Source organism: Genypterus blacodes, unplaced genomic scaffold (assembly GCF_046128005.1).
Source record: "Genypterus blacodes isolate CSIRO-AG114 ecotype Tasmania unplaced genomic scaffold, CSIRO-AGI_Gbla_v1 ptg000098l_1, whole genome shotgun sequence".
NCBI classification, from domain to species: domain Eukaryota; kingdom Metazoa; phylum Chordata; class Actinopteri; order Ophidiiformes; family Ophidiidae; genus Genypterus; species Genypterus blacodes.
In genome coordinates this window covers 263,746-385,641 of record NW_027466902.1, presented here as the reverse complement: position 1 = coordinate 385,641, position 121,896 = coordinate 263,746, and the positions used below count along the sequence as shown (strand labels likewise).

Genomic DNA, 121,896 nt, shown 5'->3' with positions numbered 1-121,896 from the left:
TACTCTTGCTTGCTTCATGAAATCCTTGTGTGGACTCAGTTGAATGTGAATTAAAAAATGTAAGACACTGTCAAGTTCTTTTACTTGTTTGGTGTCTTGTGTATGTGGTGTGTCCTCATAATTCAGATTGTTTTTGTTGTCTGATTATGCCATCTGGTCAATATTGGATGTGTGTGTTGTGTACATCTGAATGATGCCGCAAACTGTTTAATAAAACACCACAAATGAAAACATAAACAGTAACTATAACTTAAATTAGTCAAATTAAATATAAAGAGCCTTTTGTACAGAGGTTAATTCCCTATAATGTGATTCACAACGTTGGAAAATGCAGACAAAGTGAACACAGCCAAACGCACTGCAGCAACGATGCTTGTAATAACTCATTACGCCACAAGAGGACGCCGCTGGGCTTTATTAAGTGACGAGCTCACCACAGTCAGTTAGGATCCGGTACGAGTGTGTGAGCAGAATTTCAATACATTTGCATGCGCGCTGAGAGACAGAGAGAGAGAACCTGTATATCTGGAATATTAGAAAGGTTGTTTAAAGGTTCCAATTATAAGTTTTTTAAAATGGGAAACTCAATCTACGTACCTACAACCTATTTCTGGGCAGATTGACATGAGTCCGGGTTCTAGTTCAGTGCAAATGTATCGGGTTAAAGTGGAATCACTGCTCTGACTACAGCGACAACGAGACGCTTTGTGACTTTTGGTTTCTGATTTGTGCCCTTGGCTGTGGAGCCAGTTTCTGCCACCGTAAAATCTCTCCACGTGTCCTTTATTGCTTCAGTGTGTCTCACTTTGCTTCGGTCAGCACTAGCGTTTCCGGTTTGCACTCCCAAAGCTTCTCATTTCATTGGTTTAATGGGTTTGTCATATCCAGAGGGGTCAAATAAGTGACTGAGCCTGCTGCGGATGTACACTGGCGATTCGTTTTCACGCCTACAGGGGGCGGTAGAGTGTATATTTTGTGTCAAAGTAAAAGCCTTGGTGAGTTGTACACACAGTATGATTTTATATCCTGTCAAAGATCGACAAATGAATGAACATGAATGAATGAATGAATGAATATTTAATTTAAAAAGAAATTCACATAATCCACAATTCAGATTGTAGATAATTCCTTTTTATTTATCTGGCAAAATAATAAAAAGGGAAGCATTTGGAAAGAGTCTTAAGGATAAGTCAAGAAATACAAAAATATAGATAAAACAATTCTAACAGCTATTTTGATTTCTCTCCTCTCTCTCCAAATGGAAAAGGCTATTTGTCTTTGGATCAACATATAATAATATGGACTGTATATTTATAAGACATCTTTTACACAGGATGCACAAATCCATGTCCAACCCCTCAAACAAACTCCAACTTGCAAGTAGATCGGGTAAAGATCCAACATTGTCCTTCCATCAGTTGGCAAATCAACTTCCCCCCATCCCCTTCATATATTTCTAATAGATACTGCACACTTATCTCCTAATGCACAACTCCTCCCCCCCTCCCCTCCCTCCCCCCCAGAAACACTCCAGTCTCTCTCTAGTGAAAAAGATCACATTCCTCCACATGACGCTTCAGAGCGCCTGGAGACCCACAGCTGGTTGAGGATGATGCCCGCGATGTTCACACTGGCCGATGGCGTTTGACAGGGAAATCCATGAAGCAAAGCTTTGACGGTGGGCTGGTCTCCAGGCTGCTCACGTTCTTTTCTCCTCAATCACTGGTTCTCAACCGATGATCCGCGCTTAGATGGGGGCACCAGGTGCTGGGGGAGAGCGAGGGGAAGCTCGTGGCCTTCCAGCTTTACCTTGATCAGGTGGTTGGCCAGAGCGAACTCCTCGTCATCTAGGAGGCCGTCTTTATCCACATCGGCCAGCTTCCAGATTTTTCCCAGGACTGTGTTCGGCAGCTTCGACTTCAACATCTCCTTCTTGGCGGCGGCGCCTGACACTTTGCCGTTGATGGGTGAGAGGGTGTAGAACATCTCATCGTAGGCAGGCTTGTCGCGGCCGACCACCCACTCCAGCTCGTCGATGCCTTCGCCGGCCCCCTCGCCGTAGCCGTGACCGAAGGGCCCGCTCATGGTTCCCTCAAAGGCTCCGCCCTTGACCGACTGGCTGGGCATGGTGGCCTCCTCCTGCCGCACCAGCGCCATGAGACGGGCGATGTCATTAGCGAGCATGTCCTCCACCGTCTCCAGCAGCTTGGGCTTCAGTGACGCGAACTTGGCGAAGTCCTGGCCATTCAGGAGGTCCTACAAGGAATGAAGGAGGGGGGCGGTGGGTGAGAGAAAACAGGAATTGGTGATAGAAATAGACCTTCAGTCTTCAATGGCTACCAATGGGAGCAGCATAAAAGAAGCAGGATTTCCTGACACACCAGGAAAAATAAATCTCATCCCTGTCCTGGCCCATCCTGGAGGGCAAGAGCAGGAAAGGAGGGCAAAGATGTGAAAGAGCAAAGGTTAGAAGGTACTTTTAAATTTTTTCCCTTGATGCATCACTTGACATGCAGCCCATTGGGCCTACAGTACAGTTCCTCTGTCCAAACTCTTATTCCATCACGTCCTGACAGTAAATCTGTGTGGTAATACTCCTGGTCTCACCTGCATCTTGTTGATGTTGGGGAAGTCTCCAGGTGAGATCTGGTGCTCCTTCTCTATCTTATGGTAGATCTCTCCCAAGTTAGTTATCAGCTCCTTCTTCTTGGATTCCTTCCCAAACATACTGGGCATTTCCTTCTTCAGAGAGCTGATGATGTAAGCTTGCACCTGGATGCCAAAACAAAACACACACAACACTCTCAATACATCTGAGCTTCATGTGTGACCATGTAGAATGTATCTGGATCGATTCGCTCCATTCAAAATACTTTCTGACAAATAATGGAGCTGAGGCGTGTTAAGTTATTTAGTGTGTATTTATCTGAACATTATTCATATTTGTTTGTATGGACTGTATCTAGAATATCTGGGTTGCATGGAAAATAATTGAGACTAAAGATGAAAGGCCAGTTCTCCTTCCGTTCTCGTACAATTGTCTTGACTTCTGCCTCAGGACTATTTAGAAAGAAAACAAAGTTGCATAAATCAGGACTTTTCTGAGCATTCTTTGCCTTTTTAGTAAGCAGGAAGTGAAGGTGAGCGACTGAGAGAGGAGCGATTACATAACTGGACTAGAGTACAGACAGAAAACAAGTTCAAAGTGAATCAAATGACCTCATACAAGTTTCTAACAATCGCTTTGTTGCACTTTTTCAATAATGTCATAATAATACAAACCTTGGCGAGGCGAGCTCGTTTTATGAGGTCGTTAAGTTTGCGTAGAGCGGCGTTACGTGGCAGTGACTGGATGTCCAAGAACAGATCCTGCTCCTCTGCCTCAAACAACTTCCTGTTGTCTGGGACCAACAGGGGATTCGCCCAGAACGACCCGATGTACACGCGCACCACCTGGAAGAGGAGCCGCAACAAATGAGCACCGGCTCTCCGCCCGTCAGTGAGGTTACAGTTCTCACACACACACACACACACACACACACACACACACACACACACACACACACACACACACACACACACACACACACACACACACACACACACACACACACACACACACACACACACACACACACACACACACACACACACACACACACACACACACACACACACACACAAGAGGAAACCGTTTCAACAGGTCGCACACGTGACGACACTCCAGAGTGGCTGGAGTGTATAAACACACACACACAGAAATACATTTGTATACACAGAAAAACCTACAGGATGTGTATCATAGAGCACTGTGCCTTCACATTGTGTGGAGGCTTTGGAGCTTTTTCCCCCAAAGTCAATGAATAATTATCAAGGGGATCCAAAGGTTTCCCTGCTGCAGGTTTATGAATATGACCACGGATCAAACATTAACTACACAATGAGGAAATAAAAGTCGTAAAAACAGGGAGGGTCAGCTGACATCAGGTGCTGCACATGGAGGGAAACACGCGGGGTGAGAGTGTGTGCGCTGACGTTCACTTTCATCACAGTCATGCAGGGGTTTGTGTTCTTACCGACACACACCGGAATGTTGAAAACTTAACATCTGACTGCATTTGCTGTTGCTGCAGGTTCTAAAGCCACTTGGTCAGATTCCAACCCAGTGTGAAGATAAGATAGATCCAGTTCTTACCTCTGGTGTGTTGATGATTTTGCCCAGGGACCACATCAGGGCTCCATAGACCCTCATCAGCTGCTGCGTGCTGATCTGGTCCGCCTTATTCAGAACCACGCGCATCTTGTCCTCGTGGTTCTTCAGAGCGCGGATCACCTCGGAGAACTCGTCCGAGATGTCCAGCTTGTGGGCGTCGAACAGCAGGATGATGCGGTCCACGCGCTCGGCGAACCACTCCAGCACCGCGGCAAAGTCGTACCCTGGACAGAGAGGAAGAGGAGGAGGAGGGGGAGAACGGGTTTAAACACGGAATCCAAACAAACAGTGTTGTGGTTTCTGGCTTTCTTTATGATTCTCTGTATTTTCCCTGTTCTCAAGTGACGGAATGAGACCAGGATCTCTATTTGATTATAGTCTTTACATGTGAAATTACTGACTGATTACCCACACTGGAGAGAATACGGGAGTTAGACAAAAGAGTCGGAGGAGCTGGAGTTATTGTAAAACAATGTGCCGAAGGAGACTGGAGTGCAGGTCAAAGTTCACAGCCAGAGTGGAGTCGGCCCAAGAGCGTTTGAAGGAAGGCCCGGTGGTGATAAAGCCTAGATTACTTATTAACCAGTTGTACTGAGACGACATGACAGGTGCAGGGAGGTAAAGGTTTGGTTCAAACCAGGGCGCTCGCCGCTCCCCATTAACCATGAGTGCAGCTCACAGGACGGGTTAATCACATCACACACACTGGGCAGATTACACACACCGTCCATTAGGAACCAATGCTGCCTTTGCAATGCCTCTCATGAAGTAAGTAAGTCAACAAAGGTTGGGGGGGGTGGGGAGGAAGTAGAGTGAAAGGGCAAATAAAAGCATGAGTGTAAAATACTACAGGGTGGTAGTGATGATGATGATGATGATGATGATGAGGCTGAGCCACGTTGCACTGCAGACACACAGGAGTTCAATCGCTTCTGGAGCACAGAAGTGAACTTTACGATTCACTTCCTTTGGCTATTTTAAAAAGAAGGGAGTGAACTCAGACTACATCAAACTCTTTCCCTTTGCCTTGAGGAACTGGAAAGGGAGGGGGGGAGAGAAGAGAGAGAGAGAGAGAGGGAGGGAGCGAGTTATGGTTTTGATTAACGTCATCTGATCAGACAAGAATGCAGATGGTGAAGTTCATTTAGGCTGCCACAGAGCCAGGACCAGCTGCAGCGGCATTCCAACACGGGCCGGGTTTGTCCGTGTGCGAGCATGCATGCAAAAGAGAGACAGAATGAAACGGGCCGACGAAAGAAGGAGGGAGAGAGGGAGAGAGAGAGAGGGAGAAAGAGAGGAGGGTGAGGGGGCAGGGGGGGAGAGAGGGAGGGAGAGAGAGGTGATGAGAAGTGAAAGTAAAACTCTATGTGTTTAGGGGAACAGGAGTGTAGTGAGGGAAAGATCTAAGCAGGAAAACCCCAAACTAAAAACAAGAGTGTGTCTGCACAGCCGGTGATGATGACGAGTAGGCCGAGGGGAGGGAACAGGGAAATATTTTAAGTCCCAAGATTCCTGTGGGAGCCAGCTGAGGACATTCTCCCCTTCTTTCCAGTGGCTGCGTTTATCATGTGTGCGTGTGGGTGTGTGTGTGTGTGCAGGCAGACAGAGCTGGATGGGCCCACGCTTTCTATAGCCTGCAGCATACGCACAGACACGCTGGGGATGCATGCGCTCCACGCTCACACAGTCGAATCACCTCTCCCCCCTGACTAACTTACACACACACACACACTCACACATACACACGACTGTCATACCTTAGCTTTACAATCCAATCGCTTCTGTTGATGTTTTGCTGTCAGTGTGGTATGTCCGTACAGCACCGTGCAGTATGAGTGTTTACACAGAGACAGAGGTGCTGCAGATGTACAGATAACACGCCAGCTCCAGCCGGTGTACGTGTGCTCACGTGTGTGTGTGTGTCTGTGTGTGTGTATCTTAGAGAGGAAGAGCACACGAGCATGCGTGTACGTATGGGACCGCTGCTGAGGTATGTGGTGTCAGATTTCACTGTGGTCCCAACATGGGTCACCTCCACCACGCACGCACGCTTGACGCACGCACGCACGCACGCACGCACGCACGCACGCACGCACGCACGCACGCACGCACGCACGCACGCACGCACGCACGCACGCACGCACGCACGCACACCTTTTATTATCAGATGCAATGTGTGTTTACAGTTGGGGCTTTGGGCTTTTCGACCTCTTTGCCGTCTGTCCTTTGCTGCCGTCTCTTTCTCTAACGCCGCTGTGTTTTCTCTCTCTATGCGTCTTGCGAGAAAGTGGAATATCAGCCCTCTGCGCAACAGCGGGGGGGGGGGGGGGGGGGGGTCTTGGGAAATACTGTCCTATGCTCACATGTTACCCGACTTCCTTTCCCCGAGCGCAAAGAAAAAACAACCCAGTAAAATCTCTTCTTGCAGTATGTATGCTTCCTCTATACGAGATTTAGAACAGGTGGGAAAAGCAGAAGTGGAGCTGAGCGGCGGTGTAAAACAGATTTCTTCTTTTGTCATCAGAAATTCTATAAAATGAGAAAGATATTCGTATGAAGATACAGAAAGAAGAGAAAGAAAAGATGTAGAATAGAAGAGACAGAGCGAAAGAAAAGAGAAGGACAGAAAAGTTGAAAGAGAGAAAATGTTTACTTGAAACAGTGAAACTACAAAACAGCTGGTTGTGTTTGAAGGCGTTTCAGGATGAAATTACATTACATTACGATCATTTGGCAGACGCTTTTATCCAAAGCCACTTACATTACATTATATTACCACCCTTCGCAGAGGGGGGAGCAATTGAGGGTTCGGTGCCTTGCTCAGGGGCACCTCGGCAGGGACTCAAACCGGCAACCCTCCGGTTCTTAAACGGAAGCTCTACCCACTCGACTACTGCCTCCCTACACTGCCTCCCGACTACTGCCTCCCTGAAATCAGCACTCCTGGCTGTTTGACCTTGGCGATGACCTTAAACCCTGGTTGACTTTGGCGCCGCGTGACGCTTCTCGCCCGTGCTGCCAGATTTATTTGTCGACAATCGAGAAAAGCAGAGAGCTGGAAAACGGCAGGTACAGAAACAGGAAGTCAGAAAGCTTCAAAGTGCTTCGCTGTCATGCTGCTCAGAACTCATTTACATTCTCTGTTTGTTTTGACTCTGGGAGGCTGAGGATCCAAATACAGGTTTGACAGCTTTGTGAGTCAGACGGCTGAACTTGACTGAGACGCGGTGGCGGCTGAATTGTTGTGCAGATGATTTCCTGTGGGGGTTTGTTTTGCACGCAGCTCTGTCTGTTCGTTTCTGGAGTCTTGAGGGGAGGGAGTGGCTGTGTGCAAAACGCTCAAAGAGTAGGTGAGTAATTTTGTGGCGGAACATCTGTGTGTGTGTCTGTGTGTGAGAGTGTGTCAGACCTCTGCTGATCCTCTGTTTCTCCCCCGACAGGATTCCAGGAGTATCAATGATACTGATGCTCTCCAGGACCGGGTTAGGCATCTGGGCACACATGAACCTGGCATGAGAGAGGACAGGACAGGAGGGGGAGGGGAGAGAGAGAGAGCGAGAGAGAGAAAGTGAAAAGCAGAAGAGCAGGGAGTGGAGGGGGTGAGAGAAAGAGAGAGAGAGAGACAGAGAGAGAGAGAATAAGAAGGTGATGCATACGGGCAGAGAGGGAAGGGGAGGGAGACAGAAAACACAGTTGGGTGAGTGTTTACACATAAGCTTGGTATTAAACAGACATTAGAGTGCTGTTCAGTGACGACAATCTCTCCCTCCTCCTCCTCCTCCTCCTCCTCCCTCATACGTTACGGGGATTATCAGTGTTTGGAGAAACGTTTCACCTTCAGCCACTGTCTTGTGTCTACCTTAGCGGCTATGGTTCAGTTAATAAAGTTCACATTAACAGGGTTGTCTCAAATTCCTTGAGGCCCAAACTCTCTCGCCGTACGAGGTCGCCGGTGATGTAACAATGTCAGGCGACACTGGGGTGAGACGTTATCGTCTGTGAAACGTGGGCCTGAGTCATTCCCTCACTCCTCATACTGTATTTCCCCACACAATGGACTCCTTAAGCTGTGGAGCCGGGTTTAAATGTTAGTGTCATTATCAAACAGAAAGCAGGCTGAACACACACACAGAGAGAGAGAGAGAGACAAATGTCCACGTTATGTTATCAAGCATGAGAGGATGAGTGGTTCGTTCCTCGGCCCACTGCGTCCCGCTCGGGGACAAAGGAGGCGATTGTTAAAGACGCCCAGCGGCTGGACTCGCTCCTTCTTACTCTGTTGCTGATTCACTCGGTGTGAACTAATATTCCTAACACGAGCTGAGGGGCTCTGTGGGGTCACAAGATGAGGAGAACCCCTGCCTTTACATTCCAGCCACAACCACAGTCTCACACACACACACACACACACAAACCCTAACAGAGGTCTCATACCACATGCAGGGGGAGGAATGGAAAAAAAAAAAGAATCCAAGGACAATGAATAAGTCCAAGAAATGTGAGAGGGAGCCTCGTGCAGAGATCATATTCATGGCATTACATTACAATAATCCTGACTGCCAAAGATAACAAACATGGAGCTCTTTCTCCTCCTCCTGAGGGGGGGGGGGGGGGCGTATGATATCCAGCTGGACTTCTGGCTCAGGATTTCCATTTCACTATCTAGCCCCGACATTTCCCGCACAGGGGCTTGGAGAGGAAAAGCTCAGATGAAGACAGGAGCTGAGGACCGTACCAGGCACGGGGGTCCCGGCTCGGGGATCCTGACGTGCTGACTGAGGATATCGCTCTACGTCAGACACCGCCCTGTGATTGGAAGTCAGGTCGCGGGTAGGTGAAGATAAAGGTCCTTCCACTCTTGCCCTTCCACCTCCTGACCTTCGACCTTTGTCCTCTCGCAACGCCGCTCGACTTTCCGCAGAGAAGAGGAAATAAGTTGGCTCGCACTTCTGCTGAGGATGTGGAGAGAGAGGTCACCGCAACGGCACTTTTCCATGTTTGTTACTGCTGAAATCTAGCTGTGTATGCGTGTGTGTGTTTGCTCATTTCTGTATATTTGTTAGATGTATGTGTATCTTGAAGACGCACACGTGTCAGACTCTATCTTAGTAAAGTGCTAAGTCAGTGTCCTGGAATAAACAGCCGGCGAGTAGGACAGGACGGAACAGGACAGCGTAGGCCGGGGTGGGCCTTAGCGGAACTCGCACTTTGCTGACTCGGACTTAACCGCCTGATGGCTCAGGCCGAGCGCACAAACACGCTGGGGGCCCACCGGCTGCACTGGCACTTTGACGAAAAAGGAAGAGTGCAGGACAACGTGCAGCACAAGACTCTGCATGTAGATATGGATTCATAACAAAACGGAGAACGATCATAAGAAGGATAAACTGGGACAAACTGCCAGAGTGCTGTTGTGTTGAAGACGCAACAGCATTTGGGTTTGCCGAGGCCCAAATTGTAGCTGTGAAGATCCCCTGACTGAGCTCTGCTTGCCCCCTTCAGAAATAACCAGTTACATAGATCTAAGTATGGTAGTTAAAGGCTAATCAGCAGAGAGGAAAACTATAGTTAAAGAGCTACAGAGTGGGACTGTCATCACAGCTCGCCGGGCTCTGTGTGGGATTCTCTTGCCCAACCCAAATGGGTTAATCATCACATCGACCCTTGAGATCCTCTTTTAGGAATAAAAACACTCCACAACTGCTCGCCAAAAACTGCTGGCCTACTATGTGGAAAATGGGAAAGTGGCCTAATGTGAGCCAAAAAAGGCTTGTGTGGATGCTTGATGTCGTCCCACTTAAAGCGACACGCCATCACAACAGCATGACAACAGCACACACTTATTTAGCTGTAAAAGCCTCTAATAAAGCCGGCGTTCTCGTCTGAGTCAAAGATGCCGACTGCATTCAAAACACAGTCACCAAAGTCACAAGTCCAGCCGTGCCATGTGACCACATCCAACAGTTTGACAAATGATGCTACAATGGACAATAGCCTGCATTTACGAACAACGTTATCTGCTTCCTCCTTAAGGCTCTCGGTCCTCGCATTGTCCCTTTAATTTCTGCCATTTGAAATCTATTCTATTTGATTTGACGGATGTCTTTTGGAAGAACAGTTGCTCGACACTCAGGCAGGATAAACACGCGACATAACTCTGGGGGGAAAGTTTTGAGTCAAATGTGTCGACCTGAGTGAATTGACCGCGTCCTGTTTGTTCTAAATCATGTGATAACCAGAGATAAAAAAGCTAATAAAAGAGATTAACAGGACATTGTGTGTATGCTTGTGTGTGTGTCCACTCTGTTTTGCCATCTGCTTGACTGTCTATTCCTGTGCAGACTGACACCACACTGGGAGGGAGGGGGGGGTTATGCCTACATCCTCCACACATTTTGAACAGGAATTGGCACGGTAAACAATCAGTTGTGGTTTTGTTGTGTGATGTCATAACAAAGGAACACAAAATAAACTGGATTTCACTCCAGCCAAGCATTTCCACGCTGGCTCTGTGGGTGTCAGAACGCTGTGCTTGTTTCAAGTTCCAGTTTGCCTCTGGACTGGGAGGTGCCCGCTTCATATGCACTGCCTGTCCTTAGCTTGTACTTACACACTTCTGTTTACTTTGCTCATCTTTTAAAAGCTCAAACACGCCAAATAATGTCTTTCCTTGATCATTCTCTCTCCCGCTGGTAATCTTGTTCTCTTTTCCAAATTTCTGCTTCTTTTATCTCAATCTGACATGTAAAGGGTGAAGGTGAAACACACTTTGGGTGCTCTTCCCTAGATTCCTCAGATCCTCTAGGTCATTGGGAAGAAAAGTCTGACCTCTAATCAGCCAAATATCTTCTCCAAACCATGGTTGGAACACCTGCTGACTCAACAGCAACCACAGTATTGCCGTAATTAAGAAATGTCACAATGCCTTGAAGGAGATAGACAACAAAAAAAACTTTAACCCTTTGAGATAAGATTTCACAAGTCCCAGTAAGCGGTCAGTCAGCAGATATGAGACTTGGCTCATCTGCTGCTACTGATGTGGCAACACGTATGGAGCCTTCAGGGAATGAAACCTATGGCACCGACATTGCAGGACAGGACAAAGTCAATGCTGTTGCCCAGCAACATCACTGACACTTACTCCAATGTTCAAGGGGCCTGTAATGTGACGTCGGGACAAAGCACAGTGTCACCACTGACTCTTTTATTTGCTTGGGAGGAATCAGCTGCTAGTGCAAGAATGTGGACTGGCAGGATTGCAGCCATGGTAGACGTAAAGGACTTCTTTGGAACTTACCTAAGCAAGGGACGTAAATCTTAGGCGACTGGTCTTGCCAGTAGAGGCTTGAAGACGTTTCTCTGAGGCTTCAGATGAGGTGAAATGTCTCCGAAAGACTTCAGACGATAGGTGAAACATCTTCAAGCCTTGACTTGCTTGGATACCATGAACCGGATGATGGAGATCCTTCACAGACACCCTGCCTAACCTACTGGAAAGCCCATACCTGTCACTTGCTTTGCCATACACAGACTGGCTCACCCACATGTATTCTCTTGGCATGATGAAAGGAAAGAAGCATACAAACCCGCGCACACACACTTGGCTCTGAAGCAACTTTAACCATTGTGCAAGAGCATACTTTGTTCTCCTCTCTAATGTTCTACCTGTACCATCTTGTATGGAGGTGAAGTCATAGGAGATGTGTTGTGTGTTGTGATGTCCTTTACTCACACAAGAACGTAGTAGACTATGACATTTCAACACAAGCATGACAGTGGCGTAGCTATTCATTCGATTCACACACGTCTCAATCATCCAGTTCCGGTAGTCATCCCCTTCTACGTGTGACACACTGAAGTGATCTCAATAATTAATATCATCTCTTCATCACTTTGAACTTGGTAAAGACTTTTACCTGTTTAGGAACGCGTTGCCAAATGCGTTGAGTTTACGGAAGGGCTTCTTGGGGTCGACAACCAGCGCGTTACCCGGAATCACCCCTTCCTGGTCACCGTGCATCACCGCGATGAAAGAGTCCGTGGTCGGCTCGGGGCCAATCCGCATACCGGGGAAGTCCTGTTCCATCAGGTGCCGGATGAAGGTAGTTTTCCCGGTAGAGTACTGACCCACCAGGAGCACCATGGGCTTGTTGTCGAAGTCGGCATCTTCGAGAGCAGGGGAGTGGAAGTCGTGGAATCGATACGTGTCCTCCAGCGGGAACAGTTTGGTCCGGTAGAGCCGCCGCAGCCCCTCCGACACGTTCTGGAACAGCTCGGGGTCTTTCTTTCCGTTTTTCCGGAACATTGTTAGTTCACGTTTGTGTCAAGTCTCTGTGTCCCTGGGATAATAACTGGTTTCGGCTGGTGTGGTGGTTCTCTCTCACACCGTTAAGAGAGTAAAGCTGCCTGCCGGAGTGAAGCAACGTTGGGCGAGGTCTTGGAAGTTTCTGTCCCCACCCCCTCTCCGCTAGCTAGTCCCACACAGCGCGTCAATCATCCGGGGAGGACACCCTCTTTATTTTACGCCGGCTAGTTAGCTGCAACGCCACACAGTTTCGATATTATTGTAATTATTGTCTTTGTTGCTGTGAACACCGAGACGCAGTTCAATGTCACCTAAACAAAATAAATGGTTGAAACAACTCTTAGCCCCAAGCTAACAGCTAGCCTACGAACGGCCATCCATAGACGAACTCCAAACAGGACTGACACGCAGATACCGGAAAATATGAATATTTCACAATAAAAGCTCGAATTAGACGAGGTAAAGCAGTAGGTTTGACTTAAAAAAATAAAAACTTTAGAAAAATTAAAGCAAAAGGCAACTAAAAGAAATGTAATTGAACATTCACTCTTTGTAGCGATTCGTGGGTTAAAACAACGAGCCTTTTTTAAATGTCCAAAATGTCTCCCACCAGGTCACTTTACCCGTTAATCCAGCCACACGCACTCTATTTCATTTTATGGAAAGCGTATGATGTCAGATAGATATCCTACCTGACGCCATAGTAAAGAGAGACGAAGAGAGAGAGAGAGAGAGAGAATGATTTGTGGTTCCATTTTATTTTCAGTTTTGCTTTTACTTTACATAGTAGTTGAATGCGATTTGTGATGTATTTCTCAGACTCGACTGAACATTATTGCCACAAAAACTGTGTTCTGGTCTGTGTGTTTATCAAGAGGAGAAACCCTTTAATTCTTTATTTGACCTTTAATTTATAGCGCTATCGTTATTTAAAAAAAGCACGTGTGTGTGTGTGTGTGTGTGTGTGTGTGTGTGTGAATATGCTCTGTCATTGTGTCGTCTCTGTACAATCAGCACAACAAAGAATACATTTACAGGAATCACTTTATTTCACAGAGGAAGTAGTACAGAAAATTGCACTGAGTTAAAAATAGAAATTGAACATGTTACTTCTCTACTACACATGTAACTGCTTAGGTGTGTCAGTCAAAATATGTGACATGTAAAAGTACCGAGTCCCATCAGTGTGTGGATGAATGAATTGAGTGGTGTCCCTCCACACGTAACAGCAGCTCCACTGGAAGCACGAGCTTTTCCATATGGAGATGCTGTTACAGCTGGTGAGACCCATAGAAACACCAGGGCTGAAAGCACCTTGTGGACCACTTGCAGACATTTACCATCCTGTGAAGCAAAGAGAAAGCTTGTTTAAAACAGATTTAAAGGAATACCTGTGATCCCACCTATAGCCCAGTGTGATTGTGTTCATTTGATCTGCAAACTGAATAAAATGCACATTACTTGTACTTCTCTGACCATGGTTTTGTGGATTATTTGTTATCCAGTATTTTCCTGAGCAGGTGTCAGTGGGACAATGGTACTCTAATACTCTAATACTATAATACTGCCTGAAGCACCTGTTGCCATTTCTAAAGTCACTTGACCTTAGGTCATGGTAGGTGTAGAATATGAAGTAACACTGCCCTCCTTTGGTCAAAGTAAAATCTTGCTGACTAAATTAAATCAAACAATCTTACTGGAGATGTTATAAGTGAGCCATAATGTGATAATGACACCCACGCCTAATAAATAGCCACTACAGTACACACACGACCTTTTGTCTACTGATCTTGGTTTTTACTGCACTTGAGATTGCATGTCACCCTTATGGCTCCAATAAAATCAGAATAATTCACTAAATGAATGAAAGAATGCAGAGTCAAGGAGTGAAAGAGCTCAAGAGGGTGTGCTCTCTCTGGAAATGAGTTTTAGCCATGTTGTTTATTTCAACATGCAGGCACTGATATGGCTCTGAAGAGAAGTAGTAAACATGGGTGTTCATCATTTCCTCTCACACGCCTGAGCGCCTTAGTTTCACAGAATATCACACGACTGATCCTCACTGAGCTTTGACCCTTAACCCTCCGCCACAGTAAGAGAAAACAGAACAATAAAACAATTTAAGGGTAGATTAAGTGACCTTGGCACCTATTGTCTGCTTCGACTTTGTTCACCCTGCTGTATTGTTCGATCAGATAATCTTTTTTTCAGAGTCATGAATCTGAACACTGTGTTATATTGGGGTTAGAAAGATTTTCATTCTCATTTATTTCTGAACAAAGGACCTGAAAAAAACAATGTGTAACAGCTCTGATTCCTGATTTCAAAATTCGTAATTAAATCTTACTCTGACAGATACAGTATGTCAGTCAATGTTGTTTTGAGCAATGCACCAAATTGTCATAGTTTATGCAGAAATATAACAGTAATTCAGCTTTGCGGAGGGAGATCATCCTCTCATTACTACACTTGGCCTAGTCTTCGTCACCAACTCTGCTCTTCTATTTAAAGTCATATATACCAAACATCAGATTTGATATTATTATATGTAGATATTTGATTTGTGGGGATCTTTTACAGTAGGTGTAGACATGTTCTTAATGGAACTCCATTTCCTTGCTAAACATTTCCTTTATTATCTCACTCATTAACTACCTGTTTATTTAATTATAACATGATGTCTGCCTTGCCTTCTCTACGCAAGTAAATGAATAATGACGATCAAACATATAATTTAGTGACCCATTGTGAATAGAAAAGTAATGCACTTCCGGTGACAAGCTGCTCAAACTATCTTATATGACTGCATTTCTAGTTAATCAATACTAAGCTACAAAACAAGATGCATTCCTTGTGAAAAAGCCTCATATTCTGTATATATTTATCATCTCTTTCTTTGGTCCCCATGTCAACCAACAACAGTACAACCATTTATTTGATTAAGCATTTCCAATTCTTTAGCTGTGTACATAAGAAAATGTATACTCACCAAGCAAATACTGCATGAAGTGAGAAGAGAGACAAGAGAGCGGAGAGGCAGAGAAGTTAATAAGAGAGAAAAGAGGCAGAGTGAGTGAAATGATGCTTGAGCATTTAAAAGGAGAAGGAATAAGACAGAGGTGAGCAGTATGAGGAATCTGTGGCTGAGTACTGGCACACTTGTGGATGAGGGCTGCTTAAGACTGTGTGGGGGGAGAGAGAAATTAATCATTACACTTACTGTAAATATGTAACAGAGCCAACCAGCCCATAAAACTTAGCAAACTGCATTGTTTGAACACTCGTAGGACTCATGAGGATTGGATAATGTGATATAAGATGAAACAGCCAATAAGAGAACTAATCTAGCCTAAAACCATTTACTACCAAGTCATGCTTACTAGGTCACTTTATTCTGTTTCCCTGCCAAACACCTGGAGAGAATGTGGGACTGCAGTAAACATAAATAACCTCAAGAGGGAGACAAAAAATGGAATAAAAGTAATGAAAATAATAGAGAAATACTCCAAGAAAATCCAGAAATAAACGTTTAAATTACTTTTTTATTGTGAACGAGTCTGATAAGAAGTTGATTTACATTTTAACAGCCGTGAGCCATCAGCCAATGGGGTTCAGGGTGGCCAGTATAAGTGATAAGTGTGAAATAATACCTAAGGGTTTAAGTATAGTGGCACATGCATGTCTGTATCTTGCTTCCTCCATAGTCAACAATGGAAAGAAAGTGTATTTTCTACAGTTACAATTCTGATTTGAATTAAAAATTGTAATGAAATTATAAATGTATTATCAGTCCAAACGCTGAGGTATCTGTATCGATCTGTATAGAGACACTTCCAATGGGGGACACAGTAATGATGCTCTGTGGGGTTGAGAGACAGGGAGAGAGAGAGAGAGAGAGAGAGAGAGAGAGAGAGAGAGAGAGAGAGAGAGAGAGAGAGAGAGAGACTCTAGCCATGCGGGACCCCTGCAGTAACACTCCGCACACAGCCACACACACACCACAGCGTGTATCACCAGTTACCACACACAAACATTGATTTCTCCCACTGAGGACGTTGTGGGTAAACGCTATTATCGATTGATTTGATTGGGAAAAACAATCAAATACCACATCTGAGAGGATTTATTACGGCGGGTGAGTATTTTACGGTTTTTGGACGATTTTTGAGTATCGAAATGTCGCAAAGGACGAGAATCAATGTGCGATTTGATGTGCGGTTCGGTTTGATCCTTTGCTCTTGCCGTAGTGTGGAAGCGGCGACTGCTGTGAGTAGCTAATGTTGTCCTGACTGTATTGTCTTCTCAATATTATCACTTCAAATATAAAAATAACAGCCATGTTATTTGTTTAACTAATGTGTAACCTTATTATAAATAACGCGTTAATATCTTAGAGCGTTAGAGAGAATATGAGTGCTGCTGTGCGTTAACTGAGCTAGCTAACGAGCCTTGTTAGCTTGGGCTCTCTGGTTCTAAACGTTAGCCACATTAAATTCTAAATTTTACCTTCCGGGTTCTGTATTAGTTCAGTGTCAAAACCGGGCAGCACCGTTAACGCAAAATTACAGAAATACCCGACACACACGTGAATCCAGCGACTGTTAACTTTTAGCCAAGTCATGGTGTGAAGTGATTGGTTCGTTATTCTGCTCGTTACACAACCGAAAATTAAAATATGATGAATGTTTGAATTTCTAATGTGTGTTTCAGCAGAAGATGGCAGAACTAACGACATTAGAGAGCCTGCTGGAGATGGGATTCGACAGAAACAGAGCGTGAGTGACACAGACGCGAGATGCGAACCACTGCCACCTTCATGCAACACATCATCATGTCTTTGTCATCAGATCCGTGTTGATTCATCAGTTAACAGTGTAATACTCAGTCAATATTACACTGTTAACTCGGATTTGGAGAAGTATCCCAGATGTCTCTCTTCCTGGGGGGATCCATAGACCTTTGATCTCCCATATAATGACCTCAGATTTGACCTTTAACCTGAAGCTGTACTGCCTTGTCAACAAAAAGTGAACAACAGCAGCTTCACAAAGATGTCGACTGTTGCAGGGGGGAAGACGAGAAGTGTTTTGCTGTATTTGAACGAAATGAAGCTGTCTAAAGTGAGATTCTTGTTCTGTATGTTTTCAGAGAGAGGGCAGTGGCAAACACAGGGAACCAGGGAATAGAACAAGCAATGGACTGGTGAGTCTGATCTGCTCTGTTTTTCCCAGATTGACAAGCTCCTCTATGTTCACTGAACGTCCATGCTGCTCCTTCTCGTCTCTACAGGCTAATGGAGCACGAGAATGACCCAGACATCGACGAGCCCTATGTGCCTCCTGTGGAGAACGTCCAGGGAGGAGCAGCAGATCAGAGTCAGTCCAGCACATCGGTGCCTACAATAGAAGAATTAGCTCATGGTACAAAGCTCTTTGTGCTCCTGGGAAGTTCCTCACAATTCCTCCTGAAAACAAGATAAAGACAGAATGTTTGCTGTTAAAATTATACACACACACACACACACGACTGGGTTACGACTGGAATGCAGTCACTGCAAAACCTGTGTGTTGATCAGTAACACACATTTGTTTTGATTTCAGAGACGGCAAGCGAAGAGGACATTCAGAACGCCATCGATGAGACTAACAAGCGGCCAATGACCGAGGTGGAGAAACATGAACAAGTCAAAAGGTCAGAGCTGACAGCTGCTTCCCCCTGGCCTGTATTCTACCAAGAATATGAGTCTTTATTCTTTAGTCATTCATTGTCACTTCTATGGCCTTTAGGGTTTAACAACCGAAAAGAGAAACGTCTCCTTTCTTTCATTGTTATTGCACGCCGTCGTAATTAATCTGGTGCTTGTGTGTGTTGGTCAGGCTGGAGGAGCTGATGCGGATGAAGCAAGCGGAGCGGAGAGAGCGAGAGCGAGCAGAGGAGGTGGAGAGGGAGAAGATGAGGAGGAGGCAGGGCCAGGAGCTGCAGCAGATCCGCCAAAAGCTGCAGGATGACGATATGAAGAAGCTGGCTGATCAGCGCAGGAAAGAGAAGATGGAGGACAAAATGGCTAGGTAAGCCGCCGCACAAGCACACGTGGAGCCATCTCAACAGTTTGTTATGTGATGATATGTAGAGCTACAAATTGTCCAAACTCTGAAATCCTTTGAACCACATTCCTAACGCTTCCCATTGTGCTGCTTGTGTTTCTTCCTGTCAGACAAAGAGTTAAAGATAAGATCGCACGTGACAGAGAGGAGAGAGCTCAGAAGGTACTACTACTACTTCTTCTGTATCTGGGTTCACCTCCCATTCCCTCACAGTGTCGCTTCTGTTGGAACTAATAACCACTCGCTTTGTTGCTTTCCCCTCTCCGGGTCAGTTTGGAGGTGTGGGACCCTCCAGCACCGCCGTGCCAGTCCAGCCCACACAGCCCAGCCCCTCATCACCCACCAGTCAGGGCCCGCCACCCACCAAGAAGGAGTATGATGAGTCCAGGATACAGGCACGGGCTTCACTTGATCATGAAGGAATATGGATCCACACGTCTAACTGCCACGTCCCTTTGAAAGCAGGATTAGAGAAACATAAATGGCATTTATTTGGGAATTAATCATTTTATATGGATAGGTTGATTAACAAAACAGGGATTTCTGAACCAGTAATCAATAAATTAATGTGGCTATGCTCCCCCTCTCGACAGGTTCGGCTGTTTGACGGCTCTGCCATCACGGCGGTCTTCAAGGCCCAGGAGCCGCTGGCGGCGGTGCGCGTCTACGTGCAGATGAACAGCAACATGGCCGAGGGTCAAGACTTCACAATGCTGTCGCCATATCCCCGCCACGTCTACACTGAACTGGACATGGAGAAACCCCTGAAAGAGCTGGGTGAGCACAGGCAGCTACGTCCATCTGTGTAGAGAGATGCTGGAATGAGCATCAGAGGTCTCAACTGTGGACTAGAAAGGTGTTAATGGCTGATTCGTGTTCCTTTCTGTTCGTCAGGTTTGGTGCCTTCAGCTGTCCTGGTCGTCACCAAAAAGTGAAAACGGGAGGATCCGCTCTATGAGCCTACCTCAACACTTCCACATCCATCAAAACAAGACGCCGGACACGGACTGACCCAGTGACAGATCCTCCACAAGACAGTATCGATCTGTAAGCCAGCTAACTGAACCGATGCAATGAAACGGAGCCTGAGTTTATCTTCAGGTTTACAGATTTCAGTCAATTTTTACGGATAAGTCCGGGGTTAACTAGAGTCATCCCTCGTGCCCCATGATTGGCTTGAGTGCAGCGACTATCCTTGGTTATTTAAAGCAGAGTGCAGATAGCTGGCTACTGATCGATTCAGCTTTGAGGAGTGCAGCATCAGAATTTAAACCATACAGAATCCAAACTGAAATTTTAACTTCAACCCACATCAAACTTGTTCAACCGGTTCTTTAAGGGCCTTAAATTCACTCCCCCCCCATGATCTTCCTGATTTTGTGACGTTCTATTTTGCCAGTTTTTTTTTTTTTTATAAGTTAAACTATAGACAATTACGTCAGCATATTCACTACCACTCTACCTAAAATAAAACTGACTTTAATTGAACTGTGACTAGGATTGTGTTCTCTTACATGGTGTGTGTGTGTGCAGTACTTTCCAGATGCTGTAATAGAGAAATAGTCTTGGAAGACATTCAGTTGATCAATGTGGGGGAAATGGCGGCAGCATGTAATCCCAATGGGCAGCGTTGTAAACAGACCAATTGTGTCTTAGTCATCCTCAAATTTGATGACAATGTCCTCTCCAGTTTGAGGGCCTCTATCGCACATCTCTCAAACCATCTGACCCAGATATGAACATTCTGATCCTTTTGTTGTATTTCTACTGACCTGAAGCTAAAGTTACCGTGATAATGAAGAGAGATTGTCCCAAAAACCACCGGAGCAGGAGACAAACCTGTTTTCCTCCACAGGCAAAGTGTTATAGCTCGACATTTAATGTTTGAAAATTTCTCTTTCCACCCAAACATTGGAGAGATTTGAGAAGCATAACACGACATACATGACGAAAAAAGTCCTGTTGTGACACTATAAAACACCTTTATATACATTAGAAAAAAAACAAGCCTATTTTGTGGAATGATACAAAATGACAATCGTACAATTTGAGCTGTCTTGTTTGAATAAAGTGGAGTTAAAACACGAGCGGGGGGGGGGGGGGGGGTGGGGGAGGAGAGGAGCGGCTTGTAAACAAATACAAAAATAGTTCTGATTAAAACTGGGAGGTGACGGTACAGGATAATGTCTGGATTTACAAAAACAAAACACTGATGAGCCGAGATCGTCTTTGTTCAAATGCCAATGAACATCAGTGTATCCAAACACCTTTTCCCAGGATGCTCGATCTGGCCGGTGGAGGGATGAAACGCTTACACGGAGACGCCACTTGTTTCCTTTCAATATCTTGAATTGGAACCAACGCAGAAATGACTGAATGACAGGTTGTTGGAACTGAACTCCCGCTGCACAATTTGAACAAATCCAGGAGAGCGAAATTACTCGGATGGAGGACAGAGAGGAAAGAATGCAAAGATGGGCTGTTGTTTGTTTTTGTGTTTTTTTTCGCAGAGTTTGTGGGCTGACTGGGCAGAACTGAGTGGTTCAGCCGAGAAGCTCGTCCTGGGTCAGCATGCTATCTGTGGCCTTTCAGTGTCACAGTCCCTGACCCCCACGTTAGCTGGGGGGGTAGTAGCCCTGGTTGTAGTTCCAGGTGTTCTGGTAGCCATAGCTGCCGTATTGAGGTTGCTGGGAGAGAGAGAGAGAGAGATGATGAGTAACATTGTAAACCTCTGAAATTACTTTTTAACTGAATTCAAACCTATCTGTTATCGTACCTGGTACCAGCTGCCGTATCCCCCGTAACCCGACTGTGCGCTCATGTCCGTGCCCATCATGGAGGGAGGGGGTGTGGTTATGGGGACGTGCGGCATGGTTGGCGGGGCCACAGCCGAGCCGTCGTCGCTTTTGCACAGCTTCTCCGGGTCCTCCTCCCTGCCAATCAAACATTTTTCATTATATTGACATTTATCACAGCTGCTTAAAAGTAAACACTGATCTCTGATACAAAAAAATATCCACCTTATATTCAACCTCTAAAGTTTGATTTCATAATGACCAAAACTTGGCCTATTTTAAGGTTAACACCATCACAGACAACATTAGTTTATGTACATAAATGTGTCACTCATTTAAGACAAAGAAGTGCCCAGTACAGCGTTTTAAGTTGGAGTCAGTGAAGCCCTCATTCAGTCTCTCACCCGTTCTCTGCCTCTCTTTTTGCTCCGCCAAACTCCCTTAAGAGTTTCTGGTGTTCTTCGTAGACAGACAGCACACTATAAAGGACAAGACACACCGATTAACCTCATGGGTCAAAAAGTTATCCAATGAGATGACTTGCTTCGTAAGTTATCACTCGGGATATATGTGACCGACTGCATTTTAAATTATCGCTGAGACCATTTAAAAATGTGCCAGACAGAACGCTACTGTGACCTCACCTCTGGATTGAGTTGCCATAGTCCTCCACAAATTGCAGGCCCCTCTGGGAGAAGACGATCTTGGAGTGAGGAGCGAGAGGAGCGGCCAGTGCTCGTGTCACACACTCCTGCACTGCCTCGGCTGAAGCCCAGGGGTCCCCCGACACCTCCAGTTCCAACAGGTTCATATGGAGTTTATCATTGTCCTGAGGGGTTGACACATAGACAGTGTGACTGTGAGTCAGTAAGTGTCTCATTCCATTCATGAAATCCTTCTGGATGGATTTGGCGTCACCATGTGGTCGCGCTGTGACCTCAGCAGAATTTGTTACAGCTGTTTAATGTTGATTTTCACTTGACAACACAAATCTGTGATGAAATAATTAGCAGAGCATCTCACCGGACTAATTTCCAGCGCCTCTTGTAAAACTCTGCGGGCCCTGCTGGGGTTCCTGCTCAGCTTCAGCAGCAGCCGAGCCAGTTTGATGGAGTAGAAAGCGTGTAGCGTTGGCTTCTCTTTGGATTCGGTGACGGCGTCCCACAGCAAGGCCTCCGATTGGTCCAGTCGGCCCGCCCGTCTTTCCAAACCGGCTCGGCGGAGACGGACCATGGCCAAGCCCGGCAGGTTTGTTTCCAGGGCCTCCAGCACGCGGCGTGCTTCAGTCAGGTCACCTGAGTTTGATGGGTAAACATTGTCCAGTTGCCTTTAACTACTACAGCAATACCTACACATACTGAATGAGAACCTCCATGGGCAATCCAGAGTTAACAGTAAGCCCCGCCCTCTTTATCTTAACCTGCAAATACACTGTGTGAGTCTAGGTGTTCTCTTACCGTGCCTCTCCTCAAAGGCCGACCACTGCAGGTGCATGTTTGGTTTGTACATCAAGTGGATCTCGCAGGCTCGCTTGTACACCGCCCGGGCTTCCTCCACACTCTGCTGCTCCAGGTACTGAGCGTACTGAGTGACACACACACACGCACAGGGTTACACAGAGATGGTGCACATACAGGAGCATTTTCATCAAGACTAAATCCGTCATAATTACAGGCACACGTTTTAATCCTTACCCTGGTCCAGAACTCCTCATAGAGAGCACAGGCTATCAAACAGCGCTCGAAGAGGATGCGAACCCTGCGGTCGTCGTGGGCGACTACACCACCTTCTGATTCTTCCTGAGCCAACGCTATGGGCGCTATGGGCTCTATGGTCTCTGTGGTCTCTGTGGTCTCTGTGGGCTCTGTGGGCTCTGTGGGCTCTGTGGGCTCTGTGGGCTCAGACGCCTCTTGGGCTTCCTCATTTGGATCTAAGTAGAGATAAAAGTGTTACAGACTTTAACACATGTACAGAGCCACGGAACGCAGATGATGGGTTCTTCCTCGTGTAGTGACCTGGGCTTGGGTCTTTGGTGTCGCTGGTAAGCTGAGCAATCTCCCAGTCCAGGTAGGAATGCCATGACCGCAGCTGGATGCGGTCCAACGGCTTTACATGGAAGTACGGTCGCTTGATCTATTAGGACAGAGCGAGACATTGTCACATTTTTGGCATTTGTCTCCTTTAAGACAAGAGCAAGTAAATGAATGGAGAGCAAAACTAAAAAATGGGTCAGTGCGAGAGGAAACACAAAGGAATGACTCACCGCATCTTCAAAGTTCCATCTCTTGCGAACTTCCCCCTCGTTCTGCTGGTACACTTTGTCCCTTTGAAGCAGCACTTGCTCCCTAATCTTCTGCATCAGTTCCTCCTAAACAAGGGGCAAAAATTCAAATGTGTTTTCTCTCTCTTGTCTGATTTGTGCTTTGAAGGTTTTGCCTCTCTGGCGACAGTTTTTTATTTGACTTCTCACTGTGTCTGTTCCCTCGGGTGTGGCTGGCTCTTCCTCCCCTGGTGGCCTCTCTTCCTCCTCGTCCTGGGGCTGCTCGGCACGCTCGGCCTTCTGGCTCTGACGGCACAGCGCCCTCAGCTCCTCGTACTCCTCTTGGCAGAGTACATCTTTGGGCTCGTTGCCGTTGAGATGTTCTTTGTACCTGGCAGACGGCAAGAGGGAGGAAAAGAAAGGAGAAGGTTGATCTCTTTGCTCCTTCCACTCCACTGTGGCTTTAAAGATCAGGCTCAGCTAAAGAGTCTGACACAGCGTCTGCACAAGAATTCACTTGAAGTTGCAGAATCTAGAATCTTACTTGTCATAGTGGGTGTTGTAGAGCTGAGTGGGGACCTTAAGGGCTCGGTCCAGGATGGCCGTCGCGTTCCTCATGTTCCCCTGCTCCTTCTCCCACTCCACATACAGATCCCAAAGCCGGTCTGAGTGGAAGTCCATACCGGCCGCTGCAACCGAGTCCTCAAACACTCTGTGGGTTTGTGGATGGAGAAACAAAGGAACAGTAAATGATTCTCCTGTTTGCATCAGAGACAGATCCTGTTGCCAACGTGTTTGTGTTACGGATCAATGTTCACCTGCGGATCCGGCAGGGAGACTCGGGCATGTTCATGTCCAGTGTTCCCAGCAGCAGGTTAATGTAGTGGATCCATAGATCTACACTCAAAGGGATCGCCTGGAGTCCCTGCACACACACCTATAACAACAACACACGCTCTCCATCAACACAATACAGTGGCATTCCTTCTTTTCAATGTTGTAATGATTACGTAGTATGTTGTTAATTACCTCCTCTGCTTTGTTAATGTGCCCACCCCTCCGCTCCAAATCAACAAATTTCTTCCAGTAGCCATAACAGAGAGGATAGCGAAGGAGGAAGTCCTGCAGCGCTCTGCGTGATGCTGTGAGGTGACTCTGGACAGAGGAGAGAACACAGAGCGTCACAACACATGGACCATCATTCTTTGTGTCCTATGTATGCGTGTGTGTATAGGTCAATATTTCAAAGATTCAGAGGGACACACACACACACACCTCTTGCTCACAGTACTGCAGCAGGTCAGTCCAGCTGGTGAAGTCCTGAGGATTGTCCTGGGCGGCCTTCCAGAGACGCTCAAAGTCTACGGGCAGCTCCCCCTCCTCGTCCTCTGCAGGCGGCGGGAGAGAGAATGGAGCAGGGTCGGGGCCCACGGGAGCCTCAGGAGCCACGATGGAACCACCGTTCTCCTCTGGCATGCTGGCTGTCTCGCTTGCGGGTGGCACATGGGTCTCAACGCCCTCCATGGCTACGATAGGAAGGAAGACAGAGCCATTAGCGTCACTGCAGGTCATTATACGCTTGTTTTCAGCCACAACAACGTTTACCTGAACCCTTTTCGCCCACTTTTAGGTTAAATGTCAAGCGTCAACTACAACAACAACTGTAACTAACATTTTTTCACACCCATTTCTCCTAATTTGCTTCATCTTCATTTATCGACTTAGTAAGGAATAGGGATCCTATTTCTTAGACGCTAGTAGTCCATCTTTTGAGATAGAGAACACTAATGGGTATTTCTAACGGTAGACTTCAGCAATCAATCTCCCTTCTGCAAAACAAGACATAACTATTCAAGGAATTCAGCTTCACATGTAATTGTTCCATCACTGCTCTGACGTGAGAGTTGAAGACGCTTTGTAGATCCAGTGGCCGAGATACTCAGTCCAACTGGTTCTAAAGCAGAATGTGAGAAGAAGCATCGCCTCCAGCCAAGTCAAGTTTCCTTCCCAATATCACACACATTAAAACCCAGGCTTTCCTTTCCTTTCCTAAACTCATTACACCTCAAGCCTGTAAGGACATGAAGGAGTTCTAAGCAGATCTACGCTCCTCTGTCATAATGCAACACGGCTCATAGGTGGGGAGACTTAAGCAAATTAAGTAAACAAACTATAATATTACAAAAAGACACAATGATGGGGTCATGCTCCAGCTAAACCACTGTTCTATAGTACATCTAATACTCTAAAAGTGAAGAGTTTAGCTCCAAAGACAGTCCAAACATAGAGTGAGTTTATAATACAACCCGTTGTTCCTTTCCCAAGTTTCTTCTAATATTTTTCAGTTTTCTGGAAAAACTACACATATACATGTACACATACAAATACTTTTAACGCCAGATTAAGCGCCATTTACCCAAAACACAAGTCTCTGTAAGCTGAAGTATGAAAACTCAGGAATTCATAAGCGTGGCCATAAATAATAAGTATCTGTGTCAAACGGACGAATCAGGCAAGTTGAATGGGGAGCTAACAACTTACTGTATTCTAAATAGCCTAGCCTAGCTTATCATGCTAACCTCCACTCAATCATTTCCTATCAAAGCGCGTTTATTATTAAAGGTTTTCAGGGTGCAGCCGGCTCGCCTCACGCTACTCTGCACCGCCGCCGATTAACGGACGCAAATATTTCGTAACAAAGTACCCGAAGACTCCTCGAGTTCCCCGTTGCCGCTCATCTCCTCGCAGCCTTCCACCGCCGCCATGACACAAAATCTGCCGGTGACGTCACTGACAGACGCTGACGGGGGGGACACATTTCTATTAGGATTTATTTTTCTGTCGTTTTTAATTGATTTATTTTTTTTCCGTCTATTTTTGTTTTGGTGTGTCGTTTGCATGTTGTTTTTTGTTTTTCTTTATTGTTTAATTTTCTTTATTTTTTTTATTTTTTTTATTTCTTTCAAATACATGAACTAAAATGTACAACTACAAGTATTTTTGTTCTTTGGCAGTTTTTATTCTTTATGTCTTGTTTTTTATTTTTGTTGATGGCGTTTTCGTTAATTTCGTTTTTTCGATTTTCTTTTTCCGCCCAGGAGGTTACAGTCCGTTTTCGTCAGAGCTTGTTTGTTCGGTCGTTGGCAAGGTTACTTGAAACGTTTTCAACCGATTTTCATGAAACTTTGTGGGCAGGTAGAGCAAGATCAAGGGGAGAACCCGTTACATTGTGGTGCTGATCTGTATCTGTTTATTTTTACGAACATTGACATCTGTTTTCGGACAGGTGGTCACACATATAGAATCACTGCGAAGTGGCAGATAGGTGACCGCAATCATTTTGTAGCCAAGATGACGTTGATTCAAACAACAAAATAATTTTGACTCGAATCATCAATCGTGGTATCAAGTCTTTCCACAAGCCATCGGTGTACTATTCTTTGCATGAATTTCCTGTAAGGTATTTAGAAATAATCTGGATTTAAATTTACCTATTGTCTAATAATGGTATTTATGTGCCTCACTAATTGATATATAGAATGGAATGCCTTTATTGTGATAGTACAACTGATGGTACATTCCCACGTGATCAAGTGTACGCATGTGGTTTGGAAGGAAAACATCAAGAAGCAATGAAAGCAACAATTCCTTAACATTTGGTCAACTTTATTTCACTTGGTCTCATCTTGTAGGATACATCTGACAACTCTGATTAACAGTAGAATTTTTTTTTTTTAAACTTACAATTCCACCATCTTGGGCCATTTAAATTGTAGCAACATGTACATCATTATCATAAAACAACTAAGGACACAAACTTAGAACAAAACCCTTAAAAAAGGTCAGATGGCTGGACTATAAAGGACAGTTTCCAGAGTCTCTGATGTCTCAATTGACAAGGGAGGACAGTTTCTAAGGAAGTAAATCATCAAAAATCCTGAGATTATGGATGGATAATTGCCAGAGGAATTCTTGTGAATTTAGACCTAAATACTATAAATGATACACTGGAAACTCTGGACTGTCTCAATATCTAGTAACACACAAAAATCTAAACTGATTTTAGGTTCTCACTCTTCAAGTGCATTAAAAAAAATCTAGTAAACAATGTTGGACATCAGAAAGAGAATAAAACAAAGAAAGCATGCCAACAGGATGATTCTTCCACATCAGTGGTGCAGCACCCTGGACAAGCAATGTAGCATCTTGTTGAAACAAAACAAACAGCTGAGAAGCCCTTCTGTGCAGCAGGTTTAGAACATCTTGATCACTTCCAAGTGTGGTACTGATAATCCACAACTCCATGCACACAAATCTATAATTGATGAATGCTTTAGCAAAAAAAATAACGAATGACCAGTAACAAAGATTATTTTCTTTGGAATTTGTGGCATCTGGAAAATTTAAAAATGCAAAGGATGAAAGATTAGCGTGGAACCGTCAGAGGATTACTGGCACACCCTCCAACAAATCTACAATGTTTGAAATGTAGTATCATATCTTAAGTGATTGGCTTAAAAAGCGATTTTAAACTGTCTCATGTCAGGACAGATGGAAGGAATCACCAGTTGGAGGAGAACATGTATGTGTGCGAATGTGAGTCTTCATTTCATCCATTAGAAAAATGTGCTAAACAAAATGTTCTACAGTATCTAATAGAAACCCTGTTATGTGAGCAGTTTAAGTTCTGAACACAAGAGGCGACAGAGACGCAACATGGCTCAGTTTGATTAACAGGTTTATTAACTGTATGAGTGCGTGATGGGGTAAACTAGGAAAGTGAAAGTGTGCATGGATGACACCTCTGCCATGGCAGTTGAGGAGCGTGGGCTAGAATGGCATGTTAACCTCATGTTCCATACTGAATGAGCCGGGGATACAGCTGTCTTGCTTTAGTTTGTCTCATTATCAGTGCCTTGTGTCCATTCAGTATGCCTCCTCCCGTTCAGTCTAGTTCTGTCATTTCTTCGTCTTCTTTTCTCGTCTCCTTGGTTACTGAAGCGTGATGGTCCAGTTGGCCCCCGCGTTCATGCCAGGCTTGCGGAGCGTCAACACGGACATGGAAGCATCAAACTCGAACTCCAGCTGATTCTCCTCACCATCTGCAGGGAGTAAGAAGATGGGCATTTTCAATCATGCATTTTTCTTCAGAGCGAGAGAGAAAATCCTATAAAAGAAATAGGAAAACAGCAGCTTGCACAAAATGTAACACATCATATCCTTTGAAGTGCGACAGCCCACCATGTCATTGGCATTTTATAACCAACCATTGCAACCAAACCTTTCCAGATCTCTGTTAGTTTGAGGAGATGCAGGTCTGGCATTTAAAAATGACCTTTAAGAGCATTTTGGCCACCATGAGTGGGCAACATGCATCAAGTATTCTCCTCTGACAGTGTGCTTTGTGAATAGTTGGGCTGTTCGCACAAAAACACAGACTCCAATGTTACATTTTTGGATGAGCAGAATCCAATCACATTGTCATCCATGTCATTTGTCTTTCATCTGACATGGAGCTTGTTTACACCCATTTCTTTTCTACATTAAATCAGTTAACACCTTTTTGTGGGCATGCAGCCTTTCTCTATCAATTCATGTGTGAAAATAAGCACTCACCAGGACCCCTGAGAGTAACCTTGCTGGGTTTACTGGCTCCCAGTATGATGATGCGTTCAACCCAGGAGCCGGTAGCAAACTGGGCATCTGGAACCAGGTTACTATGGACACAGAAAGAGATTTGGCTTAAACATTTGTACATAGAACAGCAATATGGATGTGATTTTTGTGAGAAAGGTTTGCTTGATAGCAGCACACTGTGTGATCTTGAGTCTATTTGAGGGTAGATTTTCCCTTTAAGTAAGCAGCTTTTCAACAAAACTGCAATGCGCAAAGTACTGATCGCTCACGTGGAAGAAAGGACGTTGTTGGCAAAGGACAGCCTCCTGTGGATGAACTCCTTCCTTTCAAAATTGAAGGTGTGGCCGTCGTCTATGTAGAGCTCCCCCTCAGCATTTCTCTGTGGGATAAATGATCAGTCAGACCTTTCATAATACAGCACGCAGCACCGTGTCATGAGAATGCTGGAAAGACAAAGAAATGCTTTGCAGCCGTACCTGGAGATTAAGAGCCACATACAAAGTGTAGGGGTCATGTGCCATACAGGAGGAGGACCTACGAACTCTATGCTTCCTGGGAATAATGGAGCCACCTCGCTGGAAAACCGGGATCTGCCGATGATAGAGAAAGCTTCATAATCAGAGGGAAGCGGAATAAACTGTACAATAGTAAAAGGGCTAAGGAGGGCTCGGAGACACAAATTCATGTTTGTTACTGCAATCTATAGCTGTTAGTGTGTGTCTTACAGAGCTCATGGTGACAGGGATGTAAAGGTTCTGGGCTCCGTTGTGCTTCTGGAACGTGTGGACATCAAACCAGACCTGTAGGACACACACATAAACACACACAGATGAGGACATGGTTTCACTAATATCAAGCTGCTGTCAGGTTGATGATATCAGATGAATGAATCTTTCACTTGACATTATTTGTACCTCATCTTTCCCAGGCAGGTAGGCAGTGACACCCCTGGCCCCCTCCTCAGTGACTGGATGCACCAACAAGTCTTTCCCTGAAGACGGAAATAGTGTGAATGGAAGTCGTAACTGTTTTTAAATCACCTTTGGCATTTTGTTATTAAATATTAAAAACCATGGAATTCCAGGCAGAGCATTCATTCAGTGAGAAATCTGCCCAAAATCCATTATGTTCAGAGGAAGGTTGAGCTTGTGTCTCACCGATTAAGAACTCATCATCTATGGCAAACGTAGCAGGATCCTGAGGATACTCCACCCACAAAGGCCTGTAACAGAGATATAGAAGTGAGAACAGGCAATGTCAAAGGATTTCACAACACTATTTTGAGACTATGAGACCCCCAGTATCCATATTAAATGTGTAATGAAATATTAAGTGAATTCAATGAATTAAACTGGGTTTTTGTGTCTTTTCATCATGATTTTTTTTATTTCAAACATTTCTTTTATAAATATCTCTGTCTGCCCAAGATTTGCACCCATGTCCTCACCTCATGATGGGCTCTCCAGTGCGGTATGCGTGGTAGAACAGCTGGTACCAGTAGGGCAGGAGGGTGTAGCGCTCACGGACAGCTGTGCGGATCAAGGCGGTGTTTTCTGGGCCGAACAGCCAGGGCTCGCGACGGGGAGTGTCCAGGTGGGCGTGGGCCCTGAAGAATGGCTGGTACGCGCCTGTCTGGTACCAACGCACCAGCAGCTCACTACTGGGAGCCTTGAAGAAGCCTCCGACGTCGGCTATGAGACAGACAAGGAAGATGTTAGTCAAGCTTGGACTGTTCAGAACCCTGTGGGTGAAAGAATGTCTTGGGAGGAGCTGAACATCTGTCATAAAGGAGGAAAAGTCAGTAGCAGTAAGACAGGAAAGGTGGGATTCTAAGACACCAGAATTCACTGTTGAGCCCTCTGGAGACATTGTGAGATAGTTAAGGAAACCTAGAAGAATAAGGAAAGTGTCTACATGATGAGCCCAACGTGCCATGCATCTCCCACTACTAACATCAAGTGAGTCTTCAAGTATGTGCACATTTGTTCTCAGTTTGGTAAGGATCAGTGCTATCTGAGCGCACACATACACAACGGATGAGATGATCGTTGCCTCTTGTAGGGCAAAAGGTGACACCAAGAACACTATTCTAAGCAGAAAGGTCGGATATTATTTATATCGAGCTGGGACAGGTTGAATACAGTGTTCCAGTGTTGGATTGTAGTGGGTCCTAAACAAAGCTGGGTTACGTAAAGGTGTATTGAATTCAGTTTATTTCCCGTTTCACACTTATGTTCCTTTCCAAGTAGATCATACATGTATTTAGAGCCTTTGTATGTTAATGTAATGTTTATATGTTTATTTAGTTTGTTTAAATTAATCCTTGGTTAAATCCCGGTGCTAGTTAGTGATACACCTTCATTTATTTTTAAATCCTGTTGTGTGGGCTTCCTAGCAAAGACAACTACTAAGCTACTTAAACTTCAAATTAACAAAGATATAATATAAACCGGCTTATTTATTGGCACCCAGAACAACAGCTCCCTGTAGGTTTTGACCTTATAAATCGGTAAAGACAGACGGGACCTCTGGGATAATGAGCCAGGAAAATAACAATGCTAATCCTCATTCACAGACACATGAATTGTTTGTTTAACAAAATTTTAAAAGTCTCATGCAAATACAATTATATGCTTCCTCAGGGGAGTAAGTCTCAGAGACGCTTACCACCACAGAAAGAGATTCCCACCAGGCCCAAGCTCAGACACATGGGGATGGAGATCTTCAGATGCTCCCATTCAGCAGCATTGTCCCCGGTCCACACAGCACCTGAACACAAACACAACATTTCATCAAGCTCAGCACTTACTTCAATGCAGCACTTTGACAAAGAAAGTTGGAAGCAAGGGGTGAGTTGATAATCCCATCAACCACTTTTCACCAAGGCCATCTATGCATCTATAGGGGCTCACCATAACGCTGTGATCCTGCAAAGAAGGCCCTGGTCAGGACAAAGGGTCGCTCAACACCTCCGGACCTCTGGATCTGACCCTCTGCTGTAGCCATTTGCTGCAGATGGAGACACAGGATAAGTGAGCAGAAGAGCCAGCCAACATACAAACTGCAGCAGAGCTATACAGGAGGACTTACAGCAGGTATTTTAATGCAGTCCATTATAAAGCAGGAGGAAAATCGTTTTATTGATTGTTTGCACTCACCACATAGAGGCCATAAAGGTTGTGCACGTCGCGGTGCTCCCACTCTCCGTGCTTTGCATCCTTATGCATGGTGACCTCTGGCCCATTGAAGACTGAGGGCTCGTTCATGTCGTTCCAAGTGTACAGGTTCTCCATGGAGCCCTGGAGAGTGGACAAAGGCGGCAGAGACAGTGAATAATAGTCTCAACGGGAGTCAGACTTTCAGACTGTAAAACGGGCACCGTTACAAATCTCTGACTCTCTGGGTGCAGGACTCACCTCATACTGATCGTAGGCAAACATGCTGGCCCACCAAGCCCTCATGTCTGGACGGGTAAAGTCTGGATAGCCAGCACTACCTGCAGGACAACCACACAGAGACGGGACACTTGAAACAGGACAAAACTTCATGTTCTCAAGACCCTGTAACTATAAAAGTAAACTCAGATGCATTGTCAGTCTCTCACCAGGCCAGCACCAGCCCTCGTAATCTCCACCGTCCTTATTCTGGATGTAGAAACCCTTAGAACGGATTTCGTTATGGATCTTGTAGTTGCTGTCCACCTTGATGTGAGGGTCTACAATTGCCACCATCTATTGATAAAAGATAAAGTGTTGAGTCTTCAAAATATTGAACAATATTTCTATCACACAATGAGTTTGACCATGTGACTCTTCTGGCACTTACCTTGCGTTTCTTGTCCATGATACCCTGCAGCATTTCCTTGGGTGTGGCAAACTTGTGGGGATCCCAGGTGAAATAGCGCTTGCCATCGGTGTGCTCGATATCCAGCCAGATGAAGTCATAGGGGATGTCATGCTCGTCAAAGTTTGCGTCCACTGCCTTCACGTCTTCCTGATCGTTGTAGTTCCAGCGGCACTGGTGGTAACCCAGAGCAGACAACGGTGGGAAAGCCTGGGTCCCTGTGGAGAGACGCAAGTTAAGAGCAGGTAGAGCAACAACAGAGAAAGAGCTAAGAAAACAAGGGAGGCTTATTTGTCACGAGAATCCATATTTGTTTTGGGTAGAGGGTAAATATTGGTGTTGAATATTCATCCTACCTGTAAGGGAGGCGTACTGGGCAAAAACATCTTTGGGTGTTGGTCCAAGCATCACAAAGACGTCAATGATCCCGCTTTCGGAGATCCAACGCACATCCGTCTGTGGCGTCTCACTGGAGCCCTGCACGTAGTCAAGCATCTTCCCAAACACAGTCTGGCGAGAGACGGACACCACAGTCAGGCCCAACAAATGGCATTCTGAGGCAAACAGTTGTGCGTATGTGAATATGTCCTGTCATATGTGGCTACCTTTCCAGCTGTGTTGGAGCTGATGTCCACCCAGGTCTCGGCAGCATTGAGCCAGAAGATGCCCATGGTCTGCTCGGCGTTGTGCGCCAACATGACGGGGACGGCACCATAAAGGGCCATGGGGTTGTACAGCTCGTATTGGAAGACATCCAGGTTGTAGAGACGATATGGATCTCCGCTACTGCAACACACAAAAGCATTAATATGAGAAGCTATATCACTTTAAACACAGCTTACATATGACTGAAAGTTATTATGCATAAAACATATTAGAATATTCATGCTGGATGTATGGATTTTGTCTGTGAAATGACTTCCTGCTGCTACTCACTCTGTAGTTTTAAGTTTAAGGGTGTCGGCGTGTTCTGGGATGCCATAGACGTGCTCAACTCCTGGTAGGGAAAAGTCTAAACTAACAGCAGAAGGGCCTGTGGAGGGGGAAAGTCATACAAATGTGAGAACCTTTCTTTCCACCTCTATAGGTCGATGTGACGCTAACCCTGAAAGATTTACTCACAACTTTGCACAACACGGATGATATCTTGTGTCAAATGAAATGATTGACAGGCTTACCATTAGGTTTGCTGTCCGCGTGCGATTTAAATACTTCTTCCCACATGCCATCTTCTGCCTTATCTTCCTCTTCATTGGCTGCCTAACAGCGGGAAGAGGGAAGACAATCTGTAAGATGCACAAAAGCACATGTAATAGACACGTGTATGCTGTAAGTGTAGTTTCCCCCATTACCTCAGCCTGGTTTGCCGGATCAGCGTCCTCCTTCTTCTCTGCCTCTGGGTCTGCCTGAGTTCTTCATTACACAATAAAGGAAGGAAAGAAGGAAGGAAGGAAAGGAGGGAGGGGAAAAAGGGAGAGAAGCGTCACTAAAGCAACAACACTCAATCCACTGACAAGTAATACGATATGGGAGTTAAATCATACTATGATACAGGACACACAAAGACGGGAGGTTGGTGATTGGCGTCTGACTCCACACTGACAGATAACCAAATACACTACTAAGCCTTACATGACTTCACTGTAATGACAAAGGGGAATAAGCAATTCCCTACCTTGTGGCTATTTCAAGCTTAGTATCATGGGACGGGCCCTCTAGATGCTGCTCTATATGACACCCAAAGGCTTTTGAAAGACCCACCTAGTGCCCAATAGATCCACCACCACACACGTGATCTTGACTATGGTGTTGCCAAAAAAAAGAGAACCCATTGAGCATGTGTGCCTGCCGTTAACTTTAACAGGGGCACACACAAACGTGGAGCAGCAATGGCGGCCAAATTCAGCTTTTCAACGCTCGTTTGAGCTCAAAAGCAGCAAATCCCAGAAAACCCTGCACTGTGCCAGAGAACGCATGGCGCAGCATAACCACAAAGAGAGAGGTTGCGGATGTATTTGGGGACTAGGCTGGATTGTCTCAATAATAAGACAAGCGCTATCTGGCGGGGGACACTCACAGACGGGGGCAGGGACAGAAAAGGTTAACTCATTTTCCTGCCGCTAGTGTTACTTATCGGCGTTCACGTTAAGCGCTCGAAACTGAGCAAGCGTGACAAATTATTTCAGTCAACATAACGTCCAGAAACACGGTTAAACATGCAGGTGCAATGTTAGACCAATTTGTCACCAGAGCAGCTAGAGGGACATTCTAGGTGCGTGATTCGATCTAACAAACATGGTTTACAGTGAAGATCACTGGAAGGTTTACAGTGGAGCCTACAGGTGAATGTGTATTTCTAAGAATGATCTGATCAGGATGATTTCTTATTCTTCGTTTCATGAAATGTGTTTTAAATCAACATGCTAAGTTGCCAACACTAATGATTGGTCTGAATTATGAAGGTCATGTCTAGGGGCTGAACACACCCCTCCCAAATTCATTCTGGATCAAATCAAACACTATCATGCACAAACACATCCGTACATCCCTCTTTCTTTCTCATTCACACTGTAAATACCGTACTTGGTGTAATGGGAGTCCCTACGTTTTAAATTACTACTGGCAGCATTAGCACAAGAAACAATACACACTTACAAAACTTAAGGGTCTTTACCTAGAGAATACCCACTTGATATTAGCCCACACACTAGCCACTGTGCTAGTTACTTTATAGGAGAAACTAGGATGATAGGGAGAAGAGGACAGAACAACGAGTCAGAGACAATACTCAAAAACAAACCATTTCATGGGAACAAAAAGAGAATCATCCACTGAGTGAGTACGTGAAATAAATGAGGGCTCGCATTTATAAATGTGTGCGCACTCGTGTGTGTGTGTGAATGCACAGTTTCTCACGTGTCCTTGCGCATCCTCAGGTGCTCAAAAGCCAGCAGGCCGCGGGAATTCAATGACATCAGCACATTGTGTCCTTCCACGATGTCTAAGCGGAAGGGCCGAGCGCTGACAATGACCCTCTGAGACTCTGACCCCAGGGACAGCACCACGCCGTTCTCGTCCTGGGACAACAGAGACAGGCTGGTGTAGAGGAGGGGGGTGGGGAGGCAGGCAAGGTGGGAGCGGGGATACAATTAGCAATTTGAAGTGTCTTTTATCACCCCTATCACATGCTGATGAGACTTAAAGTAGAAAGAATACAGTAGTGACATTGTTATCCACCATGTGATGTGTTAATTGACGTGTGGTGCATTTTTAATGGGTATCATACATTCGCTGTAAAAAATTCCTTTTTTCAATTCATCATTCAATTCGAATTGAAAAAGAGCTCACCAAATCAATTATAATGTAAATGTAACATCATGACTCACCACAGCTATAGGTGATACAAATACACTTTCATATCTAAACCAACCCAATACCACCGCTAACATGGTCTTTAACCCCCCAGATGAGACTTACGGCTCGGTAGGTGGCTCCCTGATGAGCACGTCTGGGACTTCGTAGCGAGGTTTCAGCGGCTTGAGCTCATTAATCTTCACCCTCGTCATGTTACCCTGGAGACGGTACAGCTCCAGCAGCAGATGTACCTGAGGGCCATACATGGGGAGAGAGAGAGGGGAGAGAAAGATGAGAGGGGCGATGCGGGAGGAGGGCGACAATAATGTCTAACGTTGTGCAACATATCTTAAAGGGATAATTGGACAGTGATGAATTTCTGAGGCGCTTCAGTTTTGCATTTGTTTCATCAAACCAAACACTAAAGGAAAGCTCTACTCTACTCTGGCTCAAAGCGTGTTATTTAATTACAAAATATGAGCTAGAATTTCCACGATGGACTTGATAAGATCTTATTTGATTTGAATTGACTTTCAAAATGATCCATTTTGGTGTTGAAAGCATATCTACGATGTTCTACATTAAGTGCCTTGTTACTCTGGTAACCAAACCCCCCTTATGTAGCCATATCCGGTCTGGTGTACCTTGTTGTTGTCGTTGATGAGCTGCAGGGTGAGTCTGGTGTTGGTCAGCTCCATGGTCTCCAGCAGGGCTCTGTAGGGAGACTGGCCAGGCTTCAACGCTCGCTGACGCCTGTTTGAACAGAGTTTAATATGAAACATGGACACCACTGGGTCTAAACTGGCCTTTTCTTATTTTCCCACCCTCTTAGCGGACTCACTTGCAGAAGGCACTCTGGTCGCAGGTCTTGAAGTTGCCCCTGTCCACAGCCCAGGTCCCGCTGAGGCTCACAGCCAGCCACAGCACCAGGACGGGCGCCATCCTACAAGAGACACACAAACACAATAACGACGAATGTTGCTGTTCTTCGTCTCATTTACAGCGTGTTTGCTACCCACGTATTACACAACGGCCAAGCTGCAAAGGACAACGGAAAGCCTGAGTACAGAAAAGTCACAAACCGGACTTTGATCAGTATGGAGGGTTAACGGACTCTCATATGAATGACGGTCAAACCATTTCCCGTCTCCACACCCTGCTGCGCCGTGTGAAAATACATACACAATATATGAAAAAGGCTTTGCGTCTATATTCGACACCGGAGCAGGTTCTTTGCAGTCTCCATACCGCCGCTAGAGCAGTCGGCGCGGTGATGAAGCTCAAAGCCAAGAGATTGAATTAACTAGCATCTCGGCTAACGCAAGCTAACTACTCCCAGAATTCAACTAGCTGAGATAAAACAGATAATACGACTAACTATACACTGACAACGGCGTTTACTTCCATCTTATGAGGACACCGCATAACTGACCGCACAGCGGCAGGGTTGCCGGTAATGACCCAGACAAGCTGGGCAGTGCGCTAACCTTGCTAACAGCGCTCACAGTGATCCTGTCAAGCCGCTAATTCAATTGGGGGGATGTGGACTCTTCTTGGAGGATTTCCTGCCGCGGTTCAAGCCGGTACCTGCGGCTCCACAGTCACATTTACAAAGCACTTTGACACAGCGATCATCTGCGGCTTGTCGTGGCCAATTTATATAAATCAAACAAATGACAAATACAGGCTCAAACAGCGGAATTGCTTTGTCTTACCTCTCACCGAAGGTGGCCATCTTGATAATGCTCTTAGTTGGCTCCGCCCATTTCATTCCGCGTCAAAGATCGTTGAGAGGTAAGATATAGACTGCAAATCTGCGGAATATGACATCGTGGAAGGACACAATGTGCTGATGTCATTGAGTGTTTAATGTCGCATAGCTCCTAATTTAAGTAGTGTGAGCGACATGTATTAATTTTGTGTTACGAAGACTTAATCAGCCATGTTTTGTCTTAACGTGGGTGATGTAGGATAGAGGATGTACGTCCTGTTTAGAAACAACTGATCTGATCCTGTCAGGCACAGACACGTCAGCGCGCCCCGTCAGCGCGGCGTTCAGTCTCTCTCGCGCTCTCTCGCGCTCGCGCTCTTCCCCTCTCGCTCTTAATGAGTGCACTCTTTTTCAAATCAATATCAACGAAAAAAACTGAAAAGCAGGAAAGGCAGTCAGACGTCCTGTCTTTATAAAGTTTATATAGAGGTAAAGAAGTCAGAGAGGCATTGATTAAACGCATCGCCATTTTAAAGCTACTTTGATGCTCTAACATTGTTCCATTTGCCTGTCCACTTATTTGCTCCAAACACACACCGATGGACTCTAGCGCCCTCCAGTGGCTGTGTGTGAAATGTGTAGCTGTCTAGCTCATTTCCGGTCCAAGATATGGATTTAAAAAAAGGGAATTTGGTCAATACCGTCCAAACTCGCACTATTCACTATTATAATATATTCTAATGTCCGTCAGGCCTTCATATCTTCAGTCCTTAATACTTGTACATGTAAACAGGTATATACATACATGTAACCCTGTTGTTATTTGCATCTGTATTTTTGACAATGCATTCCGGGATAAACGTTTATCCCTGCAATTCCGGTTCACCTCATTGCACTCTCCCTTGTTGTCGTCCTTGCCAAAATGACTTAGCATTCGCGACTTAAAGCTTATCAATTTAATATGGAGAGTGGAGTATGTACAATATGACTATATGTATTTAAATAGAATAACTGTACACCTAATGCAAATTGTGCAAGAGTATTCAGTCAGTGGGTGGCTCGGGCCTTTTTGATGAGGCCACTGCAGAGGGGAAGAAACTATATGTGTGGCGTGAAGTTTTGGTCCTGATGGAGTTCAGCCAATCTCAGAACCCATTTCTCATCACAGATGTCAGGGGGTTTTCAAAGGAAGTCACACATCACTTTAAATGGGTAAATGCTGAGCCTCTCCAAGCAGAGCAGATGTGGCCCTGAAGGAATAGTTTGTAAGAACTGACCCTTCCACCTTCTGGCTCCAAATGGTCTCTGAGACAGCTTTCCCAGGTCTGAGGGGAGTAGCCCTGTACAGCTTGACCATGTTTGGCTCTACTATTCCACTGCAAGGCAACTTTCTCCATTATGAACATTATCAAACCTAATGTCGTTCCAGGCTCACCAGAGTGCCTCCACCTGTGGATGAAAAAGGCCTTGACTTCATTCAAGACCAGATTTTTTTTTATTCTGGCAGAACAACCTAGAGCTCAATTCTCTCACTGAGCAAAACAAGTGGGGGAGTGAGATATAAGAGGGGAAGAAAGTGATACTCTTAAACTGTTCAATTGTTAAGATGAGATTGTAACGGGTGGTGTATGGACCCAATTGCAGTACAAAGGACTCAGAATCACTGGTACAGTTCAACGGTTTTACTGACACTCCAGCAGACAGCACAGAAACACAGTGACAGGCGGCGCTCGGTCGAGCGGGCAGGCAGGCAGTCGATGCAGCAAAGGCACCAGGAAGGAGCAGGCAGGCGGGTAGTCAGGAACAGGCGGGCGGTCAGGATACCTAGAAATTCAGGAGGAAGGCAAAGCAGCGGAATCGGGGATGGCAAAGAACAATCTGGCAATGGAGTGAGTGTGGAGCTGGTGAATATATGTGCTGGGCTGATTGCATGTGATGAGAAGCAGGTGTGTGCACAGGTGAGTAGAGAAGACTGGCGAGGTGGGTGTGGCTGGCAGGCTGAGTGGGGCAGAGGCAGGATCAAAGGAAAAACACTGAGAGCTGGATGACTGAACTGTGACAGAGATAAGATTTATTATCTGTAAAATTGGTTAGGACTGTTGAGTCAAGGTGTGAAACAGAGAAATGGAAATTCAAGCTTTTGCTCCCTTTATTCTGCCTTATTCTCCCTACATTTCTGAAGTTAAGCACTTTATTTAAACATGCACAATTTTCACATTTTATTTATTGTCTCTTATTTTGAAATGCAGCCCTACTTTTATTTAGTTAATGAGACAACATTATACATATGTTCAGTTCTATGTTACGTGACAATAAATATTGTCAAAAAGCTTTTGAGTCCTACTGAATTTATTGGATTTGACAGTCAGGTATTGATTACATTAAGATGTTGATGAAACTACTAGGCTACGAAAATATATATGACACTAAATAGTTAGACATTATGATCTTCTGGACCTTTGCCTCAAGAAATTTCTCTAACCTCTTGTTGAAAATGTCAATACCCCTGCTGTAGTTTATTGAGCAAACAGGTTTGTGCACTGTACAGGAAGTGGACCAGACAGCCCAGTTTATACAAGTTACTCAGACATAGCTACAGCGAACAGAGGCATTCAAGGATCTACAACAACAAACACAACAAGAACAGATTATTCAATCATGAATCTAAACAAACAATGACAAAGACTCTTCTGTTGTCTGCAGTTTTCTGAGGAAGACTACAGCAAATCGAAAACTGATGGAGAGAAAAACTGGCACGATGCAACACTGGTGACCAGCGATAGGGACTCTTCAAGCAACGAGAGACTGAGACACTGCATGAGGGACAGAGAGGATGAGCAGAGAGGAGAGGGGACGCCTTCTTCCTGGTTACACCACACAGTGCCTTCGTAAAATGTTCAAAATTAGTGTATCTACTTGTATCAGTGTAATATCACTCATCATCCAATGAGACATTTGAGCTGTAAACAATATTTTTCCAATCCAAATGTTTCACACACAAATCCAAAATATTATAATCTGATCTGGTTGAATGTTTTTTTGGATTGGAAATTCACTCACCTGTGACAATGTGACAAGGTGACAACAGGGGAAAACCCCAGAGTGCTACGCTTCTGGTTGGGCAGGTTGATCAGCATTCTTTGAAATGCCAGCGCTGAACATAAACACTTGTTATGAAGACTCCAGCTTGTAATAAACAGGAATCAAACAATGTCAACGCTCTGGATTGCTGTAACAATTAAGGGAGAAAACAAATACAAATTGTACATAAAATGTGAATTGAAATAGCAATAGTAAATTATGCTGTACACACACTTTGTCGTATCTAAGATAGTTTTGAGGCAAATCCCTTTCACTGTATGGAGGTTGGAGCTATTAATGTACAGGATTAATGCGTCAGTGTGACAAAGCAATGACAAATTTGACACCCAAGCCGACTAATCACCACTGATCGTCAATTACCAGCTTAAAGGGAAAACTTTATTAGGTGTATTCCCAGAACTACTCTTTCTACAGTGCTATTGTTTCACGAGCATCCATAGAGGCAGGAATGTTAATGACCCTGTTCACATTATCATCATCCAAGTCATAATGACACTAACAACATCAGATTCCGCCTAAATTAGTATCAAATTACCAAATGGTAGAACTTGAAACTGCTGCATTATGACATGGTCACTCCTAATTTCATTCTTTTTATTCTGTTTCATAGTTGATTTACTTCTGTATTTTTGACAATAAACCAGGTTCACCTCATGGCACTCTCTCTTGTAACCACAGGCAAAATGGCTCAGCCTTTCCTTGACATAATGGGCTTGGTACACATTTGATTAGTTAAGAGATAGAATCTGGTAAGCAGAAGGCAAAAGCAGAGTCCAGGGAAAGAAAGCCAATTAAAACACCAGGAACACTAAACAGCAGGAAGGATTGCTGGGACGCTCGACACAGGGTACAAAGACAAACTGGCACTGAGAGACAGGAATACGCGGACTAGATTGGATTTCAAAATAAAAGCCCTACCACTACCATTAAACAAGTAAATGAAATAAACGTTTATCCCTTCATCCCTTTAGACCTAAAAACATCACATTTATAGAGTGAAGGAGCTGATGTGGCCTGGGGAAATGTTTTGGCGTTGATCATTATCTTACTTACTTAGTACTTAGAAGATGTTCCACCTATGAAGGGGAAAGGATTCACACTCTTTTGATCTCTTTTTACTGCTATTCGGGCGTTTAATTGTTTTTCTATTGGAGATGATTTCCAACTTATGTAGACTAATTATAAATAGTAATGATAGAAATAATAGAAACCACAAAAAGGGAAACAGGACTGTTGCACAATTTAGTTATTTAAGGTCCAAGTAGACCAAAGGATCTGTGACAGCCCTGTTACATGTGCACCCTTGAGACTGGAGAGGATTATGAAGACAAATAAGTGAGAATGAGGAGATTAGTGATGGAGGCAACACCTCAAACAGGTGCGCCCGTTTAAACTCACCACTCTATGGCAATGTAACACAGCTACATTCTACCAAAGGATTATGATTGAGTCCAGCCAACTGTTTGCTGGTACAGTTGTGATGATTGGCACCAACTGTCACTGCTGTGTAATTATAGTAGTTCAAGCTGACCGGCCTCGCTGTTTAGTCTTAAACTTTAAATCCAAAGCTGTCACTGTTTTTACATCATAACCTATCAAAACAACTTTACAGGTCTAGAGAGTTTGCTTTGCTTTGTTCTAACTACATATTAGCAAAACTCAGTGTGTCAGTGTGCAACAGATGTTCTTGTATTTCTTTTCTCAACCAGCTGGTGGCGTCATTTCCTTTGTATTTATTCAGCTTCCTTCTCATCCTGTAGTTCATTGAGCAGACTAATCTACAGGCTATAATTGTTACTATTGTATTATGTGCTTACCTCTAAAGAGGTAAGAATGTTTGTCATCCTGTTCACATTATCCTAATCCAGGTCTTGTTGACGGACCAGTCTGCCTAAATTAATGGCTGGAATCATTAAGTGGCAGAACCTGAATCTGCTCCAAAACACTCAACACTAACAATAATATATATTCTCTTTGGGCCATTTCAACCCGGCTCCCTGCATGACACTTGATTCATGACTTCATGACTCTGACCTGTTGTTCTTCCTCTTCCTGCTTGTGTTGTTGTTAAAGCTCACATGTATACGCCGAAGCGTGTGTCAAATGAGTAAATGTAAATGTAAATGTAAATGTAAATGTCCACTGCGGTCAACCCCCCGTGTATATGCCATCTATCTCTAAAAGCTGTTCGAACACAGATTTCAAAATAAAAGCATCACCCCCTCGTCAAACGAAGTGGACCTAAACAACAAACTGTGTTTTAAAATAGAACAAAGTGGAAGAAAAGTATTTGTGACCTCCCTGTAACAATTATTATAAAATTGGGGGGCAAACTGTTAATAAGTAATATGTCGTCATACATATGAAATGTGTATGACGACATTGATTACAATAATTACAATAATAACAAAAATGACAATGTAAAAAAAGTAAAGTAAAAAAATACATAATAATAATATTTGAACAAAGTTTGGAGGCGAGTGGTTGAATGGTGCTCTTTGTGTTAACGTACATTACATTACGGTCATTTAGCAGACGCTTTTATCCAAAGCGACATTAAATAAGATCGTCCATCCACCTGGAAATCCAATCTAATTCTATTTATAAGTATCCAAGCACCAGCCTGGTTCACCTAATTCTATCTATAAATATTCAAGCACCAGCCTGATTCACCGGTGTCGTCATTTCAGAGAAAGTCCTCCAAACAAAAACGCCACTCAACCAAACACCGGCATGTCGCTTGTTTACCTCTTTGATTCTGTCAAAGAACTTCCCCCAGACATTAACGCCACCACGCCTAACGCACCTCGCAGTAACCGCCAGTGCGCTCCCACACACTCAAACACACACACACACACACACACACACACACACACAGAGAGCGAGGGAGAGGCGCGCGGAGAGAGACGTTTCAACGCGCCTTTAAAAAACATGGCGAGGTTAAGCGAGCATGGGATTCGCCTCAGTTCCGTATGTATACCATATTTTCGATTGATTAACATTGTTTTGGGAGGGATTTCGCTAGCGTGCTTCATTTCATTTGGACGATCGCTTATTAAAGTTGCTGCACGGAAGAGAGAGACAAGAGAGTTAGACGGAAAAGTGACACAACCTTTATTTCTCTTCCAGATGAGTCCCTCCTTCCTTAACAGCAACTCTACCAGCCATACCTGGCCCTTCAGCGCGGTGGCAGAGATAATAGGTGGGTAAATTACTCTTATTTACCTTTTAGCATTTGTTTTTTTTATGGAATCTGTACGACAGCTGTACACCTGCGGCGAATGGTGCAACTTGGCCGCCTATTGTTGTTGTAGTTCACCTAAACGTAATACGAGATGTAATTATGGTGACACACCTATTCGGGCTCACCGTGAGCCTCTGGGATAAGTGTTACTCATCTTAGCCAACACGTGATCGGCGCAGTGGAAACATAAGAGCTCATAATATTGTGCCGAGTGTCAGTCAATCATGTGACAAGGCTGATGCTGTCTGTCTGGCTGTCTGTCTGGGAGCTGTCAGTGCTGGCGTTGGTCCACTGTGTGCGCTTGTATTGGCTTAGACGTGCTGCCGGTCTGTTGGCTGCAGGTTTAGTAGGAGGAGCAAAATGGTGCGTGTGTAGTACCTCCTTCCTTTCCCTTCAGCCTTGCCTCACACACACATATACGCGCGCACGCACACACACGGTGCTGCCCTTGCGTCGAATGTCCACCACACCGGCTGCACTGTCATGGTTAAGATGGCACAGTATGTTTGCGCAACACAGATAAAACTTTGCCAACACATTTGGAACGATACAACCTTTGACTCCCTCAGGAGCAAAAACAGAACCGCATCAACATTCCTTTGTAGTTGTTTTTTATATGTCAAATCACCATAAATGACCTTATAGACATTGTAATATAGGCCTTCACCCTTGTGATCCTTGTTGTAAGGAGGAAAAGAGCACAGTGACCAGTAAAGCAGATACATATCAGTAATAACAAACCCCAGTGATTCAGTCAACAAGAAGCGTTTTCAGATATCTTGCACATGTAGGCTTGAAAACATTTGCATGTCTTCTTACCCCTTGTGCTTCTCTCTCTCCCTCCCCCTCTCCCTCTCGCCCTCCCTCCATACCAATCTGCCAGACAATGCATCCGATCCCGGCGTATTTGCCAGACAGATTTGGATAGACGAAAGTGACCAAGATGGTCAGCCCTGTCTCACTTTCACCGACAACGGCAGCGGCATGACGCCCAATAGTCTGCACAAAATGCTCAGGTGAGACTATGGCACATAAATGGATGGTGTCTCTCCTCTGCTTTCAATCAAAGATTTCCTTTCACTCACTCACTCATTCATCCACTCACTGCTCCTTCTTTAACCACCACATCACCCTTGTCCTTTTACCTTTATTCCCAGTTTTGGGTTCACTGATAAGGGCTCAGGCAGGGCTAATAAGCAGGCTATCGGCGTGTACGGAAACGGCTTCAAGTCTGGTTCCATGCGTTTGGGCCGCGACGCCCTCATCTTCACCAAGAACGGAGGCTGCCAGACTGTGGGGATGCTGTCTCAAACCTACCTGAACAACATCAAGGCCCAGGCCGTCATCGTCCCCATCGCCCCCTTCAGCCAAATCAGCAATATCCTTTAGAAATGACCTGAAGTTTGTGTCGTAGGAATGCTTGTTTATTTGTGCGTGTCGTGGATGTTCTCACCATAACTCGAGAGATACAGACCCTGGTGGTGACAGAGGATTCGGAGGCCAGCCTGGCAGCCATCCTCAGCCACTCCATCGTCACGTCCGTGGAGCAGATTCACACACAGTTTGACTCCATCCCTGCGAAAAAAGGCACCAAGATATTAATCTGGAACATCCGCAGGTCAGAACCTCACATTTTTGTCTGTACTGGAGTCTCATTAGTCCATTTTAGTCTATAATTGTGACCTCCTGTATCTGTAAATGGCCTGGAATATTTCCGTCTCAGCCACATCTTGTAGATTTCTTTTCCATTTTTATTTTAGTTTTTATTTGCCTGACCAAATCATAGTTAAGTGTTTGAATGGAACTACTAATGATGTCATAACTGTAACCAACCTATCAACCCCTGTACTGATGCCATGAATGATGTCACAGTTGGAAATGGCAATCGTAAATGAGTGTGGGAGGGTCAGGGGGGGCTGGGGTCAGGGGTCAGGGGTGAAGGGTACGGCTGGGGTGAAGGGTTGTGAAATATCAGGGGGAAGATGTTACAAGAGAAACTGGAGAGCACGTGTCTGTTTGCTATTCATGGCACCATGACAGAAACAATGAGCTCCACTTCACCGTTGTCATGGTGCTTTGCTCTAGTTTGAATAAACAAAGAGAAGGTAGAATACGTGTATGGAGGGTTGTAGAAAATGATGTTGCATTGCAATAAGAAAGGTGTCTGTTTGTCTCTGTCTTTGCCGTCGTGTAGAGCAAATGATGGCAAGCCAGAGCTGGATTTTGACACGGATGTCACTGACTTCCGCCTGCCCAAGATCAAGATCGAGGACATGAAGAAGAGTATGAAGAGCAGTGGATCCCTGAGAGCACAGGAGAACATCCCCGAAATGTACTACTCCCTCAAGGTGATTCTCACGTCCTTCACAGCCACCATCTTGTTCTGGATTCTGAATTTAAACGTTGTCAGAACGACCTAAAATCTCCCCGAGTGATCTTTGCTGGCCGGATCTTTGCTGGCCGGATCTTTGCCGGCCGGATCTTTGCTGGATGTCTCGTCTCGGCTCCAGTGTTTCCTCTTTAAAATTGACTGCTGATCCCTGATTTGCATTGGGTTTAGTGCTCTGGGTGTCATGATCTCAAATGTTCTTGTTCTTCTTTGGTTCCTCTTTTATTTTGTCATCTTATTTGTGCTAATTTTGCTCACCCTTGCACTGCATTAGTTCCTCTCGGCCGAAATAAGACAGGAAACAAAAAGACAGATCAGACAGGATCACGACGCCGGGATGTCGCAACGTATGAATGCAACACCAGAGGAAAGTCAGTCAGTGTGAATCAACCAAATCCTGCAGTGCCTCATAAGCCCTTTCCTTCCTGCCACAAAGCGTCTCTGCACTTCACTCTCCTTTCATCTCTCTTCTCTTTTATTCCGCAAGAGAATTCATGCACTGACAATGATGTTGTATTAGATTTCCACACTTGTTGTCATTCAGGATGCAATGCAGTGTGTCGCATTCTGAAAATAGAAAGTAGAATAATTTTTCACCGCAGAGCACATCTCACTTTCTCCCAAACACCCTTGTTTCGTTCAATTTTGGGCCTCGTTCCAGTTTCAGGCATTAGTTACTACTCGGCTCTGCTTTGACGTGAGAAGTGTGAGCAGTGTGGAAGCAGCACATGCACGTTATAACTCTCTCCCTCTCTCTCTCTCCCTCCCTCTCTCAGGCGTATCTCAGCATCTTGTATCTGAAGCCCAGGACTCAGGTCATCCTGAGAGGAAAGAAGATTGCGGCCAAGTTGGTGGAAAAGAGGCTGAAGCACATTGAGCACGATGTCTACAAACCACACTTCAGTGTATCCTTACTCTGTCTGTCTGTGTGTGTGTACTTTTAACAGCAAAACTACGTGTGTAATCGATCAATCAGCCACAGTGGGTGTTTTCATTCACACCGGTCAGACTGTCTGCTGTGAGACCGCCTGGTTACACTCGTAGCTTCATTTGGTTTCAAACAGGAAATGCACAGAAGAAAAAACCAGAAGTGTGAGCCCCACGCCTCCCTCACACTGAGCCACAATGCTTCCTTTTGCAGGACAGCGTGAAAACAGACATTCAAAAAAGCAAAAAACGACTAACTGTTTTACTCGTACGCAGGAGAATATGCACGACTGCATACTACTCCTATGCTCTTTGATCAGATCCCCCTTTGAACACACTGATCTTCCCACACAAGTGAATCTGCTCAGTTTTTAACGTGGATTAAAGTACACATCTGATGTATCTTGCCTCATGCTCGCCCCTGTTATCCTTGACTGGCACCTGTTAGAAAGACAAAGTGAAGGTGACCTTTGGCGTCGACCCCAAAAACAAAGACCACTACGGCATCATGATGTACCACAAGAACCGACTCATCAAGGCCTATGAGAAAGTGGGCTGGCAGATGAAGGTAAAGGACGATCCCACACACTTTGGAGACATAAACACTTCTATCTTATTGTTGTTGCATTTCTTCATCCTCTTCACTCCTCTCCTGTAGTCTTCAGGTCAACGGGTGGGAGTCGGCGTCATCGGGGTCATCGAGTGTAACTTCCTCAAACCTGCTCACAACAAGCAAGACTTTGAGTATACTAAAGAGTACAGGTACATCTTTTAAACACACACACACACACACACACACACACACACACACACACACACACACACACACTTGTTTTAACATTGTCACCTCCATCTTCTTCTTTTTCTTTTTTTCCAGACTGACCCTTGGTGCTTTGGGCATAAAACTCAACAACTACTGGAAGGAGGGGACAGATAAGAAGGCCAGAGAGCGAGAGATCCGAGCTCTGCACAGAGGAGACGACAAGGAGGAGAAACAGGAGGACGAGTGAGCATCTTCTCTTCTTTCACTTGGAGCAGCAGTACAGTTGTTTAAACTTGCAAAGGAGACACACACACACACACACACACACAATGGACTAAATGCAAAATGTGGGTCAATGTTTCCACCTGTGTTCCACTTGTGGAATCCTGCGAAACATCATACACACCTATACTATACATAACTACATGCACATATACAACCATCCAAATGTACATATGTCTCCTAAATTGACAGCTCATAATCAGAATGGGATTCTTAATGGGAAAGATGGAAGATGGCATTATTCTGGCAAGGTAACGAAGAAACAAGAATTAGAATAACAGCGCTTTTCTTCAGTTTGGACCTTCAAGCCGTACCACTCCAGGTTGTTTGCATAGAAGGGAAAACAAGACGAGACTCCACTCCCTCCACCTGTGCTGTATGCGTGTCAGCAACAATTAGTCGCCGGCTGCACATAAGAAACTCTCTTGCCACGCTTATCGTCTCGTGTCTGTGTTTGTGCCCGAACACCAAACAACTAATCATGTTTCACAGACTGAGGATTGTATTTGACTGTGACACTGACAGGCACAATCCCAGCAGGTGCAGGTTCATTTGATTACCTGCGGCCGGCAAGCAGCGACATGTTGAAGTCAACTGAAAGTGAAATGAGGCCAGGCGTGATTGGAGAGACGAAGTGAGACGCTGTAACAGATGACGAAGAAGAATGACTCGCAATCTCTGTAGCTTATTGCAAAAGCTATATTGTAGCTCTTGAAGTGGAGAATGTGCTGTGAATACTGTTTATACTCAAGGTCAAGGATAAACATGTCTGTCTTTGTAACTCTTTGTAGCTTCTATGTTCTTACACGGCAGTATAAACTCACCCAGCTCATGCGTGTCACATGAAGAGCGGCGTGTCAAAATCTGCTTGGCTGATGGCGCGCGTGTGCGTGTGTGTTTGCATTTGCAGAGGCCCTATGTGGTTACAGTGTGAAGACTGCCTGAAGTGGCGGATCATCCCCACAGGCCATTACACTGCCCCGCCTGAAAATTGGAAGTGCAGCCAGAACCCGAATCCACGTTACAGGTGTGTGTGAGTGAGTGTGTGTGTGTTTATTTTCATTGTTTTCTTTCAAAAGGGGGTGATTGCGTCAGTGAATGGAAGTGTGATTGCTTTTGCTGGCACGCACAGCAGTATAATTTATATAAACACACCTTGATGCGATCATAAATGTGTTTTCATATGTGTGTGTTCATGTTTATCACACTTGTTAACACTGAGGAAACTACATCTTCCTCATCAAAACGTTTGGTCGTGATTGTAAATGTATGTTTAGTCGGGTGTTTAAAGTGTGCAGGGAGACCTTGTGCGCTTGAGTTTGCAGTACTGCAGTATCTCTGACTCAGTGTGTGTGTGTGTTTGTGTGTGTGTCTTGCAGAAGTTGCTCTTCAAAAGAGGAGTCGGGGGAGGAGCACCGAACATCCAGCTACCAAAGAGCCCACAAAAAAGAGTAAAGGCCAATCTATACCAACCTCTTTGTCGTTCTTTGCGCTTGTGAACGTGGACCAACAGTTTCACGCTGTTATTTTGAGCGTGTGTGCGTTTGTGTGTGTGTGCGGGTTCACATGCTTATCTGTGGTTTCCATCTACGAGTTTCATGCTACTATTTCTACTGTGTGGGTCTCTGTGTGTTTGACAATCAGTTTTACAATACTGACAGTGAAAAAAGTGTGAGTGTGTGTGTATGTCAGTAAGTGACCTGGTTTCTCGTCCATTTTAAGAAAACAGTTAAGGGGTTAGGGGTTACTGTGCATTGTGGATACATTTTCAACTGAAATCTAAAAAACAGACACATTTGAATTCGCACACATGACTGAAAAGTTCTCAGCCACACAGACGACATGTTCCAAGTCGGCGTGCTTATTCAATGCTGGCGGGGTTGTTATGATATTATTATTTCTCTCATAGCCACAAGGCTGTTTTCCTTCTTTTCATTTCAAACTGTTGTTTTTTTCAGCAGACAACTACAGAAAAGCAGAAAAAGAGCAAGATCTATGGGGGTACGTGTTATTCTGAACCTTCCTCTTTGAATCTCTTATTGTTTCGCTTTTCTCACTTGTCTCACTGTGTTTGGTGGTGTGTGTGTGCTGCAGTATGATGAGTACCAACCCCAACAGACCAAACACCAAGTGCTTTCACGCAGTTCATCAGAGTCCAACCAGCCCGTCTCCCAGAACACACACGATGGTGATGAGGCAGATGCAGGGGATGATCCTCCAGTAGATGATTCCATAACTACACACACCGATGATGATGATGAGGATGATGATGATGATGATGATGATGATGATTATGATGAAGACTACAGCACGAGCACAGCAGAAGTCACACCGACTCAAAAGAAGCGGGCTGAAAGAGACGCGAATGCAGAGAACCAGACCGCTGATGGCCTCTGGGACACACACGTTGTTGGGGACGTAGAAGAGCACAGCACAGTCACCCGTGCTGCAGAGAGGCAGGCGACTAAGAGAGACACGGTCCAAAATCACGCAGGCCTCCTGCGAAACAAGCAGGCACAAACACAAGCGCCAAGTGAGACAAACGATGAACCTACTCAGAGACTTGCACATGAAGACGAAGATGAAAATACAGATGCAAATATGGAGCCTGTGGAAAAACAACAGGAGAAGACAGAAAAGCTAAGGTAATGTATATCAAACTGATGTGAGAGACCAAAACATGCAGGATCTGTTCATATCTTGATTCACCAGACTGACCTTTGTAATTTGCAGCCAAAGCAAGGAACCCGAGCGGCCATTTTACCGTCTGACAAAGAAGCTACGCTTTTTGGATGAGCAGCAGCCGGCGAATAAGTCAGGAGATTCACATGCGGGGAAAGTTGCCAGTATCCCCGGGACATCGTCCTCCGAGTTGTCCGAGCAGGACAGTGGCAGACAAGAGGTGAAGTCGGGCCAAGCCACCCCGCAGAGCTCCAGCAGCCTCGTCGCCACCCACTCGTTCCCCTTCACCCAGACCATGGTGGTTTCCCCGCTGAGTCGCAGAAGGGAGTCATGGACCACAACTTTGGCTCCGGAGGGGAGCGACAGGGAGGTCAAGGTTAAGAAGCTGGCGGATTTGCAGAACGAGGCGCAGAGGCTGCGGAGGGTCCTGGGTGTGGAACTCAACAAGACGAGTAGAGGCACGATGACCAGAATGACGCCGCTCGCGCCCATTGCAACCAGAGACGCCTGCACCCAGACAGACACCGGAGGAGAGGTCAGTCATCAACAGATCCTTGCTTGTGTTGAATGTAAATCGCGCTTCCAGACAAACAGCAGCTCATCCCAGATCCAAACACCAAACCTTCAAAAACTACTCTTATTTTCTGCAGCAGAACCACAGCTCGACCTCGACCTCGACCTCCAGTGGACAGGGTCAGGCTCTGAAGCCGCTGGAGGAGGAGGCCATCCAGAGCCCCAACGCCGTGTGCGGGCAGAGGGAGCAGCCGGAGCAGAAGGGAGAGAAGAAGGAGAAGAGCGCCACACAGGGCAGGATCAGACACAGCGACGTCGAGGACTGTGTGCTCGAGGAAACGAGGTGTGTAGTCAGACAGATATGCATGGAATGAACACAGTTATTTGCAGAGTCAAACATAAGATGTGGGAACCTGTTCTTTCCGAAACATCGCTTTCAAATTTGCCTTTGTTGAATAAAGTCACATCCTCTCTCCGTGGCTCAGCTGTTTACCCTCAGTGACTATAATGCCAAACTGTGAATTTCTTGGTGATAAATGGTGTCGATCCTCTCTGTGCCACACGCAGAACCACACAGGAGCATCTGTTTGGCCTCCGTAAGAACGTGGTGGCGCTTCTCACCTCCATCCTCCCTCAGGTCAACCTAGCTGGCATCAGTTTGGACACAGCTGACGTGGACGGCATCCTGCAGCAGATTATAGACGTCAACTCACTCAAACTATGAATGTAACTACTTTCACATCCAGCAGACCTCTTGTTAACTTTGTTACAAGTTTTTGTTTTTAGATAAACATATCTGCCCCTAACACAATTTAAATAAGGACCGTTACAATACTGTCTTTCTTCAATCACTGTTCTTTCATTCATAGTGAAGGAATTGTTTGATTTTATGTTCACGCTATGAACCTGCATGCCACAAATCCAAATTATACTATAAGAGAATATTGGAATGGTGAAAAAATATATAATAGCTTTACATATTTATATTTAATATCACTTCTGTACCAGTGAACCGCCCGGCCTTGAGATATTTCATCCAGCACGATATCTGTGTCATATTTAAAGTGAAAGCTCACACAGCCAGCACATCTTAAAGATCTGTGTGTGGTGCAGTTGTTGTGCTGTTTAATGTGTAAATTAACTTTTTTATAAATCTTATTATATTATTACTTGTTTTCTAAGTTAATACAGTAAAACTGTATGATGAAGCATTATTCATTCATTTCTTGTGTGTCCCTTTATTGTTTTGATGTTTATTTAAACTTCTTTCATACACATGTGGTCAACTTGATTTTATGATTGTCAACAGAGGCAGTGAGCAACTTTGTAAGCAACTTCTTTACTCGTTTGCATTAAATATTTTTTAACCAAATACGGTGCACGTTGCCTAATTATTAACTAATCATTTACCAGAGATGTCATGCAGTACTGCTTATCACCACAAGGTGGAAGTGAAGCCTCGTTTGGTCTTATGAGAACAAGATTTACACACATCCATCCATCCATCTATATCTATCTATCTATCTATCTATCTGTCTGTCTGTCTGTCTCTGTCTGTCTGTCTCTGTCTGTCTGTCTGTCTGTCTGTCTGTGTTTCTCTCTTGGGTCTACTCTTCTGTCTTTCTTTCTTAGTGTCTGCTATACATCCTCTCTCCGTCTAGGTCTGAGTCTCTCTCTCTCTCTCTCTCTCTCTCTCTCTCTCTCTCCCTCCCTCCCCTCCCTCTCTAGTCTTTCTCTCGTGGAGTGTGTCTCCCACCTCTTTCTCTCCTCCTCTCCCGCGGCCCTTTAAATACCCTCCCCCCGGCGTCAGGAGCATCATAGCCGGTTTGTGTGTGTGTGTGTGTGTGCTCTCCGGACTCAGACAGGTGTGATGAGAGTGCCGCTCGTGTTGCTGCTGCTGCTGCCGCTCCTCTGCTGCCCCGCAGAGGTGCCGACGCCTCCGCCGCCGCCTTCGTCGCCGCCTCCGCCCGTCGTCAGGGAGTTTTACATCGCAGCTGTGGAGATCGGATGGGACTATGTCCACCTAGACGATGGTGCTGCTGACCCCGCGTCCGAACAAAGGCAAGTTGGCTCTCCTAGTATTCAGATTAGAGTGGAAAAGTTTAGACAGCAGGAGTTTAGACATCAGACTTCCCACTTGTTACAGGAATACCCAAGTGTAGATTTGGTTGCATTTCTAACTCAACTCGTTGTCAAATGTATCCAGTTTCTCATTACTACTTTATTTTCTTAGGAGAAAAACCAAAGATGCTCCTCAAAAATATATCAAGGCTGTTTATAGGGAGTACACAGATTCCACATATACTGTCCCCAAGCCGAGGCCAGCCTGGACAGGTAGGTTCTTTATACTGCTGTGTCATTAAGTATTGTTTATGCGTATTTTGTTACGTTACAGCTAAATAAATATAATACATTTTTATCTGATTGTGTTTGTTTAATCCAAATAATATAACAAAATCTACCTATCCACCTATGTTTTTTTATATAAGGCCACATAATAATAATAATAATAATAATAATAATAATAGTAATAATAATAATAATAATAATAATAACAAACAGTAATAAAAACATCACCATCCTCACAATCATAATACTTATAATAATCATAACAATCATAAAAAATCATAAAAATCACAACAATCATAAGAATCATAATAATTGTAATAATCATAAGTATTGTTGTTGTAACTGGTTGCAGGTATCCAGGGCCCGGTCATCCATGCCCAGGCTGGTGGCAAAGTGGTGGTCCACTTCAAAAACCTTGCGTCTCAGCCGTACAGCATCAGCCCTGTAGGAATCACTTACTGGAAACAGTCTGAAGGTAAGCGTTGAACTGAGCTAATCATTACAATTATGTCATCATTTAAGGTTAACTTTTTGGTACGTGTCCCAGTGTTAGTCAGCTGCATACAGTCCCTTTTGCTCATTATTTGACTCACTTTTTTGACTCATACGGCTGGATTATGCCTGGATTATGAGTCAATAACAAAAACCCTAGAGAGCAATGTCAGTTATTCATTGTGCTGCGGCCAGAATCCAGGGGAAATGCAAATCTGAACTAATGACACACTGGCCCTCCCCTGTGAATATTTGTCCTTTCTACAGTACTTTAGTGAGCCCAAAAATAGCAAAAAGAGGCAACTATGTTAATGTTCACATCTGGCCAGAATTACAGTATATCAGTGACTAACAAAGCAAACCAAGCAAGAGACAAGAAGGACACCGCATCATTTGTGGTGAAGGAAAACCACAAGGAAAATTCAGTTACCTATTATCTGAACTATGTCGCCTCGGGCTCACGCTTTTAACTTAAACCAGCAACCCTTGAAATCAGTGTTAAGTGAAAGGGCAGATATATGTGTGTGAGCGTGTATGATATAAGGATTGTGGATTCTTTGAGTCAGTGTTTCCCTTATATTTATTCATTATCTACATCAGTGGATCTGATTTGCCCTTTATTTATTCACAATATTATAATTCACACAATGAAAGTGGATATCTAAGTTCATGTAATTTCAATGACATTAGTGTTTCCACAAGTGATGCTGAATGAATGTGAAGGAGTCATGCTGAGTGTGTTTTCCAGGAGCTGGGTATGATGACTCCACAGCAGGACAGGAGAAGGAGGATGATGCCGTCTCTCCTGGAGGATACTTCGAGTACGTGTGGGACATCAACCGCAACGATGGCCCCACCAACGGGGACCCAGAGTGTCTGACTTACTCCTACTCATCACAGGTGGACACGGTCCGAGACGTCAACTCAGGACTTATCGGAGCCCTGCTCATCTGCAAGTCAAGTAAGTGGGGACGTGCGCCTGAGTGTAGTCGAATGTAATCTGTGTTGTTGTGTTAATGTGAGGCTTCTGATCGTGTTTCATGCGTGGACGTGTATTACACAGGTGCGTTCGCAGAAGATGGCCAGAGGCGAAATCCAGCATTTGTCCTGGTGTTTGCTGTGTTTGATGAGAGCAAGAGCTGGTATGGGGAGGTTGGGGAGAGGAGGAGCAGAGAGAAGTTCAGAAGGGGAAACGGCAGGAAGGAATACCACACCATCAATGGATATATCAACTCTACCTTACCTGGTAATACGTTGTGCTGAGTTGGTTCCAGAAAGTCATGTTGTAATGTTAAGTGCTGCTAACACTGTGCAGTGTATCAGTGGCTGCGCTGCATGTGGTCCACACAGGAATTTGACCTAATTCTGTCTCTCCCTTTCTCTCTCTCCCTGTGTGTGTGTGTGTGTGTGTGTGTGTTTAGGACTGACCATTTGTCAGAACCGTGGTCATGTGTTTTGGCATCTAATTGGAATGGGAACAGCACCAGAAATCCATAACATTCAGTTCCAGGATCACACTCTACAGGTAATTCAGGTCATCCTATGAGGAAAAGATTAAAAGGCCAGAAGGAGTAATTTGTAACACTCCTAATATTAAAAACTAACATTTAAAGGCAAATTAAGCTGCAGTACAACTATTGAAATCCAATCAATCAAGTTGAGTCTGTGTGTAGTTTTTGTTGCTCTGCTTCTATGTTACATATAAGAACACTAGAAACTACACAGATTAGTTTCCATAGGCAAATAAGGCCTCTTGTGATCACATTTTGCCCAAATATCAACACTTTCCTTTTTCCTGTTACAAATGAGACACAGTCAAGCACCACACAAATTTTCCAATTGCTCGATTTCTGAATCTCTTGATCAATGATTTTGTAGGTGCTGACCCATCGTAAAGTCACTGTGGAAGTGACCCCTATGACCTTCATCACCGCACAGATGAAACCCAACAATATTGGCCGTTTCCTTATCAGCTGTCAGATACACGCCCACAGCAAAGGTACAAAAGTCTTAGAGAGGTTGAAAGAGGTTGAAATAGGTTGACGAGGTCGAAGAGGTGTTATGTTGATTCTGATTCTGATTTCTGCTCCTCGGCTCTCCAAAGATGGCATGAGTGCTTTGTTTACGGTGGAGGACTGCCCTGTGGCCGCCACTCTGCCTGGCCCAGACCTACGTAACGTCAAACACGAGGATTATGGGGACGATTACTCTGAAGACATGTTCAACATCATAAACTTTGGGCCTAAGAATTCAAAACTCCAAGCCAGATCCAGAAATACACAAAGGTTTAAAACCTGGGTGCACTACATCGCAGCGGAAGAGATCACCTGGGACTATGCTCCTCATCTGAAACCCACGGACAGGTAGGAAAGACGGAGGACAGGATGAGGGGTACTGTGGTGGACGTGCTGTTTCTCTAACAAACACAACAAATCTGCTGTCCTTTTGCTCGTTGCCTCTTCAGTGAGCTGCAGTCGCCATATTTCACCACATCTCCTCACCGACTGGGATTCCAGTATAAAAAGGTGGTGTATGTGGAATACACAGATGGAACCTTCACGCAGAGGAAATACCCTGCCAACACACTGCTTGGTCCACATTTGAAAGGAGAAGTCAATGATCAGTTTCATGTGAGTGATTCAAAGTCGATATATCAGAGCTGCATGAGTGCAGAGCTGCATGAGTGCGGCTTTTGTGTGTCCAAAATGAACTCTATTGACTTCCAGGTGGTTTAAATTTGTGCTTCCAGATAATTTTCCGGAATCTGGCCAGTTACCCCTTCAATATGTACCCCAATGGCCTAACCAAGGTCTATCCTCTGCTGAGATCAGGAAATGGTGAGATCAGTTTGGACATAATCTCTCCTTCTACGTTTACACCAAATCCCCAACCTCTATATTACCTGGAATCTCATCTGATTCTACAGCACCAATGAGGGACCTGCGCTCCTTGGGTGTGCCCCCCAACGGGACCTTTGGCTACATCTGGAAGCTGTCACTGGATGACGGGCCCTTGGAGGGAGACCCCCAGTGTCTGAGCCAACTGTACCAGAGCACCGTCTCCCCAGAGAGGGACTTGGCCTCGGGGCTGGTGGGCACTCTTCTCATCTGCAAGTATGAAAGCATCGACCGCAGAGGACTGTTGGTGAGAGAAAAACACTCAAGATTATTGCCATAGCAACCCAGAACAGTATCAAGCAGAACATTGTTGCTTCTTACCTGCACTCACGCGTTTCTCTCTGTTGTGTCAGTTGGGCCCAGATAAAGAGTGGAGTTTGATATTTGCCGTCTTTGATGAGAACAGAAGTTGGTACATCAACGAAAACATTCAGCAGTATAGCAAAGACCCCTCTAAAGTCAACGCCACCGATCCTGAATTCTACAAATCCAACGTCATTTACAGTGAGTTCAACATACTTTGCTATTGCCGGTAATCTGATATTATTAATTAACAGCTTAAGCTTCAACAGATTCAGTTCTGGGTTTTTGATGTCTTTTTTTGTTTTTGTATGTGTGTGTGTGTGTGTGTATAACTGTACACTTCCAGGCGTGAATGGCATCATGTTCAGCGGGCGCCAATTTGTAATGTGTCAGAGCGATGTTACATTCTGGCATGTTGCCAACGTGGGCACCCAGAGTGACTTCCTGTCAGTCTACTTCACTGGAAACCTCTTCCAGTACCACAGTGGCTACCAGTCCGTCCTCACGCTCTTCCCTATGACGAGTGAGACAGTTTCCATGGAGACAGAGCTGATTGGTAAGTTCCTAGAAAGGTTATTTTATTGGTTTTATTTTTACAAAACAATATAATTGGTGCGATAAGGGAGATATTTGTACTTTATTTAGAAGATGAGCTCATTAAAACTTCCTGTTCTCAACTAATGAACTGCTGGTAAGGATATGATGCAACCATTCATCTTTTAAAGGTCCTGATTAAAGATGGGGAAATCAATGAGTAACTGATTAGGATCAGAATGTCAAGATACTTCTCTGTAGCTTGTTGTTTCTGTTACGGGAATAATGACGTAATGTGCCGGGAAAACCAACCCAATCGCTTTAATGCCTTAATACTTAATAATATAATAATTAATAATAATCTGTTGTGGAGTATTTCCTCACGCTCAGATATAAACTCTGTTACCCCTCCTCTCAGGTGAGTGGGAGATCAGTGCTTTTGATGACAATCTCAAGAGCCTGGGGATGAGCATCCGTTACACCGTGCGCCCGTGCGATAACTCAGAACTTCCACTGGTTGATCGGGATGATGATGGTGATGATGATATCTCAGACTATTTAGATCAGATTAATCTACAGCCGAGGAGTAGAAGATCCCAAAACCGCACAGTCATGGTTCAGGTGTGCAAGAAACCCTCACCTGACCTCAATACGACTCAGTCAGTAAACACCACTGATAATGTCACTAATGCCTCTGTGGGGGTTGAGTGTGAGCTGAGGAGGGTGACGGTGACGTCGTTAGATGGGGACAAAGCCAACATGGTGTCGGAGGGAGAAATCCCACAGGATATTTTGGAGGAACTAGAGAGAGATTTGGAGTTGACAGACGCCGTGGGTCAGAATGGGGTCGAGCCCGATGGCCAGGGGGGTCAGAGACAGAGACGACAAGCGGAGGGAAATTTCACCGATGGAGATTCAGATTCAGATTCAGCCGCAACCAGGATAGAGACTGGAGAAGATTTTGTGGAAAACGGCACTGTGACTGGCGCCGAGATGGAGGCCAAAGAAACAAGCCAAACTGAAATTGAAAAGAACGGGACCAAGGCGGCGCTTGAGGAGACCAATGAGATCGCACCGAGCGGGAATTCACAGCTGAACAAGAGGGCCTGCATCTCGGATCCAAACTCACAAAACCACGTTCAGCCTGAACCTGAGCCACAGATAGCTGATCCTTTAGATCTGGATTACATCAACATCACTGATGAAGAAAGGAATGCAACCAGTATCGCTATGTCTATGGAGTATGATGACTACATAGGAGAGGTAGAGTGTGCGAGACTTACTTTGTGTTAGAGTGTATTCATTCATTATGTGTTTAATTACCCCACTTACTGTAAAATCTACACTTTATTACAGGACAACAGCACATCAGACGTGTTTGCCACAGATTACATCGACCCGCGTTCCGGTGACAACAGATACAAGACCTACTATATCGCTGCGGAGGAAATTACCTGGAACTACGGCCTCAAACTACCACAACAGCTCATGAGCCCCGGGTAGGGAAAGATAAGATCATATGGCTTCACATCGTGGACAGAGATGGTTCTCATTCACGCACAGTAAATGTCCTAACCTAGTGTTGAAGACGGTGCTATTGATCTTCCCCTCTTCAGAGAGATGCGTCGTGGGATGAGGAAGTTCCTGCCGGAGTATAAGAAAGTGGTGTTTCGAGCCTACAGGGATGAAGATTTCCTTTATCCTGTAGCCAGAGGAGAACTGCAGGAATATTTGGGAATCATGGGTCCTGTCATCAGAGCGGAAGTTAACAATCTTATCACAGTGAGTAATAATCACCCTAACCAGCATTTATTGATTTATAATAACAATAAATCAGTGGTCAATGGTCATCTTTTTCTCCAGATTCACTTAAGTCTCCTGATCAGATCAAACTTTGTGGTGGTTTGTATTCCCCTTTGTTTCCTTCTTAGGTGATCTTTAAGAACAAGGCATCCAGACCGTACTCCTTTCACCTCCACGGCGTGTACGACCGCAGCCAGGGGGCCGGATTCATTCAGAACTATGACTCCTCTGCTCCCGCTGGTGTCCCAGGAGAGGCTGTGGCTCCCGGTGAAGCTCGAGCCTACAACTGGAGGATCACCAAGAAACAAGGGCCAACTAACACAGACTTTGACTGCAAAGTTGGTGCTTACTACTCCACTGTGAACAAGGTATGTGCTCACACCACCTCTCCTCTATGCTGTTATTCTTTTGTCTGGAGGTTTACATGTTTCATTTCAGTTTTGAGATCGCCATCATTTTCCCTCTGTTCTCCTCACAGGAGAGAGATCTTCACTCAGGTCTGATTGGTTCATTGGTTATCTGTAAACCCGGCACGCTGCAGACTCATCTGAACATGCAGCCTGGAATAAAGGAGTTCTCTCTACTCTTCCACACCTTTGATGAAACTAAGAGCTGGTACATGGAGGAGAACCTGAGGCAGCATTGTGCTTACCCATGCCAGGCAAAACCTGACAACCCCTGGTACAAGACCAGTAATACATTTGCTGGTCAGTTGACTACCTGCATATTTCATAAATCTAATTATTTTGAGAAAAAAACTGTTTACTTTTCAAAAAAACAGAACTCTAACATTGTCAAAAAAGAAAAGGTTAACTACTGACATAATGTATGTTAAAGTATTAGTTGTGACGTGGAAATGACCGGCATCAATGTCATGTTCACAGCAATCAATGGCTATGTGGCAGAGACACTTCCTGGTCTGTTGGTGGCGCAGCACCAGCAGGTCAGGTGGCACCTTCTGAACGTGGGGAGCAATGGAGAGTACCATGCGGTGCACTTCCATGGTTTGCCTTTGACTGTGCACACTGAACAGGAACATCGTATGGGAGTCTACAACCTATTCCCTGGTACACACACACACACATACACACACACACACACACACACACACACACACCATAGCATTTGTGCTTTCTCTCATGTATGTGTCGTAAACTCACATACAGAGAAGTAGAGAAGTTTACAATATGTGTACATCAGCAGGTTGCATATTGGAGTTTCACTTATTACACAAACGTATTTTGAAAGATCACACGTCACTCAGTTGGATTCAATTCAAGTTCATGTAGTCAAAATCGTGTACTTTCTGATATTTGCATACATCATGATGTAACCATTCATTCATCGCCCTCCAGGTGTGTTTGGCACCGTGGAGATGAGACCCCCCACAGTGGGCACGTGGCTGGTGGAATGTACCATCGGAGACTACCAGCTGGCCGGCATGAGGGCCAAACTACTGGTCTATAATAAAGGTGCACAGGGATTATGTCTGTAAAAAGTGTTATTCTTTATTTTTTTTCATAAACCAGTAATAGAAGTTCTTACTTTAAGTGAATGTGTACTTGTTGGAGGTTTTTAAAGCAATGAAGATGTAAAATTCTGTACCAACACATTGAATGTTTCATCATAAGAATTTCAAATATTTTCACCAAAACAATGATAATTTAAGACATTGAAACATCAATGTCTGTATGTATTTAAGTGCACAGAAACAGATGTTATAATAGGATAAATGAATGAAATGTTGTTGTGCTGACTTGCAGGATGTGTCTTGCCTCTGGGGATGAAATCAGGAAGGATAGACGACTCTCAGATCACCGCAGCAGATCATATAGGTGAGGGGACATTTCTGGTTCATTATCATTATTATCATTTGCTCAACATGTACCATGAAAGCCATTTGTTGTAACAGTTGTGTTTGACATGGATTCTCTGTGTGTATATCCAGGAAACTGGCAGCCCAGGCTGGCGAGGCTGGAGCTCTCTGGTTACATCAACGCCTGGATGGGTAAAGGCAAGACGTCGTGGATTCAGGTGTGTCACAGAGCCTTCATGTATCTGTTACGTGATATCACCGTTATCCTTCATATATGTGTACATACCGTATGTATATGTGTGTTTTGTAGGTGGACCTTGAAAGGCCCGTCCTGTTGCACGGTGTGCAGACACAGGGAGTGAGGGCCACTCTGAGGGACTATTACATCACACACTTCACCATCGCTTACAGTCTGGACCAGGAGACGTGGACCACCTACAGAGGAAACAGCAGCAGGCCGACCAAAGTATGTCTACTGTGGCAGGGTTAAGGGGTTAAGGGGTTATGGGGTTACGGGATAAAGGGATTAAGAGGTAAAGATACACCAAAATCCCCTTAGGAACATCAAAAGTCTAAACGAAACCCAAACACCAAAATCAAACTAAAATAAATAAATGAGAATGTCTAAGTGATTTAACGTCGGGTCAGAAAAGTTTCCTTTAGTCTAAAAAAGCAAAAACAATTAAGTAAAACCTCCAAGTAGGTTAAAGAAAAGGTTAAGGTAAAGGAATGGAGCAGGTCAGAGTTTGGGTTACAGCTGTTAATTATTTCTAACATTCAGCTGTAATGGAAACTTCATTGTTCACAGGCAGATATTAAGTTAGAGATTCAGAATTTTGACCTTGAAGACTTAATATGTTGATGTTAAATGTACAAAGACTTGAAGTTGAAGTCTTGGCACATTTAAGACGTGGATCTGCTGATAACGAGTTGATCTCACCACCAGCCGCCTTATCTGTTGTGAAACATTTCAAGGGCATCGTGGGGAGTAAAAAGTAGAATTTGTTGCTGTGAAGGACGACCCCTATCCCCCCCTGAAGTTACAATTGCAATTGGATGCAGAGGAGCTTGTAAAATGATCTCTGATGACTCAATAAAGCTCAGATTCCCTTTAGGGTCTTTCTTCATAATACACTCAAACGTGGTTTGTGTGCTTTCAGATCTTTCACGGAAACATGGACAGCTCCAAAGTGAAGGACAACCACTTGGATTCACCAATCGTGGCTCGCTACGTCCGCATTCAGCCGCTCAATTTCGAGAGAAGACCTGCTCTCCGTTTGGAGCTGCTGGGCTGCGACCTCAACAGTGAGCTGCACCCACAGGAACAGGAAGTTCATTGACTGTTTGCGTGATAGTATTGTGATTGATTTTGATGTGTGTGTGTGTGTGTGTGTGTGTGTGTGTGTGTGTGTGTGTGTCCAGGCTGCTCGATGCCTCTCGGACTTCAGAAGAGGTACTTGATTCCTAACAGCAACTTTGCAGCCTCGTCTGTTTATTCATACTTGCGGCGTACGTGGAGTTCCGCCCTCGCTCGCCTCCACCAGGAGGGCAGTGTCAATGCCTGGAGGCCGAAGGTGTGAACAAAAACACACACACACACACATAAATAAACTTGTAAGTACTCTACTAATTTCTGTTCCTCTTCTCACCTCCTCCTCCTATCACACACACATAGCTGCACACACATTTCACACATTGCTGCTCTGAGCTGAGGAGGTGTGATCTGTCCTGTCTAGCAGGCTGTGTTATTAAAGGTCACATACCAGGCAGTAATGCATGTCATGGTTAGGCAGAGAGGTCAGGGACAAAGCCTCGAGCTAACTTTGTACCATTGAGCTTTATACATTGTGAAACCTCTGCCTCTGGCCTCCGCTCTCCCCCAGAACAACAACCCTCACGAGTGGCTGCAGGTCGACTTGGGCAAAATCAGACGCATCACGGGGGTCCTGACCCAAGGAGCCTCGTCTCTGCTCACCCAGATGATGGTGACCGAGTTCTCAGTCACCGTCAGTCGCGACAGACATTCGTGGAGCAGCGTGTTAGAAGACGGCTCACAAAGAGAAAAAGTAAAGCAAACTTCTCTCTCTTCACGCAGTTCCCTCCGTCTCGCCCTCCGTCTCACTCATCTTTATCTCTTTCCTCTCCCCTCCCTCCTTCCTCAGATCTTCCCAGGAAACAGCTCCCCGGATGAGGAGGCCCTCACCCTCTTTGACCCCCCACTTTTCGGACGCTACCTCCGCATCCACCCGCAGGGATGGATCAATGACATCGCCCTGCGTCTGGAGGTCCTGGGCTGTGACACTCAGCAGGGTCACTGAGGTCGCCGGCTCACACACAAGCTTACCAGCAGCGTGTCGCCACTGTAGAAACGAGTCTTTGCAGTTTCCTCTTGCCGTTGTGATTTGGATTTCTTAACTTGCAACTTATATCAACTAGTAGAATTTGATAGAATTTGTTTACATTTTCACCAATGTGTTGTTCTTTTTGTCTTTACTTGTTGAAGTGTTAATGAAGGAGGTTCACAGTGTTTATAAGATAAACACACACACATACTGACAGTATTTTGTAGTACATAATTCAGCAATTTTTGAAAGTAACCGCGTGTAAATATTTCAGTGTTGATGGATGTAAACAGTTTGAATGGTTATTTTATATCACTGGAGAAGTTTGTATTAATATTTTATGCAGCTTTATTAGTTTAAATAAAGAAACTTTGAACTTTGTTTCAGTGGCTTTATGTCATTATTTAGGTGTGATGTGCAAATATACACACAGACAATACAAACACAGACCGCCCATTACCCTACACAATGTTTCTGCCAAGTTTGGAGGTGATTTGTGGGAAACTTGCTGGTTGGGGCTCTAGACAAAGAGACACAGGACAGGATCACCATCGCGTGTTCTTGAACTCAAACATAACATCAGTGTTTGCGCTTAAACGTGTGAGCACAGCTAATCAATGGATTCTCCGTCCAACATTTCCTCTCCTGCTTTCTGAGAGGATGGAAAGCTTTCATCATTTCTGTTTCTTGCTATTGTTTTCTTCTTTCTTTCCAGTTAATGCACAGTATCTCTTCTCTTTCTTTGTTCAGTCCATCATGTTGTGTTGTTATGTAATGTTATTCTGGCTTATCCTCCACCACCAGACTGTCCCAGCAGAAACAATCAACCTCCAAACTCCAACAGGTTTCTGCTTTAGTTGAATTACAATACGCAGCTGTGCTGAACTGCTCAAAAGGGACCTGTTTGGCAAATATTTGTGTGTGTGCCTGTGTGTGTCCTGGGTCCCACTGTGTGAAGGCAGGACTATCTTTGCTGCGGCCTGAAGCCACATGTAGCCTACCAACTTATCAGCTCACTATCAGCTGAGGAAGTTTCCAGGGACGGGAGTGTTTGGTTTGGAAGACAAAGTCGTACTGGACAGGACAAACGCTGGCAGAGACACGTCTGGCAACACGTCATGCCCGGCTGACACACTTTATCTCTCTGAGAACAATAACACAATGTGCAGCAGCAGCCGTCGGGCCACCTGCAATCAGCTGCCCTATAACAAAAGAATACTGACCGATCACACAACCAGCGTGAACATAATGTCTTATTTATCTTATATATTTTTTATTTCAATAGTCCAATATGTTGCTGAGCTGCTTGAGACCACATCACCTTTATTTTAGGCCATTTTAGTAACTGCTACATCTTGCTTGTCTACACATTTCATCATAATCGCTCAACAATAAAGACTTAAGATATATACTTAAACACTATAATCTTGTTTCAAAATGTGCTGTAGTTGGACTACGCTTGAATTGAAGCGATTAAAGCAATTAAAGTATTTAAGGTGTGTGAGTATTAGGGTTAATAACTAAAACTTGGCCTTTAAAAGTTGCAACAGATATGAAGTTTGCCATTACCACACACTGTAAACTAGTAGTTTCACTTTTCATCTTGAGTGAATTGTGTACGTGTACGATTTCATAGTCCATAACTTTAATGAGTGTGTAATGTGTTATTCCCAGTCTGACCGCCCTGACACACAGTTTAGCAGAGTAGCAAGGTGTTAATTCACCTAACCCGATAAAAACCAATCCGCCACATCATCTCATGCTGCAAAAATGCTATTCACAGCCCATACTGGCCCTGATTCAGACATTTTTTCCAGGTTACAAGGTGAAAGTGCGGCGGTTGATAGCAACACTTTCCTTTAACACAACATCCTGAAATGCACTGCACTTAAAACACTCAAATGCTCTGGCGGAAAAGTGAAGGGAGGGGCTGAGAGAGAGGGGGTGGGTTTCTCTTAACATGAAAGGAAGGAAAAGAGTGTGGCACAACAGGACAGAAAACATCACCCTGTTTCACATCACTTCCTGTTACGAGCCGAGGACCCTCATGTTTCACAGATATAACAAACTGAAACAACTGGACTTTCATTTATCGTCTTCTTCTTTTTCATCTTTGTGAGGAAGTTGAAAATCTTAGAAAATTTCCTAAACTATTTATATATATATCACTTCCAGGATATCATCATGGTAAACTTCCAACATTTCTTTAAAATTGCTCTGAGACTAATAGCTTGTCACATACTTTTCATTGTGGTGACGCTTGTTAACCTGGAAACTCCCTTAATGACATTTCACAGCCACTCAAACTCTCTCTATGCACTCATCATCTACTTCAACAGTGAATCTGAATCCTAATTATTTCTAAATATGTACCGTCAGTTGTCATGATACAGACATAGTATCAAGCGGAGGCATGTTTTATGAAAATCCTAATGAAATGAAGAGCAATGTCTTTCTTTGGCTTTTTACTTTCAATGCACACTAAATAAATACGCAAGACCGAATAATGTAACTATAACTGATTGCAAGACTTTCTTTGTGTACCTGAAATAAACGTTCTAGTATGAAATGTTTTTACACTTTAACACAGTTCATTGTTCTTTATTGGACCTTTTGAGGCCTTAAAAATGTCCACGTGAGAAACTGCGTCACACGTCACTTCAAGAACAAAGGGGAGAGGGGATGGCGCCCTCTACTGGACTACAGATGGACCTACATCAGATATAATGTTACAGCTGTTGTTTTGGTAGCAGTTGGGTCATAGAACAGTAAACAGAAGAGGGGAAAGTCTTTTCTTGTACATCGCTTCTGATGATTCCACTCAGAGAATGTTAAGTATTATAATTCAAGAATTTGATGTATTGAGGCATCAGTTCTCCAAGTTCCCAAACATCTGTAGACAATAGAACAGAATAAGATAGAACAAAGCAACAAGTAGTATCTTACCAGACTAAGAGCAGATTTGCCTGAAGGAAAACATGATTTCAAAGTTGAGATTAAACGGCTTCACTTTTATTTGTGGATGTGCCAGTTCGAGCTCCTTTCTCATTCTTTTTTATCTGTATTTATTATTATATTGTTATTTATTAAAGAGTGAAAAGAAGGCTCTAGCTCAAAGCCAGACTCAACAAGTGATTATCTGCCTTGTGACATGTGCACAATAGCTTCCTGTATATCAATGGAGGTCTGCTGCTTGGAACTGATTTAGTGAAGCATGATCTTTCAGACACAGCGTGGTAGGCTGACTGGCTGTGAGTGCTGAGGTCAAACGAGGGAAGGAGGAATCAAAGCAGTCCTTAATACTTAAATCAACTTAACCATGTTGCCGTGGTGAAATGAGTAGATCACACGTCTGACGGCACATCCAGCGCGTCCAGTTTATCTCAGACAAGGTCTCTGAGGTTAATCTGAATACCTGACAACCCGCAGAGTCGGATGTGGAAGAGTGACGGAGAAGCGCACAAGATTAAGACAAAACACAGCCACCATGACGGCACGGATTGTTACCATATTAAATATTTATTGTTGGATTAATAGAAAAATGTGCCTCTTTTGATACAGATTAAAATTCACTTCACCAATACACAAAATAATGACATTGATTTTTTAGCAGCATGACTTAATTTCAAATCTCATGATGTCACTGGCCTCGTTAGAACATTTTTATGAAATGACTTCAATAAAAAATATATAAAAAAGCGTGTGAAGAGAAAGAGGGGCTCAGAAAAGGGAGGAAGGGCTCAACAGCAGCCACCTTAGTGAAGGTTGAAGCAGGAACATTAAGGTCGTGTGGTATCAGCAGAACCCCAGTGAAACACTCACTATATTTCAATCTGGGATATAAAAAATAAACAAGAGCAGGTAAAATCTGTGAAAGGCTGTGAAAACATATGAACAAAACTAGAAGGCACTCAGGGAACCCACGCCTCAGTCAATGCCGAGTGCCCCCCCCCCCCCCAAACACACACACAATTATGACTCCGTCTCTCAATTTGAACAGGATCAATTAAACACGGAGCATCTTTGTCTATTCAAGGTCTAAACATTCTTTAGATTCTTGCAATGATAAAAATAATAATAATAATCATAATAATGGCTTCCTCGACTAAAATGGAAAGATGGGAAGCCAAAACGTTTGAGACATTTTAGGGTTCTGCAGGAAAAATACACTCAGCCTGAGGTCAGAGGAGCAGAGAGGCGGCACATCGAAGGAGAACAAAACTCCACAGTCGAATGGGGTGAAACTGGAACGCCGAGGTTTGTTCTCTGCACATTCAAAGCCTAAAGAGAACAAAGCATAAAACACTGCAACAGAGCCCCACTGTGCTGTTTGCTGATATTACTTCTTCTAACTTCTCTTCCTCAGTCTATTTATGCTATTTGCCCGATTATCACAGACACACTGAATATAGTTTGTTGTTGCTGTGATGTATTCCACCTCTCTTGTTGGTGATTGAACACACCCGTGCCACTGATTACAGTCCATCAGAGCACGTAGGCACTTGTTTTGTGCAAACAATGGAGCCAAAATACGGCAATTTCATCTTGCGACTGAGTGTGGGGCTTCCATAGGAACCTGTTCTCATTAATCCTCAGGTGCGGAATGTTTCTGGCTCTGACCTGCATGCTGAATATGAAAGGCGAGCACCAATAGGTGGGGATAAAAAGGTCCAACAATAATTTAAAATCTTTTTAAAAATTAGAAGAAAAAAAAGCTACAATTTTAATCAAACCCCAAAGAAAAACCACTCATAGTGTTTGTAGCAATTTTGTAGTTTTTAAAAGCAAAGGAGTTTAATGGAGCTACAGCCTGAAACCATTACAGCCTAAAGCTTTAAGTGCTATAGGGGACAAATGCAAACTTGCCGTCGAAGTAAACATTTATCAAGTTGAGATTGTCGTGTTCAGACCTCAGACAGTGCAGTGGTTGGTGGGAACGGGCTGCCAGCCCAGCTAAGCTGCATAGAAAGAAAGACTTTGGCAAACAAACACTGAGAGCAGAGGCCAAGCAGCCATCCAGACAGACAAGACAGAGAGACAGACAGACAGACAGCGTGCTCCAATCATTTAGCTCCTACACGTTATCCTACAAACAGCGCTTCCCATTCTACGTCCCCATTTTAACTTCAACAACCTTCCAGACACATTCAGTTACTTCTTCCTATGTAACATTCTCTCATGCTTTAATTACATCTAATAAATGTTCCCTGCAGGCTTCCAGTTGGTCATAACACAAAACCTTTACAGAACCGCTTGGGATCATTGCCAGAAGGTTTTCCTATTGTATAGCGCTCCATGTTAACAGATGTAGAACATTCTTCTTTTGGCAAATATAGAGCTTGTTCAAGATTTAGGGAACCTTGGGGAGAGAGGGGACAGTGTGGGAATGTTCTGGGAGGCTTTACCAAGTTGGAATGTTCTCAATCTGTTAAGGAAAACTTAACCCGGACTTTTCACAGAACCAAATCGTAGCTCCATAGTCAATTTTTTTTCCAGTAGTTGTTAAATTGTATCACTATGAAAACAAATGAATAACAATTAACCATTAAAACATTATAAAGCAAATAAAACAGCATATGATTAATTAAAAATCATTATAAAGTATAAAGTATGTATTCTGATACATTTCAGTTTTCTCTAAATTAATCTACAGTAGATTAATAACCAGCTGGTTCTGACCAGAAACTGGATGAGGCTACTCGGGCCAAACAAGCAGAAATACTGACACAAACTAACTTAAAAACAAACAAAAAACAACAGAAGGAAATCATGTCTAGATTCCCTAAACATTCACTTTTGGCTTTGCAGTTGTGTTGCCATCACGGAGGTCCGGTGGAGGATGTGTGTGTTTGTGTGTAAGAGATACCTGAAGAGACTGTGTTGGTGTAAGTGGAGGCAAATCCAGTTATGTTGTATGAGTTAATAGTCCCAGAAGGCAGATTTGTCACTTGAATGTCCCCAAATGAGGACAGAAGCTTGAAAGGAATCCTGTATTTTTCTATGTTTTACAGCCAGATATCTAATCAGCAACCTCAGCACTGCAATTCGCCAGGCATTCGTCACACAATACGGCATGAATCAAACTTCACATCATTCCAAGACGCGCTATGAACTCTGATCGGTTTCGACCTACGTTCTGTCACATTAAAGCCCTTGATAGTCGCAACTATCAATCTATTCACACGATTGTCTTAATATCTTATTCTACACCTCAGTCTTCCTCTACTTTAAAGAAACTGATCATTCTATTTAGGATTACAGTTATTCATTTAGAAACAGGGATATGAGGGTGTGAGATCAAAGAAAATCTATGAAAAACTAAATGGTAAATGGTAAAGAAGAGGTAACAGACCAGCACAAAGGATGAAGGCAAAGGGAGAAGAAAGGAAATCTTAAAAATGATTATTCACCACGTGTATATATATATTTGAGCCATTTCCACATGTTTGCGGCGCCTGAAGAGTCACTAATGAGGTTTTAGAGGAAGCAGTGCTGATTGAAAACAAGCCTTTGGCAGCTGTAAAGCCGCTTTGTGGCTCGAAAATCTGGTTCAGACCGCAACAATAAACCACTACACCAAACAGAGAAAATATGAGGTTAAGACTGTCAACATGTCCAGATGGATTTATGAGGATTATTAGATTACTGAGGTATATGTGTATGTTTCCTATTTAAAACTCCTCGAAAACTACACTCCGCAGTGAGGTTAGTGTAGATTTTAAGATCTAAATCACTGTGAATATTACCAATATTCATATTACCTTAGAGTGTAACTCAATCACTCATTTACTGCACCTGTTCACTAAACCCATTGTTCAATAGAACCTGTAATGTAAGTGATCCAAATGTTTATGAACCTGCCAACTGTCCTCTGGAGGGAATGTTTCAGTGAATATTTCACAGCTGTGTCCCACTCAGGCAGGCTGGCAGAGCAGCTGAGGGCTTTGAACCTCCATGTGAATACAGTGTTACAGTCTGACTGAGAGGTGATGGTGTGTGACGGCTGACCTAATGGCTACAAACAAACATGATCCCCTTGTAGATGTCACAGTAGAAAACACTGACTGATAAACAAAAATGAAACAGAACAGAACAAAAATACCGCAGACCAGAATCCATCTGCAAAAAAGATCAGGATGAAACCACGATGCACCTACAGATGCGGACGGAAAGGAAACTTTTTTTTGTAAAAGATGAGACTCATGAGGTGAGACTAAAGGGAGCGTGAAGTCATTCCTTCACTATTTCTTGTTTTACATGCGTTGAAAGTATATAATCTAAAAGCAAAGTATACAAATTATTTACAGATTCTAAAGCTAAGGTAGCAAGATAAATGTGGCAATATCAGACACTACCATGGTCGTGAAAAATCTCTTCATTTCTCGGCTCTTGGAGGTATTAAGCGAAAACTTGAGTCCCCCAGTGATTCTTGGATAAAAACATCATTTCTAAGTCTGTGTTGTGCTTTTCTCCCTAAAACATTTGGATCATCCAACACTGATGTGCTTTCTTTTTGTCCTCTCTTCTAGTCAAAGCGACCTTTTTGAGTTCTCTCTGCGTCATCACGAGTAACAGCCAATGAGAGTCCACGGGGGGGTGAGAGACGTAAAAAAAAAATTCAGCCAACAGGAAGTCTGTGGATGAGAGTTAAGGAAATTGGGGTAGGATCCTATACATGGAGACGCTGGCCCCCATATGTAAAGCTCTCATCTGATTGGGGAGATCTAAGGAGGCAAAAGGTGCTGGTGGGCTTTATCCCTAAATAAAAAGAAGTTCAATATTAGAGAAGGAAACAACATGGAAACAGAAGCAATTACATTAAAGAGACATATATACATTACCTTTACACAGGGCAACTCAGATGTTGGTTTCTACATCAGTGTATCCAGGCAGAATGTCTCCATTAGAGCAGCTCTTGAGCGACCCCTCTGTTTGGGCGGTGGGCAGCATGTGAGCGGTGCTGGGTGTCTCCTCTGGTGTGGCGGCTGCCTGGTCTCTCTGGAGCCTGCGGTGTATCAAGGGCACGAAGAAAAGCACCACTCCCCCCACCATGGGAGGGACCCCAGCCAGAGAGAAGGCCACTGTGTAGTCCCCGAAGGAGTCATGCAGGAGACCTGAGAGACAGAGACAGACGGGGGGGGGGGGCAGAATATAGTTCAATCGCAATATTTTTCAAGTTAAATCTTGCTATAAGTAAGATATTACATTATGACAACAATATCAGTTTTAGGATAAGTTGAAAAGAAAAAACCTCTTCATGATGCAGAAGTATTCATCATTAAAGAGAATGAGACAGTTTAGTGAAGGGAAAGGAGACTCGACCAGCTGTAAATTGCTCCTGTTGCTCCATTATGACATCATACTACCAAACCTTTCTAAAATCCTATCATAGCATAAGGCCTGTGGCTGTGATATTCATAGTGCTGTTGTGAAACTTCCCCTTTCAATGTTCACATCCTACCGCTGTGATCGTAAAAAAGCAAACAAGCGACATTGAGTTTACAGCCATCCATGGCCCTATACATGACATGAGAGCGCTGTATTGTTCCCCTGATGAAGCTGCTATGTATGCATTGTTTCTCATGTACCGTACAAACTGTACAGAAACATTAAACGTGTTGATACAGGTGGTACTTTCATTCACAGAGATCCCGGGGGGACCGAGCCTGTTTTGCTTTGAATGTACAGTAACAGATACAACAGATGTTTACACTTACTCAACTATTACAGTCAGATATCAACGTCTTTGTTTGCATAACGACTTGGACTTGGAATGGATGCTGGATGTCGGAATTATGGAACAGTGCTGCTAATTTCCCATCTCTCCATGCTCTATCCAGACCTAATGAGCTGAATCAGATGCGTTCACATGATTAGGAGTTGGTGCTTCGTGATCCCACATCTTCATCGGCTCACGTTCAGTTATCTGGTAACGGTAGCAGAGAGCAGCAGGGACTGAGGTTCCTTTTAAACTTGCACGTACACCCGGCATCAACATTCTGTGTCATTATCTGGAAGCTGCCTGCATTGTGATCAGATCTCAGTAGGCAGACTGCTACACTGTTATTAAAGCTCGTCCTTCCTCCTCAACCCACGGTCAAGCTTCATCCATATCTGAAAGAACTAATAGCTTTTGTCTGTACTCATTTATGGAAAGCTGCATTCCCACTGAAATCATTTCATGTGGATGAAAGGAGGGTCAAGACGAATTCATCATTGTGTCCCTGCAGTACTCATTGCATTTACACTTGACTGCAAGGAAGAGAGATCCAAACAAAGTCAGACCGCATAGGTATGTGGAACGTGGCTGACTGGCCATCAGGAATATTGTTAATTTTTTTGCGATAAGTGGCTTGACAAATGGGTTAATGCAACACAAATTATGAAAACAATAAAAACTGCTGAAAAATGTTTTGCTTAACTCAACGATCAGCCCACTGAGCTCTGACAAAATGCTCCCCCCGGCCCATCTGTCAAGAGGCCCACCTGGAAAACATGTGTGCTAGCAGAGAGCAACGCAACCCCAACACATTGCCCTTTGTGATCATTCACCATTTGCTTTAACGTGCAATCTCACTATCTGGATAATGTATCAAGACAATAAGATCACATGTTGATGCAAAGTGTAAATTGGGTTAAGAATTTGCAGAAAATACAGAAGGAGCACAAGGTGATTACACATTAATCAAAACTAGACTCTTCCAAAACAGTTGACACATGACAGATAGAATTGGATTATACATTAAAGCACAGTTCCATCCACAAGAATGATTAGAAGATCTTTTGTCGAGAGGAAAAATCTTTCACATATTTCATGTATACTCCTTACTAAAGAGAGAGAGATACTATTGCTTTGTTTTAAGGGATTCCACATTTTGAGAGCATTAGCTTGAATTATCAGATATCAGCCTGTAGAGATTGTGTTTTGTTGACAGAGGCTGGCAGAAAGAAAGCCAGAGGACGCCTGAGTCATCAAATTAATGTTTGCCCACAGTCTGCTGAGCTTCACCTCCATTACAGGAGAGAGCAGAATGGAACAGGGGAGAGGGGGAGAGGGGGGAGGGAGAGATGGATGTGCAGGAGAAAAGCCAAGAGACATAAAGGGAGTTGTGTGCTGAGATCCGATCCTATGTGAGCTTTTTCCTGAAGCAATGCTTTATCCCTGGAGACGGCCTGTTGTTGGCCACTGGCCCATTCTGTGCTGTTACTGCCAGTAAACTCATGTTGGATAATAGAAATCACTGCTACAATCACTTCAAGGGAAAAAAAACAGGACAAAAAGCTGTGAGCTTCTCACCTGCGATGGGCGGCCCGGCTGTCATGGGAACAGCCATGAGGCCCAGAAGGTAGCCTATGGCCTGCGAGGCCTGCATGGGCCCCACCAGCTCGAACGCTATAGGAGCCATCATGGTGAGGAAGCATCCGTCACACAGTCCCAGAAACACACACACAACCACCAGCCCCTCGAACACGGAGCACTGAGGAATCATCATGGACATCAGACCCAGAGCCAGGAAGGACACCACCTAGGACAGACAGGGACAGTGACCAAACACATTTACACTGCCTCGTCTTCTTATTTATCATTTAGCCCTTTGATCAGAGCCTTGTGGTGAAAATAGACTTCAAACCAGACAATAATGATGTAATTGCCCTTGCCTCGAGGCTGTAGCTGCCATTTTCTCTCTCATCTCTTCCCCCAGCCTGTGTTTGGTTTCTTTATTGTCAATAGCAGCACTGATGTTAATACCTGAGGGAAGATTAGTCTTTTTTCTAGTTTCCATTTCCCTGCAGCCTCTCTGTTGCCATCTTGTTTATGTAGCTTGCACACTGAAGGTCAGATTGTCACACACACATGAACTAAACTTATGAACCAATGTTCTTTCTTTAGTTCCCCATTGGTGAGTTAGTTCGATTTCTAAATGTGAGGGATTTGGGATTATGACTCAGTTTAAGGAATGTCGTTCTGAGAAATAAATCTCAGTCACATTATCCATCTAATCCCTTCGATTGAGTAAGGAGGCATTTACCAATGTGCTTTGAATTTGATTAGTGGAGAAGTCTGCACACCTCATGCAACCACAATCTAAACACTTAGACTGTATTATACTGAGCTCAGAGTTGATTAGTACAGTAAGGTGACATGCCAATGCCTTAATGAGAAACAAAATGTCACTTTCAATTATCACATTACAGAGGAAAGCAGCTCCATAACTTCTTCAAATGTACAAGAACAAGCATCTCATATTTCTTCAGAGCCACATTGTTTCTTTATTATGACAGCAGGGGAGAAACTGAGCAGCATTGTAAACACATTCCACATGTTTCATAAGAATCCCTTGTTTCTTTGCTGTTACCTTTGTACACGACTAGTCAATAGCAAGTAGGGTTAATATTTCATGTAACTATAACTGTATTTGTTTGATAAAAACCTTACGATTCACTATAGCTATGTGAACTACACACCAAGGAGAGCGAGTGTGACGTACTGACGCACAGACTTGTTGGATTACCTTTAGCCGGAACTACACGGCAGCAAGAAGAGACTAAATCTATTTTTACTCACGTCTCAGACTGTCGTGCTATTTACCCTCTGCTTAAACATAATCACCTCTTTCATTACCCAAGTGCAGCGAGACAGCTTCGCTTCATTCTGGTACTGAGACTGTCTGCACGTTTGAATATGAGTCAAGGGTATCTGCGGCCTAATAGGCTATAAAGGAGACTAAATGTTCAGCCTAGTGTCACAAAATAATCCTTTCAAGTGGGATATTAGACAAACCTTGGCCCCTCAGTGGTGGAAGCTGATTATAGAAATGGTTATAAGAAAAAGACACAATGTTTTGAAAAAGAGGCGTAAAATACAGATGATAGCCAAAGCCCTCTAATTCGGGTCAAAGTTGTTCTTTTATTTTGAAATAATAATTCTTTTAGCACACTGTTCCACTGTTTAAGACTGCAACCATTTTTCAGGAATGTGCTCATAGGGATTTCTTACATTTCTCAGGAATGTTTTGCATAATTGAGGTCAGGCCTTCGGAAATATGAAAGCAAACTGCCGACTGGCGTGATTCCAGTTAATACACCAGGCCCATGTGTCACAGCATTGCCCCCAGGCCTTTCCTTACCTGCATGTAGATCTTCTGAACACCAGAAATGAGGTCGCCGAGCTTGCCGAAGGCGAGACGCCCCACCCCAGACGAAGCTCCTATGCATACCAGCAGTACCCATTCTTTTTGGGTCCCCTTGAATTTCTCCTTGACAAAGTTGATCTGAGGGACAGACAGAGACAAACCAAGAGCTACGTGTGAGGCCTAACTGTATGTCATTAGTGCATTTTCATGGAACGGAGAGATCCTCCATCCATAAAGCCGACGTCTTAGAATAACAACGGCGCCGCATCTACATACTCTTGGAACAGCAGGACAGTATGAACCGATACGTATAGATCAGACTCTCCCATTCCCCTCGGGCCTAACCCCCCTTAATCAGATCCAAAACATGAAGCCACCCTCTGAAGTCTTTTTCTGAACTTGCTAATTCTTCCGAAATATTTGCTCTGCTTTGAAGGGTTCTAAATGCCAGGGGCTGACATCAAGGGCCATAGGATAGGCATATTTAGGGATACAGGGAGGCCATACAGGAGAGGCTTCCTGAGGTGGTTGAGCCAATACAAAGGCCGGGGCTGTGTTTACATCTGGGCCTGAGCCTGAAACAACAGGCCGGACAGAGGGAGGCCGGAGCTGGAACATCCGACATCTGGAAAATGAGAGATTGACTTCACAGTTCTACGCAGCGGCTTTACACTTCATCTTCATCCTTTGCTTGCTGTCTCATTCTCTCTTTTCTACCCAAATCTCTTCTAACGTCTAACACCGAAATTGGAAGTAAGCCTTGTCCAGCCCTTGAAAAAAACAAAAATCCCAAACGTGGATTTTAAGCATTCCATGAGGTGGGATTACTGTACTTGGAGACATTGAACAGCTCATCCAATCATGTTATTCAGACCAGCACTCTTAACTTGGTTGTCAGCAGCAGGACTTCTGATAGGCAGCGGCAACAATGACTCCCACAAACCTTATTACCATCACGATAGAACCAGACCTCCAGCTTTTACAGCTCGTGTACCCAGCATTCCTCTGCCCTCTCCCTGAGCCCCAACGAACATGAATGGCAGCAGACCGCCCACATTGCAACAATAAGAGTCGGAGATAAATATCACGTTCTCTCTCGCCCCTTCGCGTCTCTCTCTCTCTCTCTTTCTCCCCTTCGCTGCCGAGAGATCATTTCAAATACGTTACGAGGTTATATTACATCTTTCAATCACTGACATAACATTGTTTGTGTAACCTTACAATATATGTGAAGACGCTGAGTTTCCTATGTCACATTCCAAAAATACTCCAGAACATTATATAGTGTTTTCTATATGAGGTAATTGCAAAGTACCCAAAGCGGAATACCTACATATTTCAAATGTCAGCATAATACCTTTGCATACTGTACAATAGAGGATACATAACAAAAATATGAGATTACAAGTATTAAAAGGCAACTATGATGATATGAAACTTCATCAGGAGATATGACAATTACTTCAGAACAAGAGGATCGAGTCTAATAAGGACCAGGAAGCAGAGGTATAGGAGTACTAAAAGACAATTCCTCTACACGATGCACAGAAAAAGTAGTGAACTGAAACCGGTTTACATGGAAACCGCTAAAATTGAAGCTGTGTAGTATTCTAGTCCTCTCTCCTCTCCTCCTCTCTAAAGAATGTCTTTTTTTAGACGTTACTTCTCATGTCTGTGCAGAACGCGTCTCTATACTGTCTTCACATTCCTCTACTGAAGGAGTCAAACATTTTTCTTCCCTGTCATCTGAGTTGCTGACGGGCACGTATGGAAATAATTTATGATGGATGGAAGTCAAACATGGTTCTGAAGCGGCAAACATGAAAGCGGATAGATTTGCATATATTCGTTTGAATCTTATCTGCATTTTGCTTGGTAGTTTTAGTAAATTTTCATGTTCAGAATGGAGTGTAACCAGACCAGATGTGCTGTTAAGTGGGGCATCACCTGCATATTCATTGATTTCTTAATGAGGGAGAAAGAGTAGATGTGCTTTACGACGTTATTCAATCGTTAACTGAACATTTTTTGTGGAAAACACTGCTGTCCAAGTCAAAGCAGCAGCAGAGCGACGTCATTATTCTATTATGGCATTTTAAGATGTATTCAGAACACACAGGGTGTAGTGAATACGCCAAATTTGTAATATGGCTACAAGGAAATCCTATAGATTCTTACCAGATGGACATATGGCACAAAGTAGCCTAGCACGGCTGTGGCAACTCCAAACGCCCACACACGGTAGGTGACGATGTGAAACACCCGCAGGTTGAAGTACTTCCTGACCACAGCCAGGGCTTTACTCCACCAGCTCGTCCCCTGACCGCTCGCCCCGGACTGCGTGTGGGGTTCGCAAGGGCCAGGACCCATACCTGGCGGTCCCATGCCTCCCCCGGGTGGCAGTAAAGGTTTGAATGCCAAGGCCAGCAAGGCCTGGACCAGCATGAAGAGGCTGAGGATCTGGAAGGTTCTGCTCACGCCCAGTGGTTCCACCACCTTGTTAAGTAATACTGGCAGGCCCATGGAGAAGAGGCTAGCACCAGCCGTCACTATGCCATTGGCCAGGCCCAGGCGCTGACGGAAGTAGTGACCGAGAATGACCAACGAAGGCTGGAAGGCGAAGGAGGAGCCGCATCCAAACAATATCCCATATGTGAAATAGCGAAGGCCAAGCGAGCTGAGAGAAGAAAGACAGAGAGAAAAAGTATTAAAGAGATAATGATATATTGATAATAAAGAATAATTATTGTCATGGCATCAGTGACAAATTCTGATTCAAGTACTTCAACTACAAATATTCCAAATCTGAAGTACGTTTCCTCTCATTCATTATTTATGATCACACAATATGTGGTGCAAAATCCGATTATGAGGCATACGAACGTATTTCAATTAAAGTGTCTTACTTTGCAAACGCGGTACTGAGCAGCCCTATAAAAGCCAATGTGGCTCCGCCGACAGCAGTCTTCCTACAGCCAAAGTGGTCTGTGAACATGCTGACCACTGGTGAACACAAGAAGATCATCCCCATGGCCAGAGCCCCCACCCAGGCTGCAGAAAGGAGGAGGAGAAGGAAGATTTGATCAGCACTGTCACAAAGAAAACACATATGCTATAGTTAGAACATCAAGAATTAAAGAACAATATGGACAAACTGATTCACTTCCTGTCACGGCAGCAATTCATTATAGGACAGCAGCTAATGAATATTTTCATCATAACGTCCCCACATTTGAGAAACTGGATCTAGCAAACATTAGAGACTAAATTGATTGATCATTACATAGAATTATCGCATAGCCCAATCAATCAGTAAGCCAGAGGTGATTGGACCACAGAGGCAAACCTGGATCATATTTTATTCGATTTTGTAACATTGTGTTTACAAATCAGTTTTGGCAGAATTCCTCCCTTTTTTTACCGAACGGCCTTTGCTGCCGGTTGAGCTCTCCTTTTTTTGATAAGGACAGGCGAGCATCAGCCAGTGACAGATTGTCACACGTACGCAGCCGGCTGAACATCTGTTTATCAGCTGTGTGCAGTTAACAGGCACATTTCTGCGGCTTCTGATTAACTCATTCTCAATTTTCTTAACTCGACTTCCTGTAAACCTGGGGAGAGATTTGTGATTGAGCCTATAACCTTTAACACAAGAGGGGGAAAATTCCACTCAGATTTCATGCAGTGATTCTTATTTAATAATAGATTATAACAATATGAAGCGTTGAATTTTAGCGAGCGGATCTGTACTTTGAAACTAAAGTTCAATAAGATTTCTGAAACGTGAAAGCAGATCAAAAGCAGACAGTTGACATGTGTGGTATAAATTCTGTTACATAATAACAAGGGAGACTGATCTAACCGAGAGAACCTGAACCCTGAAGCACAAACAAACCCACAGTCTGGGTCCAGGCTTCTGGGGAGCAAAGGTAGCTTTAATGTCTACCATGGTGTCTAGATTGTGAGTTACACTGATCCAGCAGCTCGATGGGACCGAAGCCAACTATTGAGACACTGACGGGGACCGTGGAGCAGGTGGACGGAATGATTTACATAAAACACATCCATGAAAGCACTGTACAAAAAAGTCAGCGAACACTGTGTCTGTTGTAGGAGTTGCCTAAAATTGTAACGCACGCACATCTGCTGGTACACGATGTACAGAATTCGGCGGGCACTACAAAGTCAATTTCTGTTTGAGTTTTAGATGGACTGCAGTGCTTCCATCCTTGAGTTTGTTCACCCGAAAGGGAGGTGAATTTTCCTGTTTAACATCAACCTCACTCGCTGTAAAAAAAAGCTATAAGCTATACCATGGAAAGAAACGAGGGGAATTACATTAGATTGGCTCAAATTACCGACATGAAGGGGTTTTGGTTTGGCATCACAACTGGAACCGTCCCACTGTCAATGAGCTGCTGGAATGGATTCAGGAAACATACTGGGTTCACGTAAATAAAAAGAATTTACCAGCAGCTCTCACAACGCTTCTATCTACGCGTTGTGTACAGCCCAGCACCACATAAAGTCTTCACTCTTCACGCTATTAAGCCGCAGACTTCACACAATGGAAGTGACAGACTTGATGGCACCACAATGCAAAGAACATGGTAATCTGTTCTCCGCGGGTTTGCATACAGAAAGGAAAACACACCTCAGCTAACATTTGACAATCCGCAGGTTAATCCACATATAGGGTTGCTCTCTATCGTGTACAGTGCAGAAGAAGACAGGGCGGGCTACATATACCAGGTAAGCATGCAGAGTTTGTGGTGTGATAGGGGTGTAAAGTGAGTGTGAGTGAGTGAGGTCACGGCACTCAGACTATCACTAACAAGTCAGAGGATACTATATGTTGAAAGCCGCGGCCTAGTAGATGAACAGGTATCGTTGTTTTAGGGGAAAGACTGCGCGCTCGGCCTCATGGTGGCGCTAAAGGAAAGATCACAGGGTCGGCAAAATGAGAGAAACCCAACCTGCCTCTTGTTAAACACACACACAAGCACATACAGCAGTCATACAGTCTTTTACTAAGTATTGTAAAACAAAATTCAACATCTGCTGGTTGCTAATTTAAGCCTGATAAGTCTGAGTCTTTCCCTGAGGGTGTCACAGTGTTGCATGTTCCCTTCACCGCTATTTCTCCACCTTCTCATATTTCACCTTACTGGTATTGCTGGCATGTTGGGTAACCACATCATAGGCTCTCTAGTTATTCCCATTCTCTAGTTAGTCCCAGGATTCGCAGTGTCAGCAGTTCATCCCGGGGGGGGGGGCCTTGTTGTTAATCCAGGCTTTGATCAAGTTGGGTGGTCTGATGGTTTGAATTGAATGTGACTCAGCAGTACCTGTGTTGTTTCCAGTCCCGCCTGATGTCTGCTCATACATTAATACATTCAATAAACTTGGTGGCTTGGTTATGTTTACTGATCAGTGTTATCCTGCTTTTGCCAGCCAGACAGTGAGGGTTTGCAGAATAGAACTGCTTGGAGCAATTTTAGGTTTAGGTAGATGTAAGATATGGTTTTAAAATATAAAAGCATCGCTAAAAACAAATGGTTATAGCAATTAAAATAATGTCAAGAGATTTGTTTGCCACAATACAGGCAGAAAGAAACGATGAGAGGCAGCAAATTGTTGGAACAGCTCGAGGCTTCCAGCACTCTCTCCCATGAATAATTACAGACAGCACCAATTAACCAATGTGGAGGAAATGATTGCAGTACATGGGGTTGGCTGTTTTTAAGTGTACAGTACAGTAACCTCCATGTCAACATGCAACTAAGAGAACATATGTTTAGGTACCTGCACAGAACTCTAAAATGCCAATTTCACTTTCCAATCAGAGGCGAACAAAACACAGACAGCGCTTTCTCCTCTCTTTTGGAGCCAACGCAACCCCGCTTTCCCCCGGCCTCGGCACAAACTGAGGCGTTTGAATGCAGCCGAGTGTACTCATCACAGACAATTAGGTCTGAATACTTCCAAACAAAAGAAACAGAACATAGCGAGGCAAGGCTGAAAAAGGAAGACAGCGCCGTGGTTCTATGCATGTGTTTGTATGCGAGCGTGTGCGTGTGTGTGTGTGCGTGCGTGCGTGCGTGCGTGCGTGCGTGCGTGCGTGCGTGCGTGCGTGCGTGCGTGCGTGCGTGTGTGCGTGCGTGCGTGCGTGCGTGTGTGTGTGTGGTACATTTGAGGGTCAACATGTTCTTCTCTATTTATGTGATGGATGCAGTCTGACAGCAAGAGAGTGCTAAAGAGAGAGAGAGAGGGTGAGAGAGAGGGAGAGAGAGAGGGAGAGAGAGAGAGAGAGAAAGAGAGTGAGAGTGAGAGAGACTCTGAAAGTCCCATCTGTACATAGCAGGAACAAACCTCTCAGGAAAATGCAGTCTGACACTTAAAGAGACAGTATTGTGCCGTGAACACAACAGTGAGTGAGATGAAAATTATATTTACCTTTTGTCTCCGTTATAAAATGCTGTTTTTTTCATATTAACATATGAAAATGTCAGAGCATTTTGCTGAATCATCGTCCAGCACACTTCACTTTGCCTGGTTATAACTGCAGCTGGAGGTGTGTGTGTTTGTGTGTGTGTGTGTGTGTGTGTGTATGTGTGTGTGTGTGGGTCAGTTAACAAACACCTTCCATTTCCAGAAATGCTGTAATTGTGGCTTTGTTGACTGACATTTACTCATTTCGAGGAGGGGAAAATGCATGAAATGGTCGGAACCTTTTACTATCGACGTATATACATTCGCACAAGAACACGCATGTACACATACGTACATAAGAGCTCTCGACATGTTGGAAACAGTACACCATACACTCAGTTTACACTTAAGAATGAGCACTGTCAGCTGAACAGGTGCAAAGCCAGGTAAAGGCCCGGGGCTCCTATATATAGGTCTTCTCTCTAATCCTCTCTGTTGTTCACTTCTGCCTTTACTTGTTCTTGTTGCACTCTTATTCACTTGAGTTTAAACCACTTGCATACTTCTGTCTTGCATTTAAAGTGCATTTACATAAGTGCACCTGTATTTATTAGATGTCTAAACTACAGTACAGTCAAATCTGATGCTGATCTGAAGACACTATCAAGTCATAATCCTCATTTTAATCACAGAAAGGCCACCATATGTGTACATTTTCAGCATCAATTTACCTCCTGAACACAATCAAAGAAACCTCATACTAGTGACACGGTCAGTCATACAGTTTGTTACGGTTAGAGGCGTATGTGCCGATGTTTTAACACCTTCACACCACTGCATGTTACCGTCTGGGTACAATGGGGTACACACTGATTTCAAGCTCATCACAGATGCTGTTCTCATCATTCAAGTCTCGGTGTTCTATTTCACACTAAAACTCTATAGTTTCCTGGCCTGGAAATATATCTTCCTGTCGTCTCTACTCCCAGTTTGGTTTCCTCACCTGCAAACAATGGAATGCAGAGAAGAGGCCAGTCGAGGCTGCGTATCTTAGCTTGTAATCTTGCCTGTGTGTGCATATGTGTTCTTTTGTTTGTGTGTGCGTGTGCGTGTGTGTCCACCCTTGTCCGATCATCTGTCTGTGTGTGCCTACTTGTGAGTGTATAGAGGTGTAGCGGTTACAGTGCGGCTGACCCTGATCTGGTCTGAACTCATTCCCCTTCCTACTGTAATGCCACACTCACTACAGGGCTCAAACTCTCAACCTGGGATTTCTTGCTGCAGTGGCGGCGCCGTGGAAATCTCAGACAACGGAGCTTCTGATTAACACTTCCTGGCAGGAGAAGCTGTCACCTGTTTAATCATTTTAGATCATTAGGAGCTATTCTCCACTATGATATAGGATTGCGTGTGTGTGTGTGTGTGTGTTTGTGTGTGTGTGTGTGTGTGCGTGCGTGCGTGCGTGCGTGCGTGCGTGCGTGCGTGCGTGCGTGCGTGCGTGCGTGCGTGCATGTGTGTGCGTGTGTGTGGTCCAAAACATGCTCTCAGACACCTTACGGGCTTCACAAAATGAATGAATCACTGGGTCACTGACAAATTTTATCTCTCCGCTCCTACTTCTGCAACAGCGCCACAGCTTGAACTCCAGCCCTCAGGTTTACAGCACACAGCCATTATTCACAGTGAGACCCATTGTTTTTACATTTCATCAATTTTAAAAGAATGCCGTGCTTGTTGCATGAACTGAAAACAGATCTACACTCCTGCATGTTTCATTTTTGGCGTGGAAGCAACAGGAACGGAACCCCTAACCAGAGCAGAACGACACCATCTGTAACTCATAAGCCCGCTCTCCTCTCTGCCTTTATCTCCTTTTATTGCTCTTACTGTTGTACTTAACCTGGAATAATCTCCTAATGTTAATCTCTCATCAAGATTGATTTATATCCTGATCTTTTAATGGCACATTTTCTTGACGTTAATCTAATCATGAATTGAATTGTATACCCTCTTTAACTGGACTGTTAGTTTAAAGGGGGTATAAAGGAGGCTTTACAACTATGGTTAGGCTGTCTTCCTGTTTTCGTCTGTTGCTGAGGGCAAAACGTCAAGCCTGGGCCTATAAACTTAATCCTTTCACATATGAGAACAGTGAACGACCAAGAAATTAAATCAAACAAACCCTCCAGAGATGAAATCCTTAACAAGCCCCTCCAAAAAAGGTCAAACTGAATGGAGCAATGAATTTCGAACACTTTTGACAAGAAACTAACAGCAATAATCTGTTTGAATGATCCACTCTCACAGAGCCTGGAAGTATTATGATGCATAGTCGCAGTGCCTCGGTTAATTTAATTCAAAGATAGTTCAGGCTGCCATTAGAGATGTCAGTCTGTACTTAACTAATCAATTGAGGGGAGCGTGATGATTTAAGTCTTTTCTGTGTCGCTGTCTTTCACACTGCAGGATTGAATTAGTTCAAGAGAGATGTTTTAGAAGCATAATCCCTTCCCACATCCTGACCCTTTCCTGCTCATAGGGGAACTTGTGAAAAATAATTGCTCCTGTGACTGTTCTTTACTGCTATACACTCATTTCACTGCAGTTAAATCCGTACATCTCATTTCACACCTTCACACACGATGTACCAGACTCATTTGGTGAGTATTTGTGAGTGTAAGTAAGACCCCAAGACTAATATGTAACATGTACGGGGCTGAAACCACCTCTGACAATAAACTCAAAGCTGACTTTGTCTACTCAGAGAATGTCGAATTCCTGTTTTGAGCAACAGTTGTTGTCATTATGCCAACAGGTTTGAGTTAGCAAAAGTCAGTAAGTTTCTGATTAACTGTTGGAGCATCGCCACGTCCTTTTCCCAAACTTCATCCTGACATTAATTCATCTCCACAAAGCACGACTGGACAGTGAAATCCTACAGTGCATTAGAGGTGGATTTTAGCATTACATACAGTGGATGTGTCATGAGTCAAACTTAAAGCACCCGGTATAAAGAGAATGTGACCTGAACAGCGTGTGATATTATTCTCCACTCACCGGTCTCTACAAGACTGAGGGCACCTCATCAGTACAGCACTAAGAAAGCCTGTATAAAGGCTCAACAGCAATGTTATTGTGACACAATATGACTCATACCAGCCTGAAACCATCACAAGGTCTCCTAGCTGCTTCTATACAGCAATGGCATTTTCTACATCATTCCGCTCTCTGACTGATGTGAAAAATCTCATTCTGTGTGAGACTTAGGCCCATTTGTTTCCAGGCTCCATATCAATAATTTGTTTGGCTGGATCACATGTTTAGGATGACAGACTGGGGTCTGGGGTCCAAATGTCTCAAAAGCTCTACAGGGCTTTGGGGGAGACGTTGTCAATGGGATATTTATGACAACTTGAATTGGAATTTCACTTACTGCAGGTGGTGTTAATGCATAGAGAGCGATTACATATTTGACCGGTTGTATGTCTGGTAATGGTTTAAAGGATTCTCCATGAGATGCAGCTGACCACCTCCACCAAGCAGTACTAAGCGGTTAATTCAACATGTATGACACACCAGTAAAGGACGAATGAGCACTATAGGTGTTGGAGAAACACTCCTGGCATTTCACATGGTGGGGGTGACATTTCTAAACATGGATAATGTGCAGGGTAAACCCGTCTGAACTCTGAGCTGACCTATATCTTTTTTAATCTGCTGATTCTCTATACCTATAATAGCCTATACATCATGATGCAGACTGCTGCTGCTGCTGCTGCTGCTGCTGGCGTGATTTCCATGCAGACACACAGTGATGTGTTTTTGCATACTAATGATGCTGCTAATCTCTCACTGTTATTCCCTGTAACCATCTTTTTACTTTCAATGTCAGTGGATCTATAGGCGCAGACATAGGCAGCTCTGTCTGCAACTGATGTGTCTGCAGATATGAACCGGTCAATCATCAATCATCTTAACCAGAATCGATGCGCTCACCTCAGACCACCTCGTACTCACCCAATTTGAACTGAGACGTCTGGTCGTCTGGGTTTGCGTGCTCCTTCTCCAGCATCGTATGCAGGATGCCGAAAGAGTTCTGAATCCCGAAGATGGACCCGTTGCACCAGGTTGCTGCAAAAACCACCAGCCAGCCGTAGCCTCCCTCTGGCGGGACAAACCCAGCCCCGCGTCGCTCCACCTGGAGCGCACACTCGGACTCAGACGCCGGGGAGAGCGGCGGCTTGGAGCCCGCGTCGATCAGCTGTACCATGCTGTCCTCATGGGCGATTTTACCCTCGCTGGCCTCCGCCTGCTCGGCCTCGCCCCTCTCTGGGGCTCTGGGAGCATCTCTCGGCTCCATCTGAGGAGCCTCCGCCGGCTGCACCGTCCGGGACACCTCGCTGGACTCCGCCTGGTTGTCTAACCCGCTGATCCCCATGCTGTCTGATCTGCTGGAGCGTTTACTGTGGGCTCTCGGCGCACTTGCATGAGATATAGGTCACTGACATAAGAGTGCGTATTTGAATAACAGATATGATTGGCTATGTGTCAAAATGGTCAACACAGACGGACCTTTTCCTGTCGGACAAGCCTCCTACAGACACAGCGTGTAGCGCAAGTGTAAGCGTCAACTTCAGTTAACAGCCTTAACCAATCATTCTGTCTGGACGTATAATCGTACAATCGGCGGGTACAACGTGGTTCTCAAATTAACGACACCTCGTATTCCACGATCGGACTGCACTGACTCGAGTCGAGCTGCCGTATGTTTACTTTTGTTGCTTTTCCCTGGACCGAGTCAAACACGAACCATCAACCTGTGCAGCACGTCCGCTCTGCCCCCCGCGCTCTCGTCCCGTCACGCAATCCACAACACCCCCCGATCTTTAAATGGACTCCGCCGCCTCTTTCACCCGATACCTTTATACTGTGTAAATGTGAAATACGTTTGCCCGCGACGGTCCCGGAGATTGTCTGTTCTTTTAAGTGTCAACATAGCTACGGCCTTCATTCAACAGCTTGCTCCCGCCTCCCCTTCCCGTGGCGGATAAACGGGCGGAACCAATAGTAGAGCTTTACCGTTGTGGGACGGGTTTGTCCTTCGTGCTTTCTCGGATTGACGGAAATGCCCGATTGTTCCAAGTGCCTCATCTGAGCTTTCACGCCGATATAAATACTAAAAAAGGCACAAATACGTAGTTTCCCCAGTGAAACGAGTTCCCCACAACATTTAAAATTAAATAATACAAACGTTTTAATATATATTTTTATTTATTATATATATTAATATGTGTTATTAGTTCCGGTGGGCAAAGGTGTCCGTCTAAGAGAGGCGTGCCACGTTTATGTTAAAAAAAAAAACTTCTCTCCATTTCAGTTCAGAAACTCTATAAAAAACTTGTAGTAGGCGACTGTGTGAACACATAGCAGGCTTAACACTGAACTAGTTTGTTCAGTATCTTCTCCTCCAGGGCACAAAAATGTTCATGCAGTTCATGGTCTCCTGGCCGCTCCCATGTTATGCTCTCTAGCTCACATCCTGCCAGAGAAAACAGAAGCATTATGAGGTCCACTTCCCAGCAGCAGTTTGTCAGTTGTACCAGTCTAGTTACAAACACATTTCCCTTATATTCAGGGAATTTTGAAAGAAGTATCCCTAACTATCTCTGTTTCATAAAGACAGTTGAAGTCAAACTATCCACTAATCAAGTCAGCACCTCTGAATGATTTCTATCTTTGAGGTTCTCTGGCCAAGTAATAGCTGCCATGTGAGTAGGCCTTTGTTTCTGATTCAACAGGATAGTAGCAATCAAACACCGCTAGATGGGGCTACAACTCAACCTATAGATTTAGCCAGGCCCACCCATAGTAGATATATAGTGTAGTTAACGTTCATGCCTGGTAAACAAAAATCTTCTTTCTAAAAACACGTTCTAATTTGTTAAACACAACGATTTCCTATGTTTATCCTTAATAACTGTGCTTATTGGTGTGTTATATGTTTTGGCCTACTATTACTTAACTGTCATTTCTGATATTACATAATACCAACCCAATGACACCAAAAAGAAGACAAATTCCCTCAAACAATCTCTTAATCTGAAGTGAAGTACAAAATGTGAGTGACATCACCTGCCAGAAAAATCATGAAAAAAACAATATTCTTTAATTAATTTAAGCTGTCAATGTTGTTTTTGACTCTGATGTTTTCTGATCCACAAGTTGTGCTGGTAGGTAAATCTTCTCCTCTCAGCTTGTGTCCATGGTGCATTGTGGTCTATTTAAGAGTTGGTCACCGCAGTATTTTTGTTTTCTGTTGTCATGAGAAAGCATGTGAGACATCTGAACATGTGTTGCCATAGTGGCTACATTTTATTATAGTACTACTCTAATTTGTATCTAAAATTGTGAATGTGTCTGTTCATGCACAAAATGTACGCACTCACAGAAGGTATTCCAGTAGTTTTGTTACATGTGCAACATATTTAAGCTGGTTTGATACTTACTGCCTCCTTCAGGTTAAAGGTCATGCTCTGCTGTGGAACTATCCTGCAAATCCACCACAGCAGGGCAGTTGACACAAGGACTTTTACTGAGGTCTCTAACCACCAGGGTGTACTGGCGGCCATAAATTACCATAAAATCCATGTGGTCTTGGGATTGTGGGAATTCGCCTTCAAAGAGTCTACATCATCAAGTCTGTTTTCACTTAGCCCCTTGAGGAACAGTTAATTTTGCATAGCCCACTCTGGCTCCACAGTGATTTGGCAGAAAGTGGTTTCAAGACTGTGTTAGGCTTCCTATTGAATGAATCAGAGGAGTCAAAGGTCATGAGGGGTAATTCCTGCTCTAAGAGAATTCCTTAACTCCTTAGAGAGGTGTGGGTAGCAGAGGGAATGAGCCACATCATAACACAAGTGAGTGGTATGACCAGAGGCCCACACATTTCTGAGTCTGATAAATCAATCAGAGGCTGACCGAGAGCGAGTGAATCCAAAAGAAAATAGTTGTTGTTTCACGTCACTTGATGTACAAAGCAGATGGAGTGAAATCCCTGCTGATATAATTATAATTCAAGTGGGTTGAGAATTAACAAAATCCTAATTCTTTGTGAATGTTGTCTGGTGAGTGGTACAATAAACACTTACCTGCAGGTTGTCTCATATCCGTCATGTTCAAACACGTACGCCAGGTGGTGGGAGTGGGAATAGGAATAGTCGGGCTAATCTTTATCCTGCATGACTCAGACTATCATAATAGTTCATGTCCCCGGTGTTCTGGATTTGCAATTGGTCCAAAAATTCAGCAGCATCTCCTTTCACTGGTGGAAGGAAATTGTATGTAATTGAATATACTGTCTTGAAAATGATGTCACCCATCTTTGAGCAGTTCACCACCACAGCCACAGCCACAGCCACAGCGTTGCTCATCATCCTATGTGGGTATGTTTGAGTATCACTGGAGACAAAACATTGGATCTTATCGTGATGCAATCTGGGTACAGAAATCTGACGTGACTTCTGTGCTGTAATTGGTTTCACCTGGGCGCTGCTGTGTGGCTCCAGACATCCAGCAAATAATGACCAACCTCTCTGTGATAGTGAGTAATAACATGAACAAGGATCGGCCTATTAGTCAGAATTTTTGTTTTCAAAATGATAAGGGTCTGACAGTGAAAGACAAAAGCACAAAATAAATTCAGCTGTAAAACTCCAACACATATTTAGCTGTATTTTCCTTTCTTTTCATTTGAATCAGGGGAGCTTTTTCTTTTTCTTTTTCTCTGAGCTGTTGACTGCACATACAATAAGTATGAGCTCACTTACAAAAAGTGTAGGCGAGCCATTGAAACTGTTATAGCTCTTCAAATATCTGTACCGCACACCATATTAATAGCTTCATTGATCACACAACAATGACTCAATCTCTAGTGACATACTTACAACAGTGTACCGCCACAATTTCCTAGGATAGCATATGGTGTCATTTCCTAATGAAAACATACATAAGCATTATTTAGGTATTCAGTGTGGGTAAATAATATTGTATGCTGCAGTTGCTGGGTGATGAGTTTCACAAATCACGAGTGTGAACTTGCAGTTCCATGAGACAGACTGTATCTTCCAGGTTGGGAAATGAATCATTCAAATCTTTGATATGTTTTGGTTTCCTGCACCACCCAGTTACAGGTAGGAGAAATTTATCACAACGAAGGCAGGGGAACACAGACTGGAAGTGGAGGATGATGATTATCTGGTGCAGCCAAAACAACCTGGTGTGTAAAGCTTCAGAAACTGTAGACAGCACTCCCCTGTGCCCCCCATCTTCAACTGGGAACAACACAATCAATTACATCAAACTTCTGGGAACTACAATCAAGATGCCAAGTGTGGGAGTCAGCGTCACCATGAAGAAGTGTATTCAGCTACAGAAAGCGTATGGTGTAATATTCTTAAAGCAAATGTGTCCTTTCCTTTTGTATAACCAATGCAGTTTACTTCATGCTGTGTTAAAAACAGAACATGTCAACAGCGAAAAATACCAAACACAGCTTCAAGTCTATTGACCAGAGAGCTGGCTCGCATCCTCATTCCTGAGTCACTTGTGTCGCTTTTAAGTAAACATGTGAGCAGTAGATGTAGTTTATGAGCATATAAAATGCACAATATACTAATATATATACACATCTGAAGCACATTTTTCTAATTATGCACAACATGGTGCACTTTAGATATACACTTTCCATCAATCTGTACACAGTGTTGATTTCCTTTTCCTAATACATTTATAAATATCTCAGTCTCGTTTACACATTATTTATTATCTTTCCTTGATGTTAACATACATATACAGCTGTTTTATACATACGTATACACACATCCCCTACTTTGCAGAACTGTTGTGTTTTATTTGTTTTTACTTGTGCTTTACAGGAATAGCATCTCTCCAAGGCAAATTCTTTGCATGTGTACATGTTGTTACAATAAACAGTTTTACAGGGGCCAGAGCGGAACAGAATCAACTAGAAGCTGAAAAAGAAAGACATTCCTGCCCTGGTTCAGTGGCTCTCATCTCTTCAGTGCGGGAACATGGAATAAGAAACTGCTTGTTCACTTTGCCAGCTTTACCCGTAAAGTATTGAGGAAGGAGAGGGGCTTTATCCTTCCCCTCCTGCCTGTAACAGCCAGGACTGCGAGAGGCAGAGGGGGTCTATAATAAACATATACCAGATGCATTCTTCACCCCCCACACATTTATAAACACGCTAAAATGACCTTATGTGCTGCTCATTTTACAAGAACACCTGCAGTGTACGGAGGACGTTTTTAACATAGCTTTTAAAGAAGTCATCAGAAACACACAGCTACGGATTACAAGCACATGCTGTAACAAGCACAAGCCTCCCTCCTTCTGCTCCAGGGGGAATTAATATGCTGTGCAGCACCCAGGCAAATGGTGACACCCCCTCTTTCCCAACACACAAATTCCACACACAATGAAAAGAGACGCTTGGTTGGAAACTCAGGTTGAAAGCAACAAGTGAAAAAAGACAGATGGCAAGGACAGAGTGTGTGTGTGTGTGGGTGGGTGTGTGTGTCTGTGTGTGAGAGAGAGAGAGAGAGAGAGAGAGAGAGAGAGAGAGAGAGAGAGAGAAACAGAAAGAGAGAGGCAGGCACTTAGGGGGCGAAAATGAGGGAGTGCTGAAGAGGAGGAGAGAGTCTGATGGGAACAGCATTAGACAGCCAGACCAAGAGACGATAGTGAGAGAAGCGTGGAAGCAGGCAGAGTAAGAACAAAGAAGAAGAAGGAGAAAAGAACAACTTGAAATACCAACTTCCATCTTACAGGTAATAATCCACTTACAGTACTTTTGTTTGCTTTTCATTTCATTCATTATCTCTATGACTGACAGCTACGTGGTTACATGTTTATTCTTGGCGATGCTCTGATCTGTGCTCAGCATTTCAAGGCAAGAGAAAAGTTCTGTATTTCAAATTCAACAACGTGGTGTAAGATGATCTCGCCTTTATGCAGACGAATCCAGCAGCGGCTGAACTGAGTTTGGGTTCCCACACAATCTATCTGGCTTGCTGCCAGGAGAAAATTTACTGTTGACAGGTCACCCCAATATTTTCCTTTGTGGTCCACAACTTTTGTATTTGTTTATCCAAGTCTGTCTAAACCAATCTAGATCAGAACAAATCAGCCAAAAGAGCGCCTCAAAGCACAAGCTGACTTGTTTGAAGTTTGTTTACAAGAAAAATACATCCTTAGGACGAGAGTATCCTTTCAACTCACCAACTTTGTTTCATATCTTCATTTCTTGCCTCTCTCTGTTTTCTGATACAGTATATCCAATACAGACAAGATGCCAAATCACACCTTATTTCTCACTATTGATATACCTACTATGTCTTGTGCAGTAACTTGAGCTTTTTGTTTATTACAGTTCCTGTTTACTTCATAATTGTTTCCATTTCCAAAGGCTTAAGGCTTCTTCCAAATACTGAACTATCCTGGCATAATTTCAAAACACAAGGTCCACTGAGAAACAGGGAAGATTTGTTTCGATTATTAGAAGAAACAAGTAATGGGTGACCATAATTATAACCATCATTTATTGTTTCTGTAATTTCTGGTATGTATGGTATTTGGCATGATTTGTGACTTATGATGAAAATGTGATTAAGAGTATAATTTTGTGATAACTGCTTTTTCCCATATACATTCTAAGTACTCGTTCTTGTCATTTCTGCCCATAGAGATGACGTCACTGTGGAAGAATCTGGCTTTGCTTCTCCTTTTTCTGAATGCCTCACCTCTCCTCTGCCCCCGCCTCCTGGCCCACGCTGGCCCAACTTCCCCCCCTGTTACTCGTCATCGAATTCTTTTTGTGACAGCACTGGGCGCTGATGATGATGAGGACTATGAAAACCCAGAAACTCCCATATCTCCTCCTATTGTTGCCTCACCTCCCATCATCTTCCAAGAAGCTACGCTCTGCAAGTACAACCCCTGCGATGAGAATCAAGAGCGCTGCGCCAAGATTTCAGAAAAGACTGGGTGCCTCTGTCCTGGGCTCAGTGGATCTGATGTGCCTCCTCACGCACCACGCATCACAGAGATAGCACCAGTCTCTAAAGGGGCTGATATCGGGAAGGTAGAGGTCAAGTGGTGTGCACCCTCTTCAGCAGTATCTGGGTACAGAGTGGTTATTGAGAGAAATGGAGATAATTCCCTGGAGTTTGGGGAGACATTGCGGAAGGGGGTGGTGGGGTCCTTGGAGGTTGGCACAAAAGTGTGTGTGGAGGCAGTGAACAGTGCAGGGCACAGTGCTCCCTCAGAGTTCTCCTGTCTGCGATATGATGCTCCTGAACCGTCTGACAACAGTATGCTTGCAGGGGTCATTGGAGGAGGGTTGACTTTGCTTCTACTCATCGCCATAGCTGCTGTGATCCTCTGGAAGTGTAAAATATGTCGAAATACGAAGAGAGATTCCGATGATGGACTAGGGAACCCTTCGTACAATACAGAGGGAACTCTGTGATGCAGCACAGACCGTCAATACCAGTCGCACTGAACAGTCCCGTCGAGTCAAGGAGTGCAGCAGAAGGTTGATCCTTAATGAAGCCAAATTGTTCGAAAAAGGACTTGTGGGATAGTGTTACAATTAATGATACAGCTAAAACATATTGTTTACACCCCTGTTTCAAGGAATATGCATTTACTGTATTATTCAGATTTGTTGGAACAAAGGGTTTGTGGAATAACACCCACTGTGTGTCTAGTTGTAGTTATTTTAGGCCTAGAAGAACGGGTTCATTTGCTGGCAAATTAACCACTCCAGGTTCCATCCAGGGTTTTGTATAGCAGATAACACAATAGTTGTAAATATTTTAGATACGGACTGATAAGTGTAAAATTAATTAAAACTATTTTTAATAAATGCGTTTTAAATGTCCTGCTTGGTGTATTACTTTTTACAGTAAGGGTTTGTCTAATTAAATGATGCTGTTGTGTGCTGAACTGGAGTACCGTCATCTTGTCAGCTTTTATTTTGAAAGTCACGCCATGCTGCGAGCAGAGCCTCAGCCTTGATTTGATTGGCTGTCGGCGTCGCGTACTTCAGGTCAACTTCCTCCTTTGCTCTGGGCGCACCAATGTTCGGAAGTAGATGTTTATATCTTCAGGGTGTGTTTGTACCTGCGGCGTTAAGAGCTTCACACTGTACAATGGCCAGCAAAGGTGAGTGCACACCTGCGACGCTTTCCCTTCGGCATTATTTCTTAAACGCAGAAGTGTTCACCTTCGTTTGCCTAACTGTGTTTAAAGCATTTCAGTTATGTATTAATGACTAAACACAATATAAACACATTATAGCGTTTGCAATGAGGAAAAAGTTAAATTTTTAGTACATTTATCGCGGGTTAAAGTGGTCGTGAACTGTTTAGGCCCTGTTTGTTTCAGACATATGGGAACATAATGAATGAGGAGAATGTTATTGCTGTGTAATGTTATTATCATTATGAAAAGTGTAACACGGAAGATGACTCAGCACAAACCGCCCGGACGCAACCAGGTGCGACAACAAACCGGTTGGTAGAGTGAAATGGCCCCGTATAACCTTTCAACTTTAGGATAAGTCCATTTAATAAAGCAAAACACAATTGTTAGCGTTCCTGACTGCATTAAAGATGAACACGGGCAGTTACTCTCTCTCCCCCGGTTCAAACAGGCACAACTCTGTTTTTATATCATAAAGTATGAATTCCACCATGACTCTGCTGGGCCTTGAGCTCTCACGGAGCAGGTTGAAGTCATTAAAAATTAAGAGATCTGCTTTGTGTTCTCGTGTTTGGACCTCAGCTTGCAACTATTTACAAGGATCCAACTTGACTCACATCTGGAGTGTTACAGGATTTATCTCCATTTCACATACGCCCTTTGCTTTGTTATATCATCTGAGGCAAAACAGGGACCAACTGAAAACAGCCAAATGGAATGTTTTTTTCTACATTTAACTACAGATGTGTAACAGCTCTAATTGCTTCATGATGTTTCAGGCTCATGTCCTATCAATTAAGTATTTACAGTTTTTCAAAGGTGGATATGACCAAGCATAAACAATATTAACCTCTCTAGAGAATAGAAAAAGGTTAATGCACTTAATAACAATGTATATAGGGCTTTTAATAGTATCCAACAATGTTTTTTCAAAGTTTGTGTCAGCTTTACTTAGTGTCCTTTTCCTTTTTGTCAGCTGTAATCTCCTATTCAGATCTCAAAGCAATTCTCGGGAAGAGCGAGAGTCTTGTTTTGATTGATGTGCGTACCAAAGAGGAAGTGGATAATGGCTGTATCCCAGGATCCCTCCACATTCCAGGTGTGTTTCTCTCAGATTCGGGAAGTACTTCCATTTGGTCTTCAGTGATATTACCTGCCTTCCATATTAAGAACTTAATATTAAGTCCAATACTGTTGTTACTACCCCTATTTTAATTCACCCACTACTACACTTTCTACTGCTTTCCTTTTCTCTATTCCTTCTCCAGTTGCTACAGTCGAGACTGAGCTTGCACTGGATCCAGCAGATTTCAAAGCAAAATATGGGGTAACCAAGCCAATGATGGATGCCCCAGAGCTGGTGTTTCACTGCCAAATGGGCAAGCGAGGGGCAGCAGCCACAGAAAAAGCTCGCACCCTAGGATACGTGAAGTAAATGAAATATTGTTTTCCATCATATTGCACATTGATCTATTTCAAGACCACCAAAGGTTTTATCAGGTTCCTGACTTTGTCTGTGATTATAAACCACACAGATTTGTAATTTAATATGTATTGTTTAATGACGACAGTTCTGATCCTCTATTCTTGTCTTCTGTTTCAGTGCCTGCAATTATGCTGGAGGATGGAAGGAGTGGTCTGAGAAGGAGGGCCAATGATCTGTCTTTACGGTTTAATAAAAATGGAAACTAGATAGAGCATGGACATATTATGGCTTATTTTGTATGTTAATGTTTTTTTTTATACTGGCTTGTTTACATAGATAAAGTACTGTATATCAGTGCTTTCTAAATGTGTACAAATAAATGGTTTAACCAGACATATTTATTGTATTAAAATCTGAATTATTTGACAGCATAACACTATGAGATTATGATATGTCTGTTCCATGATAAGGTCTGATCATGTCTAAATAAAGGAATATAAATGACCAAAGTAACTCCTGATGATCTGCAAATGAACCCTTTGTTATGTCATGGATGAAGTGTCTGGCAGACCCAAGAGCAATGACAAAATAAAGAATAATTTAAAACCACACAATGTACACTTTGAGCCAATGGTATCATCCCCCAGGCAGTACTACAGTGATTAATAGTTAAATGTCATGAGTTAAGATCATTTTTTATTTATGGCCATCTGTAGGAAATATAATTTGTAATAAATAAAACATTCGTTTTTACTGCTTTAGATGAATATGTCAGCCGTGAAAAATTAGCTTTATTTCCACTTTAATTTTCCTGCATCTGTTTCTATTTACGCTTTCATTATCATGATTAACGTGTCAGAAAGCAATTACTCTTAAACTCAATTGGATCAGTGTCCAAAAAAAGCATTTGTAGCAGCTGAATATACACTTCAAAATTAGTGAAATATCTGAGTAAAACATCTGACATTTAGCTGAAGTCCCCAGTTAATGCGGGCGGGAACTCGGACATCCGGAAAGATGCTTCAAGAAATACAACGGGTAAAAGTGAACGTTGTTTCGGCTAAATACAGATGATTTGTTAAGTTATTTGCATATTGTGTCAATATCAGCGTTTGGTGTTGTTGGACATATTGCTTTCTTGGAAACAGACAAATGTTAATAAGAGTCCCGGGACTAGCCTAACTGTGACTGGAAGCTAAGCCAGGTAGCTAAAATGGCGTCGTGTTTTCAGGTGCTGCGGCTCCTCAAAATACTAAGAAGGCAAAGACGAAGGCAGGGTGTGAAGTCAACTGGAGGACTGCTGGTTTTAGTGCGGGCAGAAACAGAGCATAGACGAGGCTGCACTGGTGAGCCTTTGCTGGATATCCACATACAGGAAAGAACAATGATAGACATGGTGTTTTGGCTGCTTGGATTATAATAACATCGTCCTACCAAATTAAATGGCGAAATTGATATCATAAGTGCGTATAAAGCCAGTTAAGAGGTTAAGGATGAAATAAAAAAATGTGCTGCCACTCTTATCATGTCCATCCATGTGCAATAGATGACGCTTCTGTTGCATAACATCAAGAAAAATGAGTGCATTCCATTGTATTGAATCCAATGATAAAGGGGTCAACACAATAACAGATATTGGTCAGTGTGAGCCATGAGCCAAGAGTTTTGGCCTACTTAAAACTTCAACAACTGAAGCAAAAACATACAAAATATTGAAATGTATTTAAATAAACTGTATATACACACACATTTGAAAGAATCAAATCAGTCTTAAATAATGTTTCTGCCTTCAAGACTACTTAATGCAGATAGTTCTCATCTAAACATGGTCATATTTGTGTTGCAGTGGCTGCTGCTGGTCCCTGGTGTGCGGGTGTAAAAAAGGAAACACTTCATGATGGTATGTACGCAAACAGACTGCTATTTTATTCTATCTATTTCATCTATATGCCCTCAGTTCAGCCATGTTCTGTATTCGTCCTTACAGATGTAAAGGAGATACTGTTTTCCAGTGCTGGACCTTGTCCGGAGCTTGACCCAGAGGAACTGTGTGCCTTCACTGATCTGCACGGTCCCCTTCGACTCCTCCTATCCTTCCCGGTACACACACACCAATCCTATTGACCTCAGTAAAAACACTGATGATCAAGTGGTTACATCCAGCAATGACACTGTAGTGTTTCATATTGTGCCTTACTGACCCTGATGTGTTATCTCTGCTTATCTCTTTACACTTAACAGAAGACAGACACCACGCCATTGACTCCAGCTTGGTGTGCTCATGTTGAGTCGTTCCTTCACACATTCAGTCTGGCTAATGCAGGGGTATGAAAGGACCAATTGTCCTCTGGCATCTTGTCACATTCAACAATTCACCCAGACCATGACTCTTGTTTTTTCACAGATCAGAATCCACTTCAGATTCAAATCAGATCAGCAGATGGTCCAACAAGTGTTTAGGTATGACCTGCTAATGAGCCATGTGTTTGTATTAAGTCTCACTATGCTGGTGAATCCCTGTCTTGTGTAAGGCTGGCGGTCATTTGTTCAGATACAGTGAATAACATTTTGTTTGAATTTTGCAGTGTGAAGGTTCAGAGTAAAATTCTGCTGAAAGGCCAGCTGTCACTGTTCCTGGACGTCACCTGCAGTACACAGTAAGTAACACGATTGATTATTGGTATTGGTTAGTGTTTCTTTCATTCCTGTTTCATAACTTACAAAGCCAGCCAAAGTACTGGTTTCTAATATGGACTGCAGTTGCTGCTTTGCTTCTCCTTGGGTTTAAAGGCAGCAGCTGTGTGTGAAGAAACCAGGCTGGTGTCGGGGGGGACACCCTGTCCTTGGAGGCAGGTTGCCACTAAGTATCCCTCCAGGGGCCATGGATCAAGGCCTGTATGGAGAACTCAGCCTCCAGCCTGTTACCCTGCTCAGCCCCTGTTTGCTGCAGTACCCAAATCTGTCAACCCAACTCACTCACATACGAATATCCTTTGCTAATTGTATCTTGTACCATTGGGCTATATATCAGACAATGACATATGCGAGCACACAGGCTTCCTTGACTTAATTTGTGTTCAGGTTTTGGTGTACAGCCCCAGTAATGTTCCTCTTAAAGGCCCTTCAGACTTCCTGCATCAGCTGCCCTCTCATTTGAACTTTCAGGAGTTCGGCATCCGCAGCCTTCAGTGTTTCTCATTCACAAGTAGATACCATCCACTGCCAGACAACAACGCATACCAATGCATTGTGCAGAGTCGTGATGTATGACAGAATTGACCTAGATTCTCAGCAATCCTGTGGTCACGGACCATTGGAGGGAAAATCCGCGGTCACCAACAGTTTAATATCGAAACCTAGATTAGTCACACATTAAGGTGCTGGTTGTGATACCATTATTTGCGAAACATCACTGAATTTAAGATGAAATCAGAGATGTTTTGCTAGAACTGTAAAACGTAGGCCATAGTGACGTTTTTTTTGTAACTTGTGGGGGTTAATCTCATAAATGTGTCCCAGCTTTATGGGTGGATTTACAGAGGTTTAGTCCTGCCCTTTCTACAGCCATGAAAATACTGGAAGAGGGATTACATTGGAAATGTGTTTTCTACATCTGTGTCGGAGAATTGTGAAATATCATATGTTTTGAAAAAATTATGGAAAGTTGTAACGATAATGTTTATCTTTTAAGAGTTTAATGTCAAGTTTGATCACTAGAAGGGAAGGGATTTTTATTTCCCCTCTTAAGTATCGTTTTAAAGATGTGTAGAAATGTAATGGAAAACCTTTGGAATGTAATGGGCAAGTAAGTTTAATGACCCTGCTGACTTTGACAAAGATCCAATGGCATTTGCCAACCAGGCTGCATCCATATGTGGTATGTGGCTGATTGGATTGCATTCCGATCACAGTGGTTTGTGCAAGCATTTCTTGAACCTGTGTGAACATTTTTCATTATACAGATATCTAGATGAGGATCGCATGTTCACCACAATATTACAAACATTGGGACCAGTATAACTGATTGCAGTGCTGTGTGGCTTCAACCAGCATGAATGTAGAACGACTGTTGGCATTCATCATTAATGTGTATGTCTTTGTCCCTTTTGAATTGCTTTGTTTGCAGCTCATGTGCACAGCAGTGGCACTGTTTACACTGTGGAGCAGGAAATCTGTGAGGAGCTGAAAGTAAGACGGAGCGGTGGTTGCCCCGTACAACAGAGTCTCTTGCTCTTTCTCTTCCTGCAGCATAGTGACCCCTTTACCTCCCAGCTCTTTGATTTCATGGGTGAGAGTCGTGTATGTGCGTAATCACACAAAGAGTTTTATTTCCATGTTTCTCCTAAAGCCATATGCAACAGTTAGATAACTGATGTCCAACACAAATGCCTATTGTCCTACTGAAGCCACAGAAGAATTACTAGAGCACCACCTAGAGGATATTCTGAACAACAACAGGCAGGCCGTCACTGCAGCCCTTCAAAGTGAGCTGAAGGACACACTGAATGCCCAAATTCAGCGAAACAAGGCAAGCAGTCTAAGAGAGAGAGAGAGAGAGACACACACACACACACACACACACAAGGATTAGAAATGTCACCAGAAGAGTGCTATAATGTACAATTTTTTTATGTAATGTTGGTTTGGCTGTTGTGACTGACAAGAAACAAGAGAAGCTGTGCTCAGCTGTCGAGGTGATTCTGGGCTCATCCATCAGTATTGTGAGCAACAGCAGTAACATGGACTTCAGAATGGCTTGTCTGAACAGAATGAAGGTGTGATAAAGTTGAGTTAAAATACCTACACCTACGTTTTCATAGTTTTCCTTCGCGCTAGTTGTTCACATTGGCAGAACATGTACCAGATCATCTATGCTTATTAACAGTATCATTCTAATGTAAGCCTACTTGTTTATAGTCTCACTGGCAACATTATCCACTACTGTATGTTGGTGTTGTGATAAAAGTGCACTTGTGCATACATGTCCATTCATCAGGTATGCAACACTCGTGAACTATTAGCGTCCCTCCATGACTCAATGAGGAGGGTGACGTCATGGAAACATACTCCTCAGAGTAGCTGTTACCCTGCTGTGGTGAGTGAGGAGATGCTGATTGTTCACTGTCACCAAGTAGTTCTTACAGCAGGCCTGTTTCTGCGTGCGATGACTTCACGTGTTTCCATCGTCTCTGTTATTCCATAGATAGAAGAACATCCTGACCCTGCATCCTGACAGCAGAGCAGAAATATGACAATGCCAGTGTTTGGCTTGACAAAGGGTTGTTTTCAGTTGAATGCTATGTGTGAAGTTCAGATGGGAATGGATACTATATTTTTTAAAGTTGTATTGTAATTTGTGTTATATCACTACCAGTTTCACAGTCATGGCCATTAACCCCGCTCTTTGTTTCAACAGAGATTTGTGAACCTGATTATCTTTTTTCTTCTTTTATGTATAAATAAAGAGTATGGTTGGAATGGCAAGGAATTGATACATTTTTGGTTTGGTGGTAATGACCACTTTAGTACAGTATGATGCACCAACCAATACAACAATACTCATAACCAAAACATTAAACCTCAGCTTTCTATCAAATGCTAAATGTCTGAGATTTCAAAACTGTAGCTCTAAACTTTCAGACCACACTCGAATATCACATTTGAAAGAATGTAGTGTTTCTTTATAAACTTTAGACAGAAGCTCGTCGGCTTTTTTTATGCGTGCTTTTATTTTGGTAGCAGTAACTTCCGCGCTCACTGTTTTGGCTGTGACGCAATATCCGGCCGCCATACGAACGACACTTTTTCGCGGTAAAATGAAATACGCACCGACTCTTTACGTGTTTCGGTGTTTATCAGATTTATCCTGATTATTTGCATCGGCGCTTCATTTCAGATTTACTTGATCGATTACATACCGGCTGTAAGGAGAATTTACTCGCCCGAGTCGGCATGAAGTGAAAGGAAAGCTAACGTTAACTAGCTTATCGATCTAACCTAGCCTTCCCTTTCTCAGTAGAATCTCGACGCATATTTAACGTAAACAATGGCACTGGCCACTGCAGAACGCTTAAGCTCGGAGCTGGAGGTGTTTGGCATACCCTACAGTGATGACTCCATTCTGGACAAAAGTAAGTAACGCTTTTTCTCCCAGAATGTATGTGTTACTCAATCTAGCAGTGGCGTGCATTTAAGAGGGGTGATGTTTGTTTACCTTCTTTTCCTTCATCTAACTCCTCTTCCTTGTGCATCTGTGGTTACCTAGTGCTGGAGCAGTGCATCTGTAACAGGATACAGCCTGATGAGATTGTGCTAGAATGGGTAGCCTACAGCACCACCAAAAATGGACTGAAACTCACCACGGACACTCTGGAGCAGTTCGAACATGAGGTGATAACACGCCGACATCAAAAACAAACAGACCTCAATAACTACCATTGTTTTTGTTGAGTTGCCAGGACGACTTTGATCTAGAATATGACACCGATATTTTTCATTTGATTTAGGGCTCATTACTGTTAAATTGCTGCAGAGAAAAACAGTTTGTATTTCGTGTGTGTGTTTATCTGTGTGTGTATTTATCTGTTTGGCAGGTTTTAAACAAGAAGACCAAATCCAAACAGAGCTTCAGGAGGGAAGAACCCCATAACAGAACCAGAGACATCCACACACTGCAGGACTTGTATCCTCCGTGCAAACTCTTAACACACACATAAACACATCTTACACACACCACCCACTAGCAGCTTTTATGAATCTTAGTTATCCATGTCTGGCAATCCAATGGAAGTTCAAACCTTGACAAAGAGTTTTGTAGAATCAAAGCTGAAGAAGAGGAGGAGAATCTACTCGACTCTTACTCTACCCCTGCTAAGGTAACCTGCACTGTGTGATTGTGAATGTAGTAACTGTGTGCACTGGCTGTGTTCTGTGTGTGTGTGCTGTTCTTCATCACATCACAGCAGAGATTTTCACAAAGTCTAAACTAACCTTCAACACCATGATCCAACATCAACACACATTCCATAGACCTTCATCTGTTTGAGTGTATTTGGACATCTGGGTTGCTTGATTACACAATGGAGCTTGCTGACTTAGTGTGTGTGTGTGTGTGTGTAGGGCTCTCAGAAGCGTGCGCTCACCACTCCAGAACACCCTCATTCTAAGAGGAGCACCGCCCTGCTGTCCAGTCCAGGCCTGCTGCTGTCTCCTGCCAGCTTCTCTCCCAGGTACAAAAACACACAAACTCACGCATAATGAGTTGCTGGCAAATGGCACACGTTATGAATGTTATTGTTATCGATGCTTCTATTTTTAACACGATGAGCGTAGTGGTCCAGATGTCGATAATATGAATTACATCGTTCTGCCTTTTATTAAAATAAATGTATCAGGATTCTCACTTGGCTCTAAAAGTTGTGATTACAAAACATTGTAAAGTCTCAGTCAAGGAGGGTAGATCCAAAAAATAGGTTTAAGTGTTTCAACATTTGAGGCATTTTGACCCAATCTGCTCTCTCCGCATCTTTCTCTGCCCACAGTGCAACTCCCTCTCAGAAGTACACCCAGCGCGGGGCCAAGGGAGAGGTGGTGGCAACGTTCGGAGCACCGCAGGGCACCCGCTGGGCCGGCAGGAAGGCTCCGGGTTCGCCGGTGCAGTTGGAGCTGCTGGAAGGACCGGAGGAGTCGCTCCGCTGCAGCTACAAGTACATGTTCCAGAGGCTTCGTGATGTTAGAAACGGTGAGACAAAAACAAGTGGAAAGAAACCTGAGAGCGTATTTTCCCATCTTACTTCAGCTCGTGTTAAATTCATGTCTGGATAGTGCACAACATGTACAAACGGAATTAAACAGTTGTCATTAATAGAAGTAAACCTATAATGGAGCCCTTTGTGTCTGTTTCTCCACAGTAATGACAGAGAAGATCGAAGAGCTCGGGGAGAGTCTCAGGTCTCATTTTAATATCGAGGAGTTCTCCCCCGTCTCTCTGCCAGCCCAGGTACAGAGAAATTAAAAAAATGTTGCGTATCTTAAAGACCTTTGTGTAATCATAGGATCCTCATTTCACTCAGTCGATTCTTCATTTATGATCGATTTACTGATGCAGGTGACGAAAAGTCGTAAAACAGCAATAAATAAGAATTCTGCTTTTGATGTATGTAGATGTATATGAATAAACACTTTGCATTGTCTGATATTTAACTGCCTTCCTTATGCTCCCTACCTCCAGGACAGCATCACCGTGTTGGGTCAGGTTTGCTGTGACAGTAACGGGAAGTTGAATGCGCATTCGGTTCTGTTGGAGGCGGGGCCAGAACAAGGCGGTCAACAGGTGCCTGTGGACATATCAGAGCTCAGAGAATACTCCATGTTTCCTGGTCAGGTGAGCCCCACAAACAAGCTCAAGTTAGTACATTTAGGTTTAGTAATACACACACACATACTTGAAGGGTGGTTCCTCCTTTGCCTGTGCACTGAGGCTCGTGTGCTCCAGGTTATAAGGCCACCCAGAGTAACAGAGCGTGCCAAGGACACGGGAAGTAGAATCTCCCCATGTCTGACCGAGAACTCTGACACCTAAACACCTACGGTACATGACTCCATGCCACACAGTGAAAACTACCATTTGCTGCCAGCAGGGGGAGACACGCTGCCTCTCAGTTGCGTTGTTGCCCTGCTTCAGCTTCCCGTCTCTTATTTGCAGCACTGCTAAAACCTGCACAGGGTTTTAACTCTGTTGTCTCTCCCCAGGTGGTGGTCATGGAGGGGATGAACACAACCGGGAGAAAACTGGTTGCCTCCAAACTATATGAGGTCAGCAGCTGACACGTTTGACTCGTAAAGAGAGTTGGAGCCGACGGCTTTAAATGTAACGCGACCTGAAATTGTGTTTAGTTGGTGTTAACAGTGTTTGATTGTTTGTTTTTTCAGGGGATTCCTCTTCCCTTCTACACTCCTGAGGTGAAAACCGAGATGGAAGAAGGTGAGGCCGTTTGGCTCTTGTATTGTCTGTGTATCTAGTCGTTTGTTTTCTTCACGCTAACATCCACACTTTACGTCTCTCGGATGCAGAGCCAGCGAGTGTGTTGGTGGCCTGTGGACCGTACACCCCTTCTGACAGCCTGACCTTTGACCCACTGCTGGACCTAATCAACGTCATCGTCCGGGATCGTCCTGATGTCTGCGTCCTGGTATAGTCACTCTTTATGCTGAATCGCAACCAGCACGTCTTCCACATACATTTGGATTAACGTTTGAGTTCCAGCATCATGCAGCACCAGCATGCACATACACGTGACTGTTTTGTAACTGTCCAAATTCTCTCTTGTCCTCTTCAGCTGGGCCCTTTCGTTGATTCTAAACATGAACAAATCGAGGTAGGTCCAACAATGGACACGCTCTGTCTTCACCCCCGTGCTCATTTTTAAATCACCATTTTGAGCTCCTTTTTTTGTAATGCCGTATCATTTTGTTGCTCTTCAAACAGAAAGCACAAGTGACTGAGACATTTGAGGCCATTTTCTCAAGATGCATCGAAAGCATTGTGGAAGGCACCAAAAGGTACATCACTCATCTGCACAGATTCACTAGTTAGAGGAGTTAAAGTGATGCTTAGTTCATTTCTTCTGAACTGCAGCTGGAGCTCTCCTTCAAGTATCATAAGTGTTTTTCCTGATGAAGCCATGTCTTTGTTATCGCTGTGTAATCATCGCTGTGCTCTCTTCTGCCCAGTGTTGGTTGTCGACTGGTGTTCATGCCCTCCCAGAGAGACATCCACCACCACTTCATCTACCCCCAACCCCCCTTCACCATGCCAGACCTCAGCAAGGACCAGGCCCAGGTCAGAGTCACAAAGGCTGGACTGTAGAATCACATCTGTAACTGAAAAAGAAGCAAAATTGAGACATGCAGTGTTGTTCTTTATGATCCGTACAGCGCGTGACCTTGGTGCCTGACCCCTGCACCCTGGTGATCGATGGTGTGACCTTTGGCGTGACCTCCACTGACATCCTGTTCCACTTGGGCGCAGAGGAGATCAGCTGGTGAGGAAGTCTGGCTGCTCCAAAAGACGCATCCAATTTTCCATTTAGCCGCGCAATGCCTTCACATTGCAGCGGGACTGTGTTAGACTCTGCAGCGTCACAACGACTTCAACGATGTGTTAAAGATGATGTTTGTTTGCGTTGCAGCGGCGCCGGATCAGATCGATTCTCCCGCATCCTGAAGCACATGCTGACCCAGAAAAGGTAGGAGCTAAACACCTCAGCAGGTTGCACAAAGTTTTCTCTTGTGCAGTCTCATCTCATTATTGATCCATGGTTCTTACAGTTACTACCCTTTGTATCCACCTGTGGAAGAGGTGAACATGGACTATGAGAAGTTCCAGAGCTTCGGTCAGATGCCTCTCACCCCTGATGTCCTCATTATTCCCTCTGAGCTGCGCTACTTCATCAAGGTACTGAGCTTCAACTCAATTATTCAAAATCATTTCATCTAGTCCCACATTATTAAATCAGTGTCTTGAGGCTTTTTCAAACATCATCTTCACTTGTCTTTAGGATGTTGTGGGCTGCATATGCGTCAACCCTGGACGACTGACCAAGGGCCAGGTGGGCGGGACTTACGGCAGGCTGCTCGTTCAGCACGCCGCCTCAGACGACGGAAAGAGAGTCAGCCCCTGTTTAGCAGGCCAGGTGGTAAAGATTTAATGGGAAGTGGAGGCTTTAAATGTTCACCGATGTCATCCAAGCTTTCCTGATGAGTCCATGAACCGTTTTGTGATTTCACTTTGGAAATCATCTAGGAAAAAAAAGCACAAAAACTTGCTGTGATGTTGAAACAAATATGTTAATTGTCTATTTTCTTCTTATAAACATGCCGTGTGTTGAGATCAGCAAAAACGAGATTGGTTGCGATCCTTTCCATTTTTCTAATAAATTATTATAATTGTTTGTAACCAATTTGTGAATTTGTCTTATTATTATTAAGTTTGGATTGAACACCAAAAGTTAAGTATGCAGACAATCTGGTAAGAAGAAAATAAATCAAGTAATGAGTACACATCGAAGTAATTTTGAGAACATAAAGTTGAGTTTAACAATTATCTCCACGAATGTCTACCCCTGTATTACTGCCATAGACATACAGGACGAGATGATGAAGGCAGGAATAAAAGTACAAATTGAAAACGGGCCCAGTTAGTTAGTTTTTTGTTTGTTTATTTACTGTCATGCTATATGGTGGCGGTACGGCACCAATGAGCTGTACTGCCAACCGCCAAAAAGTGGAAAGAAGAAGAGTTGTTCCTCCTCGGACGTATTTTGATGTAGAGCGGTAGAAGCTCGTTTCCTCCCAGCAGCCAAAGTCCAGCCGAGAAAGTGTTAAACCAAGCGTAACCGCATTTTGTGTTATATTTACTTGATCCGAAGCCAATCTGAGGTGTTGTACAGATTATGTCATTAATTCAAACTGGGCCGAAAGGTAACTAAGCCGTTACCGTGTTCGCTAAGCTAAAGGCTAGCACGGTGCATCTCTCAAAACAGTCCTCTCGCTGACCACAAACACTAAGGAGCGGTGTCCTGGGGCAGGAAACATGACGAGTGTGGCCGCGAAAGTGTTTTGCAGGGTCGAGCGGTTGTGTCGTCACCTCCCCGTGCTCCTCAACACCTTCCTCGTCTTCTCTATTACGGGGGAGGTGAGCTACCTGGTTCTGGCCGGAGCTCCACTGGAGGCGGACCAGAAGAAGACCAACTGGTCCGCCTGGTGGAAGACGGTGCACCTGCTGGCTCAGTACTTCATGCTGGGTAACATCTGTTGGAACGCCCTCCTCTTCCTTAAAACTAGTCCCAGCATCAGGGGGGTGTTCTTGGGTGGAGAGGGCATGGGTCAGGGCTGGAGGTAAGTCAGAAGCACTAAGATTATCTGTGGGTTCATCTTTCTCATTCATTAAATGGCTGCCCAGGCTTTTCTGTTTGTTAATAATTTAATTTCTCTCATTTCTCACTTTTTTGCAGGTACTGTTACACATGCGAGACACACACTCCTCCACGCTGTTCCCACTGTTATGACTGCAAGGTGTGTGTCCTGCGGCGAGACCATCACTGTGTGTTTTTCGGCCAGTGTGTCGGCTTTCGTAACTACCGGTACTTCATCAGCTGCTTGTTGTTTATGTGGTCGGGACTCCTGTACGCCACGATAATGAATGCTGAGGTCTTCATCATCATACTTAAGGAGGGCGTGACTGTGCACAGTGTGCTGCTGCTGCTCATCCCTTGGATCATGTTGGTTTCAGGTTAGATCTGCTTTGTTTCATCACACATTTTTGTTTTGTGTCTCTTCTCCTCATAGCTTTGCTGCTGTGGAGTGTGATCTCATTCGTGATGCGTTCCTTTCTCTTTTCCCAGGCCAAGTCTCCGCACGGGCATTTTCCTTCGCCTTCATCGCCGACACGTGTGTGGTGGGCTTCCTGCTCGTGTCTGCCTTCTTCTTCTTCCATCTCTTCCTCATGTTCCGGGGACAGACCACCAGGGAGTGGTACTCCACCCGCCGACCCTACAATCTAGGTATCCTGGGGAACATGCGCCACACTCTGGGCCACCGCTGGTACATCTGCTGGCTATGTCCCCTCATCCCGTCGCCTCTTCCCGGTGATGGGATCAACTTCAAGGTCACAGGGTCACTGGAACCTACCCGGTAACAACTACTAGTCTGAAAGTGAACAGGCTGTCAGGTTTTCCTTTAATGGAGTGTGTGTGTGGCAGTAAGGAAGGAAGATGGGGTGTGGGGAGGATTGGTGGAGGATAGAACGGGTGTAGATTCAAGATGATTTAGCAAGGATCATGAAGAGCTGGCCTGGGTAGTAGTTTGTGAGAAGACCTGCTGTATGGTTTGGAGAGGTTAAATGCTATAAACGTCCATCAGCATCTCCACTGGAATCTGTCTGCCACTCAGTGAGGCCGGCCTCCTAATGGATGACCCCAAAACTGTAAGGCCAAGCACTGAGAATGTATGTCTAAAAACAGATCAAACAGGTTTTTTATGTTTTAAGTTTCCAATATTTTTGCTCAATATTGTTTACTTCATCACATTAATCTGCGGAACACTTCATGGGCACATGTGGGTGTGTTTAGTATTCAGTCGTACATGCTGGCAGTAAAGGATGACTGCTGACCTATGCTGACTCAGCAGTGTGTCCTACAGCACTTTTTTGCCCACTGGACTTTGATTATTTGACAGAACAAAACCGTTTCTTTTGCACTTAAGATGACTTACTAATGCTCCTAGCCTTGAAATGCAGTCCGACGTTATAAGTCTTTTTTATTTTATTTTGATACATAATGTCTTGTCCTAAACTAAACGTCTTACCGCCAAAAATATTCTTGTCTGTGAAATTCATGCTATAAGTTAATTTCTTAGTGTTAAATCAAGGGAGCGGATTTGTTTTGCATCCATAAAGTCCTACGCTTTATTTTGTTTTGAAGAAAATTGTATTAATATAATAAAAAAACATTAATTTGACACGTGTGCCTTGCAATATGTTTTTCCACACAACATTGATTCTAGACGTGAAATCTACTGCTGACACCGGCTACCTCAAGACATGACATCATGAATCATACTGTTGTTATCTTTATCACTTGAATCGAGACAAAGAAGGGGGAATGAAGCATCATCTGATTCACAGTTTGTCCATATCCAATGTATATGCCACTGCCCCCTGGTGTTTATGACTATATACTACTTTATACACAGTATATTCCACTATAAACAGGTTAAATGTTGTACTTTTCACTGATCAGTTCCTAAACTACCTGTCCAGTTGTCATGGAGACATCACACCTGCATTTGTCCCAGTCTTGATCCTACAGAAAGCCTTGGAGAAACCAGAGCTCATGAGCTTCACCGTGCTGCCCGCTCCATCCATCCCAGGTATGAATGACCTCATTGTAGCAGGTAGATGATTATGTCATCATATTTAATCTTTCCATTGTTTTATTCCGCTGTCATCTGCATTAAGTGACATAACACCTGAAGCAGAGCAGCAGAAACTCCCCGCAGCGCTGCACGTAACGTTCACCGCTGAAATGACTTACTTTACTTCATATTAATACGCCATTGATTTGTATTTGCTACCTGCTAAACAATTTCTCAACTACTTTGAAGCTTTTACTCGGTTGTTTAATGTTTGTATTTTTGTGCCGCTGTCCTCGCTGATGTCCAAACTTGTGAGCACAGTGTGGCTAACGTAACGAGGCTAAAAGTTGCTATTGTTATTTGTGTGAGTGACTTAAGCTGTTTTATACCTCGATATTATTCCAGTTATGCCAAAAACAGAAGTTTGAAAGTTGTTGCACAAGTGTTGTTTGCGGTTACGCGGTACTTAAATACAGTTTAAAAGTGTTAGGTCATTATGTTGTGAGTGTTTGCTATTGGGTGAGCTAAATTAATGTTAAACCTCACATTATGAGTTAATATCATTGGTTTGTCAAGTAAATTGGAAAAATTCACATATTTAGTTTTGTTGAAAGGGTTATGCAGTTTATTATTTTGGAATTAAATTGTGAAAACATGTCCTGTTGCTGTGACTTGGCGGCTCTGTGATTATTTCACTCATCTCACAGGTTTGATCTTCTCTGTTGTGTGTGCAGGACACTTCAGAAGATGCAGGAAGAGACAAGTGTCCTAAACCCAAACCAGAGCCACCTGGAGCAGCATAACGAAGACCTGAGGTGCAGGCTGTCTGTGGCAGGCGATGAGCTCGAACATCTGCGCTTCAGAAACTCAGCCTTGGCTAAACACAGGGAGAAGTAAGTAAGGTTATTCACCCCTCTGACTAACTTTACTATCTAAAGAAGATTGAATTAGTAAGGATCTTTGTTTGTTTGTCTGCAGACTGGAGAAGACGGCCACTTATTTATACCAGACTGAGGCTGAGCTTTGTGAGATCAGGAACCTCCTGGGTGACGAGAAGGGCATGAGTAAACAGCGTGAAAAGATGATTAAAATATTTGTGAGTGAGCAGAAAGGTATTTATGTGCCAGGTATTAATGAGATGATGTGGACATGATGACTGCAAGTACTTGAATGTTCCTCAGCTTTAACAGTGCTGCTTATAACTTAAATGATAATTTTTGACTTTCTTTTCCCCCAGGCTGAAGAGATCCATTATTGTGTGTTTTACTGTAGAGACGAGCAATTGTTCAACTGAAGCTTTGAGTAGGTTTCATACACTTATAATAGAAGTGTCTGCGTGTGAACCTCTATGTTGTTGTGTTGTGCAGGAGAACGTCAACTACACTCTGAAGCATCAAAATGAGAAGCTCACTGATAAGGTAAATACAGAAAAGGTTCATGTTTTTAGTGTTTTCTTTCACTAAACACTCAACAATCTGTTCGCACTATGAAGATGCATTTAAGACTCAGCTACCAAGACAGCCAGCACAAGCAAACAAATGAATCCAAGGAGACATTATGTGGGACTACTGATAGATTTTCATAGCATTGTTTGATTTTACTCACTCTATTGTTTCCAGATGTTGAAAAACGTAGAAACAGTGCACTTCCCACATTGTTTCATCACTATGATTTGGTTTGTCTCTCAGCTTGACAGCCTCAGAGCACAGATGGAACAGGACAAGTTTAATCTACACACTATGAAGACCGCACTGCAAAACCTTCAGGTGACGACCATGGAATCCACAAGGAGAAGTTTCATTGTTTCCTTCTTTTCTTTAATTTTTTTTTCAGTGTAGATTAGTCAACCTGTCTTTGAATTTGCATCTTGTGTTTCTTCAGTATGAAATGGAAGAGACTCAGTTAGAGCTGCAGCACAAGGAGAATGTTATCTGTCAGGTAGGAACAGAAGACCACAAGGGTCAGGCAGTAAATTCAACATCATCAACATCATCATCATTTACCCACACTGCCATTGCTTAGGTGTGTTTTTTTGTGGTTTTGTGCAGAAAAATCAGGTGTTGAAGCAGCTAGAGGAATCTACAGAAGAATGTTCCAACTTCTTAACGGTAGAGAGAAGTTCATTCATTAAAGTGTCTTATCTTCCAGTTCGGAACTCCGTTTGACTCAATCATTGTTCTGCTTACTGACAAATGTTCAAGTGTGTCTTCCTGCTGCATCTGTCTTTCCCTCCTAAAGGATCTCAGGCTGAAGAATCAGGAGCTGAAAGAACAGTTGAAGGGGGGAGAGGAGGAGACGTTGTGGTGAGGCAAACTAACTCCTAACTCCTAACTCCTCACTCCTCCTCCTGTTGCTCAACACGATGGCGTTGACATTCATTCTGTACTGTATGTCTGCTGTTGGTTTCCAGTGCTGACATGAGAGGAATGGAGGGATCTTACCAACCCCTTACTCTGGCAGAGGAAATACAGCTTTTGACTGCTTCAGAAGGAGTGAGTCTGGTCCTGCGTCCAATCATGAGAACGTTTTATTATATAGTTTTACTGCAGCAAAGCGCCATATCAAATATGTGTATGAACACTCTTCCACAAATGATTAACAACGTTTAAATCCTGTACATGTGAAAGCTTAAGTGTGATTGTAGATGTCATAACAAGGCCATTAAGTAATAATTGTTGCATTTTCATTGCAGGAGGATTCAATGATTGAGGCGCCAAAACCTGAAAGTCGACCAGCAGCCCGTGAACCTGAACGGTACGACAGCTCTGACAGCCTTTTGTGTGAGACGTTTGAAGTCTGTCAGTCTCAAACCTATACTAATTTAGTCACATGTCCCATTTAGAAAATCAAATTCGTCCTCACTCCTCACTCCATCTCCTCCTGGTTTCCCTCTAATCTAAGGTGCACAGGTAGACGGAGTTCACAATTCCTGAGAGTCGTACTGTTGCTCCTGTGCCTCGCCAGCCTTCTCTTCATATTGGTTCGGGGAATCAATACAGGAAGCTGCGGCTCTCTCTTCCTTGAAACCCTCTGGAGGAGAGTAGCCGTCCTGATAGAGCCCTACTGCACCATTTACTACAACAACCCACCTCCCATCTGATCCAAACAGATGGGAGGTGGGTTGTATGTATTTGCTGAGTGGTATTTTCGTTGATAAGTTGTTTGTACAGCAATTTGCCAAGTATTGTAAATATTTAAATTAGTTCATTGTTTAATAAAATTAAGTAATAATAACTGTGTTAAATAAAAAATATTTATAAAATGAAATTGAAATGGATGGCATCCAATTCATTGTGATGATAATGGTGAAACCTAATATTAGCAGAAGTTGCTAATGGTTCAATTCTTGCGATTTTCTGCCTTTGTAAATCACAAAAAATGACCCCACAGCCGAGTGAAAGTGCTCTCTGGTGGTCTCGGCTGTCACACACACCCTCACACACACTCCCAGTTGGATTAGCACAGGGGTGTCAACTTTATGTATGTAGGGATACGATGACAGTCTTAGTGGAGGGGAGCTGTAAACTTAATCCGTCTGATGATTCCATCTCTGCTGGTATCTGCTGGAGTGTGTGTGGGAGAGTTGGTGTTGATGTGCTGGATGCTGATGACAGGACTATGGCAGACAGCTGCTTGTATCTTGGACGGATACCAAAACCAGACAGTCCAGTCGCTTGGATCTTCAACAATGCAACAGGTGCTTCTCTATAATGTACACATTCCAATTCAAGCCTGCAGAAATAAATACCTTTATTTTGAGGAATAATTCTATGTATTAACATAATGTGTGTGAGTCTGGGTCCTCTGTAGATGATGGCCTCTGGTCCAGGAGAAAGCTCAGACAGGAGAGAGAAGAACTCAACCAGACGCCAGACACACTTTCTAAAGCTGGTAAGACGTGTGTCTGTGTCTGTGTCTGTGTGTGTGTGTGTGTCTTATGTATCTAATGTCATGGTCAATCTACCCACCAAGTTGCTTTATGAATTCAGCAGGATGTTCTTCGATAAACACTGAAAGCGCTCAGTCAGTGCATGTTGCATTGTAACACCAGTAGGTGGCAGCACAGGCTAATCCCTCACACCACTTGCATGCATGCTCCTCTATATTTCCACCTTTCACCTGCAGGTCATCTGTCAGCTTTGTGGTTCTAATTTGAGAGGAAAATCTGCAAACCAAAGTTTCCACACCATCCAAAACTAAAATGACATTATTGTTTCAGATGTGGGAATCATACAGTGAGTTAAGTGTAGTTGCTTAAACGCACGTTTAGTCATAAAAGTGGTCAAACTCATCAGAGTCTGTGTCCTGGTTTGTGTCTGTCCCTCTGTCCTGCTCCACGTGGAAGGACTGCAGCTCTGCACAGCTGGCTGAGGAGGAAATGAAAGCCTGGATCAGAACCAGCAGCCATTCAGGCCCACCACCTGTTCCTGTTTCTGTAGTGAATTTACAGAGATGGTAAAGAGAAAATTTGTACCTTCAGGTTTGTCGTCTCCTTTCACTTCCTTTTCACTGAAAAGATGTTGAAAGTTGAAGTTAGAAGCCAATTCTGTGATGGTAAGAAGGCATGACGGTAAAAACATGACGCACCCTTTAATCTGTGTTTGTGGTGCGAGGAGACGTTCTACATCATCTTCGCTGAACTCATTGGAGATGTCAGACTGTTCCGCCTTACTCCCCTCTTTGCTGCCATCATCTTCAACTTCTTCCTCAGGAATAACGTGAATCTTTTTAATTCTAAAAACAAGATTGTACACCGTTCAGAGGCTTTAACTGTCCTCTTCATCACCACCATGACCTGCAGAGTGAGGATCCATGTTGTTACCTGTACACCTGCGGTGAGATGATGCTGTCGTCTGTATCGCTCTCCTCTTGTTTTCCTGCCTGGTCATTCCTCGGCTCTTCCTCCTCCAGCCCACCTTTGTCCTCTTCCGCTGACTGCTCCTCATCTTCCTCTTCATCCGGAGAAGATTCAGGAGTGTGTTTTCTGCTCTTAACATTTCTAAGCTTCTCCCTATCAGACTGTTCATCTCCCTTCTGACCATTTGATTCCTGCTCTTCTGTGTCATCTTCCTCACTTGTCTCTTCTTCATACTCTGTTCTATTTCTTGCAGATACATCATCATCATCTTGCCCAACTCCGTCCTCTTGCTTTGCCTCTTTTTCCTTAACCTCACCATCATCATCTTCATCTCCTAGGTTTTTCTGGCACTCTTCTTCCTCCTCGTCCTCTCCCTCAGCAGTGCTGTGTTCAGAGCTGCTGCTCTCCTCCTCTTCTGTTTTATCTTCATCTTCACCTCCACCTCCATTTTCAAGCTTTAGTCTGATGCTCTCCGAGTCCTCCTCCCTACAACTCCTTTCCTTGATTGTTTCCTTCCCTTGCTTCTCTGTGCTTGGGTCTTTGGTGACACTTGAGGTCTTAGATGATCTATAAGAGGAGCAGGTAAAGTTGAAAGGTCGGCACACTGCAGGGTCGACTGCAGTTAAAAAAAGCTACTCACCCCTGAGAGCTGCACGTTTCTCTGCCTGAGGAGCTTTGTTGGGCTCTTCCTCTCTTCTTCCTCTTCTCTCTGCTTGCCCGGGTGGGAACCCTGCTGCTGTCACTGCTCTCTGCTTGGTCAGTTGTCAGTCGAACTTGATACACAAATGCACAGATTTCAGCAAGTAGGGCAGAGGTTTGGACAATGTTTGTTCGGTGGCTTTATTTAGCCTCTTCCTACCTGGTTTGACATCCAGCTCGCTGCATAAGTGAATACTCTTGTTTCCTTCGTGTCCTTCTTTCCTTGGTTCCTCTCTTGTGCTTGTCCGACTCGCTTCCTGCACTGGCCCAAACCCTGCGTGCTCCCTGGTGGAGAGCTGACCCCACAGAACCTCAGGGCCCAATGGGAACCCAGCTGCACCGGCAGACCCGGGGTACTCAGTTTGATGGGAGGTCCAGCCAGGTGGCCCCTCTTGATAATGACTGGAACCGGAGGCGAGATGGGGAAACTGGAACAGGTGAGAGGCTTGTGGGTGGAAAGATGGAGGGATGCAAGAGCTGCCATGGGACTGACACAGGAGTCTACATGGAAAATAAGGTGTCTGAGACTTAGTGTGGGTCAACCAGGAAGAATGCACAGAGGAGATTCTGTCATGGGGGGATTCATCTTGGTTGCAGTCTGCATGGATGTTTTGGTTGTAGTTCTCTGTGGGTGCAGCGGCTTTTTGTAGATCTTTGATACGACCTGCAAACAAGGATTTCGTATAGATGGGTGAGTACGTGAGCTTCAGAGAGACTTCATATTTAATCATAAATTTGAATTAAAATTCCCTATTATAGTCGCCAGGGAAATCCCAAAAGGAGCCATAAATGTGTCACTATGGTTTAATGTGTGTGACAGAAGGGAGCAAACCTGCTGAAAGTGCAGCCTGTGCTTCTGCAGAGGACTTCTTCACTTCTGTGCTCCTCAAACACTCGTGCAAATACTCCTCCATCCTCTGTTGAAGAAAAAAGAAATAATTAGAACTGTCCTTTACCTTAAATGTACTGAGGGCAGTTGCATGGTGTGATTGAAGAGTAAGTGAACTGCAGGCACCTTTATCTGAGCAGCCTGTGTTTTTTCCTTAAATTGCCTCTGCCAGCGGGGGGCGCTCTCTTCAAGGTACCTCTCGAATTCCATCTGTAGGGGGGGAAAGGTTAAGCAGTTGGTCCAGCCTGAATTTGCCAGAGAGGCACAACTATAAATAAGAGTGTGTGGGTGTTTGTGTTTTGTGTGTCATGCATGCACCCGGATGGTCTTCATGGTCGCAGTGCTGGCCACCATCTCTCTCAGTGTGTCCTGGGCTTTCTCAAACTCCTGCAGCAGCTGCCTGTTGTACTGCTGAGCTTGGCGCTCTCGCTCCTTCAGCTCGTGCCAGCGTTGGTGCAGATGAACTGCCTCGCTGCCGTTCCCAAGCACACACACACACACACACACACACACACACACACACACACACACACACACACACACACACACGCGCACACGCACACACGCACACGCACACACAGATTAGAACACATAGATGTTGATGTCTGTAAACAGTTGAACGTTCAAATTGTGATGTCATCCTCCTGTCCTCACTGTGTAAGAAAGGCACAGCACAGCATGACACTAAGCCCGACCCTACATACAGTAGCACCCACCCTACAGGCACCCCTCTACTACTCATCATACTAAAACCTCCCATACTTCAGTTGACAGTAAACACTGAACCTACATTACAACATTACAACATTAGCTTGATGGATTTGTACTAAAAGTAATTCAACTAAAAATCACAATACTGGGCAAATGTATTCTCTAGGAATACTAGCTATACTTCCATGAAAGCACCATAAATCTACAACATGGTGTCCATTTAGAGTCACAAATTTACACATTAAGGGAGATTAAAGGGGTAAAGGATCCCTTACCTTATTGTTATACAGTGCTCTTTTCGTTTTGTGGAAGTATTGAAGGACTTTTGGCCGCTCATATTCTCCCTCAGTGCAGCCATGACTGCAGGCTTCCAGTGAATGGAGAGATTAACAGGGATTAAGGTTTGTGGTTTAGGGGAGGGACAAATGCAAAGATGCACATGGCTCCACAGCATTTACACTGTTATCTCACATTCATCCCCATGGGTCTCATCAATAAAATGAGACCCATTTACCATGCAGCACATTAAAATATATCCCAACTAAAATAGGCCATTCTTCGCAGTAGAGATTATAAATGTTTATTTATTATAGGACACCGTTTATGTGTGCTGTTATACAGTAGACAGGTTACACTTTGCATTACCAAATAATAGTAATGAGATATGGGAATGGAACCACCATAGCACCTCTAGTAATGACATCATGAATGATGTCACAGTTGACACATGGAGATACATGAATGGGAACCACCCGAGCAACCTTCAATATGACATCATGATGTGAGACATGAGGGTGAAGAAAAGGTAGAAATGCCCAAATGGTTGTATTTGTACTTAAAATGACCCTGAACATGTGCTTTTAGGTAATTTAAACTATTCCTTAAAATGTAGTTCAAAATATGTCCCTATTAAGAATTCAAATTGAGTTATTTCCACTTATTATCCAGAGGGTAGCGCAGTTTAGTCGGGAGTTATTTCTCCGGTGGTGTTAAATCAACTCGCCACATTAGAGAACATGACAGCAGAAGCAGAGCAGCACGAACTCCCCGCAGTGCAGGTAACTTATCACTGAGCTAATGTACTGATTACAGTTTTTAATTTCGTACCTACAAATCAATATTTTCTGCGGTTTATACACCGAAATGGCACCTTACTGTAACTATAACGTTATTGGTGTTAAACGTACTCTCAAGTCCTCAATTGTGAAGTTTTTAGTTGCTTTAACCTTTGTATTAATGTGCCGCTGTCCTAGCTAAACGCAGTGTGGCTAACGTAAGATGGAGTAAATTGGCTCTAAATTGCAGTTTGTGTGTGGTTTTAGCTGGTTTACACACAACATTCTTCCACCATTTTGTTGTTTGTGGGTTATTACGCTGTAAACTAAACGTTAGAATTATTATGTTGTGAGTGTCGTTGGTGTTTGGTATATGAATGTTTAACCTCAATTTACGAGTTAATAATTTTGGCTAGTCAAGTCAAATTAAAATTCCACACATTTCACTTTGTTAATATGTAAATGCTGTTTTTTTTAAAACAAAATTCTGAAGGAAAAAAAGGAAATACATCTTAATATCTGTGTTTTTATTTTGGTAGCCCTGTGATTATTTCACCTTTGAGGAATCCAGCAGGATGGACAGCACACACGACAGGTGAGTGATCGCTGAACTAACACACACACACACACACACACACATACACACACTCTTAAGGGTCATTTGAGTAGGTTAGTGTGTCAAGGTTTTTCTCTGTTGTGTGTGCAGGACACTTCAGAAGATGCACAGACATATATATGTGCTCAACCAAAGCCAGAGCCAGCTGGAGTGGCTGAATGATGACCTGAGGTGCAGGCTGTCTGTGGCAGATGATGAGGTGGAACATCTACGCTTCAAGAACTCAAAACACAAGGAGAAGTAAGGTCATCCCCCTCTCTGACTAACTTTACTATCTAACAAACACATTATTCAGTATCTATGAACCTGTTCAGATTGGATTATGTGTACATACTCATACTCATACTCATACTCGTACTAACACACACTGATGGTTGCTTAAGTAGCTATGTGGATTTCAGAACCATATTTGTTTGGAAGATTGAATTTGTTATGTCACTCTAAAATAGTCAGGATCTTGTTTGTTTGTCTGCAGGCTGGAGACGACTTCCACTTATGTCCACCAGACTGAGATTGAGCTTTGTGAGATCAGGACCGTCCTGGATAAAGAGCAGGACATGAACAAACAGCGTGAAAAGTTGATTCAGGAATGTGTGAGTGACCAAGACAATGTTTCTGAGATGATGTTAGCCATGATGTTACTCAGCTTTAACGGCTCAACAAGTCCAATGAATTCCATCATTGCCCTGCAGCCTTTTCAGAGAGCAGTCGGGCTAAATCCTGATCTTTCTTTGTGTCGTAACTTCATAACTTGCTGCACAGACAGGACTCAAAAGTTTTAACTTCTCCTGGTCCATAATTGTTGGTTTACCTGTGTAGTTCAGCAAGGCTTCGATTTCCGCTGTGAGTAGGTTTGATACATTTCTAATGGATGTTGTTGTGTTGTGCAGGAGAGTATCAACTGCTCTCTGAAGCAAGAAAACGAGAAGCTCTCGGATAAGGTAAATACAGAAAAGGAGCGAGAAGCTGTAGGTTCACTGCATTTGAATCTTTAGTGTCTCATCTGTCACACTCGGAAGAAGGGAATAAATGAATTTAGGGAGACGTGCACAGTCATTAGGTGGAACATTCACATTTGCTTTGTCTCTCAGTTGCACATGGTCCAGATGCAGATGGAGCAGGACAAGTTGACTCTTCACAGTATGGAGACCACACTGCAAAACCTTCAGGTGACAACCATGGAATACAGAAGGAGAAGCTCCATTCTCCATCCATCCTTGTTTTGAGTGTGCGTTAGTCAACCTGTTTAGGAATGTGCGTCTTCCATGTCTTCAGAGTGAAATGGAAAGGATTCAGTTGGAGCTGCTGGACAAGGAGAAGGTTATCTGTCAGGTAGGAAGCATGTCAGCATGTTCATTCTGTTTGCTTTCTATGTTACTATTCTGTATGAATGTTTGTGATTTTGTGTCTTAGAAAAATCTGGTGTTGAAGCAGTTGGAGGAATCGTCAGAAGAGTGTTTGAACCTCTTAACGGTAGAGACATGTTTATTTATTGCAGAACACAGTTTCACATTTCCCAGGTTACACTTAATCAATAACTGGAGCGCATTACACACTGCAGAGCTCCATTTGACTCATTCATTGTTTTGCGTATTGACAATATTTAAGTGTGTCTTACTGCTCCATCTGTCGTTCTCTTCTACAGGATCTCAGGCTGAAGAATCAGGAGCTGAGAGAAATGTTGAAGGAGAGACATGAGGAGACCCTGTGGTGAGGCAAACTAACTCCTAACTCCTGTTCCTCAACACGATGGCGTTTACATTCACACTGTACTGTACGTCTGTTGGTTTCCAGTGCTGACATAATGAGAGGAATGGATGGATCGTCTGGCCAACCTCTTACTCTTGCAGAGGAAATAGAGCTTTTGACTGCTTCAGATGAAGTGAGTCTGCTCCTGTGTCCAATCATAAGAATGTTTTAGTCTTATGAACTTCTTTGATGATCCTGTACTTCTATGAATGGCCACTTGAGGGCACATCCACAAAGCCCTTGTTTCAATCTTGTCTGTGGGAAAGCTGAAGTGTGATTGTAGACATCAAAACAAGGCCGTTAAGTAATATCTGTTGCATTTTCATTACAGGAGGAAATGATTGAGGAGCATAAACCTGAAAGTCCACCAGCAGACTGTGACACTGAACGGTACGACAGCTCTGACAGCCTTCTGTGTGAGACGTTTGAAGTCTGTAATTGTCCAACGATGTCCTCACTCCATCTCCT

The 121,896-nt window shown here is 43.9% G+C and overlaps 13 protein-coding genes and 1 long non-coding RNA gene across 19 annotated transcripts in view; 10 read left to right on the top strand and 4 right to left on the bottom strand.

Moving 5' to 3' along the window:
- Positions 1 to 1,058: 1,058 nt before the first annotated feature.
- ehd1a (EH-domain containing 1a) lies at positions 1,059 to 13,234 on the bottom strand. Its single transcript, XM_076159536.1, has 6 exons — positions 12,130 to 13,234; positions 7,623 to 7,720; positions 4,196 to 4,437; positions 3,283 to 3,453; positions 2,608 to 2,772; positions 1,059 to 2,256 (listed from the first exon to the last, which is right to left on the bottom strand). The coding sequence occupies exons 1-6, from the start codon at positions 12,516 to 12,518 to the stop codon at positions 1,720 to 1,722; spliced, it is 1,602 nt and encodes a 533-aa protein (XP_076015651.1). The 5' UTR covers positions 12,519 to 13,234; the 3' UTR covers positions 1,059 to 1,719.
- A 3,265-nt stretch (positions 13,235 to 16,499) lies between these two features.
- ubxn1 (UBX domain protein 1) lies at positions 16,500 to 20,110 on the top strand. Of its 4 annotated transcripts, none has more exons than XM_076159674.1 (10): positions 16,500 to 16,653; positions 17,232 to 17,293; positions 17,667 to 17,720; positions 17,808 to 17,938; positions 18,119 to 18,209; positions 18,395 to 18,586; positions 18,733 to 18,784; positions 18,895 to 19,017; positions 19,216 to 19,399; positions 19,517 to 20,110. In XM_076159674.1, the coding sequence occupies exons 2-10, from the start codon at positions 17,235 to 17,237 to the stop codon at positions 19,555 to 19,557; spliced, it is 927 nt and encodes a 308-aa protein (XP_076015789.1). In that variant the 5' UTR covers positions 16,500 to 16,653; positions 17,232 to 17,234; the 3' UTR covers positions 19,558 to 20,110. The 4 variants fall into 4 exon arrangements, with proteins under 4 accessions (XP_076015789.1, XP_076015790.1, XP_076015788.1 ...); XM_076159675.1 differs by having other exon boundaries at positions 17,229 to 17,293; XM_076159673.1 differs by lacking the exon at positions 16,500 to 16,653 and adding an exon at positions 16,738 to 16,784.
- A 1,024-nt stretch (positions 20,111 to 21,134) lies between these two features.
- LOC143008079 (pre-mRNA-processing factor 39) lies at positions 21,135 to 26,459 on the bottom strand. The gene is made up of 15 exons (XM_076159669.1): positions 26,382 to 26,459; positions 24,953 to 25,203; positions 24,707 to 24,832; positions 24,496 to 24,614; positions 24,222 to 24,389; positions 23,888 to 24,068; positions 23,681 to 23,785; positions 23,433 to 23,550; positions 23,112 to 23,347; positions 22,875 to 23,001; positions 22,441 to 22,712; positions 22,062 to 22,246; positions 21,822 to 21,896; positions 21,399 to 21,555; positions 21,135 to 21,309 (listed from the first exon to the last, which is right to left on the bottom strand). The coding sequence occupies exons 1-15, from the start codon at positions 26,440 to 26,442 to the stop codon at positions 21,238 to 21,240; spliced, it is 2,253 nt and encodes a 750-aa protein (XP_076015784.1). The 5' UTR covers positions 26,443 to 26,459; the 3' UTR covers positions 21,135 to 21,237.
- An 867-nt stretch (positions 26,460 to 27,326) lies between these two features.
- ganabb (glucosidase II alpha subunit b) lies at positions 27,327 to 38,335 on the bottom strand. Of its 3 annotated transcripts, none has more exons than XM_076159533.1 (25): positions 38,227 to 38,335; positions 37,353 to 37,454; positions 37,156 to 37,264; positions 36,635 to 36,762; positions 36,074 to 36,253; positions 35,832 to 35,897; positions 34,510 to 34,570; positions 34,336 to 34,417; positions 34,094 to 34,190; positions 33,763 to 33,943; positions 33,514 to 33,667; positions 33,140 to 33,375; positions 32,919 to 33,045; positions 32,731 to 32,810; positions 32,473 to 32,613; positions 32,227 to 32,323; positions 31,982 to 32,083; positions 30,762 to 31,005; positions 30,472 to 30,536; positions 30,229 to 30,305; positions 30,040 to 30,114; positions 29,791 to 29,904; positions 29,584 to 29,693; positions 29,294 to 29,394; positions 27,327 to 28,779 (listed from the first exon to the last, which is right to left on the bottom strand). In XM_076159533.1, the coding sequence occupies exons 1-25, from the start codon at positions 38,280 to 38,282 to the stop codon at positions 28,670 to 28,672; spliced, it is 2,895 nt and encodes a 964-aa protein (XP_076015648.1). In that variant the 5' UTR covers positions 38,283 to 38,335; the 3' UTR covers positions 27,327 to 28,669. The 3 variants fall into 3 exon arrangements, with proteins under 3 accessions (XP_076015648.1, XP_076015649.1, XP_076015650.1); XM_076159534.1 differs by having other exon boundaries at positions 35,847 to 35,897; XM_076159535.1 differs by lacking the exon at positions 35,832 to 35,897.
- LOC143008009 (uncharacterized) lies at positions 38,233 to 41,964 on the top strand. Its single transcript, XR_012964542.1, has 2 exons — positions 38,233 to 38,305; positions 40,926 to 41,964. It is a non-coding gene; the product is annotated as an uncharacterized LOC143008009 (long non-coding RNA).
- Positions 41,965 to 44,040: 2,076 nt separating this feature from the next.
- Positions 44,041 to 53,496, top strand: LOC143008054 (uncharacterized). Its single transcript, XM_076159631.1, has 17 exons — positions 44,041 to 44,294; positions 44,454 to 44,526; positions 45,452 to 45,584; positions 45,726 to 45,947; positions 46,040 to 46,186; positions 46,763 to 46,916; positions 47,734 to 47,862; positions 48,333 to 48,452; positions 48,543 to 48,646; positions 48,762 to 48,890; positions 49,840 to 49,956; positions 50,309 to 50,380; positions 50,888 to 50,930; positions 51,024 to 51,574; positions 51,663 to 52,146; positions 52,262 to 52,467; positions 52,692 to 53,496. Exons 1-17 carry the CDS (start codon positions 44,058 to 44,060, stop codon positions 52,846 to 52,848), a joined length of 3,078 nt encoding a protein of 1,025 aa, XP_076015746.1. The 5' UTR covers positions 44,041 to 44,057; the 3' UTR covers positions 52,849 to 53,496.
- A 462-nt stretch (positions 53,497 to 53,958) lies between these two features.
- f8 (coagulation factor VIII, procoagulant component) lies at positions 53,959 to 65,041 on the top strand. Its single transcript, XM_076159645.1, has 27 exons — positions 53,959 to 54,185; positions 54,358 to 54,458; positions 54,826 to 54,948; positions 55,714 to 55,926; positions 56,029 to 56,211; positions 56,387 to 56,490; positions 56,844 to 56,964; positions 57,070 to 57,328; positions 57,430 to 57,595; positions 57,715 to 57,802; positions 57,892 to 58,109; positions 58,216 to 58,366; positions 58,512 to 58,721; positions 59,118 to 59,962; positions 60,056 to 60,198; positions 60,316 to 60,481; positions 60,631 to 60,870; positions 60,981 to 61,209; positions 61,387 to 61,569; positions 61,858 to 61,974; positions 62,266 to 62,337; positions 62,451 to 62,536; positions 62,629 to 62,784; positions 63,479 to 63,623; positions 63,741 to 63,892; positions 64,202 to 64,384; positions 64,481 to 65,041. The coding sequence occupies exons 1-27, from the start codon at positions 53,995 to 53,997 to the stop codon at positions 64,634 to 64,636; spliced, it is 5,001 nt and encodes a 1,666-aa protein (XP_076015760.1). The 5' UTR covers positions 53,959 to 53,994; the 3' UTR covers positions 64,637 to 65,041.
- A 3,129-nt stretch (positions 65,042 to 68,170) lies between these two features.
- On the bottom strand, positions 68,171 to 88,266 carry slc16a2 (solute carrier family 16 member 2). Its single transcript, XM_076159584.1, has 7 exons — positions 87,244 to 88,266; positions 79,701 to 79,845; positions 78,973 to 79,471; positions 76,789 to 76,932; positions 74,958 to 75,186; positions 72,502 to 72,774; positions 68,171 to 72,418 (listed from the first exon to the last, which is right to left on the bottom strand). Exons 1-6 carry the CDS (start codon positions 87,662 to 87,664, stop codon positions 72,518 to 72,520), a joined length of 1,695 nt encoding a protein of 564 aa, XP_076015699.1. The 5' UTR covers positions 87,665 to 88,266; the 3' UTR covers positions 68,171 to 72,418; positions 72,502 to 72,517.
- A 4,512-nt stretch (positions 88,267 to 92,778) lies between these two features.
- Positions 92,779 to 95,188, top strand: LOC143008064 (LRRN4 C-terminal-like protein). The gene is made up of 2 exons (XM_076159643.1): positions 92,779 to 93,074; positions 93,990 to 95,188. The coding sequence occupies exon 2, from the start codon at positions 93,992 to 93,994 to the stop codon at positions 94,772 to 94,774; it is 783 nt and encodes a 260-aa protein (XP_076015758.1). The 5' UTR covers positions 92,779 to 93,074; positions 93,990 to 93,991; the 3' UTR covers positions 94,775 to 95,188.
- A 140-nt stretch (positions 95,189 to 95,328) lies between these two features.
- On the top strand, positions 95,329 to 97,330 carry tstd1 (thiosulfate sulfurtransferase like domain containing 1). Its single transcript, XM_076159644.1, has 4 exons — positions 95,329 to 95,472; positions 96,488 to 96,610; positions 96,780 to 96,942; positions 97,115 to 97,330. The coding sequence occupies exons 1-4, from the start codon at positions 95,388 to 95,390 to the stop codon at positions 97,167 to 97,169; spliced, it is 426 nt and encodes a 141-aa protein (XP_076015759.1). The 5' UTR covers positions 95,329 to 95,387; the 3' UTR covers positions 97,170 to 97,330.
- A 624-nt stretch (positions 97,331 to 97,954) lies between these two features.
- top6bl (TOP6B like initiator of meiotic double strand breaks) lies at positions 97,955 to 102,332 on the top strand. Its single transcript, XM_076159510.1, has 13 exons — positions 97,955 to 97,975; positions 98,169 to 98,283; positions 98,895 to 99,037; positions 99,179 to 99,262; positions 99,342 to 99,397; positions 99,523 to 99,594; positions 99,728 to 99,932; positions 100,019 to 100,142; positions 101,064 to 101,225; positions 101,344 to 101,465; positions 101,602 to 101,712; positions 101,934 to 102,068; positions 102,312 to 102,332. The coding sequence occupies exons 1-13, from the start codon at positions 97,955 to 97,957 to the stop codon at positions 102,330 to 102,332; spliced, it is 1,371 nt and encodes a 456-aa protein (XP_076015625.1).
- Positions 102,333 to 102,715: 383 nt separating this feature from the next.
- Positions 102,716 to 107,890, top strand: pola2 (polymerase (DNA directed), alpha 2). The gene is made up of 18 exons (XM_076159434.1): positions 102,716 to 103,068; positions 103,203 to 103,327; positions 103,531 to 103,619; positions 103,755 to 103,812; positions 104,057 to 104,166; positions 104,479 to 104,678; positions 104,848 to 104,936; positions 105,168 to 105,320; positions 105,689 to 105,751; positions 105,869 to 105,920; positions 106,010 to 106,128; positions 106,276 to 106,314; positions 106,425 to 106,498; positions 106,670 to 106,778; positions 106,874 to 106,980; positions 107,128 to 107,184; positions 107,267 to 107,393; positions 107,497 to 107,890. Exons 1-18 carry the CDS (start codon positions 102,984 to 102,986, stop codon positions 107,644 to 107,646), a joined length of 1,806 nt encoding a protein of 601 aa, XP_076015549.1. The 5' UTR covers positions 102,716 to 102,983; the 3' UTR covers positions 107,647 to 107,890.
- A 367-nt stretch (positions 107,891 to 108,257) lies between these two features.
- zdhhc24 (zDHHC palmitoyltransferase 24) lies at positions 108,258 to 110,455 on the top strand. The gene is made up of 3 exons (XM_076159433.1): positions 108,258 to 108,835; positions 108,952 to 109,229; positions 109,342 to 110,455. The coding sequence occupies exons 1-3, from the start codon at positions 108,531 to 108,533 to the stop codon at positions 109,632 to 109,634; spliced, it is 876 nt and encodes a 291-aa protein (XP_076015548.1). The 5' UTR covers positions 108,258 to 108,530; the 3' UTR covers positions 109,635 to 110,455.
- Positions 110,456 to 115,702: 5,247 nt separating this feature from the next.
- LOC143007985 (uncharacterized) overlaps positions 115,703 to 121,896 on the top strand; it is a 6,466-nt gene continuing 272 nt past the window's right edge. The window contains exons 1-11 of the mRNA XM_076159509.1: positions 115,703 to 116,845; positions 119,603 to 119,658; positions 119,770 to 119,919; positions 120,155 to 120,272; positions 120,570 to 120,620; positions 120,771 to 120,848; positions 120,955 to 121,011; positions 121,093 to 121,152; positions 121,325 to 121,389; positions 121,474 to 121,561; positions 121,760 to 121,818. Coding sequence (XP_076015624.1) covers positions 116,774 to 116,845; positions 119,603 to 119,658; positions 119,770 to 119,919; positions 120,155 to 120,272; positions 120,570 to 120,620; positions 120,771 to 120,848; positions 120,955 to 121,011; positions 121,093 to 121,152; positions 121,325 to 121,389; positions 121,474 to 121,561; positions 121,760 to 121,818 — 854 coding nt within the window. The 5' untranslated portion in view covers positions 115,703 to 116,773. The remainder of the gene's footprint in view (positions 116,846 to 119,602; positions 119,659 to 119,769; positions 119,920 to 120,154; positions 120,273 to 120,569; positions 120,621 to 120,770; positions 120,849 to 120,954; positions 121,012 to 121,092; positions 121,153 to 121,324; positions 121,390 to 121,473; positions 121,562 to 121,759; positions 121,819 to 121,896) is intronic.

Excerpts from the sequence above, each read along its gene's own strand:
- LOC143008079 (XM_076159669.1), bottom strand. The coding sequence starts at position 26,442 with ATGGCGGCGGTGGAAGGCTGCGAGGAGATGAGCGGCAACGGGGAACTC. Across the intron at positions 24,390-24,495 it reads TCTCCCTGCCGGATCCGCAG|AGTGTTTGAGGACTCGGTTG; the intron begins GTGAACATTGAT and ends ACAAACCCACAG. Across the intron at positions 24,069-24,221 it reads TACAACACCCACTATGACAA|GTACAAAGAACATCTCAACG; the intron begins GTAAGATTCTAG and ends GCCGTCTGCCAG.
- zdhhc24 (XM_076159433.1), top strand. The coding sequence starts at position 108,531 with ATGACGAGTGTGGCCGCGAAAGTGTTTTGCAGGGTCGAGCGGTTGTGT. Across the intron at positions 108,836-108,951 it reads GGCATGGGTCAGGGCTGGAG|GTACTGTTACACATGCGAGA; the intron begins GTAAGTCAGAAG and ends ACTTTTTTGCAG. Across the intron at positions 109,230-109,341 it reads TTGGATCATGTTGGTTTCAG|GCCAAGTCTCCGCACGGGCA; the intron begins GTTAGATCTGCT and ends CTCTTTTCCCAG.
- f8 (XM_076159645.1), top strand. The coding sequence starts at position 53,995 with ATGAGAGTGCCGCTCGTGTTGCTGCTGCTGCTGCCGCTCCTCTGCTGC. Across the intron at positions 57,596-57,714 it reads AAGTCAATGATCAGTTTCAT|ATAATTTTCCGGAATCTGGC; the intron begins GTGAGTGATTCA and ends TTGTGCTTCCAG. Across the intron at positions 62,338-62,450 it reads CACCGCAGCAGATCATATAG|GAAACTGGCAGCCCAGGCTG; the intron begins GTGAGGGGACAT and ends GTGTATATCCAG.
- ganabb (XM_076159533.1), bottom strand. The coding sequence starts at position 38,282 with ATGAAATGGGCGGAGCCAACTAAGAGCATTATCAAGATGGCCACCTTC. Across the intron at positions 29,905-30,039 it reads TCCCTGTCACCATGAGCTCT|ATCCCGGTTTTCCAGCGAGG; the intron begins GTAAGACACACA and ends TATCATCGGCAG. Across the intron at positions 28,780-29,293 it reads GGTTACTCTCAGGGGTCCTG|ATGGTGAGGAGAATCAGCTG; the intron begins GTGAGTGCTTAT and ends TACTCCCTGCAG.
- LOC143008064 (XM_076159643.1), top strand. The coding sequence starts at position 93,992 with ATGACGTCACTGTGGAAGAATCTGGCTTTGCTTCTCCTTTTTCTGAAT.
- ubxn1 (XM_076159674.1), top strand. The coding sequence starts at position 17,235 with ATGGCAGAACTAACGACATTAGAGAGCCTGCTGGAGATGGGATTCGAC. Across the intron at positions 17,939-18,118 it reads AATAGAAGAATTAGCTCATG|AGACGGCAAGCGAAGAGGAC; the intron begins GTACAAAGCTCT and ends TTTTGATTTCAG. Across the intron at positions 18,587-18,732 it reads ATGGAGGACAAAATGGCTAG|ACAAAGAGTTAAAGATAAGA; the intron begins GTAAGCCGCCGC and ends TCTTCCTGTCAG.
- ehd1a (XM_076159536.1), bottom strand. The coding sequence starts at position 12,518 with ATGTTCCGGAAAAACGGAAAGAAAGACCCCGAGCTGTTCCAGAACGTG. Across the intron at positions 7,721-12,129 it reads GGCAACGCGTTCCTAAACAG|GTTCATGTGTGCCCAGATGC; the intron begins GTAAAAGTCTTT and ends CTCTCATGCCAG. Across the intron at positions 4,438-7,622 it reads GAAACAGAGGATCAGCAGAG|GGTACGACTTTGCCGCGGTG; the intron begins GTCTGACACACT and ends CTCTCTGTCCAG.
- slc16a2 (XM_076159584.1), bottom strand. The coding sequence starts at position 87,664 with ATGGGGATCAGCGGGTTAGACAACCAGGCGGAGTCCAGCGAGGTGTCC. Across the intron at positions 76,933-78,972 it reads TTGTGCCATATGTCCATCTG|ATCAACTTTGTCAAGGAGAA; the intron begins GTAAGAATCTAT and ends TCTGTCCCTCAG. Across the intron at positions 75,187-76,788 it reads TTCAGAAGATCTACATGCAG|GTGGTGTCCTTCCTGGCTCT; the intron begins GTAAGGAAAGGC and ends TGTCTGTCCTAG.
- tstd1 (XM_076159644.1), top strand. The coding sequence starts at position 95,388 with ATGTTCGGAAGTAGATGTTTATATCTTCAGGGTGTGTTTGTACCTGCG. Across the intron at positions 96,611-96,779 it reads AGGATCCCTCCACATTCCAG|TTGCTACAGTCGAGACTGAG; the intron begins GTGTGTTTCTCT and ends TTCCTTCTCCAG. Across the intron at positions 96,943-97,114 it reads CGCACCCTAGGATACGTGAA|TGCCTGCAATTATGCTGGAG; the intron begins GTAAATGAAATA and ends CTTCTGTTTCAG.
- LOC143008054 (XM_076159631.1), top strand. The coding sequence starts at position 44,058 with ATGTCGCTTGTTTACCTCTTTGATTCTGTCAAAGAACTTCCCCCAGAC. Across the intron at positions 50,381-50,887 it reads CAAAGAGCCCACAAAAAAGA|CAGACAACTACAGAAAAGCA; the intron begins GTAAAGGCCAAT and ends TGTTTTTTTCAG. Across the intron at positions 50,931-51,023 it reads AAAGAGCAAGATCTATGGGG|TATGATGAGTACCAACCCCA; the intron begins GTACGTGTTATT and ends TGTGTGCTGCAG.
- pola2 (XM_076159434.1), top strand. The coding sequence starts at position 102,984 with ATGGCACTGGCCACTGCAGAACGCTTAAGCTCGGAGCTGGAGGTGTTT. Across the intron at positions 103,620-103,754 it reads ATCCACACACTGCAGGACTT|AATCAAAGCTGAAGAAGAGG; the intron begins GTATCCTCCGTG and ends AGAGTTTTGTAG. Across the intron at positions 105,752-105,868 it reads TTGCCTCCAAACTATATGAG|GGGATTCCTCTTCCCTTCTA; the intron begins GTCAGCAGCTGA and ends TTGTTTTTTCAG.
- top6bl (XM_076159510.1), top strand. The coding sequence starts at position 97,955 with ATGCTTCAAGAAATACAACGG. Across the intron at positions 101,713-101,933 it reads CTTGTCTGAACAGAATGAAG|GTATGCAACACTCGTGAACT; the intron begins GTGTGATAAAGT and ends TCCATTCATCAG. Across the intron at positions 102,069-102,311 it reads TGATTGTTCACTGTCACCAA|TTTCACAGTCATGGCCATTA; the intron begins GTAGTTCTTACA and ends TATCACTACCAG.